The following is a 144,179-nucleotide window of genomic DNA, read 5'->3' as shown; positions in this document are numbered from 1 at the left end:
TCTGCCCAGAAGCCCCAGGCACCTCTTCTGCTTACATTTTATTGTCCAAAACAAGTCATATGGCCACACCTAACTTAAAGGAGGGTTGGAAGCACAAACTTACCAAGTGCCCAAAAAAGAAAACAACCGGCTGGGCACGGTGACTCACGCCTATAGTCCCAGTGCTTTGGGAGGCCGAGGCGGGCAGATCACGAGGTCAGGAATTCGAGACCAGCCTGGCCAACATGGTGAAACCCCCATCTCTAATAAAAATACAAAAATGAGCTGGGCTTGGTGGTGGGCACCTGTAATACCGGCTACTCAAGAGGCTGAGGCAGAGAATTGCTTGAACCCGGGAGGCGGAGGTTGCAGTGAGCCGAGATTGTGCCACTGAACTCCAGCCTGGACAACAGAGCAAGACTCCATCTCAAAAAAAAAAGAAAACAACCAAAATATTTGTGAACAATTCTAATGATGACCACATCATGCCCAACTCCTTTTTTGCCCCTCCATTTGCACGTGCAATCCACCAACAAACCTTGTCTGACTCTCCAAAATTATCCAGAAATCTGACCTCTTCTACAGCTCCTCCAAAGCACCAACATCTTTCACCTGGGTGATTACAATAGCTTTTACTGGACCCCCGGCTCCTGCCCTTGACTCCTCCCATCCCCTACAGCCTGTTCTCCACACAGCACCAGAGCAATTCTTTTAAACATGTAACTCCACTGCTCAAACCCCCCTAATATTTCCCATGTGACTGAGTGTGAAAGCTAGAGACCTTCCAGTGACCCATGATGCTACACAACCGGCCCACTTTGTGCCCTTCTGGAAACTAATCTCCTGCCAGCTTCCTCTTCATTCCCTCTTGTCCAGCCACACAGTGCCCCAGTTCTTCCTGGGACATCGAGCGTGCTCAGCCTCAAGGCCTTTGCACCCACTGTTTCTTCTCCCTGGAATGCTCTCCCCAGGTAACCATATGCTTTTCTCCTTCAGGCCTCTGCTCAAATATCTCCTCCTGGAAGCCTTCCCTGATCACTTTATGTAAAATCACACACATACACACACACACACTCCACTCACATGTCCCTGCCCCCTATCCTGTTTTACTTCTCTTCATAGACCTTGTCACTGTCTGGCACATTATATATTTGATTTAATTTGCTTAATATCTGTTTCCCCACTAGAATATACATTTTATGCAGGCAGGATTTTCTTTTGTCACTACGGCATCTCCAATGCTTAGAACAAAAATGTGTCAAACGTGAAGAAGTGAGGCCCAAGGCTGGTCAGTGCAGAGCTTGAAGTAAACTGTAGCTCTCTGGACCCTCTGTCCAGGGCACCTCTCAGTGTGCCATGAGGCATTTTGAAAGGATGTAGTAGGACACAGATCACTTGGGGAATGAAGAGCTGGCGGGTGGCCTAAGCCAGAGCTAATACCAGAGTGTGGGAAGCTGGAGTGACTGCTCCACACTTTGCACTGAAGTCCCTCCCTGTGGGATGTGGCTGTGGGCAGCAGCTGGGGGAAGCCCTCAGAGCTCTGTTCTGTGTGCTGAAGAAACCACATGCAGACACCTGGGAAGTATGTCTCAGTCTGGTGGAGATCCTTGTGATTGGTACCCAAGCGGCTACCAGTCTTATTATTATTAACATGGTGGAAATAAAATGAGACTTACTGCAGGGAAATGTTTGTGGGGAGAGACATTGTGTTGATCAAGCAACCAGCACTCTCCAGCTGTTCCATCCAGCACCTGCTCTGCTCCCAGCTCCACCTCAGCCTTGCCTCTGGTCTCATCCTCAGACCCAGAAGCAGCATCTCGCCCTCCTGCCCCTGCAGAGCCTGGCCTCAGCACAGGCCCCAGCACCAAAAGCTGGCCCTTCCCCAGTGTGTGGTCTGTGTGGTCTGGCCTCACCTCACCATTTTGTCCTCAGCCATGGGCAGCCACAAGGAGTGGAAGAGCAAGAGCACAGCCAGAGCTGTCAGGATCCTGCTGGAAACAGCAGGCACATGCTCCCATTGGAACGGGAAGGCATCAGCTGCTTCTCAGTGCCACCCAGTGAGTGAAAGGTGAGGGATTTACTAAGAACATGTACAAGTTGCTCAAGACAGTGGCTCCAAGCGAGCTCAGCTGGGCTGACACCCCCTGTGCTGGCTTGTGAGCCACACACCTGGGGGCCCAACCCATCCCCTCACTGTGGACACGGATTCAGAATAGCCACATGAGCATCAAGGCTGCATCAGCACGTCCACGAAGTCCCTAGGGGGACCCTGGGCATGGTATTCAGGCCTCTGACCATGAAATACATGTGTCCTAACACCAAATGCATCAGAGTTGACCTGATTGCAAACTTGTTTCAGGCCCACTGGGTGATCCAGGATATCTGGCTAGCAATTGTCCGCCTCTCACATCATCACTGATCACTGTTCTCAGTCTCTCTCTCGCTCCCTCTCTCTCACGCTGTGTCTCTCTTCTTCTCTCCCTCTACCTTCATCACTTCCATCAGAATAAAACATGCTGTAATTTCCCTCCTCTCTTTAAAGAAAAAAAAAACCCATTGGCCTCACATCCCACCCACACCTCTATCTCATTTCTCTGCCGATCTTTATTCCAAACACCCCTAAAGCCCCAACAATGCTCATGGCTCTCATCTCCATCTCTGCCTTCAGGAATCTACACCAGGGTTTCTCCCCACAATTCCCCAAAACTCCCCTGGTCCAGGTCAACACTTACCTCCTCTCTGCCTAATGCCCTGGTCAGCCCTCAGCCACATCCACTCCACCCTGCCCACATTTGACACAGATGGTGACGCGTGCCCCTCTCCTTGATGACATGGTGTCCGACATATCTGTCCCCAAAAAACCCCTTTCTTCTCTCCTCCCATTCTAGCTGCATCTGCATGGCGCCTCTTCTTTCGTACCTCTTAATTTTGGAAATCCCCAAAATCTCCAAGATTTAGCCATACTAAATCTCTTTCTCTTACTCATATTCATTTTTAAGGTGATCTCACACAGTTCTGTGATTTTAATACATTTATCAATTTAAGACTCCGTAATTTTCAACTCTACCTTAATACTCTCCTGAACTTTAGTCCCTCCACGACTCAACTACCTATGCAATACCTCTGTGCGAACATGAAATTAGCAGCACAAACTTAACACACACAAAATTTCTCCTTGCTTTCCTTTCTTCCTTCCTCCTTTTTTTCTTTCTTTTCCTTTTTTATCCTTTCTCTTTTTTTTTTTTTTTTTTTTTTTTTTTTTTTTTTTTTTTTTTTTTTTTTTTTTTTTTGCCTCTTATGATAGGGAATTTCTATCATCCACAAAAATAGAAAGCCAGACTGGTATAGTGAATCCCCACATACTCATCACACAGGTTCAGCAACTGCTAACTCATGGTCAATCTTGTCTCTTTTCCCTTTGGCCTGAATTATTTTGAAGCCAGTCCTATAGATGTTGCATCATTTTATCTGTATATATTTCAGTTTGCATCTCAAAAAGATAAGGCCTCGTTTCGAAACATAATTATCATACCATTATTACATTCATTTAAAAAATCTTAACATCTCTGATATCCACAGTCAGTGTTCAAATTTCTCATTGTCTCATAATTTTTTGTAAGCTTGATTGAGAATCCAAATAAGGCCCACCCAGTGTAATGCATGTTATATCTTTTACATCTCTTTTAATCTATAGATTCTCTCTCCATCTCTTTTTCTTTTCAATTTGTTTGTTGAAACAAGGATCTAGAGACTTTTCCTTACCTCGGATTTTGCTGAATGCACCCCAAGCTATAGTCTAACATGTCCCACCCCCTGCTCTAGTATCTGCAAACTGGTGTTTGGATTCTGGAGGTGGTGGTGTGGTCTTCCATCAAGAGGCATATGTTGTCTGCTTTTCTCTCTTTTTGCCATATTTAGAGCAGTTTACGTTCACCGCCTGGGCCTATTACCTCATGAAGATTGCCAGATGGTGACATTCAAAACCTATCATTCTTCTTCATTCATTAACTGGGATCCTTTCATGCAAAGAAATGTCCCCTCATCTGCTATTTGGTTACCCTGAGGTAAAGTTTGTACAGGAAAGGCAGTACAAAATGGTTGTTCTTTCCATTTTTAACTAGTTTTTAAAATAATGAATTGATTCCCTGTCATTCTCCAAAAGATATCAATTACGAGACCAATGTTAGTATCACCATAAATTCACAGACCAAACACATTCAATGATGTATCCATCCACTGTGGTTTTATCCTTTTGATGCTTGCATTATCCCATTTTCAGCAAGCGGGAGCCCCTCCTAGTTGGCTACTTAGTCCTGTTGACAGGACCCTAATCGTCTTTGATGGTTTCCTTGCTCTCTGGTATTTCAAGAAGCTCCAGGACATCTGGTCCATGTTCTGCCCCAGACCGTGGATCCGCAAACCTGGCAAACGGTGTTCAAGCCCACAACTGGGTTCTCGGGTCACTGCTGCTCCCGGGTTGGTTCAAAAGAAGTCTCTGGATTTTCCTCTCAGAACTTACACTTCCTTCAGTTTTCCCCATGTCTGTAGATGGCAGCTCCATTCTGTCACGGAATGGAGACAAAAACCTCGGAGTCAGCCTTGAGTCTCTCTTTCCTTCACACATATATCCATTCTATCAGCAAATCTATTGGTTTCATCTTCAAAACACACCCAGACCCTGACCACTTCTTACGGCTGACGCCACCACTCCCTGGTCTATCACCTCTCACCTGGCCTTCACAGTCGCCTCATGACTGGTTTTTCTGTGTCTCTCTGTTGTCCCCATGGCAGCTAATGTGCACTTTTTAAAATTTAACTCAGACCTTGGCACTCTTTTGCTCCAAACCATTTCCAGTGACTACTCATTTCACTTAAAATCCAAAAGTTGGCCAGGCATAGTGGCTCACCCCCGTAATCCCAGCACTTTGGGAGGCCAAGAGAAGCAGAACCCTTCAGCCCAGAAGTTCGAAACCAGCTTAGGCAACACGCAAAATCCCATCTCTACAAAGTACCAAAAGATCAGTTGGGTATGGTTTTACATGCTTGTAGTCCCAGCTACATGGGAGGCTGGGGCGGGAGGATTGCCTCAGCCTGGGAGGTCAAGGCTGTAGTGAGCCATGTTTGCATCACTGCACTGCAGCCTAAGCAACAGAGTGAGACCCTGTCTCAAAAAAAAGAAAAAAGAAAAAAAAAAAAAAACTCCAAACATGTCCCAGCGGTTTGTAAGGCCTTTCTCTCTCTTCCTGCCCATTTTCCTCACTCTCCCATGTGCTCACTGTACCCCGCCACACTGGCCCTTTCTGTTCCTCAACAGGCCTTGCCACTCCCCACTCCCTCTGCCTCAAAAGCTCTCCTCCCCCACATAGCCATGTGGCTCTCCCTCACCTCCTAAGGTTTCGGTTCCATTTTCACTTTTTCAGAAAGACCTTTCTTCACTCTGTATTGGATAGCCACACTGCCCCACACCATCATTCTCTAGCCGCTTACCCTGCTATATTGTTCTTTATAGCACTAAGCACACGTGACATAACACACGTTACATGTTCATTCTCTCACTACTAGGATGCAGGGCAGAGGCTTGTGTGTTTTGTTCACTGCTGTATCCCCAGCATCTAAAACAGTGGTCCAGTAATGGTTCATCCAATGTTTGTTAAATAACTGAATGAATGAGTGAATTCAGGCAAGAGAGAAAAGGGTTCACATGGAGAGAAGGTTGAACATCTGGGGTAATTTGCTGATGGTGGAGTTCTAGGAGGCACGAGGGAAGGGTTGAGAGGAAGAGAGGAGTAAAAGGTTAGGTCCTCCAGGGAGGGGTGCTTGCAGCACTAACTAATGAAGTCACGTGTCAAGTGAGGTGAGCTTCCCATTGGCCTTAAATAGGGCAGATACCAGAGCTAAAAGACAAGGGACTGGGCGCTTTCTGTTTAAGGTGGCCTCTGCCCAGAAACAGTGGACTTTAGGCACCTGGCTTAGGATGGTGAGCGGCCTACAGACCTCTTATTTAGCCTTTGGAGGAGGTGGTGTTGACCCCTGAGTTCACTCTGCCTGGTGAGGCATTACCAACGGGAAATATTATGGAGCCCTCCCCTGTCCCAGACTCTCCAATTACAATGTTCCTTCCTAGTCGTCTACAAAAGTATACCTCGTCCAATCTGCAGACAAGCCAGGATTCATCACTAAATCATAAGCAAGAGTATTTATTCCAGAGAGCAGGAAGGGACAATGATATAAAGATGAACAACGTGAAGGAGAGGGAGAAGCACCCAGGGGCTTCCATAAATAGAAGACAAGAGAACCCAGAAGTCTCTGTATTTGGCTAGATGCCAAGCAAAGCTGAGCAAGGCCTTGGAAGCATCCCAGCAAAAGGCCAGGGGATGTCTAGGTGCATATTTCAGAACATGTACCTTCACAACCAGCCCAATCTCCGCTGCCACCACAGCATTCAGTGAGAGCTTTTAAATGACTGCTTTACAATAAACCTAAGCAATTGCAGCTTTTCTTTTAGACTGTCCAGTGTGGACTGCTTACCTTGAGAAGTCTGCCCATCTTTTTAAGATAATCAGCTCGCTCTGGCTGAAGATTCAGGCATTCGAGGGTGATCTATGCAGAAGGGGGCCCAAAGGCATGGAGGTGACAGGAGTCAGTGGGTGTGGACAGTGCCCTGACAAACCCTGCCTGCTCCCCCTACACCTCACCACCCTCATCTCTGCTTCCCGTGCCCACCCTCTGGGATGGACAAGCCTTCCTAGGAACTTCCCCTTCCCCTCCTCCAACTCCTCCACCCTTGCTATGTTGTCTATACCTCAGGAAACAGAGAAAACACACAGGACTTTAATCTGCTTGTTTGGAGGGATCTAAATGAAAGAGATCCAGCCAGTGTCTAAGCCTGGAGCAGCCTCCTGTCTTTGAGGGGTGCCTACATTGGAGTTTTAGGAGAGGATAATCAGGATGTAAACGCTGGGATGGTTCCACACGAGGGCGCCTCTGAGGCGGAGCTGCTGATGACTCAGAGATGGTCATTTGCCACGTGTAGTGCCCAGTGCGGCCTCCAGGGGTGCTATCTCTCATCAGGGTCTGGGTCAGCGTCTGGTGCGAAGTGGGGTGGATACCCCAGCACAGGGGTCGCAGCTGACTGGCAGTCACTGGGAGCCCTCCAAGAGGCCACTTGGGCTCAGAAATCAGGGGACCACAATAGGCTGAAGACTGGAGGCTCTTTCTCAGGTGGCTCTGGCCTGTGTCATCCCCCAGGGACTCTTGCTCCATCCTGGGGAATACCTGATTTGGAACATCTGATCCCCTGGTGAGAAAGGGCTCAGAACTAGATCTAATCTGATTTCAGTAGTATGGCATTTCTTGCATCCCAGTGTCTGTGCAGCAATTTCATACTTGCTTCATGCATAATGTATATAAACTGAATAATAAACATGCAAAAACCATTTTCCTGATATTTTCATCCTGTGGAGCATAGGTAAATGGCCTTAGGGCAACATCAGGGGCTTAAAAATGTATAGAAAGTTGCCAAAGAAGGGGTCGCCTGGTCCTGTTAGAGGTAGAATTCTGCTTGTATAGAAGGCAGAGCTGGTTCCCTAGGTTGATTCTGGAGCACCAAAGCAAGTACATTCCTGGCACAACTGAGCTATCAGAGAAGAAAAACACAATTGGAGGCAGAGTGCTGCATCCCCCACCCCAGTCCCAGGGTCAGCAGGCAGCTGCAAGTGTTCCTGACATTTCCCACTGCTTATTAAAAAGGAAAACATTTAATAAAACAAAACACACACTTGTCGCTCAGCAGGCTCGAAGTCCAGACACTGCCAAGGATACTGATTCCCATTTATGTCAATGCTCTGATAGGCACTTCTTGTCTGCTTTCCCTGGAAATGGGCTTGCAGCCTGGAAAACAGAATGCAGTGGGAGAAAAAAACACACTTATCCCAAAATGAAAGAAGGGGAAAGGCCACACCCTCTCTAGATAATACTATGACAAAGGCCTCACCCCAGCCCCTTCATGCATGAGATTCTGCACTCCCTCCAGGGATGTGTGTGGGATTCCCTGCAATGCTGACCCCTGAGAGCCTGGACCACATCCCACAGTCCCAGGATTTTCAGGTATTCATGCCAGCAGCAGATGGAGCTTATAAATAACAGAATACAAATGTTCAAGTTGAGTGGGTGCTTAAATATCTTTTTTTATTATTATTATTTTTATTTTTGAGATGGAGTCTTGCTCAGTCGCCCAGGCTGGAGTGCAGTGGCACGATCTCGGCCCACCGCAGCCTCTATCTCCTGGGTTTAAGCAGTTCTCCTGCCTCAGCCTCCTGAGTAGCTGAGATTACAGGCGTGTGTCACCACGTCCAGCCATTTTTTTGTACTTTTAATAGAGACGGGGTTTCACCATGTTGGCCAGGCTGGTCTCAAACTCCTGGCCCTAAGTGATCCACCCACCTCAGCCTCCCAAAGTGCTGGGATTACAGGTGTGAGCCACTGCACCCAGTCAAATATCCTTATTTCATAGAGCAGGATGGCAGACCCAGAAGGTCAGGTGAACCACCCAGATGACGGGCAATGGCAAATGTTCCCTCTTGCCCACACCATTGCTCTTACCCACCCAGGGCAGTGGGAGGCCTGTGAAATCTCTGACATTGTTTTCAAGCATGTTTGGAATCATAGGCAAGTAAAGACTACTGCTGTCCAAGAAGAAAATAAAAATCACCTGTAATTTTCCCATCCCAGAAATAACATCTGTGAATGCTGTGGAATATATCTGCCTCTGTGCTTGTCTGTCCCCCTCGCCTTCTGTCTAATTCTATGCTCAACACCACAGAAAGCACAGTTTTCAAGCACATATATAAGGGTTATGACATTGTGCATATACAGGTCACAGAGGATTACTTGATAAATTCCAAAGAATCAATGTCATACAGATCATGTTCTCAGACCAGAATGCCAAAAACTTAGAAATAACAGAGGGATAATTTATAAAAACATTACTGGAAACTAAGAGAATAGATTTTAAAAGGTAAAAAAAAAAATAGTATAGCAAATTGCTAGTTACTCAGAGTGTCAATGAAATGGCAATGTATCAAAATGTGTAGGACTTACAGCAGTAGATAAAGGGAAATCACAACTTCAAACACAAGTAAAACTGTAAATTCAAGAAGTTGGAATAAGAGCAACAGATCCAAGAAAAAAGAAGGAAAAATAAGCAAAGAAAGACAAAAATCAAAGTGGAGAAGGAAAAAAACAGAAAAAAATGACCAAATCAAAAGCTAATTATTTGAAAAGATTAATGAAATAAAATTCTGGCAAGACTGATCAAGAAAAAGTGAGAAAGGCCAGGCACAGTGGCTCACACCTGTAATCCCAGCTTTGGGAGGCCAAGGCAGGAGGATCACAAGGTCAGAAGTTCAAGACCAGCCTGTCCAATCACAAGGTCAGAAGTTCAAGACCAGCCTGTCCTGGTGAAACCAGCTGGGCCTGGTTGTGCGCGCCTGTAATCCCAGCTACTCCAGAGTCTGAGGCAGGAGAATCGCTTGAACCTGGGAGGCGGAGGTTAGAGTGAGCCGAGATCGCACCATTGCACTCCAGCCTGGGCAATAGAGTAAGACTGTCTCAAAAAACAAAAAAGAAAAAGAAAAAGAGAAAATGAAATTGCAAACAGATAGAACCTACAATGAAAAAGGGAGGAAAACAATTACAGGCACAACAAAGATGCAAGAATAATGTAATTGCAGTAACCCTTCTGAAGTAGCGTTGTCAAATTATCAAACCTAAACCTGATCATGGATTTCAGATGGGACAGTTCCTTTGACCCCTTCATGGGCAGAAACTAGAGTGGCTCGTTTCACTCAGCCAGTCACTGGCCACTCCTCGCATGAGGGAGCGTAAGAGTAAGCGGGTGCAGGAACCTGAGCAAAGGAACCCTAGAACCGGCCGGTCGCTCCTCTCTGGAGGGATCAGGCTCTATGCATGCTACACAGCAGTGTGCAAGCATGTTACAACCAGCTCTCTTTCAGCTCTGCCGTCCAGGGACGGCCAAGTGCCAACCAGCTCAGTGGAGAGTCAGGGTGGTAGCCCCTGCCCTCTTGGCACCTGGGTTCTCGTCTGGCGTCCAGGAAGAATCAGCTCACACGAACTGTTTGAAAGGTGATGAATGCGGAAAACTGTATTGAGCGGTGGGTGGCTCTCAGCGGAAAGGAAGGCTGGAAAGGAAATGGGAAGGTGATCTTTCCCTGAAGCCCGGCAGTCTCCGGCCAGGTCCCTCTCCAAGGCTGCACGGTCTGGTTAGCGGCATCTATCCATTGTCTCTGACACTCAGTTGCTTCTCTGCCTGCCGCTCAGCCGCTTGCGTTGCTCTGCCAGCTGAAGTCTTTTACGGGCACAGGATAGGGGCGGGGCGGGCCAAAAAGGCAACATTTGCATGGAAAAACAGGATCACCTGTTTTCACTTGGGGCCGTGGTTCCTGGCTTAGGGGTGAGGTTTAGCTGGGAGCCCAGTCCTTCTGTACCAGATTGAGATTTAACTACCAACTTACGGGAATACAGACGACAACGGAACGTGTCAAACTAGAGATGCAATCATGGGAAACTGGGAGGAAAACGGAAAGCTGAAGAGAAACAGAAATTATGATAAATTAAAGGGCAGGTCTGCCACGTGCAATGTGTAAACTTTGGATTCTGATTCAAATGACAAAGTTATCTCCCCTGCCAAAAAAAAAAAAAGAAAAAAGACATTCGTGAGAAAATTGGAAGTTTAAACACTAATTGGGAGTTTCTTGATGTTGATAAATTATTATCTGGGGAGGAGGTAATGACATTGTGAACAGGTTGAAAAAGAGTCTTTGTCTTTTGAAGATTTTTACCGGTGCATTTTCAGGTGTCATTATATAATGTCGGAGATTTGCTTGAAAGAATTATGAGGAGATGCAGGTGGGGCTCTAGATGAAACAAGATTGGCCGTGAATTGGTAACTACTGAAGCACCAGAGGTGTATTAATCCACTTTTGAATGTATTTGAAATTTTCTAGAAAAAAAAAAATTTTTTAGAGTATTATGGACAACTATATACTGAACAATGTGAAACTTGAGATATTATAGACAACTTTGTGGGGAAATATGAAATGCCAAGAGATAGTATACTTGAATAGACTAACAAGCATTAAAGAAACTGAAATGCTAATCATAGCTCCTCTCCCTAAAGCCCAGATAGCTTTACAAATGTGCTCTACCCAACTTTCAAGAGACAGATTTTTTTTATCTCACAAATTGTTCCAACAAGTGAAAAAAGAGGAAATTGTCCAGCCTTTTTAATGACGCTAATGTAATCTTGATTCAAAACTGGATTGGGCCAATACATACACACACAAAAATTACAGGCTCATTGTATTTCTGAATAAGTGATATGGTTTGACTGTGTCCCCACCCAAATCTCAAATTGAATTGTATCTCCTAGAATTCCCACGTGTTGTGGGAGGGCCCCAGGGAGAGGTAATTAAATCATGGGGGTCAGTCTTTCCTGTGCTATTCTCATGATGGTGAATAAGTCTCACAAGATCTGATGGGCTTATCAGGAATTTCTGCTTTTGCTTCTTCCTTTTTTTTTTTTTTTTTTTTTTTTTGACAAAGAGTCTTGCTTTGTCACACAGGCTGGAGTACAGTGGCTCAATCTCAGCTTACTGCAACTTCTGCCTCCCAGGTTCAAGCAATTCTCCTGCCTCAGCCTCCTGAGTAGCTAGGATTACAGGCACCCACCACCATGCCCAGCTGATTTTTGTATTTTTAGTAGAGACAGGGTTTCACCATATTGGCCAGGCTGGTCTCAAACTCCTGACCTCATGATCCAGTCACCTTGGCCTCCCAAAGTGTTGAAGTGTTGGGATTACAGGCGTGAGCCACTGCACCCAGGCGCTTCTTTCTCATTTTTTCTTGCCATGTAAGAAGTGCCTTTTGCCTCCTGCCATGATTCTGAGGTCTCCCCAGCCATGTGAAACTGTAAGTCAGATTAAACCACTTTTTCTTCCCAGTGGGGAAGAAATACCAGGAGTGGGGTATTGCTGAAAAGATACCTGAAAATGTGGAAGTCACTTTGGAACTGGGTAACAGGCAGAGATTAGAACAGTTTGAAGGGCTCAGAAGAAGACAAGGAAAAGTGGAAAAGTTTGGGACTTCCTAGAGACTTGTTGAATGGCATTGCCCAAAATGCTGATAGCAATATGGATAGTAAGGTCCAAGCTGAGGTGGTCTCAGATGGAGATGAGGAACTTTTTGGGAACTGGAGTAAAGGTGACTTTTGTTATGTTTTAGCAAAGAGACTGGTGGCATTTTGCCCCTGCCCTAGAGATTTGTGAAACTTTGAACTTGAGAAAGATGATTTAGGGTACCTGGCGGGAGAAATTTCTAAGCAGAATTCTAGATGTGACTTGGGTAATGTTAAATGCATTCAGTTTTATAAGGGAAACAGAGCATAAGAGTTTGGAAAATTTGCAACCTGACTATGCGATAGAAAAGAAAAACCCATTTTTTCTGGGGAGAAATTCAAACCCGCTGCAGAAATTTGCATAAGTAGCAAGGAACCTAATGTTAATCCCCAAGACCATGGAGAAAAATGTTTCCAGGCCATGTCAGAGAACTTCATGACAGCCCCTCCCACAGGCCCGGAGGCCCTGGAGGAAAAAGTGGTTTCAGAGACTGGGCCAAGTGTCTCCATACTGTGTGCAGCCTAGTACTTGGTGCCCTGTGTCCCGGCCACTCCAGCCGTGGCTGAAAGTGGCCAACATACAGCTTGGGCTGTGCCTTCAGAGGGTGGAAGCCCCAAGCCTTGGCAGCTTCCATGTGGTGTTGAGCCTGTGGGTGCACAGAAGTCAAGAATTGAGGTTTAGGAACCTCTGCCTAGATTTCAGAAGATGTATGGAAGTGCCTGGATGCCCAGGCAAAAGTTTGCTGCAGAGGCAGTGCCCTCATAGAGAACCTCTGCTAGGGCAGTATAGAAAGGAAATGTGGGGTCAGAGCCCCCACACAGAGTCCCTGTTGGGGCACTGCCTAGTGGAGCTGTGAGAAGAGGGCCACTGTCCTCCAGACCCCAGAATAGTAGATGCACCAACAGCTTGCACCATGCACCTGGAAAAGCCACAGACACTCAACGCCAGCCCATGAAAGCAGCCAGGAGGGAGACTGTGCCCTGAAAAGCCACAGGGGTGGAGCTACCCAAGACCATAGGAGCCCATCTCTTGCATCACCATAACCTGGATGTGAGACCTGGAGTCAAAGAAGATCATTTTGGAGCTTTAAAATTTGACTGCCCCACTGGATTTTGGACTTGCATGGGCCCTGTAGCCCCTTTGTTTTGGACAATTTCTCACATTTAGAAAGGCTGTATTTACCCAATACCTGTACCCCTATCGTATCTAGGAAGTAACTCACTTGCTTTTGATTTTACAACTCATAGACAGAAGGGACTTGCCTTGTCTCAGATGAGACTTTGGACTGTGGACTTTTGAGTTAAGACGTTGGGGGACGGTTGGGAAGGCATGATTGGTTTTGAAAAGTTAGGACATGGGATTTGGAGGGGCCAGGGACAAAATGATATGGTTTGGCTGCGTCCCCCCCCCAAATCTCAACTTGAATTGTATCTCCCAGAATTCCCACATGTTGTGGGAGGGACTCAGGGGAGGTAATTGAATCATGGGGCCAGTCTTTCCCATGCTGTTCTTGTGCTAGTGAATAAGTCTCACCAGATCTGATGGGTTTATCAGGGGTTTCCACTTTTGCTTCTTCTTCATTTTCTCTTGCTGCCACCATGTAATAAGTGCCTTTTGCCTCCCGCCATGATTCTGAGGCCTCCCCAGCCACATGAAACTGTAAGTCCAATTAAACCTCTTTGTCTTCCCAGTCTCGGGTATGTCTTTATCAGCAGCATGAAAACAGACTAATAAGTCTGCAAAAATAACAAATAAAATATTAACTGAACTAATCCAACAATGTAGTAAACAATAGGTATGGTTTATCCCAGCAATATAAGGAAGACTTATGGTCCAGGTGCAATGGCTCATGCCTGTAATCCTAGCATTTTGGAAGGCCAAGGCGGGCGGATTACCTGAGGTTGGAGTTCGAGTCCAGCCTGACCAACATGGAGAAACCCCATCTCTACTAAAAATACAAAATTAGCTGGGCGTGGTGGCACATGCCTGTAATCCCAGCTACTAGGGAGGCCGAGGCAGGAGAATTGCTTGAACCTGGGAGGCAGAGGTTGCAGTGAGCTGAGATCACACCATTGCACTCCAGCCTGGGCAATAAGTGAAACTCTGTCTCAAAAAAATAAAAAATAAAATAAATAAATAAGGAAGACTTATCAGAGAATGCATTCATATTATTCATCACAGTAAAGAGTAAACAAGGAAAAATGTACATTTATTTCAATAGATGCAGAAAAACCATTTAATAAAGTTCAACAGCTATTTTTATAATTAAAAATCTTAGCAAACCGAGTTCTATAAAATGAATGTTTGTGACCCCCAAAATTCATAGATTGAAACCTAATTTCCAATGTGATGGTTTTAGGAAGTAGGTTCTTTTGGAGATGATTAAGTTATGAGGTGAAACCCTCATACATGGGATTAGTGCCCTTATAAGAGGCTAAAAAGACCACAGTTTCTTCATCCAACATGTAAGGATGAAGGGAGAAGATGCCTTCCATGAACAAGCACCAAATCTGCCAGTGTCTTGATCTTGGATTTCCCAGCCTCCAGAGCTTTGAGAAATAAATTTCTGCTATTTACAAGTTACAGATTTGTGGCATTTTGTTGGAGCAACCTGAACAGGCTAAGATACTAAAAATGGAAAACAACCCTTAAATTGCTACCAAAAAAAACCTATAGCAAACGTTTTTCTTATAGAGAAAATTTAGGCAGATTCCCTTTAAGATTGGAAATGGGACCAAAATGCCCTGTGACTTCTATTGTTTGACTTGGAACTGGAGATCCTAACCATTACTGTAAGAAAAGAAAATATTTAAAGAAAAAAAAAAGCAGGTTTAGCTACTTGGAGGGAAAAGAAGAGATGAAACTGCTATTATTGTAGGATTATCTACATAGAAAAACCAACAGAGCAAAGAACCCATTATAATTAATAGTAAAATTCAGCAAGGTTCTCAGGAATAAGATCAACTTATAGAAATGTCTAACATAAAAAAAAAAAAAAAGTCTGACATTTCTCTACACCAGTTGTTCTCAACCAGGAATGATTTTGCTTCTCAGGTACAGTTGACATATTTAGTAAATAAAAATATAGGATACCTGGTTAAATTTTAATTTCAGATAAACCATGAGTAATTATTTAGTATAATTTTTGTCCCATGCAATATTTGAGACAAAACACTGGGTATCCTGTATTTTATCTATCAATCCTATGGGAGCATTTGGCATCTGAAGACATTTTGTCACAACTAGGGTTGGGGTTGCCACAACTACTGGCATCCGATGGATATAAGCTAAGGATGCTACTAAACATCCTACCGTGCACAGGACAGATCCTCCTTCCCACCCCGACAAAGAATTACCTGGCCTGAAATGTAAATAATGCTGAGGTTTAAAAATTGTGTTGTAATCTGCAATAATCAACCAGAAAAAACAATAAAAATCAAGGACCATGCACAGCAGCTATGAACTGTCTGTGTAATAACTTAAATAATTCACAAAACTATAGAGAAAACTTTGAAACTCTGCTAAAAAGTCAGAAAAGATTTTGTAAATATGCGGAGAGATATTCTATGCTCTTGCAAATATTGTAAAAGTCAATTCTATCCCCAGATCAGTACATCCATTACACCTCTAATCAAAACTTGAACTGAATTTTTTCAGAGACCAGATAAATTTATTCTAAAATTTGCATGGAAGAATAAAGAGCCATGAATAGCAAAAGTCAACTTTGAAAAAGAAGAGGGGAATCTAGCCCTGCTAGATATTAGGGCACACTATCAAGCCCTGGTAACAGAAACAGTATCTTACTGGCCCAAGAACAAGCAAAACAGATCAATGAGACAGAATAAAACACTCAGAAACAGACCCTTGCAAACTTAGACTATTTAAAAAAAGATGTCCAAAATCAGTAATAAAAGATATAATAACTCACTAATCATGTGAGGAAAAAAAAAAAAACAAGAAGCTACTTAATGTTACATAAAAAGATGGATTCTCTGAGGGTTTTATTAATCATTTAATTGAAACAGGACCTTTAAGGTAAAAAGTAAACCTACAAATACAATTAATAGAAGGCCATATTAGTGGTCTAAGACTGAGAAAGGTCCAAAGTACAAGCCATAAAGCAAAAAAAGACTGGTGGAATTAATTACACCAGAAGAAAGGATTCCTGGTCATTAAATGACACCATGGACAACAGGTTAGGAGAAGATACACGCAATATCTAAAGCCAACAAGGGACTAATCTGGATTAAACAAAAAACTCCAGAAAATCAGGAAGGAAAAAGAAAGAACCCTGATTGAAAAATTAGCAGTAAATATGAAAAGACAATTAAGGAAAATCCAAAAGCCTAAGAAACATATGAAGAGATGCTCAAGTTCATAGTAATTAGAGAAACGTAAATTAAAACAACTAAAAGACCTCACTTTCCACTCAACAGATTAACAACAATTAGAAAGTGGATAATGCCAGTGTTAGTGGAGATTTGCTGCTAATGGGATTAGGGGCTGGGGAGGGCAGACTTTCAGAAGAATAATCTGGTAGTTCAGGGTCAAAAGAAACAAATGTACACACTGTGATCCCCCTTATCGTACTCCTGTGTAGATGCCCAGCGAGATTATCACAAAGACAATTAAGAGAACATGTGCAAAGATGCTTTTTACAATGATGTTTGCGTAACTAAAGTTGAGACAATGCACATATTTAGCACTGAGGGAGTGAATAGGAACACACAGTGCATCCACACAATGGGACTTTGTGCAGCAACTGGAAGTAATGAGTTAGATGTACACTGTCAGGCCTCTGAGCCCAAGCTAAGCCAGCATATCTGTGACCTGCACGTATACATCCAGATGGCCTGAAGCAACTGAAGTTCCACAAAAGAAGTGAAAATAGCCTTAACTGATGACATTCCACCATTGTGATTTGTTTCTTCCCCACCCTAACTGATCAATTTACTTTGTAATCTCCCCCACCCTTAAGAAGGTCTTTATAATTTCCCCACCCTTAAGTAGGTTCTTTGTAATTCTCCCCACTCTTGAGAATGTACCTTGTGAGATCCACCCCCTGCCCGCAAAACATTGCTCCAAACTCCATCGCCTATCCCCAAACCTATAAGAACTAATGATAATCCCACCACCCTTTGCTGACTCTCTTTTCGGACTCAGCCCACCTGCACCCAGGTGAAATAAACAGCCTTGTTGCTCACACAAAGCCTGTTTGGTGGTCTCTTCACACAGACACGTGAGACATACACATAGAAGCATCTGTGGATCTTTAAAAGTATGGTGCTTAGTGGATGGAAAAAAAGAGATTTTAGCCAATAGAATTTTGTAAATTTTGTGTGCATGTAAAATTTCATGCACACAAAACAACATATGCTTTATAAAAACACATACGGCTGGGCGCGGTGGCTCAAGCCTGTAATCCCAGCACTTTGGGAGGCCGAGACGGGCGGATCACGAAGTCAGGAGATCGAGACCATCCTGGCTAACCCGGTGAAACCCCGTCTCTACTAAAAAAAAATACAAAAAACTAGCCAGGCGAGGTGGTGGGCGCCTGTAGTCCCAGCTACTCGGGAGGCTGAGGCAGGAGAATGGCGTAAACCCGGGAGGCGGAGCTTGCAGTGAGCTGAGATCCGGCCACTGCACTCCAGCCTGGGCGACAGAGCGAGACTCCGTCTCAAAAAAAAAAAAAAAAAAAACCACATACAGAAATAAGTTGCACATCAAATGCAATAACACAGTTATTGATTGTAAGTAGAGAATGGAAAATGAGGATAAAAGGGAATAAGAAAATGAAAAAGCCAGAAAGATTTATGCAAAGACTAGAAAATGCCCTGAATAAAGCAGAAGTATAAGTAATTTAGCCTTCTGCATCTGAGGCCCAAACTAAAGAAAACAAAGTGGAAAGGAAAGAAAGAAAGAAAAGGACCCAACAGGCTTGGAACAAGATGGAAAAGCAATTTCCAAGCCACAAACAACTTGAGCACAGACCACCCATTTCTTTGAAGGTTTAGGATAAAGAGAAAAAGCTTTCCCCTTCACTCTCTGAAGGTTTGCGAAGATGAGCTGACAAAAGGCAGATTAATTGAAGATAAAATGCATACAAATTTATTTTAACATGCATAAGTACAGGATAATCACAAGAGTATTACCCAATAACCCAGTGAGGTCCAGATGCGTATATACCCTTCTTCATAAAGGAAGAAGAGATGGGGAAAATGTGGCAATTTTTTTTGAGGGGTAGTAAATGGGTATTAGGGAGAATGAGTGGACTCAAAAGACAGAAATTAACTTGTAAATAATTCTCTTTGAAATTGAATGAGCCTAAGAGGCAGACATTATTTTGTGGAAAAGTCTGTCTAGGTGTGGTTGCATTCCTCAGGCTTCTTTTCTGAAACAGATAATGAAATATCAGGGAGAGGTTAGAGGACAGTTGTGCTCTCCCAGGTGGGTCCAGTCCTTATGCAGATAAAGGGGTATTAGAGAAAAGCCTCATCCTATGCTTTGGACAGACAGAGGCTTAGGGCGGGATGGGATTATAGAGAGCTCCTGAAGCTGCTGTTTTATTTGGTATGTCCACGCACCTTATTTTGGGGTATTATTTTCTGAGACCCAACATTCCCTGTCTGAAACTTTCCTAGAAGGTTTATATATTAAAAATTTAGGCCGGGCGCAGTGGCTCATGCCTGTAATCGCAGCACTTTGGGAGGCTGAGGTGGGCGGATCACAAGGTCAGGAGTTCGAGACCAGCCTGGCCAACATGGTGAAACCCTATCGCTACTACAAATACAAAAAAAAAAATTAGCTGGGCATAGTGGTGTGCACCTGTAATCCCAGCTACTCAGGAGGCTGAGGCAGGAGAATCGCCTGAACCCGGGAGGCAGAAGTTGCAGTGAGCCGAGATTGTGCCACTGCACTCCAGCCTGGGGGACAGAGCAAGACTCCATCTCAAAAAAATAAATAAATAAATAAATAAATAAAAATAAAAATAAAAATTTAGTGAGTAGCTGTGGAGAGAAAAATCAAGTTAGTAGCTGAATGGCAACGGGTCCCATTCAACCAGCCTTACACTCTTGGGAATAGACCAGTTCAATAAATGGTTGGCATTGCAGATGGGATCTCAAAGGTAGGCCTCCATATATGATTTAGCAAAAAGATCCTTCATAAGAGGCATTTCTATGGAAATAAGAAAAACAAGTGTCTGGAGTAGTCTGTAAACTGGTTTCTTTCGAGTCTAGAAGGCAGTCAGTTGAGAAGATTAGTGGCAATCTGACAGATTTTTTTTGGTTTGTAGTTTCCATGCACAAAGTTTGTCCAAATATAAGTGTCAGAGGCATCTGAACCAGAGCAACTTCAACTTGAATACAGGCTGGGTGAAATAAGGCTGAGACCTAATGGGCTGCATTCCCAGGAGGCGAGGCATTCTTAGAGACAGGATGAGATAGGAGGTCAGCACAAGATACAGGTCACAAAGACCTTGCTGATAAAACAGCAAGTGGTAAAGAAGCTGGCCAAAACCCACCCAAACCAAGATGGCGATGAAAATGACCTCTGGTCATCCTTATTGCTCATTATACGCTAATAATAATGTATTCGCATGCTAACAGACACTCCTGCCAGTGCCATGACAGTTTAAAAATGCCATGGCAGGCCGGGTGCAGTGGCTCAAGCCTGTAATCCCAGCACTTTGGGAGGCCGAGATGGGAGGATCACGAGGATGAAACCCCGTCTCTACTAAAAAATACAAAAAAAAAGCCAGGCGAGGTGGCAGGCGCCTATAGTCCCAGCTACTCGGGAGGCTGAGGCAGGAGAATGGCGTAAACCCGGGAGGTGGAGCTTGCAGTGAGCTGAGATTCGGCCACTGCACTCCAGCCTGGGCGACAGAGCGAGACTCTGTCTCAAAAAAAAAAAAATAAAATAAAAAATAAATGCCATGGCAACATCAGGAAGTTACCCTATATGGTCTAAAAGGAAGAGGAATCCTCAGTTCCAGGAATTGCTCACCCCTTTTCTAGAAAACTCATGTTAATCTCATGAGTTTTCTAGAAAACTCATGAATTATATACTAAACCCCTTTGTTTAGTATATAATCAAGAAATAGAGCCAGGCATGGTGTCTCACGCCTGTAATACCAGCACTTTGGGAGGCCAAGGCGGGTGGATCACCTGAAGTCAGGAGTTTGAGACCAGCCTGACCAACATAGTGAAACCCCATCTGTAATAAAAATACAAAAATAAGCTGGGTATAGTGGCAGGTGCCTGTAATCTCAGCTACTCAGGAGGCTGAGGCAGGAGAATTGCTTGAACCCGGGAGGCAGAGGTTGCAGTGAGCCGAGATTGCACCATTGCACTCTAGCCTGTGCGACAGAGCAAGACTCTGTCTCAAAAAAAAAAAAAAAAAAAATTCAATAGGCAAAAATCTTTACTCTTTAATAGAGACTTAGTTTTTCAAGTAATCAAAAGAACTAAGAAAGACAGCATGAGGCATACAGAATCTGTTTCTCTCTCTCTTCCATTTTAAAATTTCTTTTGTACTTTGTGATAAAAGTGAACAAAGTCTTTTATTATCGCATATCAATGCAAGAAAATCTTATTTAAAAGGGAAAAACAAATTTTACTTTTGTATCATCAGTATTAAAGCTAATTTTAATGAAGCCTAATAAATCCATTCAATCTCAGTTTTGACCACACAAAATAACATTTTCATAAACCTTTTATAATCTCTTACAACTTTTTTATTCTCTTCCCCCAACTTTTTATATTCATTTAGTTTTATCTATTATCATTTCTTCCTTTATTCATTTATTATAAAATGAACTTTAAATAACTTCTCCCTAGACAAAAACATTTCTTTCCACAACAAAAAACCTATCTTCATACCTTATGACATCTTACTTTCCTCATATACTCTGTATACAGAATTATTTCTTATAGATAGTAGTTTTAATTACACATATTAATTATAATTTTACCTCTTGGTAGCCATAATTTCTATTAAAAACTTAGGAAGTAAGTTATTTTGAATTGTTTTATATAAGTATTTGTGGATGAAAACCTTTTTATATTTTTTAGAAATATATGTTCCTGGCCAGACACGGTGGCTCACACCTGTAATCCCATCATTTTGGGAGGCTGAGGCAGGAGTGCTTGAGGCCAGGGGCTTGAGAAATAAATGTTCCCTCCATTTTTTTTTCTGTTGTTTATTAACAGATTCAGATATGTTTAGCTTTTCTATACCATGTACAATAATATGTCAAAATATGTAAACAGAAATTTATGTTTAATAATTAATATTTCTGCCGGGCGCGGTGGCTCAAGCCTGTAATCCCAGCACTTTGGGAGGCCAAGATGGGCGGATCACGAGGTCAGGAGATCGAGACCATCCTGGCTAACCCAGTGAAACCCCGTCTCTACTAAAAAATACAAAAAACTAGCCGGGCGAGGTGGTGGGCGCCTATAGTCCCAGCTACTTGGGAGGCTGAGGCAGGAGAACGGCGTGAACCCGGGAGGCGGAGCTTGCAGTGAGCTGAGATCCGGCCACTGCACTCCAGCCTGGGCGGTAGAGCGAGACTCCGTCTCAAAAAAAAAAAAATAAAAAATAAAAAAAATTAATATTTCTGTATTTTAACTGAGAAATGAGTGAGATATTTTATGATTATCTATTACTTAATTGAACATGACTTGACTTTAAGATTTTAAGTTACCAAAAAGATTTTTGAAATGTTGGCAAGCTTATAAAAGCATTTATCCCATTTACACTTACCATTTAATTTACTCATTCTTAACAATTATATTTGAATTGCTCAAGTTATATTTGAATGTAAAAGTTAGCCATTTATGTTATTTTTGTTTTGTTTCATTTAATTTAATTTAACTTAATTTAGGAGAGCTAAGTAATTAAACATGAGGCCAAAGTACATAAGAAAGTGGCAGTCTTTTATTGCAAATATGCACACACTCTCGGGCGAGGTTCTCTGGTCCTCAGGTGTGGGGGGGCAGGGAAGTCACACCGGCGCTCTCGGGTGATGTTCTCCAGTCCACAAATGCGGGGGCCGAAGAAGTCACACCGGCTCCTGCCGGCAGCGGACTTTTATGCATTGGTACTGGAAGGGGGAGGGCAGTGGGCAGGATAAGGGTGTGATAGGGGCGTCTCCGTAGGCGTGGCCGGGTAAGATTTGATCTCTTCGGATTGACATCACCTGGCGCATGCTCGGTTGATCTGCATCTTCCCGCGCGTGGGAAAGTTGGTGAGGAAGAACCCGGAAGCAACATGGATTATGCCTTCTTGTTCACCTTCCTCCATCTTGTCCTTTCTCCTTCACCCAAACAATTTTTTCTTCTGAAAAAGCAAACCCTGTATTAGCCAATCTCATCTTAACCAAGGTCTTTAAGATACTGGACACAGGTACCCTCCTCAATGTACCCCTCAGCCCCAGTCATCCTAGGTCCCAAATACCAATGTGGTACCCAGAGGAGTTATGAAGGGTAGGGCCTATTTGTGACCTGGATTTACATAGCAAGTGCAGAGCCTGGGACAGAGGATGGAGCTGTGAAGACAATGCATGGCCAGGAGGTAGAGCTGAGCCAAGGAAGATGTGGTCATGTTGGGCTTGGCTCTCCCCTGTGCTGTGCACACACATATCTCAAGTACTCACTATGGCCACCTATCCAGACCCCAGAATTCAAGGGCTCAAAACCAAAGATATAAGCTTGCAGCAAGATGTGTGTAGGGTTTTGGGGGAGTCCAGATGCCAGCCCTGACAGCTTTAGCTAACCAACAAATCAAGCAAGTATCAAAAATATCACAGAAGCAAGTTGTATGACCTTAATACATCAACAGAGACAGCATAAACCTGTCTAAGCAGTAGACCCAGGCAAAAATGTCAGAATGAATGTTGAAATGACATTTCAAAATTGTCAACATTAATTCTGTTTGCCTGGGATAGACAGGCTTATTTTACCAACAATTTTTGAACTAACTTTATTTACCAAAGATTTATTGAAGTGACATGAACTTGAAAAGCATTTGGACTTAAGTAAGTGTAAGAACAGGTCTTAGAAGAGCTAGTTTGGGGAGTTTTTAAGTTTCCCAGAAAGCCAATGAAGTTGTAGTTATCAGGGGTCCCAGAAAAAGAGGGCTTGTTGACTAAGAAGTTCCCATAGGAGAAACAGGACCTAAAAGATAACTTTTACAAAAATACCTGAATATCAGTTTTTAATTAAGCTGACTTCTGACCATATAGGTCTTAACAAAAATCCTTTTAAATATACAAGTGGTAAACTTTCTGCCCTGTGAGCAACCGACCTTCCCTGGAGCTGAGGAATGGTGGTAGTTGTGGCAGCAGTGGCTGTGAGAGCAGTACCTCCCCCTTCTGCCTGGGAGAGGCACCATAATTGCTCATGGCTCTGGCTCTCCTGCCCAGAAAGTAAAATAAATGGGGCGTGAGGGGTTGCGGGGGGAGTTGCCATCACGCTCTAAATACAAACCAAAGTTTTAAACCAAAGGCATAACTTCAAATGACTCAAAACTGAAACAAATTAACACATATGAGACTAAAACCATGAAGCCCTTTACGGCTTTAACCAAGGTCTCCAAAAGGGGAGCGAAAAGCTGCAACATTTCCAAGATCCAGACTACTCCCAACAACAACTTAAAAAAAGGAAAGTTTCACTAGCTGCAAATGGGATGCAACTCACACCTCCATCTGGATATATTCTCCAGGGTCCTAACCTCTCAGCTGGTCATCTGCATCAAAGACCCAAAAACACATGTGACCCAATGGATGGAAAATAGAAACAGGAAATCTACTGCTGTTCATGAGGAAAGAAAGGATTACAAATGACTGGATACCTCCAAAAGTCAAGAGTCATACAAATGTAAATTCAAGACAAATAATTTAAACTCTCATAAATGCTTTTTTCTCCGTCTCCTGAGTCAAAGGACTTTTATTTCCAAGGAACTGGTTCCCCTAACCAGGAATTGAACCTGGACTAGAGCACTGAAAACACTGAATTCTAAGCACTAGACCACAGGTTAGAGTGCCTTGCTTATAAAATCCAAAGCAGACAGTTTGAGCATTTGAAGGATTTTTAACTTTGTTTTAAACCTAATGTCTGTTTTTCTTTTATTCTTGTCAAATAAGTCTTCAAGGCTATATTTCTTTTGTGTCTTTTCATGGGTACTAAGAAGACAGTCAAGGGAACCTAGGACTTGACAAACTGGCAAAACAGTTGTTTAAATATGGCTGATTTATTTATCCCATAAGTGACTCAAACCAATAAGCCCTCTTTATGGAAAGTCCCAAAGGTAACTTTCTAGATTTACAATAACATGGGGCATTTTTTAAATGGGTGCAAAAAATGCAGCCCCCATGATAAAAATATACCACGGTCACTAAACCTAAGGCTAGTCTATACAAATAGTTTTCTCCCCACTAACCTGAATTTGGAAAGGAAACAGAGACAGTGATTTTTACCATCTGCTCTATTGGATTCCACAGACAGACACCTAGGAATCTGACTGGTGAGAAATTCTTACCCTTTTTGCCAGTTTGTCAGGTCCTAGATTCTCTTGACTGTGGTTCCCAGGAGAGCAGAGTAGATTTGGTTTATCCTGTTCACAGCCTCAAATCTATAGAAGCAAAGAGAGAAAGCTTCCCCCTCCACCCTCTGAAGGTTTTCTGAAGATGAACTGACAAAAGGCAGATGAATAGGATTGTTCTCCTATTGCAATTTTATTTTGTGTACAAATTTATTTTAACATACATAACACGGAAGAATCACAGAATGATTACCCAATAACGCAGTGAAGTCCAGATGCTTATATACCCTTCTTCATAGGGGAAGGAGAGATAGAGGAAATGTGATAACTTTTTCAAGGGGCAGTAAATGTTTATTAGAGAGAATGAATGTGCCAGGTAGACAGAAATTAACTTGTAAATGATTCTCTTTGGAATTTGAATGAAATGCTGGAATCCACGAACGTTATCTTGTGAAAAAATCCATCCAAGTGTGGTTGCATTCCTCAGTCTTCCTTTCTGCAACAGATAATAAAATTTCAGAGATAGGATAGAGGACAATTGTGTTCTCCTAGGTGGGTCCAGTCCTTAAGAGATTTCAGGGAAAGGACAGAAGGCACTTGTGTTCTCCTTGTGAGGAGGGGGTTCAGTCTTTATGCAGATCAGGGAATATCAGATAAAAGCCTTATCCTGTGCTTTGGGAGAAACAGAGAGTTGAGGGTGGGGCAGGAGGAAAGACCTTGAGGTTGCTTCTTTATTCAGCATGTCAAAGCACCATTATTTTGGAATATCGTTTTCTGAGTCCCAGTAAATGACACGGCTTTCTCCTGTGGTGAGGAACCCCACAGAGCAGGTGGGAGTTGGGCAGGGAGGCAGCCCAAGGGAAGCCATGAGCATGGGGAATCCAGGGCTTGGAGAGCATTCTAGTGCAAATACCTGTGTTAAATTATACAATAAAAAAAAGTGTGTTCATCCATCCTTCCATTGCTACAAAGAACTACCTGAGATTGGGTAATTTATAAGAAAAGAGGTTTAATTGACTAACAGTTCTGCAAGATGCACAGGAAGCATGGCTGGGGAGGCCTCAGGAAACTTGCAATCATAGCAGAAGGTAAGGGGAAGCAAGCACATCTTCACATGGCCAACAGGAGAAAGAGAGAGAAGGGGGAGGTGCTACACAGCTTCAAACAACCAGGTCTCCTAAGAACTGTATCATGAGAACAGCAAGGGGGAAGTCTGCCCCCATGATTCAATCACCCCCCCCCCACCAGACCCCTCCTCCAACACTGGGAATTACGATTTGACATGAGATGTGGGTAGGGAAAGAGAGCCAAACCATCTCAAAAAGTATCTTCTGAATGTTTTGTCCAGTATTATGGTCTGTGGAGAATAAGTGTCTGTGGAGAATAAGTGTCTGTGTCCACTTTGAGCCCCCAGTGGGAAATGGGAGTGCAGCTCTTCCCTGAGGCTGTGAAGTGGGGGCAGCAGTGGCCTAGGGAGGGTAGGTGGCACCAAAACTGCACCGAGCAGCAGCCTGGCTAAGGCTGGTGGACACCACCAAGCTGAACTGCAGCACACAGACCCCAGAGGGGTGAGTCATTTGAGGGAGAGCTGCTGAGGAAGGGGGCTGAGGCCCCTACCAGAGTTCAGCGAGGCAGAGGAGGCCCTCAGGGAAACCCATTACAACTCTTACGTCATATATCATAATTTTTAACAAAAAGTATTTTTTAAACAAAAACAGGATCATAATACACTGTTCTGAAATATTCTTTGGCATGAAGCAGCATACTGGTAATGTTTTCTATGTTACTAAATATTATCCTATAACCCTGCTCAATAATATTCTACAAAACCACACAGTGGTTTTGTAAGTTGCATGCCAGTTACTTTCCTAATTGCCCCATATCACAGGAGGCTCCATTTCCCAGGCTCCCTATGCCAACACACTTCCTGCTAGGTTCAGCCAATGGAAACACTGCAGAAAATGAGTGGGTGGGAGAGAAGGCAGAGAATTTCTTCATCTCCCAGTCCATTCCAGGGTCCCAGTCCTTGCTTTGTGACTCCGATCCAGCCAGTGGGATTGAAGCTACTTTTCTTGATGTTGCTAATCCCTGGGTTGCTTCTCTACTGCTTGGCTTCTCAGCATTCCCGTCACCTGTGTAACCAAGTCACAGTATTAAAATGTTTGCAATGACTGGAATGGATTGTTTTCCTGACTGTACCCTGATAAAGGGTGAGTGGATCCATTATATAGAGACAGTTTCTCTTTTTAGCTATTATAAGCCATATGACAGTCAATATCCTTAAAGTTAAATCTTAATCTTCAACTATATGTATTTCCTTAGCACAAATTTCCAGAAAATTATACAAAACCTGCTGTGAGGCATATTGCCTATTTTCCCCACAGAAGGGCTATACCAATCATACTTCCACCAACAGTGTATGAGAATGCTCCCATAATCTCACCAATTTGATATCAGAAAAAAATAGGGTCTAATTTTCATCTTTCCCTCACCCATTGGCTATTTCCATTATCCTCTTAGCCGTGGTCATCCTCTTCCCTCGGTTATTGTCAAACAGGGCCATGTGAATGTGTTAATGGATATCACTGGGGACTTTTGATGAATTTACTCTCCAGACCTGTGTTCTGCTTATTGGGGAGAGGGGAAAGCTTGGTAGGGAGGGGACAGAGGCAAGTGCTTTTTGGATGTTCACATGAGAGCTATATATCCTGAATATGAATCACATTTGCCAACCAAGACCAGTCAGAGGCCCTGAGGGTGGCGCTAATTTCAGCCAAGCTATTTAAACAGTAGACCGCAGGACTAGCCATAGCTCTCCAGTGGCTTGAAATCTAAAGGGTCGGCCGGGCGCGGTGGCTCAAGCCTGTAATCCCAGCACTTTGGGAGGCCGAGACGGGCGGATCACGAGGTCAGGAGATCGAGACCATCCTGGCTGACACGGTGAAACCCCGTCTCTACTAAAAAATACAAAAAAACTAGCCGGGCGAGGTGGCGGGCGCCTGTAGTCCCAGCTACTCGGGAGGCTGAGGCAGGAGAATGGCATGAACCCGGGAGGCGGAGCTTGCAGTGAGCCAAGATCACGCCACTGCACTCCAGCCTGGGCGGCAAAGCGAGACTCCGGCTCAAAAAGAAAAACTCCGTCTCAAAAAAAAAAAAAAAAGAAATCTAAAGGGTCAAAGGCAACCCAGGAAAAGCTGCCTTCTACTTCCACTGGGACTGAGTTTCCAGAAAGGCCACATGCCTCTCAAATATACACACTCAAAATCAAGACACCCATAAATTACTCATCAGGCTGGCCAGTAAGTACTGATATGACCGGAAGATGACTACACTCTTAAACACTCATGAATCACACATTTGATTATTTTGAAAAATGTTAAAATTTATTAATAGTTAACATCACATAGTTAATTAAACTAGTTATTTATTGTACATAATGACAAAATCTTCACTAGACTGAGTGCTCAAGGATTTGAGATGATTCGCTATTCACCACACCCCGAAGATTGAGATCCCATGTATATTACACAAAGCAAAGCCATGTCAGCAAAGGACTGTCAACCTAATTCTGAGAACACAAACATTCAAAATTTATTTTCCAGTGTTCCTTTTTGGAAACCAACAACACATTTTTAATACCTACACACACACACACACACATCTCTACCTTAAAAAAAAAAAAAAAAAAGTGTAACTTCATAGATAGTACCTAATCTTCAAGCTTAAAATTTAAGTTAAAATTCATCTCTATTTTGTGGGCACCCTTTAGTGAACCTAAAATCTACGTGAAAGCTTTTGGCTTTTGTGTAGCAGGAAACACCCACATTTTGGGTCAATTAGTGCAGATGGGAGCAGCAGAAGAGCTACACCAGACAGCAAAGAGACTAGAGCAAGAGGACCAGCCCTTTGCCGCTCTGTGCTCCCAGGAGCTGGGCCATTTTCACCCAATAACACCCAACTTTGCTTAAAAGTCGTGCAATCAGACACTATTCTCAGCAGAAGTTTGATAAATATACAAAAACCGGGTGCAACTTCATCATGAGTTTCTTTCCATCTTTCCATTCTGATCCTTGTATCCAATTCAATGGAGTTACATCCCTCTTTATTATATAGTATCCAGGTTTAACGTCTGTGCTTGTGTGTATTTTAGAGCAGAGGTGGGCTTTCAGATTCAGAATCAACGGCACTCTTGAAAAGTAGGGACGGAAGTTTTTAAGCCACTCTCATCCCTCCCAATAGTTTGAAATAAATAGTGTGTATAAAAAACCCCCCACAAAAACAGGTCAGCAGACCAATGCCAGCTCAGCCTAGGGAAGCACATGGACAACAATTCTTGTAAAACATTTAAAATACAAACCCAAGGTGAAACTTGCTGGGAGGGCACAAAAACACCAAAAATGTTGTCCCTGAGGTTTTATTTGGTTGTTTAATTGTTCTGTTTTGGTTTGTTGTTGAGGATTAGATACACTTTTAAAAACTTTTTTTTTGGTGACTTCCTTTATCTTGTCAGAAAGCTTTAGAATACTACTGACTGCCCTAAGAAAAGATTTCTAAGCCATGAGTCCATTTGAAATGATTCCTTTGGTTTCCTTTGCTTAACATCCCATGGAATATTGCCCCAAGAAAATCTCTAGATGGAGGAACCAATTGCTGTGGTCTCTTCAGTCCGTTGGCTCAGCCTCCATCTCTGTCCCTGCCTTCTACACTTCCAAGACCACAGGGGAAGGAGGAGCCAGAAGCAACTGCTTTGCCACTCACTCACCCTGAAGAGGCTTCCCTTCTCTTCCCACAGGCGAATGAGGTATTTCTATGACTAGTCAGTATCTTCCCCTTCCGCCCGTTAACTACACTGAGGCCAATTCTGACAAGACTTGCATATCTATATACACAACAAATTAACATATAAATACATTACGTACAACTGACCATTACATGTCAAGATGAAGGAGCAGATCTACTTCAAGAACTAAATAAAATTTCAAATATAAATTAAAATGAAAATACAGTGTTTCCACCTTTGCAGGAAAAATTTGTAAAACAAACCAAAAACTCCCCCTTCCCCAAAAGTCCATCACTCGTGGATCATGTGTGCACCCCGCTGAGATGCGACGGCTGGCCCAACTGCAGGATGCGTCAACTTCTGGCTTTGGTTTCACTGCCTAGACTCGGGATTCCTTGATTCCAGGAATAGCAAATGCTGGAATCCACAGGACAAATGCTTGTAGATGAAGTTAAAGAGGGGCCGCTGCATGGATATCCATGGATTTCCCTCCATTGTCGCCCCTCCACCCTCCCCACATCTGCCTGTAGGACAATCAGGCTCACATCCTCAGTGGAGACCTCCCAGATCTCTGACAGGAGAATCAGTAACAACATCAGAGCTGGGGGATACACCCCACCTAGAAATGTCATGTTCAGGCTTCAAGGTGAAGCAACCATATCTTCATTAGTGTCCCCATCCTGTAGAATTATACAGGGACATGGAATTTGGCAAGGGGGATTACTAAGGGTGACAATTTTCGTGTTTTAAGAGAACCAATGGGAATGGTTGTGATGCATGTGAACAAATCCTTATTTGGAACTGTATTTATCTTAATAGGGCCAAGTTCGGCCACCAAGCTCTATGATGAGATGCAGAGACAAAACCCAGTCCAGTGGGGTCCTCTCTGCCAAGGAAAAGCCAAGGGGTCTGTCTCTGACACAAGGGGATGACATAATTTAAAACAGGGAAGAGGGAGAGAAAGAGGAAGTTCCTTCCGATTTCAGGGGTTCTATCGCTGTCCAGCCTCACGGATGCGGCAGGCCACAGCAGTGATGAGCGCTGCCCCCTTTCCGCTGCCATCCTCTGACTGCAGGAAAGACACATCACATTTTGGAGCCAGGTCCTTCACTGTCTCATGCATGACTTTGGCAAAGCTGGAAAAGGTGGGAGGAAGACACAAGAAAAACCATCTTAGCCATGATTGGTTTATATTTGCACTTAGAAATGGAAAGCTAAGAAGCGATGCTGGAAACCCAGAAATAATTAAGAAGAGGAGAAGGATGACAGCTATAATGTATTAAACATTTACTATATATTATTAAGTACCAGAAAACTGTGGCTTGGAGATACTAGTACTATGCCCAATTTCCACATCACATCAGCCATTGGAGAGCTGGGATTCAACTCTGGGACAAATGTCTGAGATCCCGGCAAATTGTGTTCTTAAAACTAATAATCAGTGAAAGAGAAGTTCGACAGCCATGGAAGCCACAAGTGTGCCTAAGAGAGGAGCACAATCTGTTCACAAACTCTGGAGGGGGAGACCAGGACTCATGAATGTGATTTTCTATCTTCCAGGCACATAGCCTCGTATCAGAGCCACATCTGCTCCAAAATGCCATTGGAGGCAAAAGAAGCAGACTTACAGAGTCACTGCTAGGGTATCACAGTGATCACAGATCCTTCCTATATGGACCAGAGAAAGAGAGAGCTGTGATCTGTCCCAATACAACAGGGTCAGGACACCCTCCCCATCTACAAAGCTAAAGATGCCATGTCCCGGGGTTGGTGGCTGGGCTTCTGTCCCCCTCCCAATCCTCAGGAAACTTTATGTACAATAACAGTCTGTGACTGTTGCCTGTCAACCCCTGCTCTAGAATGTTGAAAAAAATCTTGCTTCAGAGTTCTAGCATTACATTTGCCAGAACGTTCACAGTAGCACTGTTTGTAACGCTCAAAATCTAGAAGTAACCTAAATATCACATCAATGATAGAAAAAACCACAATATACTCAAAGGTACGCTATACAGCTCTGAAAATTAATGAACTACAACTGTATACTTCAATGAGGATGCATCTCTAAACAAACGCTGTGTGAGAAAAGCCAGCCACAGAAGAGATACCATATGATTTCATTTGTGGCAGGTCCAAAAATAAGTAAAACTAAACAATATGGATGCATACCTAGATATATGGGGGCGGAAAAGAAAAGCAAGGGACTGATTCAGCACAATGCTTACCCGTGGCACGGGAGTGTGAGGACACAAATGTGGAAGGGCTCAGGGGGGCTTCCCATGATGGGGGGTGAAACACAGGCCTATTTCTGGTTGTGAATCTTTAAACTATAATGCGTGTATTATATACACTGTTTGGAATGGCTGATAATTCACTATCAAGTAACAAAGGAAAGAGAGAAAAGGGGGAAAGAACAAAGAGACAGAAAGAAGGTGGGCAGGGAGGGCTGGGCTCAGGCACTCACTGAGGATGTAGCTTGTAGAGAGTCCCATCCACACCCACTGTCACTTTGAGAGCGTCCAGCCCACGGTTTTCTCGTATCTTGTCCACCACAGCGGCCATGCCTGCGCCACAGAGCTGGGCTGCGCGTCTGGCCACCACAGTGCACACCTCCTTAACAATGATGCTGTCATCACAGGTGCTCTCAAGCCCTAAGTGTTGCAGGATGGCGCGGACTTGCAGCAGGGCCAGGCAGTCACTGGGGTGAGAGGGAGACAGCAAGTGTTCAGTTATGCACCAAGAGGGCTGGTAGCCTACCACACCAGGTCCTGAGTCCTTTATAGGGGAGGCTCTGTGGGGGTCTGGCTCTCCAGGAGCTGGCCCCTCAATGTGGTTCCCATTTCTAAATTCAGAGCACTGCTCATCCTACTGGACTACAATGACTCTTCTTGAGGGTGACAGGAATACAAAGACCCCCTCATTCCACTCTCCATTCTCAAGGTAGAGCATTACTACTACAAAGTGGATACTCAAAACAAAGCAAATTCACTGTCGATCACAGTGGTCAGTTACAAAGCTCTTTCATGTCCATTCTCTCGCTGCTGGTCATGGGTCTGCAAGGCAGGAATTAACCAAGCAGCATTAGACTCATGCTTTCTTTCTGCTCTGCTGCTCTGGGTGGCCTGAACTGTATTTGTACGCTATTTACAAAGGAAGTGTAAATAAAGTTATAAAAAGAAAATAAACCCTCCTATATAAAGAAAGCCATTTTAAAAGCCTGGAATCACCTTGAACATAACAGACCTGTAAGCTAGAATATATCTTTCTATTCACTGGTGCAGATGCCCAAGGGGTCTACTCATGTCAGTTATCTAGTTCCTGTTCTTCTCTGCCCTGAGAGTAATGGCATAGCATTAATTTTTAAAGGGCTCTGAAATTCACTGTTCTAATTTGGAGCAGATTTTCCACCATTTGACTGTAGGAAGGCGGCTTTGCTCTAATGAGCCACTGTGTGGCATATGTCTGCACTGCCTAATGTTGCAACATTTACTCAATCCTGGCTGCCTGATTACTGCAGCCAGCAGTTAGGAAGGGCTTTCAAGCCGAGTGTGGATGCTTTAATAGGTTATCTTTCTCTGTGCATTTCAATTTACATGCTATGAGCAGGTATCTTTCTACCTTTGATACATGGTCTAAAACCCAACAATACCACTTTACATGACCTCAGGTCAGGCTTAGCACAAACTTTCATGAGAATGCTCTATGTTTGCCCTTAAAATGACAACTGTCCATAATGTGCTTTTAGTAAACACTATAGACACGAATGTGTTTGCCACTAAACTGACTTTTGTATGAGTCATGCCCTGAGCTGTGGAAATCCTTCAGTTTGTCTGCCAGTGAGAAAAAAGAAGGACATGGCCCCCTGCTACCCTGAGCCCTAAGCTCTCACCTCTCAATCTGAGACAAGAACTTGGTTTCGAAGATGCCCCTTGTCTTGAGCCGCTCTGAGATGCGACCTCGGAAGAGCAGCCCACGCTTGGTGAAATCGATGAGAATGTTACGGACAATCTCACCTAGGTACATTCCACTGATCATTTTCTCGAACCTGCAATGCGAGTAACATTCATGAAGGTTAAGTAGGAAGGTAGAGGGATGTGTTGAGACAGGACAGGCCAGCTTAGTCACCCCCAGTGCATCAGAAGTGGCAGACAGGCAGACTCCCCTGATGGAAAAGGAATTGCTACTTGATTCACCTGGGCAGGATCCCTGGTGTCTCTGCATGCTAATTCACAACTTCAGCAACACTGACCACAGTGCCCGAGGCCGGTGGGGCTCCTGGGGAAATAAGCCTCGGAAAGGAACCCACAGGGAAAGGAACTCATTTCCTTTCCAAGGCTTATTTTGAAACTTCATGAAGCAACTCAAGAAGGAACACACACCATAACCCTACCAGACTTCTCGGAGCAGGGGAGAATGCTGAGTCTTAATCTTTAACCTCACTAGGCATTCAGCGTGCATTCTCTTGGACCTAATCATCATTACTCAAGTAACTACTGCCAGCTGTAGGGCCCCCCGTCCTGGCCACTGGAACTAAACATGATTATGCAGTGACTTGAGGGTCTTTTGGTCCACGAACCCTACCTTGAAAAAAAAAATCGATGTCCCCAGTTTCAACCAATACCCCATCGCCACCCCATCTTGGCTTGGCCCAGCCTGCCTCCTTCATTAATGCTGCCTACCTGGCCCCTAGAGGCATTTTAGTCTGTAACTTCTATTCTAGACATGTTTTGCAAAGTGTATTCTGCAGAACGAAGGTGTTTGATTATCTAGTTAGGAAACACTACAGACAACATCTTAATGAGAAGTGTATTGTCTCTCAGCTCAGACCCTGCTCCCCTACCATGCACAGGGTCTTGTGACACTGGGGCTGACCCAGTGCTCGGCATTGGAAGATGGAGGAGGGAGAGGATTTGCTCCCGTCTGCATCACCCCAGAGATGCTCTGCAGTCTGGCAGCAGCAGGTGCTTCAACTTTCTATTTGTTTCTCCTTAGAGTGCCAGACCTAGGCTCCAGTATTCTCCCACCTGTTCCCTGTTCTCCTAGGCTTTGGGGTGGGAGATGCTTCTTATGTTTACTAACTCAGAACTTTCCAGGTGCATTTGACAAGAAACCCTTTCCAAGGAAACCTCCTTTATTAACATCTCATGATAACGAGCATCCTGGGAGATGCTATTGTGGAAGCTCCGATCACTTGTTGCCATCCAGTCCTGGGACACACTTAACAGGGCCCCAGCTGGGTGCCTACCTCTGCTTGCCGGGGTTGAGTGAAAGCTCATCCACAGCCACATCAAATTCCGTGCGGAAGTCATCTAGGCATCCATTGTCCCCGAAGGCCCCCCATTCCATGTTCACACACATCCGCCCCTCTTCTCCTTCCACCAGTTCCACATTGCGCATCTCCTCCATGTAGCAGGCATTGCTGCCCGTGCCTGCCAATCACAGGATATCAGGGCCTTGCTCAGCACCATCCCTCCCACACCCGAGGCCGTGCAGCCCCATGTGGAAAGGACAGTCTGGGTCCTTACCAACGATGAGGCCAACTTCACAGTGAGGGTCTTCAAAGCCACAGGTCATCATAGTTCCAACTGTGTCGTTCACCACGGCAACCACATCCAGGTCAAACTCCTGAGAGGGCAGAAGCAGATGCCCCGTTCACAGGTGAACCCAATATTCTCCTTTCAGACATTTGCGTGGGAGATTTATAGGTATATAAAATATATCTCATACACCATGGCTGGCTCTCTCATTCCATTCAGGTCTGGGCTTAAATGTCACCGCTTTGGAGAGACCCTCCCCGCTCGTGCTATTTAACAGTGCCCTTTGCCAGCACACTTGCTCCAACTGCTCTCCTCACTCCACTTCACTCCTTTTCTTTTTTTTTTAAACTCTGTATGATCTAAAAAGGGAAGGCATGAATAATACACCCTTATTTAGCATATAATCAAGAAATAACCATAAAAATGGGCAACCAGCAGCCCTCATGGCTGCTCTGCTTATGGAGTAGCCATTCTTTTACTCCTTTACTTGTGTGTGTGTGTGTGTGTTTCACAGCTCTTAACAGCACCTGCCACTAGGTCATGGGCTTATTTGTTTATAGAATAAAGCTTTGCTGTGGTCACTCCTGAACCGCCAGTGCTGAGAGCATGGCTTGACACACAGTGCACACTCAACAACCCATGCAGCCACACTTAACGCTGCCCTCACTTTCTGAACACACAGACCAGGTCAATCATCGAGGAGCTGACACATCAGGCCTCGTGCCATGTGTCTCCTACCTCTCGCCGGTGGATCGCTTCCTTCAGCAGGGTCACCACGTCCTCGCCCTCACAGCCAGATGCCTTGAAGCCTTTTGTCCACTTGAGGAGGATGCTCTAAAAGTCACACATTAGCATGGAGAGGACATCAGGGAAGGGCTCCCAGGTCAGACGGATCCTCCAGTGTCACCAATCATCTCACCCACAAATTAGTCTGAACTGTTCCTAAAGTACTTACTTGGATTTATTAAGCACCTACTGTGTAGCAGGTACTGGGCTAAGCACAGATCATGTATTACATCATATAATCCTCACAGCACCCTTGTGGAACATCTGTCATGTTTATGGCCACTTTATAAGAACCTGAGGCTCTGGAGTGACTTGCTCAAGGCCTACAGCTTGGAAGAGAGAAGCAGGATGCACCCTGAGGCCCTCTGACCCCAGTGAATGGGCTCATAAGCACCATGCAGCTGCCCCTGCTGTGCAACTTCTTCCTGTGTGCTTGCTTCGCTCACTGGGCAAAGCAGTTTGCTCTGTCCCTATCCTTTACATCAGAAGGGTCGGTGTACGTCTCCTAATTTCAAACTCCACCATCTGGCGAACAAGTGCTTCGCCCACAGCTGGGTGACAGCTAGGCTTCACCACCACCCCATGTCTTTCACTGAGAAAAACAACTCCGGGCTCCTCCTCAGCATCCTCAGTGGCCCCTTGCCTTCAATATGGTCCTCTGGGAGCAGATGCATGATGGCTTTGAACCTGGGGAAAATGCTTTGGGTTTTATTCCCTGATGCCCTCTCTGCTGCCACAGCCCACCAGAAAACAAGCCTCAGGGCTTCAGACCCCTTACCCAAGAGCTCGGCTTCCATAAATGAGCTGTGTGGTCATAACCCACCCACTTGCATGATTTCTTCAGGCCCTGCTCAGGGATTCAGCCCATCAGCTTGGCATTTCATTCACATCAACCTGGAGGTGTCACACTGTGTTCAGATCCCAGGAGATTCAGAAAACAAAGCGCATACCCTCAGAGAACTGGCTGGCACACCCACGACCAGACAAGTGTGTGCTTATCTCTACCCAGCTCTCCACAAGTTAGCTTCATATCTCTGACGAAAGTTTGTATTTAAAGAATGTTCAAATAACATTATTTCAGGTGATCCTTACTGATAAGGCAAGTGGAGCCCCAACAGCTGGGGAGGCTCACCCCAGGCCAGCAGCTGGGAAACACAGCTGGGGGGCCACTGAGCCCTAGGGCCTCTAAGCCCGGGGGCCTCTGCACTGGCGGGATTTCCCAGTCATAGGAGGATCTTGCCAGAGCCCACAGGGAGAAATGATTTCTGCTTTATTTGCTCTTAATTTTTACGGCTCTAGACCTAACAAGTGCTCCTCACAGAAACCTGGAACACAGAATAAAACCTCATCCAATGGCCTGGAATCTCACAATGCAGAAACAGTTAACACACCTTCCGGTTTCCCTGGCAAATATGTAAATAAATATATACCCTGTTGGCATGAAAAGTTAAGATAGTATCTACTAGAAAATATTTTGGTAGGAAGTCTAGAAGAGGATATACACTGGAGTGTTATGCTTTTATCATCCCGTTAATTGTATTTTATATTTTTCTATATCATAAAGAGATTACCATTTCTAAAGAAAAATAGTTTTAAAACTTTTTAGTCATACCACCAGTATTTTTTCATGTGATTGAAATTTCTTACAAATAACTAGTGGCTGATACTAGGCAATAAGTGGGTCAGAATTTATTTAACTATTATCTCACTATTGAACAAGTTTGTTTCTAATATTTGTTATCATAAGTAATGGTCCATTAAATAGTACAGAAGTATTTGTCCGCATGAGGCATAAAGCAATGCTGGTCTGGTTAACACTAGATGAATATTAATAGGTGTTGAGAAATACCAGACTAAGCAGAGTTTTTATTGCAGAACTTCTTAAAACCTTAATTACACTAGTGCACATGGGGAATTCTCTCAGATAAGGAGGAGAAGGAGGCATTTACAGAACTCAGTGAAGCAAGTAGAGGGCCACTGTTGCAGGGACCCTATGGGAAATGCTGGTCTTTCCTTGTCACTGGGGTAGGCTTTTCTGTGCTGGCCCAGCTCTTTCTGTCACTTGCTCCCACCTACATGCCCCTCTCCACACTGGGCAGCCTGCTCGCTTTTCTTTCCCACCAACTCATTCTTCTGACTTGTTCCAAGTCCTGATGTCCCCCAGGTGTGCACTCAGATTAACAACATCTGTCTCACTACCTGTCCTGGGGGCTTCAGTATCCAGTATCCATCCCATTAGGGCCACATTCCAAACAGCAGCTCTTCCTTTTCTGAGCTTGCTTCGTCAGTCCAGCTTGTTTGTAAGCATCTAAAGGTAGAAGCCATGCCTTTTATGCCTAGCAGTGGCATGTGCAACATACCACACACCGGCAGCGTGCACATGCGCTTCTTCATGACTGAGACGGAGACACAACTGCTTAAAAACAGTCTCCTGATACCTAATGCTCAGGGCTACCAGTCATCAGCAGCAGATCCAGCACTGCCTACTCAGTTCTCCACTTCTCGGGGCACTCATGTCCAGAATATCCGGGAGTGCCAGATCCTCACGCACCTACTTCACACCCAAGGTAAGTTGAAGAGGAGTGAGAAGCAAAGACGAGACCAGAGAAGAGCCAGGGTATCCAAACAGCAGGAGATGGCATGAAAATGCCCTGATCCCATAACAAGGGCCTCAGGAGCCCCACAGCATAACTGAGAGCACAGCCTCAGGCATCAGGAACCCAGAATCCAAATCTTGGCTTGGCCAGTCCCAAGCTATTATGACCTGGGGCAAGATAGCCAGCACCTCTGTAGGGCTTATTTTCCTTTCTGTAGAATGGGTATTCAAACACGTCTCTTATATGGTTGCTGTGAGGGTTAAATGAGATAATGCACGTAAGAAGTCCAACATAGTACCTGGCATAAAGTAAGTGCTTAAAAATGATATATTCCATAGGGATGGGGTCTTCCTATGTTGCCTAGGCTGGTCTTGAAATCCTGGCCTCAAGCAATCCTCCTGTCTCAGCCTCCCAAAGTGCTGAGATTACAGGTGTGAGTCACCATGCCGGGCAGTTGTTAACATTGAGTAACATCATCATCATTGCCCCAAAGGCTGTCACAGCGGAGCTCACCTACTTAACCTCCACCAGCCTCAACCTACTCGTTCCCATCGAGGGGTCCCTCCCCACTACTAGTCACTCACGTCCTTCTTTCCTTAGTCTTAGCTCAACTTTCTCCCCTGCTCCATACCTGGCTGGTTTAGAGTCAATAAAGCCCTCAGGGGAGCCCTCCAGGAAGGTGTTATTACCTCGTCCAGGCTGTTCTGCTGGCAGGGGAAGGAGAAGGTAAAACCCAGAGGCAGGGACACGCCCTTCATGCCCATGTACTCAAGGAAGTCCGCGATGCACTGGACAATGTGGTCAAAGAGCTGCAGGGAGAAGTTAGGACACTGAGGGAGGGGCCCTGGGCAGGGCAGGCTCCCCTCAGCAGGGCCCGCACAAGACCTCAATGTTTCTTTCCACCCAGAAGAAATGCAAGCTCAGGCACAAACCTGAGTCAAGACCAGGCTGGAGCCCTGGGTCCAACTAGCCCTCCCCAGGGTCACAGACAAGCAGAGAAAGCACTGTCCTCGAAGGCAAGAGGTGACATCCACCAGGGGCCCCCTCCTGGAGGCGTCGCCCTGCTCACCTCGTCCCCGGTACCATGCATGACCTCCTGCGGGATGGCGTAGATCTTGTTGTGCATCTCCACTCCACCCCACTTCCCGTTCCGAACACGCACCAGCAGGACCCGGAAATTTGTTCCTCCAAGGTCCAAGGCCAAGAAGTCCCCTTTCTCTGGAAAGTAAGCCCAGGGAGGTCATAAGTTGGGACAGAACATGGGGAATGCTGAGACAGTACACTTAAAACTATCCAAATACACCATTCCCGTTCCATCAAATGCCAGCTTATATTACATTCTAGAATACAGAAGGAACAGAAGAGTCCAGCTCCCTGAAGGAAGCTGAAGGGAAATCTTTTAAAATGAGAAAACCCTCCCTTGTTGGACAATTACAATGTGCCACGTGCCTCACACACAGTCCTGATTCAATCCTTAGGAAGCCCTGAGAGGAAGACACTGCATTCCTCTCTTAAGGATGATTGGGATCCGGCTGATAGGTTAAATCACTTGCCCAGGGCCATACAACCAGGACAGGGTAGAGCAGGGACCAAATCCCAGTCTCTGTCTCTGGAACCTCTACCAACTGTGCTATGCTGGCCTGCTCATCGACTATCTTCTCTGAATTGGAATAAGACCACCATTTCTGAGGGTACAAGAGTTACAGCAGGGGTCAGAAATCTTCTTCTGTAAAGGCCTGGACAGCAAACAGTTCAGGCTCTGTGGGTCACGCAGTCTTTGCTGCCGCCACTCAACTTTGCCAAGACAGTGTAAAACAACAGTAAGATGGGCATGGCTGTGTAATAATAAAACCTTATGTACAAAAACAGGTGGTGGGCCACATTCAGACCATGGGCCATAGTTTGCCAACCCTGACTCAGACCAACGTGGTGATTGCAGGAGCAGATTCTAGAACCTGAATTCCTGGGTTTGAATCCCAGCTCTGACATTTTCTAGTTGCGTGAATTTAGGCAGCTGTCTTAACTTCTCTGCGCCTCAGTTTTCTGTCAAACACAGGTCAATACATAAAAGTAACTGCTAATATTTTTTAAGTTAACAAAGATTAAATGAATTCATACACATAAAGTGCTTCGACACACAGTAAGTATTGAATAAGTATTGGCAATTATTACTGTTTGCAGAGGAGCACCTTGTCTGAGTTTATCAAAGATCAGAACTCCCTAGTAATACAGCTGAAGAAATGTGTTCTGGTTCAAATGTCCAATGCTAATGCTAAGGGAGTCCTCCCAGGGCATCAACACTAGGACAAAGGCCCACCATGTGAGCCAGGTGGCAACCCTGCCGCATACCTGTGCCATCAGGGGTGGCACACACGTAGGTGGGCAGCATCTTGACGGGGGCAATGGCATGAGTCTCCTTGCTTAGACCTCGCTCCATTTCCACCTTCATTCTTCTCTTGACCTCCAACAGCTGGTCATGGCTCAGCTGCAGAGGCTCCAGTGTCTTCTGGCGGGCACGGTGTTGATCGGCCAGCCGGTAAGCCACTGCTGTCACCATGGCTGCACCTTTGCCACTGCCATCCTCAGAGCGGAGGAAGCGGACATCACAGTCGGGCACCAGCCGCCGCACGGTCTTATGTAGACACTTAGCAAAACTGTAGTTCCCCAGGGCGGATAAAGAGACAGGTGTCCATGGTTAGGGTCAATGGTGCAAATGGTCAGACAGTTGCCCACCGCCTTAGCCCAAATGCCAAAAAGCACCTGCAGGAGTGGGTGCCGCCCTAAATATCCTCTCTCCACTCTCCAAAGTTAGGAACCACTAGAAGAACATATCAACTATGACCACTGGGATTGGTTCACCCCCACCACTGAAAAGACCTTCTAATAAGCCACTGTCCCCTACATGCAGTCACACAAGACCTCCTCTTCCTCACTGAAGAAGGCCCCCTGGCCACTGCTCCTCTGCCCAACATGGTACCATCAGCCTCTTTGCTGGAGCAGCCCTGTGGTATGAGGTGGTTCTGATGCCACCTACTTGTCTTGTTCCATCACTATTTCACTAGCTGCTGTCTGGCAAAGACCCAAAATTAAAAGCTAGAGATGCTCTTCTGGACTTCAGATTCTCTTTCGCCAGTTTCTGCCAACGATCCCAAAGGTGTCTGCACAGCTAAAGACAATGGCTGTGTTCAGCCAGGAACTCTCTGGGTAGTGGCCACTTGGAGTCATGGTCTCCAGGGCCTTCCTACTCCAAGTGTGATCTGTGGGCTGCAGCCTCACTGGGGGCTGAGAGAGATGCGGGATCTCAGGCTCACCCCAGACCTTCCGATCAGAATCTGCCTCCTAACAAGGTCCCCACGTGACTCACGTGCACACTCAAGTTTTTGCATCACTGAGTAGGAACAGGGAATCTCAGGGCTGAGTCCTCCTGCACCAACCAGTTAAGAAAACGAAGGCACATTGACCTGGCATTCTTATTAGGTGAAAATGATGGGGAAATAAGTAGGGCACAAAAGAGAGACATCTTCTAGGTCTCAGCTGAAATGTGAACATTCTGGTACCTATGACCTGAGGGATCAAAATGTGGACAGGGCAGGATCGATTTAATACCAAGGTCAGCCAGAGAAGCTGGTAACCCCCACTGGGCTGGGGTGGCCCCTGGCAGAGGACATAGCACCTGCAGGAATCACCAAGAATTCTAAGAGTAAAGACAGGAACAATAACGCATAAAAAAGAGGATGGCAAAGAGAGTGCCCAGCAGCCAGAGGAGCTCTGCGGAGAGCCCGAGCCATTGGTAGCCTTCAGAAATCACCTCCACCCACGCCAGATACGACTCCCTCCCATTCCCCCTTGCCCAGGCGGGAACTTTTATTCCAAGACCCTCAGCTCCATGGTCCCGCCACACCGCCCCTGAAATGCAAAATGGAGCTGGCATGAGGAGTCACTCAGCCCCAGGTGCTCCAGGAACTCTGCGTCTCCAGGCCCTGCACACTGACTCACTGGGGGTGCTTCTTGTAGACGGAGCCGTCGACCCCAATAGTAGAGCGCAGCCGCTCCTCGCCTTTGTTCTCCTTGATGCGCTGCAGCACGGCGGCCAGGGTGGCTGCGCACAGGCTGGCGGAGCGTGTGGACACAATCTGGCAGATCCGGTGAGTGGCCACGCAGTCCTCCTGAGTCGGGTCCAGGCCCAACCGCATCAGGACCTCACGGGCCTTCCGGATGCCATCCTTCTCCCTGGGAAACAGAAAGACGGCATGTGGGCCCATGTCTGACCCACTGTGGCCAGCGTGTGTGTTGGGGGGTGGTAAGGAAGCCCTTTAGCTCCAGCAAATTCACTGCCCAGTGGGGACAGAATCCCTCTGCATTGCTCAGTCCACCTGTGCGGGGCAGGAGGAGGAGGAAGAGGGTGCAAAATACAGTACAGCCACCCTGAGGCTCCTCTCCCAGAGGCCCCACACACACGCACACGCACACACAGAGACACAGGGAGTTGACAAAAACAAGTATTTCTTATGCATGTGCTGTGTAAAAACAAGGCCCTGTTCTTGGTTCTTTACCACCGAGTTGTGTGAGAGTTTGTGTTACATTTGCTTGTGTTAGAAGAGACAGACAGTGTCTCTGCTGTCAGCCACTCTCTACATGTGAACCCTGCTGTGATGCCCACCTGGTTTCTCTCTCTAAAGCAGTCGGAGTCTATTGCATTTCACCATGGACTTGGCACTGCTTTAGCTTGTGTCTAAAGACAGTTGGTAAGGGGCTAGTGCTATAACCTTAGCACCCTTCTCAAGGGAACTAAATCTTGTATCACCTGGGGGTACTTGCATCACCTTGGGGTATAGCAAAAAGTAGGCCCCATTCCTTCAAGAGTTTCCCCTTAAAACAAAGTCATTCGAACTGTTCCACTGCTCCATTTGGCTCCAAAGACACCTCCTCTCCACCATCTGGTCCCTGAAACACCAGGACTTCTTCAATCTACAAGTGGAAATCTCAAGAACAGCAAACGAGGCCCGCCCAACTCTTGGGATATTGTTAACAAAAAAAAAAAAAAAAAAATTAAGCCATCCTCACTCTCGCCCCTGCTGGGCTGTGAAAATGCAGGCCCCAGCTCTGCTTATTAGAATTAATTGGGTAGCTATATCTCTGGCCCATCCAAAGACCTAGCTTTCTATTATGAAGCAGGGGTCATGATAGAGTCCTTTTTGAGAATTGCCAATAGGGAATCAGATGTCAGAGCTTCAGGAGAAGGAAAAGGAGGCAGATGCAGGGAAGTCGTTCAGGGGCCCTCTGGGATCCTACAGCTTTAAACCCAGTGCAACAGCCCAAGTCCCTGCATATGGAGGCCAACCACCGTTTCCAGCACCATGCGTCACTGGTAGCAATCACACTCGAAATCGACAAGAGTGGAGACTGGTAAGTGAAGTGAAGCCATAGGCCTGCCATGGTCCATGTCGTGTGAGACCCTCTTGCAGTCTACACTTGAAGAGTCAAAAGGTAGTGCCCCCTCCTCATTCCCCAACTACCCGTCCACTCTTGTGGTGACCCAGTGAATAGAGGGGGCTGGCCAGACGCTCACCCTTCGATATCTGAGATGTCTTTGGTCTCAAAGCGACCGGTGTTGAGGAGCTCTGGGCTGAGCTTCCCCCCAAAGAGCAGCTCCTCCTTGGCCATCTTCACCAGGATAAGCCTCACCAGCTCCCCCATGTACATCCCACTGATCATCTTCTCAAACCTGCCGGAAGATACAAACCAAAAACATAAAGTCCCTGTTGAAGCAAGATGTGCACATGTGAAACTTTACAACTAAGGGTTAATGTGTGCTGCATGGCCCAGGAGTAAGATATGTGGAGAGGTGACAGCTCAGGGTGGCTGACTTGGGCTGTCCCTGCAGGCTGGTGGGCCTTGACCTATGGAGAAGAATAAATGAGCCTTAAACAGCCAAATGAAACACCCAGGGAGTATGGAACATTCTGGAACAGCCTGTATTTAAGTAAAGTTATGCATAGGGTGGTAATCTTTAAAAATCTTCTCTAGCCAGGAAATAATTTTTAAAATTAAAATCTCACATAGCCCAATATTTATTTACAAGAGAAAATGGCAATCTGATTAAATATGTGGCACAGGCCTAGAAATTCATCAACTCATACTGTCCACCCCTGCAAGATGTTCATGGGCTCCAAGGAAAAGGGTGTGAAAACCACCCGGGCCAGGGGATGATGGGGCAACATTATAAAGGCAGGTTGGGACAGAGAAATCCGCATTGGGCTAAGAGCTCCAAATGACAGGTCTCAGGGGTGTGGGAGTGAAACACGCTTCTGAACAGGCAGGTGACAAGATAAAGGCATGTTTTAGAAAGGCAGGGGCCGGCCCCCAAACCGGTAGCGCTGTCGGGTGATTTAATTTTTCAACACTAGGTGGCACTGTTTTCTTTGGTAATTGGACTTTCTGGCTAGAACTGAGAGGAAACCAAGCCCTGGTGATTCTTTTTGGCAAAAGGCCCATTTCTGGGTGTTTGAGAAAGAACCTGTCTTAGAGAAGGCACCTGGGCCTGCTGCCACTAACTAGGATGAGCCCCAGCGAGGAGGGGGCCCAGGCCTGAGATGTGAAAGGGATTCCAAGGTTACCTTTCGGAGAGGAAACCCAGGCCTCCAGGAAGTAGCCTGCTCAAGACCCAGGGCCAAGTACAGCAGCATGGCGGCTAGCTGAGAGCCGGCAAAATTGCGAAGATGACAGCGCGCATTTTAAATGTTAGTGCACCCACACAGGCAGAACTTCAGGAGAAGGAAACCAGCGTGGATGCGAGCCTGGCTTCAACAGTAAGGAACTCCATGTCTGCCCCAACATCTTCTCCCGCACAGCTGGTTCTACGGGAGCTGGGGGGAGTGAGGTGGGGGGTGCGTTGGGCCCGGTGGGGCTCCCAAGTGTGGGTGGTTTTTTATAATGGGTGATTTTTTTATAAGTTTTTATTCTAGTTTTTAAAAACACTTTGTTCCAGTCAACATTTGGAAGATACTTACTTGGAAGTACATTACAGAGGGCAAAAAAATGGTCTACGGTGACTTCAGGGCAGCCATGGATGACAATTTGGTGGGTGTCTGAGGATAAGCCGGGGGTGTGTTGTCATGGTCTGGCTGGCAAATTTGTCTGTTGACACTTGAAAGGGCCTATAGTTCCTCGGAATGACTTGGGTGTGCCTCATTCGCGGAGGCAGACACTGAGTGACTTTTCAGCTCATAAACCTCTCATCAGCCGTGGCAGACACAACCAGTATGTTCCTCAGAAAGTCCGAGTAAAGGACTCATTTCAACATGTGAAAGAAGCTTGTGACTTAGATAAATAAACCATGCTTTGAGAAAGCAAGGACTCTCCTGGAAAGAAAAAGGTTACCCACCACTGACTTGGTTTATAGGGTTCAATTTTCCTCTCCAGGTAGAGATCTACACGAAAAGCTTTTCTACAACAGTCACAAGACAAACGATGATCTGTAGTGCTCAAAATATTTTGCAACTGCTTCAGACCTTCCTGTTTCAAGACCTTCACACACACATTTGGCAAATGTTTGTGAAAGTGAAATAAGGTTTTGTAAGAGATAAAAGCGACTAAAAACAAAGGCAGGCCAGGCTGGAGAATACAATATTCAGGATCCAAAATGCTAGAAGCCCCTCCTCCAGTCCATCCAATGTCCAAGGGAAAGAGGCCAAGGAAGCTCCTCAGCCAATGTCTCCCGAGGCCATGGGTCTGCTTTGCAGCTGCAGCAGGAGGCCCTGGGACCCCAGAGACCAGCAATGAGCAGCCAGCTGTCAGCCTGTCCTCTGGGCAGTGATGGAGTTGGAGCTACGAAAGGAGCTTTCAGAGACCCCAATCTTGGCCACCTCAACACTTTTCTTAGGTGGCTCACAGTCCCCATGGACAATTTACAAATAGAAGGTGGAAAGAAAGAACAGGGCCACCCACTTACACTCAGAATAGAACCTTCTAAAATGACTCCTGTGAAGGACACACATTATTAGCTATAATCTGGTGTATCCGCTTGCTCTCTGTTTTAGATCCTCTCAGCAATTTATAGTCACAGACATTCCTATGACCAGTGGCCGCCTTGGCCACCTCTGGGGATGTAAGACTGTAAAGAAACAACCCCCTGGCCCCAACCAGCCCCAAACTCAGCTCCAGGCCCCCTCCAAGCCACTCGCACAGGAAAGGCCCACTCACAGTTGCTTCCCTGGGTTCAGCGAGCCCATGTCAATCTCCTGGTCAAACTCAGTGCGAATGTCGTTGAGCGAGCCATCGTCCCCGAAGGCCCCCCACTCCATATTGATACACATCCGCCCCTCGTCACCTTCCACCATGTCGATGTGGCGCATCTCTTCCATGTAGCAGGCGTTGCTGCCCGTGCCTGCCAAAACAAGGGATGGCTATGCACACACCTGCTCCAGCCCCTTCCCATCCCTCTTCCCTCTTACACTACTGTCCCGAGACTGCCCGGCCAGGGTGGCTGGGATTTCTCACTGCAGACTCTGGGGGCATCACAATACATGGTCTAATCTTCTGCCACCCCCAACTCCATGAGTCCCTGTTCAGCTCTCCAAAGTGATTGGACCATTATCTTAAAATATGAACCAAAGGAACAACCAACTCATGGGCCCCTTCTCCCTTTCCGGCCCACACCCCCATCTCTTGGCCAGCACGGGCCCTCATGCCCAGTATTCACTCACCCACAATGAGACCAATCTCACAGTTGTGGTCATCATAACCACAGGTCATCATGGTCCCAACTGTGTCATTCACCACAGCCACAATGTCGATATCAAAGTCCTGTGGAGATAAAAGGGAGGGCTCTGACCTTCAAAATCACAGAGGGCAACTTTCCTAACACCAGCTGTACATCACTCCTCCTCTTCCACCTCCTCCTTCTCTCCCTCTCCCTCTCACTCTTTCCCCTTCCCTCCCCAGAACTCCTCCTGTAATAAGACTTTTAACTGATTCTCTCTCTGCACCATTCCACTCCCATGTCAACATCATTCCAACTTTCTTACTTAGAAATGATATTCAAGTCTTCTTCAGGTTAAGAACTAAAGAGTTGGCCGGGCGCGGTGGCTCAAGCCTGTAATCCCAGCACTTTGGGAGGCCAAGACGGGCGGATCATGAGGTCAGGAGATCGAGACCATCCTGGCTAATACGGTGAAACCCCGTCTCTACTAAAAAATACAAAAAACTAGCCGGGCGAAGTGGCGGGTGCCTGTAGTCCCACCTACTCGGGAGGCTGAGGCAGGAGAATGGCGTGAACCCGAGAGGAGGAGCTTGCAGTGAGCTGAGATCCGGCCACTGTACTCCAGCCTGAGTGACAGAGCAAGACTCCGTCTCAAAAAAAAAGAACTAAAGAGTTTTTCTTGTGCCAAGGCTTAGATTATTTATCCATTGCAATAATCTAAAAACCCCCAAAGCAGCGGATCATATGCAAAATTATTGAGTACTTGTGTCAGGGAAACGAGAACCTCTCCTTAAGCTCCACAAAAGCAGATCATGATGAGTCAAGGACATTCAAGGAGTCTTCAGGGTGGACCCAGAAAAGCCCACAGACCCCAAGCTCCTGCCACCCCACTCACCCCTCTCCGCTGGATGGCCTTCCGGATCAAAGTCACAACGTCTCTGCCTTCCACTCCACTGGACTTGAATCCCTTGGTCCATGAGACCAGGAAACTCTGGAAAAGGACCAAGGAGTGAATACTGATTTCCCACTAAAACTGAAACTCACACCATACCCCTCAAACCTGCGTCATTGGCAGAGACCTCTGCCACTGGGGTAAAGTCGTGGTTGAATATTTGTATTACTTCCTGGCTAGCCTAGGAAAAAGAAACTCAGGACAACCAACACTATAAGACACAGTTACGTGCCCCATAACAATGTTTCAGTCAGTGACCGATTGTGTATACTGTGGTGGTAACAAGATTATAATAGAGCTCGATAGTTACTATTGCCTAGTTTAGATAACACAGATATCACTGTGTCACAATTGCCTATAGCATTCAGTACAGTAGCATGCTATACAGATTTGTGGCCTAGGAGTAACAGACTGTCCCATACAGCCTAGGTGTGTAGTAGTAGTCTGTACCATCTCGGTTTGTGTAAGTGCACTCTATGATGTTTACACATAAGTGAAATCACCTAATAAAGCATTTCTCAGCACATATCCCCATTGTTAAGCAATACATGACTGTACTAGTTTCCTTACATCAATAACTCTCCAAGCATCTTTCTTCCAAGGATCTTTATCACAACACTTTAGACTGGGGAGTTCCTGAGTTCTCACTGTGGATGGGATAAGGATACTGTGCAATGTGTGTGGGAGACAGAGTGATAAAGAGCACTCCCAACCCCCTAAATATTTCTTCACCAGCCCCCACACTGACATACACAGTCACCCAGAAAGGCAGAACTTCATCTCTACAATCCTCCAGTGCTACCACCACCACCACAGCAGGTGGCTCAGAAGTCCCTCTCGGCCCTCCCAGCCCCAAGAGTGAAGCAACAAAAGTGTCCAAAGAGCCCATCTTACCTCGTCTAGTTTAGTCTGGTGGCAGGGGAACGAGAAGGTAAAACCCAATGGGAGCTTCTTGTCTTTGATTTGTAGCTTATCCATGAAGTTAGCCAGGCATTCAGCAATGTGGTCAAACAGCTAAGGACACATGACAGGGTGGTAAGCAGAGAGGTCGAACAGCATAGAGATTAAGGGCGTGCACTTCTGGCTCAGCAAGTAACTAGCTGAATGTGTGCAAAACCCATTATCTCCTCTTATATCTTCATTTGCTCATCTACCAAAAGGGGAATTATAACTGGACCTGTCCTCATGGAGTTATGAAAAGGAGTACATGAGGCAATACATATAAAGCCTTAACATTAGTTTTTGCCCACTAAATATTGTCCTCTACTTAAGCCATTTATCTAAACTGCTGTCAAAATAACCCTGTGAGGTAGGGGAAATCATGGCCAACATTAATCAGAAAGTCACTGCATGCCTGGGGAACAGAACATTCTTTGGTGGCCCTGTCAGAAACCCATTGACATGGATGCCCAGTTGACGACCGTACCAGAAAGGCCAGCCTATCTTGCTGCCAAGAAGTATTTTAGTATCCCTGTCTCTGGTGATGGGGTCGGGGGTGGTTTGCGGGGACAACATTGTCTGTTGGCATTCTATGAACCAACTTAACAAAAACAAGCAATTTTTACATTTTCTTCTCCATTCTAGAAAACTAATCTGAGGGCAATTCAAAGAAGTTATCTTTGTTTTCTAACTTTCTAAACAGAACATCCAGTAAGTTCATGAAGAGCGCTGAGAAATAAATAGCGTTTTGTGGGTGAGCAGCCTCACAACCATGACCACATACACTCACTGTGCAGGACCCAGAGCTCCTAAGCCTTAGAAAAGCAGTATTCACAATAAACCAGGCTTTCAATCAGCTCCAAAGCCCACACTCTCCTGACTTCCTTCTTGCCCCCGCCTACACCCTCAAAGAGAAGCTGCTGACCCCTCTAGGTGTTTGAGGGCTGAGACCAGAGGCATTCTGGTGTAAAAAGTAAGCACAGGCCAAAGAGGCTGGGCAGATTCCAAGGGCCAGGTTGACTACGTGGCAAAATCTAAAAGCCAAGGTGGGTAAGAGGAGGACAGCTATCCTTTAGATTCGACTAAACCATGGCTTTTCAAAGTGTGCTCCTGGAACAGCAACCTCAGCCCCATCACCTGGGAACATGTTAGAAATTCTAGGGTCTAGGGCCCATCCTAGACCGGCTGTAGCAGAAATTCTGGGGGCGGGACCCACTCATCTGTTAGCAAGGCTTCCATCCTCCAGGTGATCCTGGAACAGTAGTTTGAGAACCACTATGCCAAACCACAGAAAGTATTTACATTTATAAAGGAACTGAGAGGTTGGGAGAGGGAAGCTGACAGACCTGTTGGCTCTCCTGATGCCTAGGGTATGGTCAGCAGGAGGGACCCAGGAAGACAAGGCCACTACAATCTGGAAGATGGCCAGATCTAACTAAACTTCCCGCATCCATTCTGTCTGTCCCTCTGTCTGATCCCATGCGAAGTTAACAACAGCTGAGGCTGAACCTTCGACCTCCAAACCAAAACATTTTCAAGAGCAAAGGCTGGGGAGGACAAGGCTCTCTTGCCATGGGGATCACCAGTGCAGGTGAGCCAACTCCCTTGAACAGAGTTCAAGTATTTTAACATGAAAATAGGGAAATATTCAGCAAATTCTGTTCTGTCGGGAAGGTGACTGGAGTTGAATTATATGGTACGTATATTAAACAAATTTCCAGCACCTTCTTCCTGGTACTCTAGTCAAAATGATCTTTAGTACAAACAGTTTTTATCCAAAAAAAAAAAAAAGAGAGAGAGAGAGAGTTGCAGAAGTTGTGCGAAGAGAGGGGGTTAGAAGGGGGAAAAGCAAAAGGGTTTCTCCTCCCCCAGCTCTGATCACTGCTTTCTTTCCAATTGCGCTCCTAACATAGGAAGGTAGAGAAAAATAGGCCACAAAGAAGCATTAGATACTGCTCTGCCCAATACAGTAGCCACTGGCCTTCTGTGGCTATGTCAATTAATTAGAATTTTTAAAACAGGCCAGTGCAGTGTCTCCTGCCTATAATCCCAGCACTTTGGGAGGCCAAGGCGGGTGGATCACTTGAGGTCAGAAGTTCAAAGCCAACATGGTGATTCAAAAAATTAGCTATCTCTACTAAAAATTCAAAAAATTAGCCAGGCCTGGTGGTGCACACCTGTAGTCCCAGCTACTCGGGAGGCTGAGGAAGGAGAATCGCTTGAACCTGGGGGGTGGAAGTTGCAGTGAGCCAGGATGGTGCCACTGCACTCCAGCTTGGGTGACAGAGTGAGACTGTCTCAAAAAAATAAAAGACCTTAAAAATTCAGTTCCTCAGTCACACCAGCCACACTTCAAGGGCTCGATGTCACAGGGTCAGTGCCTATCACATTGCACAGGGAAGGCAGGAGACAGTTCCATTGCTGCAAGCAGTTCCACTGGCTAGTGCTGGGTTCAAAGAACCTACATCTTTTCTCGGGTGAGAAGAGGAGACCTTCTGCTTCCTTGAATTGAAAGATTATCTCATCCTCTTTGAGGAGGATCTAAGGGTGAGATGCAGAGAAAGAGTTAACACCTTCCTGTCATAAAAAGGCTCAAAGGGCATCATTTTATGAAGTTAAAATGGTTTCCTTTTCCTTACTGGTCTGAAAACCTGCTCACTTCCCTTTCCACAAGATATACTTTTAAAATCTTAAGTGGCTGATAGTCAGGTTTGCAATCCACTGATCTTCAGGAGAAGTTAATGTGCCGGACGACAGACTTTACCCAGGGACCCCCATTGCCCAGGTTCACAATTCTTCAAAAACCTTTGCAAGTTTGGGATTTCAACATTTGTTCTTGGTTTCAACTAAATTGTATTTTTACAATCCATTTGTTTTCCTTTAAGTAAAATACTGATACCGAATACCAAAAAAGGGGGGGAAATATGGGGAAAATATAGCACCAGTAATTCCATCACTAAAATAGCCACAATGAACTTCCTTTCAGCCTTTTTTCCAAGTGTTTTCTGCTGCTTTTAGGTACATAGTAGTCTTTCTATTCCTTAGGGTCAAAGATACCTATATTTTCTTCTAGTTTTCTTTCTGTTTCATTTTTAGATAGCATTTTTTCCACTTACTCAAAATCTTTCTAATATCCCAGCAGTTTTAATGTTCTTCAAGGTGGGTCTCATAGTTGTTTTTTGTTTTTAATCCGGACTAAAATGTTTTGCTTATATATCGCATGGAGAGTAGATTTTCTTGATACCCTCTAACTAGGTGGTCTGAGCAATTTTAAGGTTAAGTTTTTCAAGAAAAACTTCACTCGCATCTTGAATGTTTAAAATGGATTCTTTTTCTCAATTGGCAGAGATGCACTTCTTTGTCCTTGCCAGGCTCTAAGGATGGTGCTGCAGGGACTGCAAGGTGCCTGGGGCCTGCATGTTGTCAGGGTACAAGCAACAGGGAGGGTGTTGTTCTCGTAAAACTTAAAAATCCACCTAACACATCACTGTCAAGCTACAAGTCTTTTACATAATCACAGCCAAACTTCAGATGTTATTTTGTTTGTTGGTTTTGTCTTATCTTGTTTCTTAAATATTTATCATCTGGGGGATGTGGCCCAAGGCAGGAGATTGAGGCAATGGGAAGAAAAGGCAACCATATCCCCCAATAGGGAACAGTGCAATTACTAGCCACAGAGAGTGATAGCACAAGAAGCTATTAGATAAACAGACAAAACCCCTTGTGAAAAAACAGGGCACTAGATTATGCACCAGCACTAAGCAAATACTTAACAGGTATCATCTCCTCTAATCTACACCCCAATCTGTATACTATCATCCCTTTTTACAGATGAATAAACTGAGGCTCTGCCAAGCCCTATCATCTGCCCAGAATCACATAGCTAGAGTGCCTGAATACAGGGCCCAACCTCTTTACTACCTCAGCTTGGTGCAGGCATAGGAGAGGCAGTGGAAGGGCCTCTACCCTTTGTGTCCCTCCTGATGTTATACTGGAGACACGTGACAACTTCGGTAAAGCTCAAATGCCCACAGCCCTAGGGAAGCAGCCTCCCTTCTCCAACCCCAGCATGATAATGAGGAAAGCAGGTTTACCTCAAGGCCACCCCAAAGACAAAATGAGTCTAAAAATATCTCCCCCCGCGTGTTCTACTCATGGTCAGAAATTCCTTTCCCAGGAGGGAGCCTTGTGTGGGAGAGAGAACAGCAGACCAGGAGTCAGAGGGCTTGACCTCTTCCAAGTCCTGAGGCCCAAGATGTGACAACACTGAACAGCGCCTTACTTGGATTTAATGCTTCTTCTCTAGTCACTCCTTTTAATACATGTTGGGTATAAAATACAACCAGAACAGCCTGAGCTCGGGCCGAGAGGGAGCCCTTACAGCTGTGCTGGCATCCACAAGTGTCTTGGACGACTGCCTATGCAAACACTGGGAGCGGCTGGAGAAAGTGCAGAAAGAACATCCCAAGGAAGTTTTTGTCACCAGGGGCCGCCCTGAGACAAGGGTCATACCTGGGTGCCACTGCCTCGCATGATGTCCTCGGGGATGGCATAGATCTGGTTCTCCATCTCCACCTTCTGAAGCCCATTGTCCGTTACTTTCACCCAAAGCACACGGAAGTTGGTCCCTCCAAGGTCCAGAGCCAGGAACTCTCCGTGTTCTGCAGAGAAAGGAAGGGCCACTATTAATTTTGGGCAAAACTCTTCCAGGAACCACCAAGACTTAAAACTCCAAGTCCCTCCAGGAGTATCTGTGGGTAAGGGGTGGCCAGTGGGATTCACTTATCTCTACAGACATTACATATAGTCTAATTTCATGCCATATACCTTTACATTATTGTTATTTTTTTAATTCTCAAGAGCTTTATTAAAACCAGAAACTCACGGGGTAGTTTTTTTTAAACCCCTCACTCCCTTCCCATCCTTTCCTCTGAGTCTCCAAAGTCCATTGTATTATTCTTACGCCTTTGTATCCTCATACCTTAGTTCCCAATTATGAGTGAGAACATATGATGTTTGGTTTTCCATTTCTGAGTTACTTCACTTAGAATAACGGTCTCCAATCCTATCCAGGTTGCTACGAATGCCATTAATTTGTTCCTTTTTATGGCTGAGTAGTATTCCATCACATATACATTACTTTTATAATTCAATCAACAATAAGGCAGTTACATCCAACGATGTGCTCACCCCTCCTGAGAGCTGACTATCTCCTCAGTGCTTTCAGCAAGCCCCATGCCAGGGGTCCATGCTCCATCCTGTTCCTCCTACCCCCAGAACACCAAACTGCGATCACAGTATTAAATTTACTTTCTGATGTTTGCAGATCATGTTTGCATATAATGTTTGCGTACTGCAATTGCAGTACTAAATTTACTTTCTAATGTTTGCATATTATGAAGCCCATGTCCTGCAGCAAGATCAAAGGGGTCAAGTAATGGAGAGGAATGAGGTCCAATTCACTACAAACTAAGAGGCCTGGTGAATAAGCCAAGCAAGTGGCCCCTCAAAGGATCTCAGGCTTATTAGAATGCAAGAGAATGCTGACCCCAGAGCGTGTACGTACGACAACAGTCAGGTCACTCATGCCACAGAAAAGCTCTGAGAGAGCAGGAGAGAGGCCAAGTGAGACTCCAGAAAGGAGCCACAGACAGAGATGGGTGAAGACTGTCATGCGTCACTGGGAAGGTGCAGTTCCTACCCTCCAGGAAACAGCAGTGTAGACAGGAAACATCCAGATCCTGGGTAATAATACCACCGACTCTGGGGAAGGGCCCCATTGTGTGGCACAGAATGAAAGTGCTGAAGAGGCGCGGAGCCTGCAGCGGGACAGGGGCTGGTGGGGCAGGCAAGGCGCATCCCCAGGTGACTGCCAACCGCGAGCAGCACCGCCAGTCTTCTGCTGCCCTGCCACAACCTTCTCGAAGGACACAAGGCAATTGATTTCCCCAGGGGTTCACTTATTGGCATGTTTGTCAACACTCAACCCCTTTCCCGGTGGGAGAACAGCAATGAAGTGAAGCGGAACAGGTCAGAGGTCAGGGAGAGGCTCTGACTCAGTAACCCAAGAATGTTTGTTTTATACCCAGCTCCACTCACACCTCCAGCACTTAGGCCCTGAGAAAAGCCACATCTGCCCAGCTCCCTGAGAGCATCACCCACAGTCCCCAGGGTCCCAAGGGGAAAAAGGGTAGATATCATCCACCAGAGACCACACAGGCAGAAGTGTGTCAGGCAGCGTGACACACGGAGACTGGCTCTGGATCTGGAGTCCAATCACCTGCTCCAGAACCCCGGCCACTTTCCAGCAGAGGCAAGTTCCTGAGCCTCTGAGCCTCAGCTGCCTCATCTCTAAAATGGGAACATCGCATCTCATTGGGTTGCTGTGAGGGGAAAAATTAGACAAGTGTGGTGCGGGACCAAGAACTCAGGACATACTCACTAAGTACTAGGTACTCTCTCTCCGGGCTCTCGGCAAGCCCTGTCCCACAGCCTCACTTGAGTGTCCCAGGCCAACGACAGCAGAAGGGATTGCAGAAACCTGTCCAAGAAAAGTCACTGGAATCAGCTCCAGTGACTACAGCATTCCTCCTTAGGGGCACTACTTTTCCATTTCCTGCCCAGTGACTAGAGGTGGCCCCACCCCTAGCTACAGCTGCGGGCTAACTACAGCAACATCGCCCTCATCTGGGGTTAGCCTGCCTGCCTCATGGCCATGGTTGACTTTTCCAGACACTCCAGCTCTGAGCCTTCCCCGGTAGTGGGAACTCAGCCAAATTCTAGGAAACGCAATGTGGTGGCTGTCATGAGGGATGAAAGGGATATCAAAGATGAACTGCCTCATCAGCACTCTCAAGTCCAGGATACACGCGATCCGCTGAATCAGTGACCACAGGGGACTGAGGCGGTGAGGCTGCCCCGGTGGGTCGTCATCCGAGGCCAGCCCAGCTGGACTCACCAGAGGCCACCGCTCCACCAAGAACGGGTGGTGTGCAGGATTTGCTGATGGACTGAAGGAAAAATACAAATAATAAAGTATTGCTGATAACCCTGTTCCCAGGAGGGAGGTCCTCTCTTGCTTTGCTTACAGGACTCCTCTGGAACACACATTCCCTGACACCCCTCCTCCCTGCGGCTCTCCTCCACACACACAGGAAGCCACAACCACCATAGCCAAGGACTGCATTCCTTCCAAGCCCGGAATGTGAGGCAGGCCTAGCACTGTGACTCGGCAGTCCTGAGATGGACCCTCTCCTAATGCCCACGCATGAGAGGCTCCCACAGAGCAGTGGTGAGGCACTGGACCTCAGACAGGTGGGCAGGCCTCGTTTTGAATTCCAGCTCAGCGGTTTCACTACCTGTGTGGTGTGGGCACATCACAGGGCTCTCTCACCTCACCTGTAGAACAGGATTCTACAGCGGTTGTGACGCTTACGTGAAACATGGACTATGTTGTATGGGAACATACAGAAACACACAGGCTGGATGCGGTGGCTCATGCTGGTAATCCCAGCACTTTGGGAGGCCAAGGCGGGCAGATTAGTTGAGGTCAGGAGTTTGAGACCAGCCTGGCCAACATGGTGAAACCCTGTCTCTACTAATACAAAAATTTGCCGGGCATCGTGGCATGGCCCTGTAATCCCAGCTACTCAGGAGGCTGAGGCAAGAAAATCACTTGAACTCAGGAGGTGGAGGTTGCAGTGAACTGAGATCTCGCCACTGTATCCCAGCCTGGGCCATAGAGCCAGACTGTCTCAAAAGAAAAAAAAAAAAAAACCCAAAGAAGAAACACAGTAATTATTCCTCCGTTAATAGATCTTATCAAGGTACTTGTTCCCTTTCTCCCTGTCAAGGCCGTGGAGGTTTGTGGCATGCTCTGGTGTCCAGCAAGGCAGGACAGAGGTTTGGTATAACTACGATTGGCACTAATTTGTGGGTGCCAAAAAATGGCATGTCCAGAGTGTCTACAACATAGGGCTCACGTGACATGGGTATAAGCGCACAGCAAATACCATTGCCAAGGACTTTCTTTCATTCTTAAGAAGGTCAAATCTGTTTCCAAAAGGGCTCTAGTGACTAACGGCACTGTGGAGGGCAGGGCTAGCAGCACAAGGGAGGCAGCTCAGGGGCTGCTGCCATAGTTGAGCTGAGCAGCAGTGAGGGCATGGGCTCCAGGGCCATGGAGGGTGGCCAACCATCCCAGTTTGCCCAGGATGGAGGGGTTTCCTATGACATGGGACTTTCAATGCCAAAACTGGGAGAGGCTCAGGAATCAGAATGCTGGACTGTATTTGATCCAACCATACAGCCTCCAGCTCTTCCTTGTCACTCAATGCCTGAGGCACGCAGTCATAAACTTGGAGTGGGTCAAAGACACACACGCATACTTTCACATTCAGTTCCTGAACCAGTCCTATATTTATAACTTAATGCCCCTAAAGGGACTTGCCCTTCCTGCCCTACAATAGCACTTCCAGTGGCCCCAGGTAACTGCACTGAACATTCCAATCATTCTCTATGGGGTGACTCTGGGTTGAGGGGATCTTGTTTTCTTCCTTTAGTTTTCAAGCACCTGCTAGCACACAACAGTGGACTGCTCTGAGAATGTATGGCATACACTCCAAATGAAACGAGGACCAAAAAGATACATCTCCAAGTCCTAAGCAGGTAATGAGGCAAGACACAAGGTCTCAAGGCACGTATTTTCCATGAACCCAGAATCACCATGATCACTACCACACCTGGCGGCCTCTTTTTAACCCCCAGGATTCCAGTTACTCCATTACAATGCAATGCCGGCCACCATTCAAGAGCTCAGCCATACAGAAGTATTCAATACTCCGTGTCATTAAAGGCATTGAATCACAGTTAATGCTGGTGTCTGGTACAGACTAGGAATGGAGTGAGCTGATCTTCTACATCATTTGTTTTCAAACGCAACAGAATGCTTATTTCCAAATAAAATTGGTGGACCAAATACCACAAGGTAAAATAGAGAAAAACAGAGCTGCTCCAACTGAAGGGAGAGGCGTGGAACATGTAAAACACATGACTAGCACCCCAAAGCTCCTAGGACACCTCTTGGAAAGCATCACTCTGGTGCTCTTTTTACCCAGGAAGTGTTTCTTAAGTTCAAAATAGGTGCCAGTCACAGAGAGGTGTAATTAGCCGCACAGATGTGAAACCACTCTTCAAAGGGTTAAAACACGATTACGTTTCAATATTGTGTAGGCTTTGAGCATGTTCAGCTTTTTAGGCAGGCAGACCTGGGGTCAAATCCCACTCTAACATGTATTAGTCATGTAGCTTTTGGCAATTTATTGGAAATCTGACACTCAGATCTGTTTTAAAAGGGTTATGATAACCTCCTTCTAGTCAGTACCTCCCTCCACAACCCAGAACGAGAACACAGGAAAACACACACATATACATGTACACATACACACACGCACCTTGTCAAGATTCAGTGCAAGGAAGTGTAAGGCATTTGGCACAACGCCTGACAATGTTAAGTGCCATCTGCTGTACTGAGGCTATCTATCAGTACGATCTTCAATTTATATTGCCTGGACTACGTAAGTCCACTAATTAACTTGCTGTGTGCTAGCTCTGGATGTATGTCTCCGCTGTACAGTAGTTAATATAATGCAGAGCAACCAAGATAAGGGCTTCTTTCGGGTTTAACCAGCTTCCATGCAACGTATCACCAGCCTGGTCTCCCTTTATCATATCATGTGCTTGCATTATATGGCCCGATATCTCTAATTGTTTTGTCTACATGGGCCTTATCTCCCCAGCACAACTTTCACTCTTCAAAGGCAGGGCACGAGGCAGCGTAGCACACTGCTGCTGCACAGAGGACCAAGACTCGGAGAGGGCTGTTGAATGAACTGAACAGCTAGGCCTGGGTTAGTAAGAGAAGAATCCATACATTGTGCTAGCAGCATGGAAGGTACATAAAATGTGCCACTGGTGGCGTGCTTAAAAGCCCAGGCATTAGCAATTCAGCTGGCCGAGTTCCAATTCCAATGCTGCCACTTGCTCACTATGTGACTTTGGGCAAGTTGCCTAACTGCTCCAAATCTATTTTCTTTTTCTGTGAAGTAGAGTTCAGCATACCTACCATTGGATGACTGTAAGAAATGAGATAGCTCAAACACAGCGTTTAGCACAGTACCTGGCACTTACGATGTCTACAATTTTTATCATCACCATCATCACCGTTACCATCGGCATCATGGTTCCCTGCTCTCTAGAGGGGTTAAGTCTGGCTAGAGGATGGAGGTATACTTACCTGTGAAAATAATTCACAATTCAGAGGTGAAGAAGAGTCACATGATCGATTTGACACTGCCTTTACCCTCGCTGTGTCTCATGAGGCATAGTTATATCCAAACGATCTTGCCAAGACAAGGGTGATAAAGACACCACAAAGATACTTCATTTCTAAGTTAGACCATGCGGCTGGCACATTTTCAGTTGGGTTGTACTTGAGCTTCTTATTTGAATGATACAAAGCCAACTCGTATTTAGGATCCATTTAAAAAGATAATCATCTGATTTTCCCTAGAAACTTTTGTTCAGCAGCACAAGCCAATGTAAACTGTGAATCTTATGGCCATGGAGTCAGGACTATCTATGCTTACATCCCAACTGTCACCGTCTGACCACAGGTGACCTTGGCAACCATCAATCCTTTTTTAGCCTTGGTTGCCTAATTTTTAAAGTGAGAATGACTCTCTTGTAAAGTTTTTGTAGAGAGTAAAATAGATTTATGTAAATGGCCTAGTACAGACACCATGGGTGCTCATTAAATGCTATCAATTCTTCCTGCATTCCCTTTTTTTTTTCGGAGTCTCACTCTGTCGCCCAGGCTGGAGTGCAGCGGCATGATCTCAGCTCACTGCAACCTCTGCCTCCCAGATTCTCCTGCCTCAGCCCCCCGAGTAGCTGGGACTACAGGCCCATGCCACCACAACTGGCTAATTTTTTGCATTTTCAGTAGAGATGGGGGTTTCACCATGTTGGCCAGGCTGGTCCTGACCTCAAGTGATCCACCCACCTTGGCCTCCCAAAGTGCTAGGATTACAGGTGTAAGCCACTGTGCCCAGCCCCTGCATTCCCTTTTAAGATGGAAATGTCCTCTGAAAGCCAGGCCCTTATCTGTGGCCCCTATGTGTGGTGGGGCCCCTGACAGAACTGTGTTAGGACTGGTACCACAGTCCCACGCAGGGTCGTGGGACAGATTAGGGCTGCCTACAGAGAGGTCAAGATGGTGTGATTCCTGGCAAATACAAATGAATGCTTTCTTTAATCAACTCTCCACTGAAAAAAAGAAACAAGGGCATACAGACAACAAACGCTGTTGAGGATATGGAGCAGGCAGAGCTCTCATACATTATTGGTGGGAGTATAAATGGTTCAACAATTTGGGGAAAAGGTCTGGCAATTTTCTAAAAATTAAACGTATACCAAACTCTATGAATGATCCAGTAATTCCATTCCTAGTTGATTATACAAGAAACTAAAAACGTGTCCACAAAAAGGCTCGTACAATAATGTCCATAGCAGCTTTACTCAAATAGTCAAAAAGTGGAAACTGCCCAGGTGTCCATCAATATTCATATCATAGATTCTAATCATACTATGAAATCAGCAACCAAAAGGAACGAGACACTGATAGACACAACACAGATAAATCCCACATTATGAAAAGTAAAAGAAGACTTGCATTAAAAAACAAATACTGTATGAGTCGATTTATGTGAAGTTCTGGAACAGGCAACACTGATATATGTGGAAAATAGAATGTGATTGCCTCTGGGGGGTCAGGAACAGGGACTGACTGGGAAGGGGCTCAGGTAACTTTCTGGGGTAATGGTAATGTTCTCTATCTTGATGGAGGTTTTTTTTTTTAGTTGTATACATTTATGAGATACAAGTCTAATTTTGTTACATGGATATACTGCACAATGGTGAAGTTAGGGCTTTCAGTGTATCCAACACCCACTGTATCCGTTAAGTAATTTCTCATCATCCACAGCGCCCCCTACCCTCCTACCCTCATGCCCCCACCCTCCTACCCTCACCCTTCCAAGTCTCCGTTGTCTATTATTCCACTTTCTATGTCCATGTGGAGACATTTTTAGCTCCCACTTATAAGTGAAAACATGCAGTATTTGTCTGCTTTGGAGCTGTTTCACTTAAAATAACAGCCTCCAGTTCCATCCATGATGCTGCAAAACACATTATTTCATTCTATTTTAAGACTGAACAGTATTCTATTATGTATATATACTACATTTTCTTTATCCCATCATCTGTCCATTGATGGGCATTGACTCCACATCTTTGCTATTGTGAATGGTGCTGTAATAAACATACAAGTGCAGGCGTCTTTTTGGTATGATTTCTTTTCCTTTGGGTAGATACTCAATAGTGAGATTGCTGGATGGAATGGTAGTTCTATTCTCAGTTCTTTGAGAAATGTCAATACTGTTTTCCATAGAGGCTGTACTTATTTACATTCCCACCAACAGTGTATAAGCATTCCCTTTTCTGATGGAGGTTGTATTAAACAGGTGTCAATTCATCAGATAAATTCTTTTTTTTTTTTTTTTTTTTTTTTTGAGACGGAGACTCGCTCTGTGGCCCAGGCTGGAATGCAGTGGCGTGATCTCGGCTCACTGCAAGCTCTGCCTCCCGGGTTCACACCATTCTTCCTGCTTCAGCCGCCCACCACCATGCCTGGCTAATTTTTTGTATTTTTAGTAGAGATGGGGTTTCACTGTGTTAGCCAGGATGGTTAACTCACATACCTTTTCTTAGTAAATTTGGCAATGAGCGTGCCTTTTGCAGTGGTGGTTTGTGGCTGCAGGAGTGTTTGTAGCGTATGTGAGAAAGTCACATATCTGATTCTCCCTTAATTCTCAGAAAGCCCATGAAGTTTCCCCTTTTCACAAATGGGGAAATAGAGGATCACAGCATAAATTGCTCTGGAGCACACAGCTTGAATTCAAACCCATTTGAACGTATAATTCTGATTCTCACCTCTCACCCCACACTGTCCTGAAACTACACATTTCATGCCAGCGAGAAATGAAATGCTAATCTAGAACCAAACTGGGCCAAGGATCATTTAAGGCAGTGGCTTTCAAACTGCAAGGTAAAAAACATTTAGTAGGTTCCGACTAGCAACCTTCTTAAAGACTAGAAGACAAACCCAACTTCATCATGTTTCAGAATAAATTCTGGTCCCCAAATTTATTTCCTTTCATATAAATATTTATATGCATGTGTTTCTCGATGTGAAGATATAGTCCAGAAAAGTTAGAAAGCTATGGATTTAAAGATTGGCTTCCTCTAGATCTGGGGTTTGATTTTTCAGATTTGAAAAGTAATACTAGTCATGAACAGGCTGAGAAACGAAGGTTCTGAGAAAGGTGGCGCTGAACAGGTGTCCCTGGAGCAAATGCCTCGAGCCTTCTGTGGAAGAGGGATGCAGTTTCACCCCCAGCAGCAATGGCAGGCACCCAGGCTGTGTGCGACCACATGGGAGGGAATCGCTAACACAACTTCACCTCGGCCTTTCCTCTCAGCACTTCACTAGGGTGCTGACAACAGAGAATTTTCATTTTTGATAGTCTGCATCAACTTAGGAGTCACCTGTTTTCACTGCCATAATCCATAACTCATACCCCCAACTGACAAAACAAAACTTGAAAGCCCTGATGCTGACCACTTTATTTTTTTTTTAATTTATCTATTTTTGTTTGTTTTTTTGAGACACAGTCTCATTCTGTCACCCAGGCTGGAGTGCAGTGATGCAAACTCAGCTCACGGCAACCTCCATCTCCCGGGTTCAGGCAATTCTGTCTGCCTCAGCCTCCCAAGTAGCTGGGATTATAGGTGCGATTATAGTAGGTGGGATTATAGTAGAGACGGTGTTTCACTATGTGAAACCGGGTGTGGTGGTGGGTGCCTGTAATCCCAGCTACTCAGGAGGTTGAGACAGGAGAATCAATTGAACCTGGGCAGAGGCTGCAGTGAGCTGAGATCGTACCACTGAGTGATAGAGCAAAACTCCACCTAAAACAAACAAACAAAAAATTCTAATACATTGCCATTATAAGCAACACTGTAATGAACATTATTGGGCCATGTCTCCTTGGATTCATACAGGAGTCTGTTCAAGGCATATAGTTGGAAGTGGAATTGCTGAGTTGTTATATATACATAAGTTCCACTTTACAGCAACACAAAAATGAACTAAGACACCATCCAATGAACACCAAGGGCTTATCTCCCATTACAGGATCTCAGATGTGTTTGTGTAAATAGACTAGCATACTAGTTCTAGTAGATGTGCAGAACAGACTGGAACTGCTGGGTCCAACCTCTTTACTTTACAAAAACAAAGGCTGAGTCCCAGAGAGTATGGAGGTGAGGAGCTAACCTATGGACTCCCTGCAGATGGGGAGGGAGGGATTAGGTATGGGTTTCCTGCAATCTGGTCTCCATTATTCCAGGAGCCACTTCCTTTGTTTCAGTGAGTAAGACATTTCAGTATGTGCTGCAAACAGTGCAAGCTTCAAAGTGCATGGGAGGTCTTGGTGCCTCCAGCTTCAGGAAAGCAATGAGAATTTTGAAAGCTTGCCCCATAATTAGTTCTCCCCAACAAACTTAATTCACCTGCCTATAATACAGGCTAAACAATCAGTCCCAACTCCATTCCAAAAAATTTTAGTTGAGCATTTGCAGTGTGCTCCAGCACCAAGTGCACAGGCTAACACACACATGAACACATAGAACGCATCACGTGTAGTACCGACGCCTGAACTTCGGCTTCCGCAAGCTTGATTCCTAACTCGGCCTCTCACTGGCTGTATGATTTTGGACGACTTTTTGACATTCGAGCCTCAAATTCCTCATCTATAAATTGTGGATAAAATTTGTACTTACCATAAAGGTTTCTGAAAAGTAAATGAGTTAATACATTGAGGTGCCCAGAAGAGTCCTTAGCCCATATGTATTTAGAAAAGATTTAGGGTACTTACTTAGTGCTAGTGCTGGGTGAAATAAAGACAAGGCCTTGGCCTTCAGGAGTACATTTATCTGAATGTCAAACAACAATCTCAGAAATGGGTGTGGTTTCCAGTCAGAGGGAGTGGTAGGTAAACATGCCAATCTAGAGGACATGGAAGAGATAAGAGGCCCCTCACCTCGAGGGTCTCTTTGAAGGGCCAAGAAACACACTCAGGAAACAATCCTAAACAAGGTCATATCCTCAGCACTGGGTCCAGGCTGGGTCCCAAGGCTTCAGCAAACACTTATTTTGGGAACCATACAGTCTCATTAGACAAACCAGGTCCCTAGAGGCACTTAGGGAGATGAGCCTCAAGGACACACGTGTGCTGGAAATAGCACAGGCACTTGGCATTCACAGGCCCTGACCCACACCCTGCCCCTAACTCCCCTCCCAACAACGCCCCTGCAGATGCCTCACCAGCGACCTGTCAGCTTCCTGGAGATCTCGTCCCCCTTAGGTTTTCGGACACTGTGCTTCCTGCTTCTTCCTCTGCCCTGGCAGCTGCCCCTTGGGCTCTCTCTCCTGCCCTCCAGATGTGAGTACCTACCCGCCACCCTCCACCCCTCATGGGCCTCACAAGCACCTCATCTCTAAAATGGAGACACCTATTATGAGGATTAAATAAAAGCTCTGACACGACTTTGTTCGGTCCCCTTCTCTGGGATGCTGCCATTCCCAGGCAGCTGGGCTCCACACCCAGGCCCCACCCTTGAATCCTCTTTCTGCCACCCACCACCACCCAACAGGGCCATGTCTTGTGTTCTACCAGTCGGGCCTCGCTCCCCCTCCACTCTACCTATACTGCCAAAGACATAACGTTACCAAGACACTCCTGAAAAACTTGCGTTTACTCCCCAAGGCTACTGCAGAGACTAAACGTTTTAGGCTTGCATTCAAGGCCTTCAGTGATCTAGCCCTAATCCACTGGACCTTTCCAACCTTTCCAACTTGAATCTCCACCATGATCCTTTTTCCCCTACCTGATTAAATCACTTGCTGGGTGGTGCGCCATAAAATAAGGATTCTGGGCTGGGTGCGGTGGCTCACGCCTGTAATCCCAGCACTTTGGGAGGCCGAGGCGGGCGGATCACGAGGTCAGGAGATTAAGATCATCCTAGCTAATGGAGATCAAACCACTGAGCTCCAGCCTGGGTGACAGAGTGAGACTCCGTCTCAAAAAAAAAGGATTCTGTATCCAAATAAGGTGATTAAACAAAGTTTTTCCCAAGCTTCCTGTCCATCCGTCACACAGCCTTCCATTCAATTCCCTGGATGTTTCCCTTAGCCACGGTTGGTTTCTGAGGCTTTTGAGTTATTTGGGTCCTGAATAAAGCCAACTAAATCACCCCCGAGTAACGCAGCAGCTAGAGCCATCCCCCAGGTGCCGCACCTGTCCCATCTGGAGTGGACCTCACAAAGGTGGGCAGCATCTTCACTGCTGCAGTGGGGTGGGTGGTGGCTCCAAGCCCTTTCTCCATCTCCTTGCGGAACCGCTTAGAGATCTCCAAGAGGGTCTCATCAGAGAGGCGCATGTGGTAGAGATACTGGTCAACCTGAAAGGGGAGGAAGACAAGAGCAAAGCCATTGGTTAAATAAATTATGGCATAGGTCTATGTCATGGAACACTACTCAGCTCTTCAAAAGAACAAAATCTGTTATGTACAGAAAGTTATTATTAAAGACCATTAGTAGCAAACGATTTGACAGGACTTTGTCTTAAAAAAAAAATTAAAATTATAAAAATAGACCTAATTTTTGGAGAACTGGTGCATACCAGAGGAAAGGCCTATTAGGGCAGAGGAGAGTTATTTTCAGAATGGTTGAGTCGGAAGGCCTGTGACAACATCACTGGAGCCAGGGTTCATTACCCTCATCTCTTGTTCCCCCAGTACCTAACACGGCCAGTCACATCAATCCCATTGCCCCTCACCCTAGGCCGGGTAGCCATCACCTTTTTCCTGGACTCCTACAATCCCCAGTTCGGCTTTTACCTCTTCCATCCACTTTCCATGCCCAGCCAGACTCAGCCTGAAAGCCAGCTGATCCCTGGCTTTCAGGGCTTTCCGTTGGAACAAAGCTCAAAATCCTTTCAGGGCCCCACCTCCTAATCGGGCCTCTAGCCACCTCCTAATCTTTTTTTTTTTTTTTTTAACAGGGTATCGCTCCAGTTGTCCAGGCTGGAGTGCAGTGATGAGATCTCAGCCAGCTTCAGGTGATCCTCCCACCTCAGCCTCCTGAGTAGCTGGGACTTTCAGGCACGTGCCACCTTGTCTGGCTAATTTTTTTGTTGTTGTGTGTGTGTGATTTTTCTTTTTTTTTTTTTTTTTTTTTTTTTTGAGGCTGAGTCTCACCCTGTTACCCAGGCTGGAATGCAACGGTGCAATCTCGGCTCACTGCAACCTCTGCCTCCCGAGTTCAAGCAATTCTAGTGCCTCAGCCTCCCAAGTAGCTGGGATTACAGCAGTGTGCCACCACACCCAGCTAATTTTTTGTTTTGTTTTGTTTTGTTTTTTTCAGTAGAGACAAGGTTTCACCATGTTGTGTAGGCTGGTCTCAAACTCCTAAACTCAAGCAATCCACCCGCCTCGGCCTCCCACAGTGCTGGGATCAAAGGGGTGAGCCACCGCGCCTGGCCCCACCTCCTAACCTTATGGTAAGGTCTGCATTCTTTGTGTAGATTCTCTCCCTGGTTCAGTTCCCCAACTTCCCCAACTTGCCCATCCCTGCCTTGGAGCTCATGCACACAGGTCCTCCAGGTATATGCCCTGCCAATCTGCTACCAGTCCTTCAGGCCTCTCTCCATAGAGGCCTCTTCTCATCCTCCAGATCACAATAGTCAGGCTCCCTGTTATTCTAAGAACTTGAGCTTTTCCCTTCACAAGACTATCCACAATTTGGAACTAAATATTTATTAGGGTCCAAATCATAAGCACCAAAGGCTAGAAGAACAATGTCTACTTGTTCACCTTTGCATACCTGGAGGCTGGCACGGTACCTGGCACAATGGAGAGGCTCTATGTAAATGATAATGCACCCTCTGTGCTCAGGTGGAGGCAACTCTCCCTAGTTCTTTCACTGAATCTGTTTCCCACATAAATTCCCATGAACTTTTCCCAGATTTAAACCAGGAGAATGAGAAGCATCAGATAACTCTCACTTGTTTGTTTGTTTTGTTTAATCTTTTATTTATTAATTTATTATTGAGGCAGGGTCTTGCTATATTGAGACAGGGTCTTGCTATATTGCCCAGCTTGTTTCCAACTCCTGGAATCTACCTCAGCCTCCAGGGCTGTGGGCCACTAGCCCCCCACCCTCCATCCCACAAGCTGGGTCCCTGACCTCTAGTTCCTACAATATCTGGGAGCCAAGGTGCTCCTGAGGAGGCCTGGACCTCCCCCACAAGGACATTTGAGGCTCCCCAGGAAGACAAAGGGTGCAGCTTCGGCCTGACACTAGACAAGCCCCCTTCTTTTTGGTGAAGTGTCAGACAAGTCTCTAGCCATCTCCAGTGACCCTAGTTTAAGGGCAACTCTGACCAGCCCAGAGTCCTCCCACTCCAGATCCAGTGACACATTGACTGGCCCAGGAATGCTACTTCACAACTTTCACATCTCAGGGCTAATGTACAAAGTCTGGGGCTACCCAGACCAGAGGCCAATGGGAGGCCACATCCAGGAAAAGCCTGAGATGCACTCATGGGCAACTGTAATAATGGCAAGCCCTCATGTGGCTCCTGCTTTGCGCCAGATCCTATTCTCCACGTTTGCTCCCATTATTCATTTCATCCTTAGAACAGCCCTCTGAGGTAGGAAGTGTCAGCACCTCTATTCTATAGAAAGGGGAAGTCACACAGACACGAGGGGCCATGCTTGGCTTGATAGAGCAGTCTGGCTGGCCTGTGCTTTTGTCCACTCTGCTAGATGACTGCCTCCTACCTGCCTGGATACAGCAGGGTCTATGCAGGTCAAACAGCATTGCAGTGAATACAGGCTGGCCATATCCATTAAAAGGCCATCTTCTATTCCAGTCATCTCCCAATGCAGGCCTGAACGGCAGACAGTGGAGAGTGAGGCCCACAGGGGTGACCGAGCAGGTTGAGGGCAGCAGACATGTCTCTGAACATTGTCATGAGGGCGACACGTGACAAAGACACTCCCACCTCACTACTTTCCCAAAGAGAAGAAAGGCCCAGAAGCCTCACTGATGCTCCCCACCTCCCCGCGAACTCCACCCTCTATAGAAGGCTTCAGATGTTTGCAAAGGGCGCAGGAGCTCCTGCACTGAGAAGCTGAGCCTGTACCACCTCATTAAAAGGTCCCATCATCATGTCCAGAAGCATGAGGTTGTGCACACAAAAGAGTTAATTCTATAGCAGCCAATCTTAGTTTATCTTCGATGTTTAAACTGCTTCAAGACTTGTTGGAAATTCTCATCCTTAACCCTCGAAGAATCAAATTAAATGGTCACCCTTTATCCACCTTGCCTTTTGTCCCATAGATAACCATCTTCCACATGTTCAATGACAGATGAAAACAGTAGTGGTGATAGTTACAGCGGCTAAACATTCCTCAAGCATTTCTCATCTGTCAGGCACCATCCTCCGGCTTTACTGACCTGTTCTCCATTATCTTTGTAAAACTTCTGTACCCCCATTTTATAGATCACTTGGGTGATGAGGGGCAGAACTGGGATTCCACAGAGGTCTCTCTGGCCCCAATGCCAGGCCCTCAGGATAGCCACCCTCGCCCGTCCTGTGGGCCCCTCTTAGTGTAGATGGGCACTCCCTGCCTGCCCTGTGGTTTCTTGGATGACCCTGGGACCTTAGTTTCCTCTCCATCGCATGAGGAGACTAAGAGAGAGGATACGAAACAGTGAAAAATGTCCAGGCCAGTAGCTTGGCCCAAACTTTCCCTCTTTCACATCGGAGCTGTTTGAACTATCAAAACTTGAACTATCAAAACTTGAGAATAGCCGGGCGCGGTGGCTCATGCCTGTAATCCCAGCACTTTGGGAGGCCGAGGCAGGTGGATCACGAGGTCAGGAGATCGAGACCATCTTGGCTAACACAGTGAAACCCCGTCTCTACTAAAAATACAAAAAACTAGCCGGGTGAGGTGGCGGGCACCTGTAGTCCCAGCTACTCGGGAGGCTGAGGCAGGAGAATGGCGTAAACCCGGGAGGCAGAGCTTGCAGTGAGCTGAGATTCGGCCACTGCACTCCAGCCTGGGCGACAGAGCCAGACTCCGTCTCAAAAAAAAAAAAAAAAAAAAAAAAAACTTGAGAATAGATGGCACCAGGGCATGATGATGTGTTCACTCAGCTTATTGGGGCCACTCAGGAAGGGATAATTAATAATTAATCACTTAATGTCACAGCTTCCTAAACACACCAGTGGAGCCCACCCAGCCCTGGTAGGCATTGCTGTGTTGGTGGGCACTGCTGTGTTGGTAGCCAAGGGAAGCGGAAGTCAGAAACAAGAAGCAGCCACCATACAAAGATGATTTTCCTGGATTGGGAAGGAGATGAATGCAATTTTCAGAATCTTGCCAACTTTCACCCACAGTGCCATCATTGGAGGGAGCACCAGGCCCAATGTCAAGGGAGAAAGCCAAGCAGGTGATAGCAGATGTACACACAGCAGTGGGAATGCAGCTTAAAAGTATTCACCCTCAGAAAGGAAAGGCCCTTAGGGTAACTAGTTCAAAAATCCCACTAAAGATAGTATTCGAGTTTATCTAGTTTGTCTCTCTCCACCTGGTCATCCAGCAGAGGTTTGAATACTTCCAATCCTGAGAGGCACTATTTCTCTAAATTCCATTATTGAACAGCTCTACTTGTTTCAAAGAGTTTCCTCAATCAAAGATAAATCTGCTTTCTGATACTTCTGCCTAATCTCCATCCTGTCACTTGTGATAAGAGTTTCCAAACTTGCTGCACATCAGAATCACATGAGGAGCTTTCAAAAAAAACAGTAAGAATTCCAAGGATCCATTCCAGACTAACCAAATGACACCTCGAGGGCTGGGGCTCAAACACTTTCCCCTCTCTTCTGGCGGGTTTCCAATATGCCAATAATGTGCTCGTGGTTGGCCCTGTTCTGATCAACTCTGCATACCACTTTTCTACCTGGGATCTTTGAGAATCAGTGGTTAAGATATTAGGCCAGCTGTGTCCCTGTGAAGTAATCCTGTGTTGATCCAGACTGCTGGGAGTTGGGAAGACAAACCCTACATTTGTTGTTAAGAGATGTTTAAGTTTCTGGAAACTATCAAAGCAGACTCATTCAGGTCAACCCTCGATTTGTAGCTTGTGGTGGTGACGGGAGTGCTCTGGCATCAGAAACACCAGTATGCAAATCCTAGTGGTGGCGTTCATTAGAGGTTGTGCGACATTAGAGAACTCACTCTTAATCTGAACCTCAGTTTCCTCTCCACAAAGCCCCACACGATAGTCATAAGCATAACTGTGGGGACAAACGAGTTCTCTATCACCCTCCCCTTTCCTTCCACCCCTTCTTTCTTCTAAGGCTTCTCTCCACCCAGGGGCACCTTCAGGCAATCAGACATTTCTCAACCCTCCTTAGACACAAAGCAGAGGCTGTTTCCCCAAACTATTCCTTCTCTTTCTGTGATAGGCGTGGACAAGGCTGTTTCTCTTTAAATCTCTATCTGGGAGAGAGAAGGAAAGGGGGAGGGGGCATTCCAGGCTGGGGAATCAGAGGCAGGCCAGAGCAAAGCCTGGCTGAGGAACGGGTTACCTTCCCGTCTGCCAACCTGCCAGCCCAAGAAGAGAGGGCGTGTGTTAGACAGAAAGAGATAGCACTGTTAGTTGATATCTCTTCAGCAAGGGTTAGATTAGAGCTTCCTCATTGGGTAATTTTGGTCAGTTTCAGTTTTTCCCATAACATACCAGTCTGACATGCCCGCTTCCTCTACAGAATTGGGGATGGTGTCAGGGTAAGCCCTAAAGAGGAATTAACCCCATACTCTCTAGGAATTAAGATAATATCCAAAATGGGAAGCCATTAACACCCATCCCCTTAAGTACCTGCATTTTCTTCCAGACCAGCACTTAAAAAAGGAGAGGAAATTGTGTCACTGTCAGAAACCAAGAAATGGAGAGAACAAAAGAGGACACTCATGGAGGCTCCACTTTGAAGTATGCAGTGGGCAGGGTGGGCCAGACACAGTCCTAGCCAGGTATGGAGGAGCTCAGGAATGGCCTGGAGGTGAGTGCAAGAAAGGGATCTCAGAGAAACCAAGGCCCATCGGGGAGCAGCCTCAACCCAGGTCACACAGTTGAAACTAGAATATGGATCACCCGGATGAATGTCAACCCTTCTGGTCCAGAAGCACCCATCTCATTCTGCAGGCCCAATGCAACTGAAAGATTGGTGCCATTGCCTGGATCCTGAGCCCACCCCATCTGGTCCCTGTGGGAACCTGGCCTTGATCATATTATTTACATCCAGAAGACAGCAATATTCCAATTTTGACAGTTTTCATATAAAGTACTACAGATCCTACCTTGAGTGCCTTAATGGGTTTAAAAGGGAAGTGTAGAAGAAACGAAACCTTAAATTTCAATGTCTGAGTCTGTAAGATCCATATCATTCAATCCCTGAATCTGACTACTGTTGCAAACCTAACATCTTCCATGTTATGGCATTTATGGAACAGCTATTATATACAAAGCACTACAGTGTACAGAAACATAATTTTATAAGAAATTCTGGAAATGAATCGTGGTGGTAGTTGCACAGCAATGTGAATGATACACTTAATGCCACTAAATTATACACTTAAAATGGTTAAAATGGTAAATTTTGTGATTAATTTTTTTTATAATTTTTAAAAAATTTTAAGAAATCAACAGCTCTGCTCTCTAGGACTTTATACCAAAGAAGCTGGCTCATATTATAGACCAATGAGTGTCTCTAGAATGCGTGGAGAGATAAATCTTGTCAGATAAGAATGTCAGGCACAATACAAGGCAGCCCATGGGAAGGGTCACAGATTTAAGTGGCCTGAGAGACCGGCAATCAAAGCGGGTAGTTTTGGAGCTCAGCCATCTCAGCAGATAAATGCTGACTTAGAGACAGCAGTGTGAAAAGGCTCAGGAGGCATGGACAAGCCCCCAAGACGCTGGGAAATTACCAATTCCAAGAACAGAAAGCTCCTCACCTTTACAACCTTATATTAGCTCCCGAGGAAATGCTTCACAGGTTTAATTCTATCACTTTTAATCAAGGGCTCACAGGAAAGACTATACAGACCTCTGCACCGTGTAAAGCTGCTGTGTCTTTCACTAACACTTCCCTAGCCATTCAGTCCCCAGTAGGGTTTAGTGTCAGGAGAAAGTCTGGCCGCCCAGACACACTGTGCTTCCTGTTATAGGCCGATGGGATGAAAATGACTGACTCAAAGAGAGCTATCCTTTTTGCCTTGACTGTCAGGAAGCTTGGAGCTCCGTCAAGTTTGTTTAACTTTAGAGACAGAGTCTTGCTCTGTTGCCCAGGCTGGAGTGCAGTGATGCAATCATGGTTCACTGCAGCCTCAAACTCCTAGGCTGCAGCCTCAAACTCCTGGGCTCGTGATCCTTCCACTGCAGCTTCCCAAGTAGCTAAGACTGTAGGTATGCACCCTTGTACCCAGCTGATTTTTTAATTTTATTTTTTCTGTAGATACAGAGTCTCACTGTGTTGTCCAGACAGGTCTCAAACTCCTGGCCTTAAACAATCCTTCCACCTTGGCCTCCCAAAGTGCTGGGATTACAAGCATGAGCCATCACACCAGGCCTGTCAAGTTTTTCAGTAATCATCTCTGCCAGTTTGATGACTCTTGTTCTAGAAATCTTTTTACTGAAAGCTGAACCAAATCACCAAATCCTTTTAGTAACCAAGTAGAAAATACATAATACATGAATAAGCAAATGTTCATCACTTGTGTCTACAGGGCACACCCTCCAGGTAGAGGGCTGAATTCAAGTGATCAAATAGGATAAGGAAGTTACTCCGCAAGCATAGAAGCATCAAAGCAAAGGATGCAGGATGCCTGTGGCACAGCTGAACTTCAACTCTTTGGTCTTGGGATATTTCTAATTGATTATCTAGAACCCTCTCTCCAGGCAGCCCTAGATGACCACAGCTAAAAATCCTACCTTTTAGCTTCTAGACCCTAGAAGACCAATTGATGGAACTTCACCTTTCTTAACATGCATGTTCTTGTCCTGAAGATACAATCAGGTCATCTATATATTAGGTCAACACTCCTATTTGGCCCCTTTGACAGAAACTTAGAAAGGACCATACCTTCTAGAAGTCAGGGGCCTTATTATGACTACTTTCGTCTGCTTTAAACCAACCACAGTTGAAACAGGGTGGTGGGATAGGCACAGTGGCTCACACCAGTAATCCTAACTCTTTGGGAGGCTGAGGCGGGAGGATCATTTGAAGCCAGGAGGCCAAAGCTGTAGTGAGTCATGATCACACCACTGCACTCCAGCCTGGGAAACAGTGCAAGACCCTGTCTCTTAAAAACAAACAAACAAGGCCGGGCGCGGTGGCTCAAGCCTGTAATCCCAGCACTTTGGGAGGTCGAGATGGGCGGATCACAAGGTCAGGAGATCGAGACCATCCTGGCTAACACGGTGAAACCCCGTCTCTACTAAAAAATACAAAAAACTAGCCGGGCGAGGTGGCAGGCGCCTGTAGTCCCAGCTACTCCGGAGGCTGAGGCAGGAGAATGGCGTAAAGATTAAAGAGGTCAAAAGAGGCCAAACAAAGAGAGACCCATCATTTAAATCTGGCCACGCAAACACTTCCAGTGACCCCGTGCTGACACATGCTTGCAACTGAATTTCAAAAGAATTTCATATTTTTGCATTATTCCTTTGCCAGTGTTTTACCACAAATCTCTGACAAGGAAACCAAGGCTTGGAGAAGCGTCCCCAAATCACAGGCCTAGTCCCTGTAAGGCCTATAGCATCCAGTGACCAGCTGAGTGCCCTAACCTAGGGCACAGGTGCGCCCATCCTGGGAAAGCCAGGCAACTGCTGTCAGTGACCTCATTAATAATAATGCCCTCACAGACTCCTCCTGGAAAGGCTGAGGCTGTACAAAGAGCAGCAAGTTTATTCTACAAAGTTGCCAGAGCAGGGCGAGATGTTTCTGATAAAAAGAAAAAAAAAGATGAGCCGGGGGAAGACACACGGCAGAACATGGATTCTGTAAGTCTCTGAAAGCCCACTGACCGAAACTGACAGATCTGCTATGCCACTTCTTCAGATGGGACAAGGAACTTATCCTCGCCAGGGCAGCCATGCCACCTCAGGCCAATGCCAGCTCTGACACACTGCAGACTCACAAGCCCGGGGCGGCAGGTAAGCGCAGAGCTGACCAGGGAGGCATACGGGCCACTCCTCCAGGATCCTGTTGCAGTGTTGTGAGTCACAGGACTTCCTGTTCTTCCAGTTCTCACTCACTCTCAGCTGCATCAAGTTACAGCCAGACAGACCTTAAGCAGCAGCACCTGTCCAGGGTCTAGGAGATGGACATTTGGGACACCCAGTCCGGGGTCCTCCTGTCCTCAGACATTCTGCTCCAACTGCGGGGCAGCAGGGGGCTTATGTCCCAGATGCACGTGACCCTGGCACAGTTCACCTGCCAACAGATATTGACTGAGCGCCAAGTTGAGCATGCCAGGGCTGGGCACTGAGGATACTGGTATAAAGGAGACACCGGCCTCTGCCAGCAAGGGGCTCAGTCTATTGGCAGGAGACAGATACATTAATAAGTAATTACAAACTGACGGGAAGGGCAGAGCAATGGGCAGCTTCTTTTACAGTAATAAAACATGGGTTTACAATCACTTAAATCACATACATCAATGTGAATCTGAGGAGTGTTTGTCTTGGTTAGAAATGTGTGTGTGTTGGCCTCACTGCCCAGAATGTCCCCTCCCCTTGTCTAACAAACTCCCACTTACCCTCCATAGCCCAGCACAAATGGCCTCTCTCCAGTCATAGCAGCAGCTATCTCAATACTAGAGATATAATAGGTGCTCAAGAAACCTTTGTTATAGTTACACACAAGGGGCTATGGGAACACCAAAGAGAAAAGTTGGAAAAGTAACTTGGTGAAGGGGAAGAGCTGGCTGCTCCTGACTGACCAGGTGCTCTATGTCGGACCTTGCTCTTCAGGCCTGCGCCACACTGCATGGGATCCCCGCAGCAGCATGGTTTCCTCCCAGTCTACCTGTCTGCCCTGCCTAGGATGCTAGGTCCCCTAGAAGTCAGACTCCGCCTACCCCTCGACAGCCCCAGGCCAGGGACGAGAATCTGCCTCTGAGCCTCTTGTCCCACAGTGGCATCTGAACTCCCCACTCCTGTCTGCTGCCAGCGGTCCACTTGCTGGACCAAATGCCTCTGGGTCTGTCCCAGTCTGCCCCATCCACCCCAAGATCGCACCCACCACAGGCAAGGTACCCACACTTCCCTGTTTACCCAGGACAATCTCAGTTTACACCTGTGCTCACGGCATAACTACTACTGACAGTGCTTTCTTCCATTCTAAAAAGCGGCTCAATTTGGACAATTAATTAGGGCAGCCCCCTAGATACAGCTAAGTAAATCCTGCCTTTGAGCTTGGGAAACTGACACCTAAAATGATAAGCGTTCATGCTGCACAAATGGTGTTTTAAAAAAACATGATGGGGATCAAGAAACTGGGTTCCAGATCTGGGGCTTATCCTATGTGAGCTTGGGCTGGTCCCTTAGTACGCAATATCTGGTTTCCTTAACTGTAAAATGAAGGGTTTGTTTAGACTATGTGGTCCCAAAGGTCCCTTCCCAGCTGATACCTGACTCATATCCCATGAAACTGAAACATAAATGACTGTCTCTAGTTGTCCCTGCAGCTTTGTGCTGGGGGTTAAGGGCACTGGCTCTGGAGTCAGACTGTGTGGGTCTGGATTCTGACTTGCCGTGGGGCAAGGTACTATCCTATTCTGTGCCTGGTCTCCTCATCTGAATAATAGATAATAACAGGACCTACCTGGAGGGCAGCTTGAGGGTGGCCTGTGTTACTATACATAGAGCTGATGGGAAGAGGCTACAGGACTTCGTGGAGGGGACTGAGACAGAAAAATTTGGGAGGAAACAGGAAGCAGGAAGAGGAAGTCCCTCAAATGGGAAAGAAGGAAAAGTGGCAGCTTCGAATGCCCTCATTTAACCCTAATTAAAACTGTCAGATGGTTCATCTGGCTTTATTCCTTCAGACAATATGGAGATGCCAGAAGGAAGGGATTGGGAAAAGGCCTTTTAAGAACATGGACCACCTCCAAGCATCCAGGGCAGAAATGGTGGAAAGGCAGGAAGGCTGGGTAGGCGGGAGGTGGGTGGGCCCCAAGGGCTTCCAGAGCCAGGTTCTGAGAGCCTGACTCACTCTCCTGGTTAATGCTGAGATAAGGTTTAACCAAGGCGGGAAAGAATGTCCGGGAAATGCTTAGAGATCCATCTGCAAACAAAATGAGTGACCACCCCTAAAAGAGGGCAGCATTTTAGGGGAAATGAGATTCTCTGTTCACCGGAACAGGGCCAAGACTCCTGACTCCTGACGTGGATAAGGCAACGGCTGTTCAAGAGGTGGGATGGAGGATATGGGTTCCACATGCAGAATCCCCCTGGGCTTCATCAAGAACCCAGGGCACCCTGGGCTCAGCTCAACAGCTGTATGAGAGGCAAAGAGCTGTCTGCCAAAGCCCAGGATGCCCAGGGAACCTCACCCAATCTGCTGAAAGAATGTGAGAATGGCCATTCCCTTCTGTGAAATTCCAGAGGTCGGTGGGGCCAAACCTATCATGGCGGGTCCTGTGACTCGTCAGCACAGGGCACTGCAAATGATTTCCCCTGTGGAAAGCTGGGGTCTGGGAGAGATGTGAGGATGAGTGAACAAGTATTTAATGACAAACTCCACAGCACAAGAATACGAAATCCCAAGTAAGCAGCCTCCACAACTGCCCTCTGAAGCCTCTGCTCTTCTCTGGGTTAGTTACTGGGGAGAGAGAGGTTAGGCTTCTCCAGTGAAAAGGAGCTGGAACTAACACTGATCATTCAGCACGGCTGTGTCTCCTGCGGCATCGCAAGGATGCTTCAACCTGAGGCGCAATGTCCCAGGCATCCCAGAGACCTCGAATGGGAGTGCCACCTCCGTAGAAGACCAGAAGAAAAGCAATTTAGAGGAAGAGCTTAAGGATGGATCTCCTAAGCCCAGGAAAAAGAAGGTTTTAGAAACCTCTACAAAGAAGCAGGGTGGGCACATCCTTCTTCCCTGGCTTCAGGAACTTTCCATCCTTCTGACTTCTCTGTCCTCTGATTCAATCCAATGTCAGACAGAGACTCAAATGGACCTGAAACCACTTACTCTAAAAGAAGCTATTGGGAATTATCCAGGGTAAAGCAGGGCCTCTTTTTGCTCCTGCCCAGGCGGACAGTGCAGTGGGACATCTAAGACTGTGTCTCTCATTATGTACAGATGCTCCGACTTACAATGAGGTTATGTCCCGATTAGTAAGTCAAAAATGCATTTCATACACCTAACCTACCATCGAACACAAAGCTTATTTTACAATAAAGTGCTGAATATCTCATGTAATTTACTGAATACTGTACTGAAAGTGCAAAACAATGGTTATATGAACACGAAAGTACAAGTTCTACTGAATGCGTATCACTTTTGCACTACTGTAAAGTCAAAAAAAATCATTAAGTTGAACCATTGTTAAGTACCAATACTTAATACGTAAAGCATTGACTATATGTCAGGCACAGTTCTCAGAGCTTCACACTTTTTAACCCTCTTTCTCTTTCATTCTTACAAATACTATATTAAAGTGTTATCCAAACAATCTTTACATTTTATCAGGAAAAGAAACTGAGGCCTGGAGAGGTTGAATAAATGACCCAAGCTCACACTGCATGTTATGCAGACAGCCAGAGTTCAACCCCAGGGAGCCTGACTCCAGCTCATCAAACAGCCTCTCCCAGTAACTGTCAGGCTGTCCCTCAGTGGATGTCACTGACGTCTCTCCTCTGCTCCCCGGCTCAAGTGCCTTCTGAGCTCCCACTACACCAGCTCACATGTCTGCCTTGTTGGGAAGCCTGGCTCATGCCCAGCCTTCATGGAAACTCCAGCAGCACCAGGGTGAGCATCTCCCAAGGACAATTGAGCAGACTTCTCTTGCTGGCTTTGCTGACTTTCTGGAGCACTTGTATTGCCCACATTTCTCGGGTTGAGAATACAGAAATAGCAACTAGCTCCTGTCCCCTGAAAACCTGCCCCCCAGCAAGGGACTGTGGGCATCTGCAGACTGCTGTGAACTGTAGACCTCATCTTAAGTTCATCTTTTGTAGAAGCCCATTTCCCACTATGACCATCCCATGACATGGCACACTGTTGAGAACTCAGGGCTCTGGTCCCAACTAGGGCTACTAACTTGCTGTATGACCATCAGCAATACACTTGAAAACTGAAGGGGGTGGGGGGTATGGACCATGTTCTTCTAAAGCAGTTTCTCAAACTTGACACTGTAGACATTTGGGCCAGGTAATTTTTTGTTGTGGGGAGCTATCTTGTGCATGGTGGGATATTCAGCAACATTCCTAGCCTCTCTTACTAGATATCAGTAACACACACTCATCCAAACCTGCCTCTGCTTACTAGATGTAACACACACTCACCCAAACCGTTTTGACAACCAAAAATGTCTCCAGACACTGCCAAAGTCCACTGGGGGGCAAAATCACTCCTAGTTGAAAACTACTGCTCTAAATGAAGAATTTTTAAAAGATAGGCTTTGTCTCTGGAAATCTGAGTAAGGTGGACATTCTTGCTCTTTATGATAGGCTGGGATAGCCCCTCACCAAAAAAAGTATCTGTCCCAAAATGTCAATAGCACCAAGGCTGAGAAAACTGTTTTAGAGATAAGCAGAAAGAGCCACTCCAGCGCAAAGAAGAATGATGTGTGATCCACAGAGTGTGATATGAAGACATGTCCAGTGAGCTGTGGGATTTAATTTGCCACACCCCAACCCCCACAGCTTTGAAAAGGCAAAGACAGTCAACATACAGTGTTGGAAAACAAACCAAACTTGCTGACTTCAAAGCTCAACGACAATAGATAATGAGGAACCTCTTATCAAGATTTGGTTTTTTAAACCGGAAGTATCTGAACAAAGGAAGCCAGTTTTCTGGGGCTCCAAGGTCTTTCAATTATCAGATCTCCTTACTCCCAATGCCAACTGTGGTTTGTGTTGCTCTGATTCCCCCTGGAAAAAGACCTCCAATTGCCCCAAACTCCCCTGGGTACTGGAAAAGTTCATCTTTGAAAAGTGATGTTTAAAAAAAGCCTGGGCACAGTGGCTCACGCCTGTAATCCCAGCACTTTGGGAGGCTGAGGTGGGCAGATCACGAGGTCAGGAGATTGGGACCATCCTGGCTAACATAGTGAAAAACCCCGTCTCTACTAAAAATATAAAAAATTAACCGGGCGTGGTGGCGGGCGCCAGCTACTCAGGAGGCTGAGGCAGGAGAATGGTGTGAACCTGGGAGGTGGAGGTTGCAGTGAACTGAGATCACGTCACTGCACTCCAGCCTGGGCAACAGAGCAAGACTCCATCTCAAAAAAAAGAAAAAAAATGCCAGGCGCGGTGGCTCATGCCTGTAATCCCAGCACTTTGGGAGGCCAAGGTGGGCAGATCATGAGGTCAAGAGATCGAGACCATCCTGGTCAACATGGTGAAACCCCATCTCTACTAAAAATACAAAAATTAGCTGAGTGTGGTGGTGCACGCCTGTAGTCCCAGCTACTCAGGAGGCTGAGGCAGGAGAATCACTTGAACCCAGGAGCTGGTGGTTGCAGTGATCTGAGATTGCACCACTGCACTCCAGCCTGGTGGCAGAGTGAAACTCTGTCTCACACACACACACAAAAAGTGCTTCTTAGCTCTCTCTGACATAGAAGTTTGGCAATATAAACAAATGGATGGTTAACGAAAGCTACAAAGTATTCCTACTATCATCAGTTGTCTTCTGAGCAGAGAAAGGGACAGTTAGGTTAACAAGATGTTACAAATGGAACAAATAGAGTGAATTGTACCTGTCAATGTCAGTTTGCCCAATCAAAGTTAACGTAGACAAAAATATTAAAGTTTTAATCAGCAATTTACTCTTGATAGTCTAATCCCATACGTGCGGACTCATGGCACACAGTAGGTGTCCAAAATGTGCCAAGGTTTCTTGAGGCCTCTAACTCCCACCCCACTCATGGTAATTCATTCTTTTGACCTAGCGGCCATAAATTATCTCTTCCTGGAGCTTTATCTCTCTAGACAACTGAAAAGTGTCTGGGTTTCTGTCTCCCACAGCACACTCAGAGGGCCTTGCACTCACTGTACAAGCATTAAAATTCTTGGCTTTCTTGACTCTTGGGGTCTCTGTTAAATCTTTTCGCTTCCAAGATATTCCTCTCAAGCCCAGCATTGAAGATCACCCCTTGCTCATACAACAAGGAGTCTACATGAACTATGTCTATACAGGATTCCAGTGCAAATGTCACCAGTCTATGTGTATTAAAACAATTTGGTCAATGGCTAGAGGAAGGAGTATATACTTCATTTTTTCTCTATGGTTAACCCTGATTCTCCATTCTTAAGAGACAAAATCCTGCATCTTGTATACTAACTTATCTCAATTAATAGAAAGAATCCTCTATCTGTCCACAGGGAGGACACACAGTCTTGATTGCTGAAGGACAGGAAACTCTCCTCCCTTTCTCTCTCCCTCCTCAGAACTGGACTCAGGTCATGCTTTGGATGAAGAGATAGCTGAGAACTGTCCCTCCCTCTAAGTGTCCACCCATATACCATCCCTTTAGCCTAAGACTAGCCGCCCGCGCCCAGCTCCTCCACTTCCTGCAGCCCTGGTTTAGCTTCTTTCTCCAGAAAGGTCTCCTCCTCCTTTACTCTTGTACTCACTGAGCACCTCACCAGTGGCCAGGAACGGCAGCAACAAACCTAACAGCCGAGATTCTCCCTGCCCTGAAGAAGGAACCCGAACCGAAAACCACCGACTCTAACAGATGGTGGAATGAAACAAATGTCATGCAAGGTTCAAACACACTAATGTTGGCACCCAGGAGCGGGAGAAGGAGGCAGAAAGAAAATTAAGAGAGGAAACCGCATTTGAGCTGGAAGGGGTTAAGTGGAAAGAAGCCAAGCAGAGTTCAGGGCCACAAAAATGGCAAGGGCAAAAGGACCCAATGTGAACAGGCAAGACAGAGGAATGAAAGCATGGAGAGGAAGATGAGGCTGAGCTGGGGGGTGGAAGCGAGAGGCAATGAAGAGCTGTAGAGGGCTCCTGAAATGATCCAGTCTGGCTCCAGAGTTTTAGCGACACCCTTAGGAGGCCTCCAAGGTAACCCAGAGACCAGTTAACAAAGTTAGAGAGTTGATGAAAATGAATCCAGGACTCTCAGCTGGAATTGCCAGAGGGTACTGGTGCCACTTATTAAACCAACAGAAGAGCTAGTTCCACCTGTGGTCATGATGGGTGGGGGTGCTACCAGCAGCCAGGAGTGGGCGTGGGCACAGGCCCATGCCAGGAGCCCGCTCACGTTCCCCAGAGACAGGCGAGTACGTGCTCAAGAGCATGGTGCTCTAAAGCCAAATGCATGGCTTCAATTCCCAGCTCGTACAGAAAAGCTGGTGACCTTGGGCAAGTTACCCCTTGGCCTCAGTTAAACAGGGATGCTAATAACAATCAGTCTTTACCTCATGGGATTGATTTGAATGTTAACAAGCTGACATACCTATAGAGCTTAGAACAGTGCCAGGTACATAGTAGGTGCTCTGCAGTCACTCCTGAGTTCCAAAGTGTCAACTGGCAAAAGTGAGCAAATAACCCTTATTCTCATCTCTCATGCCCCAAAACACTGGGCTTGTCCATCAGGATATGACGAGTGACCTCATTGGGCAGGTGAACCCAAGCCTTCCTTGTCCTCACACTACAACCCAGAATATCTTATCAGAAGGAGATTTCAGAAGGGTCCAAATCAAAAGGTCTTTTCAAAAGACTCTAAAGTTATACTAAATTTTCAGTCTTCCCTCTTAATTCTTCTTTCCAACGGCAGCTCAGAAAGATGGTTCCAAGATACTCTCTGAGTTTTTCTCTGCTTTCTATGTAACTGCCACTAAGCTGGGAGTCAAATCCCAGGTTCTGACACCTACTGAGTTAAAGGCCTGATTCAATTCTGCCCCCATTGGTAGTTTAGAGGAAATACACCCAAAGGTCCTCGGACACTTCTGAAACTGACAGGTGGCTGCAAGGGTGGGGAAAAGAAGCCTACAGGAATGACAGTTGCACACTGCAGTGCTTAATCATCGCAACTCCATAAGTGGACAAGTCTACTGTTATTATTGCATTTTACAGAAAGAAACGAACGGGCTGTCCAAAGAGGCTCAGGGTGCTATAGTTAATAAACCACAAGACAGGGATTACAACTCATTTCCAGATACCCTCGCTAATTCCCGTTCCACTCTGGGAGCAGACAGATGACCCCCATTCCAAGATTGAGAGTGGTATAACTCCAACGGGTGTCCAGTCCTAGTGCCCTCCTCTGGTTTGAGTACATTTATGCAAGGATTCAAATGTCCTGGGGTAATCCCCAAAGGAGAAGAACTCCCTGGGATTAAGGATGCTTCACTGTGTATTTTAGGACTTGCCAAGAGATGATAGCCTTCCCCAAGAGTTCTTGGAAGTTGAGAAGTTACCAAGATCCTGCCAGCTCAAATGCACGTTTTTAAGTAAACTGAATCAAGGTGCAGAGCCACATCCCAGGAATTAGAGAATAACAGCCATTTACAAACAGTAAAACCCAAGTAAACCAACCGCCTCTGCTCGCTCCTCCAGACTTAAGGCTGGGTAACTCCTGCTTTTCTCGGAGGTTCACGTGCCATCGCTACATTAATATGCCTCCTATGCCCTCGGGACCGCCAGAATGGGAATATGAGCAGGTTGTCGTACAGAACGATAAAGGCAAGACATTTTCCCAAAAATATGTTCCCGTCAGACATTGAAATTTCAAGTATGTAACTGAGCAACGCACAGTTGCCTCACAGCTCTAAAACAACCTCCCTCCCGCTAATCCCTTCCCAACTTGTCCCCTACCTCAAATCGTAGCCCAGGCCCGGGCCAGGAGCCAATCCCCTAATCCCAGGCATTTCAGAAACTCAATTCTGAGCGCGCCCCTGGCCCTGCCCGGCCCCATCCCCACCCCCATACCCTGAGGCGGGGAATGAGAGATTCTCTGCTTGGCCTGAGGCTCTTTCTTATGTAAATGAACCGGCCGGGGCGAGCGCTCAGCCGTAAGGAGCTGCAGAGAGCGAGGTGGGCACAGACAGGTCGAGGCCTAAGGGAAAAAAAAGCTCATTTTCGGAAGGCACAAATCTCAAGAATCTCAAGTAATCCAGGAACGCGTAGAGTTGGCCCTCTCCGAGTAACTTCTGGGGCAAACCAGAAAGTAACAACCAAAGTCCTCCCCTGAGACTCGGAGGCAGGCCCTGAGGACACGAGGCTGGGCGGTCCCGAGGTTGATTTGGGGGGGCGGGCGTTGATGGGGGACGCCCCTCGCCGAGCCTCAGTTCCGGGCGCCACAGTTCCGGGGAGGGGGCGCGGCGGGCGGAGTTCCTCTGCCCCTTTCCTACTCCTTCCCGGGTCAGCTTCTCCCCAAGCCCACCCCCGCAGGGCCGCAGGGAAGAAGGGAACCGCTGGTCTCCTACAGGCGGTCCGCGAGCGCAGACTGCCACCGGCGGCCCCACGCGGCAGCGGAGCAGCCTCCAGCAGCCACGATTCTCTCCACGTGCTCTCGCCGGAACTCGCGCTGCAGAAGGGGGCTCCCTCCCACATGGGCGCAGCAATCCCTGAGTACCTGCGGGGTTACCCGCCCCTCCAGTAACAGGGAAAAAGGGGTTGGGGGAGAGAGCGTGAGCGCGTGCGGGAGCTCAGGGAGGGAGAGCGCCAGGCGGAGCGCGACCCCGGCTCCCCGCCGGCGCGCACTCGCCGGCCTTGCCTAGCGGACGTGGCTCCTGGCGCCCAGGAGTGTCCCGGCTGCCCAAACTTTTTCCGCGTCCCGGGCCCCGAGTAGGGAGGGAGCAGGTCCCCGCAGGGTCGAGGAAAAGACTCCTGGAGGCCACGCCACTTTGCCGGAGCCCAGCCTGCCGCCCCGCCCGCGCTGACTTACCTTCTGCACTTGGTCATGGTTGAGCTCCGTGAAGAAGTAGGCGAGCAGATGCGAGGCAATCATTCTGCCGCGGCCCGACGGCGCAGAGTTGGGAAACCGAAACGGGGGCGCGAGCGGGGAGGCGGGTGGCGCGGTCCGACTGCTTTGTGCTGGGGCTCGGCTGCCGGGCCGGGAGCTGGGAGTCTGAACGACGCACAAAGAGGGCTAACGGCTAGGGTGCGCCCGGCTGGCGGAGGGCGCGGGTCTCCAGAGACGGGATTTTGGTGTCACAACTGCTACCAGGCGCCTCAGTTCTCTCCTGGCGGCGTGTCCGGTTTTCCCACGTCAAGGCGCTAACTTCGGCCACAGGATCACTGAGGCTCAACTTGAGAAGAATCGCAGCCCGGCTCCACTCCGGCAGTGGGACCTCTCTGGTTCACAGGCGCGTGGCTCCGGCCCGCGGATTTTCTTAGCTGGGTGACACGATGTTGCCAGCGGCGGCCCGGGACTCTTGCGCTGGAGTTTCATGCAACAATGTGGCTTATTGAGGGGCTGCCGGCCCGCGGGCCTCCGGGTCAGTGACGTGCGCACGCCCATTGGCTGCGCGGGGAGGGTGTGTGCGCCCGCGGGCCGCCCGCCGCAGCGTCGCGGCCAATCAGCGCTCACGGCTCGCGGGCGCGGCCGCTCAGACACCCGAGCCGGCTGCCTGGGGAGGCGCGCCGGGGGCGGGGGGCGGGGGCGGGGCGGAGCGCCTGAGATGGGACGTGTGGTCCGTGGCTAAAGGCTAGGACGGAAAGGCGCATGAGCCACCGCCGCGTCAGGCTCGGCTATGGGTGGGGGGAGCGTGATCGCGGACCCGGGGTGTGGGGCGACTGGAAAAACGGGTCACTGGACCAGCGCACACCCTGTGCGGAGAGACACTGTCTGGCATCTCGGGATCATGTGAGGGGCTCCCATTGCCCAGTCACACGTCTAAAGCATCCTAGTTCTTACCTATTGTAGCACGGCTGGAAAGTGAGCCGCCTTAGCGGCTGATTGCACTACAGCAGGCAATACAAGAGTCAGCCCATCCTTCACACCACTGATAGGATGTGAGTTTCACTAACCCCATTTTACAGATGAGGAAACTGAGGCCAGCCTAGGGCTCACACCTGTAATCCCAGCACTTTGGGAGTCCAAGGTTGGAGGGTTGCTTGAGACCAGGAGTTCATGACCAGCCTGGGCGATATAGTGAGACCCCCATCTTCCCAAATAAAAATAAATATATCTGCCGGACATGGTGGTGTGTGCCTGTAGTCCCTGCTGCTCAGAAGGCTGAGGTGGAAGGATCGCTTGAGCCCAGGAGTTTGAGGCTGCAGTGAGCTATGATCATACCACTGTACTCCAGCCTAGATGACAGAGGGAGACCCTGTCTCAAAAAGAAAAGAGACTTGAACGAGGTCACATAGCTAATAAGTAGCAGATGGGGAAGAGAACCCCTGTCCCTCTACTTTAAGGTCCTATTCGCTTGCTCCATTATCCCGTGCTGCTAAAAGCCAGAGAAGTAGGAGATGGAAAAAAAGCATCTCTACAGCTCTGGGACTGATGCCGTAAATGAACTGGGTAGATGGTAAGTCTGTAACTGGATGATCTTGGACATGGGATGAGGTGGATGAGGGGGCTTACCAATGCTGAGAGGAGTGGAAGTCCCCGCCCCAGCTAATGCTAGACACCAGACTCCAAATTTAAACACACAGTGGAAACTGGCAAGAATGAAATACTGACTTCAATACTGATTTCAAGAGACATGACATTAGCGCTGGTGGAGAATGGCAAGCCTAAGGTTGGAAAAGGTTCAGTGAAGGAAGATGAAGGTCTGCCATGTTCTACTGAGGAGGAGTTTTTCTCTCAAACAGTGGGGTGCTGTCTGCAATGTGTATAGACTTAAAATTATTATTATATAAGTAATCAATGCTCATTGTTGAAAAATAAGAAGACATGGATAAACAGGGGGAAAAAAACATATCCATGATCCATCTAGCCTCTCAACAAAACTTCTTTTTTTTTTTTTTTTAAAGCAGGGCCTCGATATGTTGCCCAGGCTGGTCTTGAACTCTTGGGCTCAAGCAGTCCTCCCATTTCAGCGTCCCAAATAGTTGGGATTACAGATGTGCTCAGAAAAATTTCTTAAGAACTATGTACCCTTCTAAATGCACGTCCTCAGCCCTCCTTTCCTATACTCCAGACAGAATTGAGCTCAAACTGCTTTTGTCATAGTCATCATAATGACCTACCTGTTGCCAAATCTTGCATTCTCTTCCCTGCCCTTGTCTTACTCCTCCTTTCAGGGATGTTGAGGACAGTTAATCATATCCTCCTTCTGGACACACCTTCCTCACTTAGTAAGAGCACCAGTGCTCCACTCTGCTGGTATCCAGCTAACCTCACTCCCCAGGCTCCTCAGTCCCTGCTTGCTCTATTGGTAAATGCTGGGGCATTTGGGGCTGCCCTCCACCCTCTTCTCTGAACTAGTTACAGTTTCAGACTCCTTGAGGAGAAACTAACTTCCTAGCCCCATGACTGTTATATCATCTACATGGTGATGACTCACGATAGTAAATCTACAGCGAGGACCTCTCCTGGAGTTGCAGGCTTATTTCTCCAGCTGCCGTTTGTCATCTCCACTGAAGTGACTAGCATATCACACATAACACGTACAAAGCTGAACTTAACTTTTCTTCCCAAATCTTTTTCTTCCCCAGTTGTCTCAGCAAATGGCATCACATCATCCACCCTAACTCATCTTCGATTCCTTCTTGCCACTCATCCTCACAGCCAGTCAATCCATCAGCAAGCAGTTGATTCCACCTATAACACAGACCCTGCATCTGACCACTTCTCTCCATGCCCTTAGACACCTCTTGAGATCTTCCCCCAGAACACTGCTTGGCATTCACACTAGCATGCTTTCCTCAAAAATGCAAACTTTTTCTCACCCAAAGGTCTTTGTTCTTCCTTTTCCTTCTATCCGGAATATCCTTCTCCAGGCCGGTCTGCAGCTCATTCTTCTTCCTCATTGAGGTTCCACTCAGATACCTCCTCATGATGCAGGACAGGCAGGCCCCAAAATTTGGACTTAGCCTGGGAGGATTCTTGGCTTCACCCAGTAAAGAATTCAAGGGCAAGGGGGTGACATTAAACAGCAACTTATGGCCGGGCGCGGTGGCTCACGCCTGTAATCCCAGCACTTTGGGAGGCCGAGGCGGGCGGATCACAAGGTCAGGAGATCGAGACCACGGTGAAACCCCGTCTCTACTAAAAATACAAAAAAATTAGCCGGGCACAGTGGCGGGCGCCTGTAGTCCCAGCTACTCGGGAGGCTGAGGCAGGTGAATGGCGTGAACCCGGGAGGCGGAGCTTGCAGTGAGCCAAGATCGCGCCACTGCACTCCAGCCTGGGCGACAGAGCGAGACTCTGTCTCAAAAAAATAATAAAAAATAAATAAAATAAAATAAACAGCAACTTATATTGAAGTGGCAGCGTACATCAGGAGCAGAGGCACTGGTCTTTGCAGAGCAGAGCTACCCCATAGGCCATGTTCCCAGAGTAGCAGCTCAGAGGCAGTTCTGCACTCATGTTTCTACCCACTTTTAGTTACATGCAAATTAAGGGGCAGATTATGCAGAAATTTCTAGAAAAAGGTTGGTAACAGGTTGTTGAGTCATTGCCATAGAAAGGGGCAGTGACTTCCAGGTGTTAAATCTAGAACTCTAATCTAGAGTCTGGTCCTGAGTCTTAGCTCCCACCTCCAGAGTCAAGTCCCCACCTTCTACCTCATCAGAGGGCTTTCCTTGACCGGTTTATCTCAAATAGTTCCCCAAGTCACTATCACTTGGCCCTGATTGATTTCTTGTTTATTTTTGCTATGTTCTTCCTCTCCTCAATAGATGATAAGCTAAAAGAGGGCAGGGTCTGTGTCTATGTCATTCTTTCATGTTTGCAGTGCCTAAAATGGTTCCTGACACACAGCAGACATGCAATAAACATTTATTGAATGGATTCATAGAAGAATCTTAGAGATGACTAATGTTCACATGTTGTGTAACAACACACACACACACACACATAGAGTTCATAGTTTTATATATTATTTCCCAAATCTTTTCCCATTTCTCTGTCTACCCTAGATCACACACCCAATATCTCTCACCTGACTAGAACAGCCTCATAACTGGGCTTCCCTCTTCAGATACAGACATACCATAAATATATAGACTTAGATGTCTAACAAAGATTCTTCGTTTGTTTGTTCATTGTTTGTTTGTTTGTTTGTTTAGATGGAATCTTACTCTATCGCCCAGGCTGGGGTGCAATGGCACAATCTCGGCTCACTGCAACCTCCGCCTCCTGGGTTCAAGCAATTCTCCTGCCTCAGCCTCCCAAGTAGCTGAAATTACAGGCACACATCACCATGCCCGGCTAATTTTTATATTTCTTGTAGAGACAGGGCTTCGCCATGTTGGCCAGGCTGGTCTCAAACTCCTGACCTCAGGTGATTTGCCTGCCTCGGCCTCCCAAAGTGCTGGGATTATAGAAGTAAGCCACCAAGCCCGGCCCAAATATTCTTTTTTTTTTTTTTTTTTTTTTTTTTTTTTGAGACAGAGTCTCGCTCTGTTGCCCAGGCTGGAGTGCAGTGGTGCGATCTCGGCTCACTGCAAGCTCCGCCTCCCAGGTTCATGCCATTCTCCTGCCTTAGCCTCTCAAGTAGCTCGGACCACAGGCACCCGCGCCACCATGCTCGGCTAATTTTTTTTTGTATTTTTAGTAGAGACAGGGTTTCACCGTGTTAGCCAGGGTGGTCTCGATCTCCTGACCTCGTGATCCGCCTGCATCCCAAAGTGCTGGGATTACAGGCGTGAGCCACTGCGCCCGGCTCCAAAGATTCTTAAAGCAGGAAATTATACAATTATACAATCACATTTGCTTTTTTAGGGCCTTAACTGCAGTTCATGTGGATGGGGAGGGAAAGAGGTCAGAGACCAAAGGCAGGGAGAGGCAGAAGCTATAAGGTAAGACTAGGACCTAAGCCAAGATGAGAGTAGGGCAGGGAGGAAGGTTATGGGTTTAGATATTGTGAAGTCAAAAGTAGAACTGATGGATTTGACTGAGGTGGGTGAAGGGGAATTAAGAGGAGGATGCCTGCTGCCTAGAATCAGATGGAAATTCGATAGCCTGGTGCTACAAAATGCGTTGTCTCCAGGTGGGTAAAACCAAAGCAGTGGGGTTGGGTCAGCTATGATCCTTTCTTCACACACTAATTTTAATGCCTCTTCTCCACTCCCCTCTGTGGTCCCATTTCATGTGAACCGGATAATAATCATAAGGAACTTTAAGTACATGTTATATCTTACAAAGTTCAATCCTGGGAAGTGGTTGGAATAAGTATTGTTATAGGCCAGGTGCGGTGGCTCACGCCTGTAATCCCAGCACTTTGGGAGGCCAAGGCAGGCGGATCACGAGCTCAGGAGATCGGGACCATCCTGGCTAACACGGTGAAACCCTGTCTCTACTAAAAATTCAAAAAAATTAGCCGGGCATGGTGGTGGGCACCTGTAGTCACAGCTACTCGGGAGGCTGAGGTAGGAGAATGGTGTGAACCCGGGAGGCGGAACTTGCAGTGAGCAGAGATCACGCCACTGCACTCCAGCTTGGGGCACAGAGCAAGACTCCGTCTCCAAAAAAAAAAAAAAAAAAAAAAGTATTGTTATAAACTCCAGTTGATACACGACAAACTAAGGGGCGACTACCCACATAAGGCTGACTTGTTTCTGTAGTTCTTCTGCCTCCAAACTCCATTCCTCAAGTTTATTATTTATTGAATCTCAGATCTCTGTCTCTCTCTCTCTGTCTCCCTCTCTCTCTCTCTCTCTCATATACATTCATGCATATGTACACACACGCATACGCAGGGATGCTGAAAATTGAAGAGACAGACGGTCTCCTTCCTAAGAAGGAAATCTATCAGCAAAGATTAGTAAACCCTTACAGTGTTCAGGACCCTCTCCTCAAAGTGAAATACAAAAAGAAACACAAAATGTGGGTCTTGCACCTGAGGGATTAACTGTTAAGTCAGAGATATAAACAAACGCATGAAACAAATATTACAGAATAGAAAAGCCTATCGTTAGGAGCCAAACGTGTGTCTGTCTTTATACATAGTGGAGTTCTGAAGGAGGAAGACACACAGCCACAGGCTAGATTTGTCCAAGGGTGGTCTGACAGATGCAAATGCAGCTTCCTGATCTTACACAAGGATACTGCTGGTGCCAGTCCCACATGTGACTGACCTGAGCCTAGCCATCAGGCTTCAGGGAGCTATGTCCTGGGAAGAGACCACTTTGCCAAATGACCTCCAACTTCCAAATATTCCTTTTTCTAATTAGGAATTATCAAGTTTGCAGCATATCACAAGTGATGGTATTAAGTAGAAAATTTTAAGACTGAGGGTGGGCCTGTCCTGCATGTAAATACTCGTGAGTCTATGCATCTTATTACATTTAATACTGTGCCCTATCGCGGTAGCTCACGCCTGTAATCCCAGCACCTTGGGAAGCCGAGGCAGGTGAATCACGAGGTCAGGAGATAGAGACCATCGTGGCTAACACAGTGAAACCCAGTCTCTACTAAAAATACAAAAAAATTAGCCGGGCATGGTGGCAGGCGCCTGTAGTTCCAGCTACTTGGGAGGCTGAGGCAGGAGAATCGCTTGAACCTGGGAGGCAGAGGTTGCAGTGAGCTGAGATCGCACCACTGCACTCCAGCCTGGGCAACAGAGTGAGACGCCGTCTCAAAAAAAAAAATACTGTGCCCTGTGTTTCATAGTTCAACTATAATGTATGTATTTGAGGGATTGGGAAAGAAAGGCATTGGAAAGCAGTTAAAATAGAAAAGTGGAAGCCACATGGACACACAACACCCAACTTTATCTGTCACAATTGGAAACAAAACCCATTCAAGCTAATTTACACAGAAAAGGAGTTTATTGAAGAATATTTAAGTCCCTTGCAGGCTCTTCAGGAGGGGCAGAGGATCAGGCTCAGAGGCTAACCCAGCCAAGAATGATGCTCGAGTTATACCACTAAACTCTGCCAGGGGAGATGGTATTGCTATGGCTACTGGGCTAGCATCTCTGCCCACATTCCTGACACTGAACATGGGATGCTATTTAGCCTGGAGGTGCCACAGCCACCTTTGACAGCTGAATATCTGTCTCTCAGCACTCTCGATAAAAGGAATTCTGCATGGTACCTCCTTTTTTATGGTATTTATTTCCAAATTGGCACTTTACAGCTGATTGGCAGAACTTGGATCACATTCCCATGCCCTCACTGCAAGAGAATCTGGGAAAGTGGGCTCAGAGGGTGAGGAGCCACAATGCAGAAAAGTTCCAAAACATAAGAAAGATGTTCAAAGGGGCTGGCAAGTCCCGAAGCCTGACAAACCTCCACCACTCGCAACAGTCACTGAATGTGCTAAGTTTAAAATGCCCTTAGACAAACTGGCTTTCTGACATCCAAAATATATCAGAAAGATTAAAAAATAAGACATCTGTACTTGATTGGAGTTAAATTCAGGGGAAAAGTAGTCAAGAGGCAAATTAGCACCAGGAAATCTGACTATAAATGAATTGACATGGAACTGGATGATTTATCCTCTCCACACACAAGGTATAACCCCACATCTGTCCACAGATGCCATCAGTGTCACAGAAGACAAGGAAAAGGTCACTATGAAATATTGCCAGGGGGTTCCATCCAAGGCCATCCCAAATGTGAGGGCTGTCATGCCTGATCCTCTCATCCTAATGGACATAAAGCCATAGGTATACCCCTCCAACAATCCGCATGAGAAGGGCATGGTGGCATGCTGAGGCTGGCTTGGAAACACTGTGGTCTTGGACCTTTCTGAGCCCTAGTTTCCTCATCAGCACAGTGGATATCATGATGTAGAATGGGCAAAATCTTTAGTTCAGAGCCTGATACCTAGTAAATCCAGAATATAGTTTTCTAAACGCACTGCTTGTAATATCAAGTCTCCTATTCTCTAAGAACTTGGTGATTAAAAGCCCAGGTGTCTGGATCACTTGAGGTCAGGAGTTTAAGACTGGCCAACATGGTGAAACCCCGTCTCTACTAAAAATACAAAAATTAGCCAGGCATGGTGGCGGGTGCCTGTAATCCCAGCTCCTCGGGAGGCTGAGGCAGGAGAATTGCTTGAACCCAGGAGGCAGAAATTGCAGTGAGCTGAGATCACGCCACTGCATTCCAGCCTGGGTAACAGAGGGAGACTGTCTCAAAAAATAGAAGAAAAAAAGTCCAGGTGTCAAGACTAGCAAATGTGGAGTCTCAGGGACATGGGAGAGACTGGTTTGTTCCAAATGGAAATGCAGTGCTCTGGTCTAGAGAGATGATTTTAGGGGGGAATGACAGGAAGGATGCTGGGCAAATAGACAAGGCTCAGCTGAAAGGATGAGAGGTAATAGAATCCCATCAGTGCTTAAAGACACAGCATCTGGGCTGGAAGCAATGTGGAAGATAGATTAGTAGGGAATGAAAACAGAGTCCTGAGAAAAGATGCTGGAGGCCTCTACTAGACTCATGGCAGAAGGACAGAGAAGAGGGGAAAGAAGTGAAGAAAATGTAACTGGCAGCCTGAACAGAACATGTGAAGTGATTCAGTGTGGAGAGAGGTGGGAGAGAGTTCAAAGACTCCAAGACAACGCTTTTCAACCTTGACTGCTCTTTGGAACAGGCTGTACCAAGGGGAGTGAGTGGTTGGCCCTGGGTACAGGCAGTGAGGGGTCCCTTGCTGCAGAGAATCTATAAACAATAATAAAAGCTTTACCCTGTCTGGTTTTTTTAATTATCACCATAGGCTGGCAATTCTAAACAATATCAGTAACAAAATACTTCTTCCTGGATTACAACCAGCTGACCCAGAGTATCCCTCCCTTCCTGCTCCTTGTCCACTCACTGTATTAGAATCACCTGAAGAGCTTTTAATAATCCTGATGCCAAATTAATAATCAAAAGATGTTAATGAGGGCTGAGTACAGTTGCTCATGCCTATAATCTCAGCATTTTGGAAGGTCGAGGTGGGAGGACCACTTGAGGCCAATTGTTCGAGACCAGCCTGGACAACATAGCAATACTCCCATCTCTACACAAAATTTAAAAATTAGCCAGGCATGGCGGTGTGCATCTGTAGTCCCAGCTACTCTAGAGGCTGAGTCCTCTGGGAGGATCGCTTGAGCCCAGGAGTTCAAGGCTACAGTGAGCTATGATCGAACCGCTGCACACCAGACTGGGTGATAGAATGAGACCCTATCTTTAAAAAAAAATTTTTTTTGAGATGTTAATGGCATCTTTTCTTCTATTATAATAGTGGGGGAAAAAAGATTAAATTCCTGGGGACTTCAACTGTGCAAGGAACTCAGAAGAAAACTAGGACAAATAGGGAGTCCCAACAGTACTTCATGAATTTCACCTTAGGTTAATCTGTAAATGTTAAATGCAATCCACATAAAAATAATAAACCTAAAAAGAAACCAGGCTGATTATAATGTTCCTATGGAAAAGTAAACAAGTAGGACTACCCCCAGAATTTCTGCAAACCATGGCAAGAAGCTTGTTCATTTGCTTTTTAAATATTAGACTGGTGATAAAAATAAATAAATAAATATTAGACTGGTGAAGCCATTTCTAAGACTAAAAACCTAAGTGTCATAAAAGACCCACAAAAGAGTCTCTATTAAGCAAAGCCAAAAAACAACCTAGACAAAAATACATATCAGAAACCAAAGGCTCATTTTCCTGCTATATAAAAGAGCTTTTTCAAATTACTAAGAAAAAGAAATCCAATCTTTGAGTAAGGGACACATTAGAGTTAACAGGAAAGGAACAAATGGCTATTTGATATATGAAAAGATGATTAACATCACCCAGAATAATGATGAATGCAAATTTAAACTATATTGATATACCATTTTTTGCCCATCAGCTGAACAAAAATCAAATAATGACAACATACCTTACCATAGGGAAAGAGGCACTCTTTAAAGTAAACAGATTTCCCTAAGAGGAAATGAAATTCGTGAAGCACTGTTAACGTTCTCTACTTATTCTAGCCTTCTGAGTTCCTTGTACAGTTTAAGTTCCCAAGCATTGTGTCTTATTCACTATTATAATGGAAGAATACATTGTAGGTGGGAGAACACAACCTCCATGAGGTCAGTTTGACTCTATCAATTATAAGAACACCTGCCCTTTGACCCAGCAATCCCATTTTTCTTATAGGTACACCCATACACGCTGTGTAAGGTTATTCATTGCAACATCCTTTGCCATAGAAAGACTGAGGCCATGCTAAATGCTATCATTTGGGGACTGGTTAGGTAACTTACAGCATACTCACACAATTAACTTGCCACCATATTAAAGAAAAAGAAGCTCTCAAAATATTAATACGGAATGATCTATAAAGTACAATTAAGTTTAAAAAGTGGAATGTAGAACAATGTGCATAGGAAATCACCATTGGTATACACAAAGTAACTGAAAATAAAACAAACATATACCTGTGTATAGTCATCAACCGTCTTCTAGGTGGAAGAATTAGGGGACTGGGAGACAGGCATGGGAGAGAGATCTTATTGTATAGTCTTTTTTTTTTTTTTGAGACGGAGTCTCGCTCTGCCGCCAAGGCTGGAGTGCAGTGGCTGGATCTCAGCTCGCTGCAAGCTCCGCCTCCCGGGTTCACGCCATTCTCCTGCCTCAGCCTCCCGAGTAGTTGGGACTACAGGCGCCCGCCACCTCGCCCGGCTAGTTTTTTGTATTTTTTAGTAGAGACGGGGTTTCACCGTGTTAGCCAGGAAGGTCTCCATCTCCTGACCTCGTGATCCGCCCGTCTCGGCCTCCCAAAGTGCTGGGATTACAGGCTTGAGCCACCGCGCCCGGCCTTATTGTATAGTCTTGTACGAGTTGCAAGTATTATCTCTTCACATACACACACACAAAATTGAAGTAAATTAAGAAAAGGACCTACTGGTGTGAAGGCAGCACAATTGAGTAGAAAGGACAAGAGTAGTAAAGACATCTGAATCCATAAAAAATTATAATTTGAAAATTAAAAAGGATTATATCCAGGCCACACCCCAGTCCAATACTTAAGTAACTCTGTGGGTGGGACCAAGGCATCAATATTTTTAAAGCTCCCCAGGCAATTCCAAAGTGCAGCCAGTGGTAAAAACCAGAACTCTCACATGACTGCGAGTGCTTTGGTTTCAGAGCTTGGGAGATCTGTTGAGTTAGTGTCGGTCTTAGCATCTAAATCTGAGTTCTCCACCCACTAAGCACTAGTTTGATCCCTTTGCATTTCTCTGAGCCCATATCTCTTCCAGCATAAGTAGCATCTGCTTCTTATCTTCGTAGCTGCCTCATCCCTCCCCTCCAGACAGTGGGAGCTCAGTTTCCTTCTTATGAACTTGCCAAAACCCAAGTTAATTTCCTAACCTCCTGTCACTTTAGAGATGGGCAATGTATTGCTTCTAATTAGGAGGGCGCTTGTCCCAATAGGAATGAGCGAGGGTCCTATTTCTGGCAGCTCCAGCAGGACCCCTCTCTGTGACACTTTTTTTCAATGACTTCAGTTAGAATGTCACTTCTGATGCAAGTAACAGGACACTTGGCCTCTAACAATAAGGATATTTGTTGTTTCAAATAAAAAGCTGCCCAGCAGTGGGCCAGGCTCCAGGCTGGGCTCCAGACTGGTGCATCGGGGCATTGGCCCTGCTTCTCAGAGAATCTCTTGGCTCTGCCTCCCTCTGAGTTGGCTTCATCTTCAAACCAATGCTAAGACGACTGTAATGTGACCAGGTTTCGAATGTAAACAACAAGATCCAGAAAAAGAGAAGGACACCATCTCCTCCTGAGTCTCTTTCTTATAAAGAAAAACAAAAAAAAAAAGTTTCCTGAAACTCCTCAGCAGCTTTCTTTCCCCTTAATCTCATTAGCCAAATTGTCACGTGCCAATCCTTAAACGAGTTACCTGGAAAGAGGAATAGGATTACCATGGTGGGCTTATACCAGTGGCTGTCAACTAGGTGAGAGTTTGACTCCCAGGAAACATTTGACAGTATCTGGAGGCATTTTGGGCTGTTAAACTGCACTGGGGCATGCCCCTGGCAGGGATGCTGTTAAACATCCTCTAATACTTACTCTAGTCCCCACAACAAACAATTATCCAGCTCAGAATGTCAATGGTGCTGAGACTGAAACACCCTGGCTTAGACTAATCAGGACCTACCGCGAGACCTGAGGATGGGGTCGCCTTCCCCTTAGTGAACTGATGGATCCCAAACAGTATTAGGATTTTTAGAGAGAAGAAGGGGTGTAGTAGACAGCCAGCAATGTCCCCCGTGTCAGTGCCTCACAGGTGCTAAGGTTCAGCATCTGCCTCCTTCAGGGTAACCCAGACAGACAATTTAGAAATTGGTGGTTCATTACAATAGATTATATGACTCTATCATCCCAGAACCCAGTGAGGCTAACATTCTTTATTTCATATTTATACTTCTGCAGAACGAGAAGGCTGGCACTCAAAATGGCCTTGAGACACTTACTTATTGGTCAGTCTGAGAACATTACAAAATTGCTTCTCTAAATCTTATCAGAGAGCAAAGTATGACATCACTATTGGTAGAATTTAGCCAGCAAGGAAAATGTGGGGTTGGCTGCTTCCATTTGCAACATTGTTTGGTATCCCAAGGGGATATGGGAGCTCAGGGAGTTAAGAGTAAAGTATCAGCTGAAACACCCAAAAGAACAATATGTCCCTGTTCTTTTTTTCTTTTTTTTCTTTTTTCTTTTTTTCTGCAGCAGTTACTTATCCACTATCTCTTTAGACTGAAAACAAAATCATTAATTATAGAGACCAGCTTTTTAGGGCAAAGATCAAGGTTGACATGCCATCCTAGGAATTATGTATGCATGTGTATATTACTGATTGTTAAGCCTTTGGCAAGGCCTTGAGGACTAACTCATGCCTATAGAACAGGTGCAGACAGCTGGTGTCACCAAGACTCAACCACTCCCCAGTGGACATCAGCTGATTCTGAGCCAACATGACTTCATCCCAGAGTTCTGTCCTAACATTTAAAGTCAGATTAATTCACCCTATGTCTCATATCCCTAAAAGCTATAGTCACTACTTGTCGTAATCATTAGTTCTATTCACCAAATATTTCTAATTTTCTCTCTAAGTTCATGGTAGGATTGCATAATCATATCCCTTTATAGTTAGATAGAGGCATGTGACTTGCTTTGGCCAATGAAAAATTGAGCAAGGGCACGCAAAAAGTTGAGCTTTGGCTATCACGGAAGGACAGAGACAGAGCCTTTGTCATCCTGGATCCCTAAGTGAGGACAACATGGAACAGAGTCCCCATCCACCTGCAATGGACAAGTAGCAAGAAATCCTTTTAATTTTAAGCCACTGAGATTTGAGGTCATTTGTTAACTCAGTATAACCTATTTTATCCTGACTGATGCAATACCTGAAATGCTAGTTCTCCTCCAGTCATCTGCCTTCTTCTACATCTCCTCCCTATATTGCCCCATTTTTGCTCTCCTCTATCTAATTTCCTACTTCTCTTTTCATGTCCCAACGTTTGGAGTTTTACATTTTGACTTTTAATTTTTTAAAAGACCTCAGATGTAACTGGTTCACTATTCTTTAAGGCATAGCACATTTTCATCTGCCGAGGGAAGGCCCCCCTATTTGCAGTTCATTTCATTTCTTTTTTTTCTTTTTACCCTTCAACCCTGATACCTGTACCTTTTTTCTTCCCAGCCCTTATCATAGGCTAGAATTCTAATATGTTTCAAGTAGGTCTTTAAATGACATCTATTCAGGCTGGGTGCAGTGGCTCACACCTGTAAGCCCAGCACTTTGGGAGGGTGAAGTAGGTGGATTGCTTGAGCCCAGGCTGGTTTGAGACATAGGGAGACCCCACTTCTTTTTTTTTTTTTTTTTTTTTTTTGAGACGGAGTCTCGCGCTGTGTCACCCAGGCTGGAGTGCAGTGGCGCGATCTCGGCTCACTGCAAGCTCCGCCTCCCAGGTTCACGCCATTCTCCTGCCTCAGCCTCCGAGTAGCTGGGACTACAGGAGCCCGCCACCACGCCCGGCTAGTTTTTTTTGTATTTTTAGTAGAGACGGGGTTTCACCATGTTAGCCAGGATGGGGGAGACCCCACTTCTACAAAAAATACAAAAATTGGCAGGATATAGTGGTGCATGACTGTAATCCCAGATACTCAGGAGGCTGAGATGGGAGGACCACTTGAGCCAGGGAGGTCGAGGCTGCAGAGAGAAGTGATCACACCACTGCACTCCAGCCTGTGTGAGAGCCAGACTCTGTCTCAAAACTGTATTCAAGGCTGGGCACGGTGGCTCATGCCTGTAATCCCAGCACTCTGGCAGGCCAAGGCGAGCAGATCACTTGACGCCAGAAGTTCAAGACCAGCCTGGCCAACATGGTGAAACCCCGTCTCTACTAAAAATACAAAAATTAACTGGGTGTGGTGGTGCGTGCCTGTAATCCCAGCTACTCGGAAGGCTGAGGCAGGAGAGTTGCTTGAACCTGGAGGCGGAGGTTGCAGTGAGCCAAGATCAGGCCACTGCACTCCAACCTGGGAGACAGAGGAAGACTCCATCTCAAAAAACAAACAAACAAAAAAACTATATTCAAGTATTCAGGCTCATAAAATAAAAAAATAAATAAATAAAAGAGAGACCTTCCTATGAGGTCTTGTGACGTGGTTTCTGATGAAATGGCTGAGATTCATGTCTCCTGTATACACATATCAGTATAATGTCTCTTACTATTTGAACCAGCCTCAGTGAGTCTGTTTCTTGAAACTAAAATAATCCAAAGAACACATTACCTCATAGGATGGTTGTGGGGCTTAACTGAGAGCAGGATGTGGTGTCTAGACATCTCAGACCAGTGTTCCTTGAAAGTATCAGGATCTGTTTTATAGTAGTTGGCACTGAGTTGAATGAAGAGTTATTTAGGCCAGAATTAAGGATTCAGTCTCCATATAGCCCGCCGTTAGCTTTGCCAGATACCAACACCACCCCCAACGCTAGCCTAAAAACTGTTGTAACCCCTTTGACATAATAATAGAGGTTAAAGAGTTTAAAACATGACACCAGACATGATTAAACAGACTAGTGGACAGAGTAAAAAGCCCAGAGCCACGATAAAGTTTTGGTTTTTCAAGTCATCAGGGAAAAGATGGATTAACCAGTAAATGGTGTTGGAACATCAGGGTATTGGAACATCAAGGTGTTGGAACATCAGGAACATCAAGGTGATCATCTAAGAAGAAAAATTTATTTTGGATTCCTAGCTTATTTGTTACAACAAGATAAATTATAGATGGAGCAAAGATTTATGTGTAAAAAATCAAATTATTAGAAAAAATCATGGGAGAATGTATGTAATACCCTCCAATTAAAGCTTTCCTAAGTATCACACAAAAACCCAGATGCCTTAAAAGAAAGCTGAATTGGGCCGGGCGCGGTGGCTCACACCTGTAATCCCAGCACTTTGGGAGGCCGAGGCAGGCTGATCACCAGGTCAGGAGATCGAGACCATCCTGGCTAACATGGTGAAACACTGTCTCTACTAAAAATACAAAAAAATTAACCGGGCGTGGTGGTGGGTGCCTGTAGTCCCAGCTACTTAGGAGGCTGAGGCAGGAGAAAGGCGTGAACCAGGGAGGCGAAGCTTGCAGTGAGCCGAGATCGCACCACTGCACTCCAGCCTGGGTGACACAGGAAGACTCCGTCTCAAAAAAAAAAAAAAAAAAAAAAAGGCTGAATCGAATTACATTAAAATTTTTTTAATTACTCAAGACAAGCCCACCATAAACAAACTTCCTGAAAATATAAATAACTTTTACAACTCAATAAGGAAAAAATTATTGTTCCATTTGGAAAAATAGGCAGAATATGAAGTGTTCATAGAAAAGGAAATATAAAAGGTCAAAATCAAGCTTGTCCAACTCACGGCTCATAAACCACATGCAGCCTAGGACAGCTTTGAATGTGGCCCAACACAAATTCATAAACTTTCTTAAAACACTATGAGATTTTTTTGTGATTTTTGTTTTGTTTTGTTTTTCCGTTCCTCAGGTATTGTTGGTGTTAGTGTATCTTCTGTGTGGCCCAAGACAATTCTTCTTCCAATGTGGCCCAGGGAAGCCAAAAGATTGGACACGCCTGCTCTAAACATACACATATATGCTTGAAGTCACATAAGAAAATGCAGCCAGGTGCAGTGGCTTGCACCTGTAATACCAGCACTTTGGGAGGCCGAGGTGGGCGAATCACAAGGTCAGGAGATCGAGATCATCCTGGCTAACACAGTGAAACCCCATCTCTACTAAAAATACAAAAAAAAATTAACCTGGTGTGGTGGCAGTTGCCTGTAGTCCCAGTTACTCAGGAGGCTGAGGCAGGAGAATGGTGTGAACCCGGGAGGCGGAGCTTGCAGTGAGCCAAGATCGCACCACTGCACTCTAGTCTGGGAGACAGAGCCAGACTCCATCTCAAAAAAAAAAAAGAAAATGCAAATTAAAATTATAATAACTGCATTTTTCAGTTCACAGATTGGCAAAATAGAAAAATTTTTAAACTATACTGACAAAGATATATAGAGTAGGCACAGTCATAAATTACTCCAGATGGCAATTCAACAATCTCTATCAAATTAAAAATGAATGTATTTATACCCCTTGATTTTGAGGAATCTATTCATAAATATACTGTAATATATGTGTGAAATTTCATGTCATTTTCTTAAGGTAAATTATGATTTGTCCAAAAAATGAAATACTATGCAGCTATAAAAAGTTAGAACACTTTTTTGAGGCCAGGCACAGTGGCTCAGGCCTGTCATCCCAGCACTTTGGGAAGCTGAGGCGGGCAGATCACTTGAGGCCAGGAGTTCACGACAGCCTGGCCAACATGGTGAAACTTCATTTCTACTAAAAATACAAAAATTAGCTGGGCATGGTGGCACGTGCCTGTGCTACTCAGGAGGCTGAGGCAGGAGAATCGCTTGGACCCGGGAGGCGGAGGTTGCAGTAAGCCGAGATTGAGCCACTGCACTCTAGCGTGGGTGACAGAGCAAGACTCTATCTTGGAAAAAAAAAAAAAAAAAAAAAAAGGTTAGAACACTTTTGGATTCCTGATGCAGAATATATTGTTCAGAGAACCGAGCAAGGTGCAGAACAATGCAAGAGTGGGAGGAGGGGAAGGAAAGTGCAGCTATATGCATGTTTTTAAATACACAGGGATCTTCAGAACATTATGCAAGAAACTTGCTAAGGGGAAGTGGGGCAGTGTGGACACAGGAGGGACACTTAACATTTCATGTCTACCTTTCACACCCACTGAAGTTTATCGTATGTGCATTATGATAACATGTAATGACATTTTGAATAAAAGTAAATACACATAATGCTACCGGTAGTTTTTCCAATAGTAACTTGATGTCCACTGACTTATGGTTTTAATTTCTGTTGACTATATGTACAACCAAAAACAGAGAAGTTTAAAAAGGAAGCAGAAAGAAACCACAGAGAAAGGGATCTGTTTGTATTCTGGGCTATGGTTTTCCTGTGCACTTTTTGATAAAGTAATGCCTGCCTTTTTAAATCACAGAAGCATGAGAAATGGCTCTCCCTCCCTCTAGAGAGACAGCTACGTGCAGCCTCAGAGAGGGAGGATCAGGGCGCAAAGATAACAGGCTGATCGGTGGGAGTCCATGCTGGTCAGCAGGGGCAGGCAGGTGGCTGGGGCTTTCTAGCCAAGACTACCCAAAAGACCAGAAGGAAAGACACGAGAGTGGGGCGGTTAATTCAGCAGTGGTGATCCAAGTCAAGGGCCAGAATGCCTGAGATCCCTTTGGAATACAGGGGCCAAAAAGAAAGGGCAGCCTCCTGGGCATGGAGAAAGGAGAAGCAAAAGAATAAATAAATAATGAAGGCAGAGCACAGAAGCTTGAAAGGGCAAAGAATACCAGGATATGGAGTGGAAGTGTGGGAGGAGGGAAAGAAGCAGAGAATACTGATCTCTCTTCATTTGTGTCTGGTGATCGTAGCAAGAGATAAGGCCTTTATCTCGGACCACCACGTAGGCTGAGTTCACAGTTGGGGTAATCCTGGTGTGTTAATATTTACCCTCACTTAAAGAGCTATCAGCACCCAGTTCTAAGAGCCTTGGCAGATGGGACTCTCAGAGAAGCACCAGCATGTCATGCCCTCAAGCCTGGAGTTCGCTCAGTATTGGTGTCATATTGCTGCTTAATTCACTCTCACCCAGCCCCATTAGACCCTGTTCCCCTTGCCCTTTGGGTTTTCCTTCATTCATTCATTCCACAAGAATTTACAGAACACCGATTTATGCCAAGCACGGTATCAAGCCCATAGATATACAGTGGTTAACATGTCAAGTGTGATCCTTACCTGAAGGAAGCTTACAGTCTAAGCAGGCCTCAGAGATTTAAAAAGTAAAAACCCAAATAAATATGTATTACAAGTTGTGTTACAGGCTATGAGGGAGAAAAATGTAGTGCTCTGAGCATGAGAAGCCGGCAGCTGATTTCAGGTTGTGTGGTCAGGAAAGAGGGCTGCCTTGATGGACAGCTCTAGGGGACATTGCTCATGAAAATACAATGTGCATGACATCCCCCAGTGCCAGGCAGTGTGGGGGCCAAAAACCCTTGCAGGAGAGGGAACCACATGCTCACAGGCACTGGAGCAGGAAATATCTTGGCAAGAACTTGCCGCTGCTAGAAGTAGAGTGGGGCCAGCATAGATGAAGGGGGCGTGAGGTGAACCTCAGCTCCAGAGAGAATCTGAAAGGCTATGAAAGGAAGGTGGGATTTTTATTCCAAGTTCAATGGGAACCCTCTAAAGGGTACTAAGCAGATCAGTGGCATGGTTCAGTGTGTGTGTGTGTGTGTGTGTGTGTATACGTGTCATGTGCCACATAATGATATTTCAGTCAACAACAGACCGCATATACAACAGCAGTCTCGTAAGATTATATCATATTTTTACTATACCTTGTCTATGTTTAGATACACAAATACTATTGTACTCCAATTGCCTACAGTATTCAATAGAGTAATACGCTGCACAGGTTTGTAGTCTAGGAGCAATAGGCTGTACCATACAGCCTAGGTGTGGAGTAGGCTCTACCATCTAGGTTTGTTTAAGTACACTCTATGATGTTCCCATAATGACAAAATCACCTAATGACGCATTTCTCAGGACATATTTTCATTGTTAAGAGATACATTGACTGTGTATATATACAGCATTCTTAGGTATCTTCAAGGAATTGTTTCCAGAACTCCCCAGGGACACCAAAATACTCAAATTCCTGATATAAAATGGCATAGTTTTGGCATATAACCTACACACATCCTCCCATATACTTTAAATCATCCCTAGATTACTCCTAATACCTAATACAATGTTAATGCTCTGCAAATGGTTATACTGTATTGGTTTTTGAATTTCTATTATTTTTATTGTCATATTGTTATTTTTAATTTTTTTTCAAATATTTCTGATCCACAGTTGGTTGAATTTCTGATTGCAGAATCTGCAGATACAGAGGGGTAATATTTTAATCACTCAGGCTGTTGTCTGGAACATGGATTGAAAAAGAGCAGAAGGGGAAGTAGCCAACCAGTTAGGAGGCCACTGAGCCAACCAGGCAAAAGATGACAGTGGCCTAGCAAAGGATGATGGCTGTAGAGAGGGAGAAAAGCGGGTGGAGTCAAGACATGTTTTGGAGATAGAACCGACAGCACTTGCTGGTGGATTGGATATGAAGGATGAAGAGCCAACTTCAGGTTCCTGACTTAAGCAAGTGGGAAGTACCATTTATTGAGACAGAAATATGGGGAAGAATGGATTTGATGGGTAGATCCAGAGTTCCATTTCAGACATGCTAAACTCGAATGCCTGTGATAACTCAGGTGGAGATCACAAGTGGACCGTTACATGAGTTTCTGTTCATATCAGAAATCTGACTTCAGGTAAAATTTGGGAGTTGTCAAGTTAACTTACATTTAGAGGCATGGGAAAGGATGAGATCCTCTATTAAGGGGGTGTGGACAAAGAAGCTTTCATTCCTAATGTGCTTCAACTTTTTTAGTCTCTATAGAATATTTAGTCACTATAGAATATTTTCCTGCAGCAGCTGGGAGCAAGTCTTCACCTTTGTCTTTGGCAGTACCGATGGTGAAGCTAACTTTCTCTCCTCACCAGCAGATGTTTGCCTAACTTGATGCTTATAGAGTGCTGGGCTAGAGCACAGTGCCTGTTCTCCAGCGTCTCAGATCTTCTGCAAGTGGGATTTACTTTCCACCTCTTTAACTCTAATCCTAGGTCTGTTTACATATTTATTAAAAGGTCCTTAAATTGTTTTAGGACATAATAGTGTTTTTCGATTTCAAGGAAGGCTTGGAAATAGAGATGAGCATACAAGGGAACGTGAGAGCATGTGGGATCTGTTTATTCTTCTTAACTCTTCTGTTTGTCTGAGTCCCAGTGTATCCTGGGTTTGATGACCAGGACTCAAAGAGAACTGAACCACTGACAGCTTTGTTTACTAAGGTTATGCCGACATCCCTCTGTGGATCTGACATTTATATGCCTTATAGAGAAGATTTGATTGGTTTTGTCTGTCCCATCCAATATGGGTCACCTGTACTAAGAGCTAAATTTTTCTCCAAGCCACCTCACAATGGGTTGAGCTCCATTACATCCAATCTATACCCAGTTGCCTTTGGTTTGGGTAATGATCCCTGGTTCAATCAGTCATTGTAGCAAAAACAAAGTTAGTTTCACTTGACATACAAGGCTGGTCCACTGCAATGAGATGCATCCTCTGCTGGAGACCTCTAGACTCAGAAGCGGGTAAGGGGATCCCCTTTAGAGATCTGGCTCAAAGGAACTACAGTTCCTCATCCCATCTGCAGAGCTGTTTTGACAAAACTCATCATATCTGTAGGTGCCAGAGTGTAACTCTTCACTGTGGTGAGATTATAAAGTAACAAGACTGGTAGCTTAGAAGAACCCACAAGATATGGAAGTACTTTCTTCAATTGCCTCATTAAATCTTTCAGCAAGGTGTGTTGGCTGCTCTATTTTACAACTGCTTTCTGCAAAGCTCTATATACATTTTATTTCTTTCAGACTTGAGAAAATTATTTAGGAGAGTTTCTGAATGTTCCTCATAGACCTCTTAATTTTGAGTTTAGCATTTTGGTCCAAGTAAATAGAATCAGCTCAGTTTTACAAAATTTCAAGCTACTAAAGAATCTGAGAGCTTTGAGGTAGGAAGAATCAAAGTAACTTAAAAGCATAGTCAGTGAAGAATCATTAAACTAGCCATGCATAGACAAGCAGAACTACCCTTTAGGGTAGAACTTCAGATTCCTAGCGGTCAGACATCTGAGACACTTCAAAGAATTCCAGTGTGAGAGAAGACTTGACCTTTTAGGTCAACTGGAAAAGTCATCTATTATTATGGATTCCATGGAGGAAAAAGATAAGGAGTGAAAGAAATGTGTCATCTCTTCAGCTCAGCATTATCAGAGCCTTGTGACATTAGGAGACAATTCTTCACAGGTCTCTGGCATTTCTGCATATCTTAGAGTCAGAGCACTCCCTGCCTTTATTGCAGACTATCTGTCTGTGCAGCTAACAGCCCTGGAAGGTATAGTGTCTCCCTCCAGGACAGGGTCAGGTGTGTTTACTGCCCAATATAACAAAGATAGTAGTTTTTTTCAGGGCAAAGTTCAGATAGGCTTATTGTCTGTCACAAAAGATTTCATTTTTCCGAGACAGGGTCTCCCCTGTCACCCAGGCTGGAGTGCAGTGGTGCAATCTCAGCTGACTGCAACCTCCACCTCCCTGGCTCAATCCATCCTCCTACCTCAGCCTCCCAGGTAGCTGGGGCCATAGGAATATGTTACCACCCCTGACTACTTTTGTATTCTTTGTAGAGATGGGGTTTCGTCATGTTGCCCAGACTGGTCTCCAACTTCTGGGCTCAAGTGATTCTCCCACCTCGGCCTCCCAAAGTGCTAGGATTCCAGATGTAAGCCACTGCACCTGGCCCATCACAAAAGATTTGAGGTCACTAAGCCTGAAATTCCTCTCTTGTAATGTAACTCACAACAAGTGCAAGAATTACCTGGGCCTGCTGGGCACGGTGGCTCATGCTTATAATCCCAGCACTTTGGGAGGCCGAAGCGGGCGGATCGCGAGGTCAGGAGATCGAGACCATCCTGGCTAATATGGTGAATCCTCATCTCTACTAAAAATGCAAAAAATTAACTGGGTGTGGTGGTGGTCGCCGGTAGTCCCAGCTACTCGGGAGGCTGAGGCAGGAGAATGGCGTGAACCCGGAAGGCAGAGCTTGCAGTGAGCCGAGATCGCCCCACTGCACTCCAGCCTGGGCGACAGAGCCAGACTCCATCTCAAAAAAAAAAAAAAAAAAAAAGATTTACCTAGGTCTTTCGTCACCCTGTGGAAATTGGGGTTTGAGGAACCAACACAAAAGTAGGGATACTAGGCTGCTGCTCTTACTGTAAGTACTAAGCCATATTTTGCCTCTGACCCAGGAGTCTTCTGTCTTCTGTTGGCATTCATGAGTCAGGCTTGTTAGCTTGCAAGTACAGCAAAATCTCAAATCCATCGCAATCCTTGACAGTCAGGGATCTGTATAGGAAATTTTAGCCCAGGACTCAAGATTATTGTTGTTAGCAATTCCAAGAACTGTGTCACATAGACACCTGGACACACAGAGGGGAACAACGCACACTGGGGCCTACTGGAGGACAGAGGGTGGGAGAAGGGAGAGAATCAGGAAAAATAGCTAATGGATACTAGGCTCAATACCTGGCCGATGACATAAGCTGTACAACAAACTTCCTTAACACACATTTACCTATGTAAGAAGCCTGCACATCTTGCACATGTACCCCTGAACTTAAAATAAAAGTTAAAAAAAAAAAAGATCCTGTGTTGGAACTTTCAAACAAAACTTTTCTGACAGCCCAGATGGAAGAGGTGTTTTACTTCTGATTGTCAGACTGCATGGACACACGCATAGTATTGTACTTTTTGTAAGACTCAAAATTCAAATCTTCTTCCAAAAGTTCCTCCAAAAAGTCTCAGCACTGAACAAAGTTTAGGGGACAGGCAGTACTGTCCATCCGTAGCAGAGGCCACACAACTGGACCAGATGTTTTCAAGTTTTCCTCCCTGATGGCAGCCAAGAACCTCACCCCACAACCACCACCGTCAAGGGCTCTGCTTTCTCTTTCCTGGTTGGGATTGGGCTCTTCCCCTCTCCTCCGTGTTGCTTCTCCCCGCTAAACCCTTGGAATCCATCTCGCTCCCTTCTTCTCCACCATCCACACCTTCATCATCTCTTTCTAACCTGCCTCTAGCTTTCAGCTTCTCTCCTGTCAATCAGATCCTACACTGCCATCAGAGTTTACAACTTCCTTGAATCCCCATTGCTTTCAGCAGGAGTTTTTGAACTAATCAAACTTGATGGCTGCTAGTTTCTGTTTGATATATTGAACTTTTGCTAAGATTATTTTGAAAAAAAAAAAAAAAGGGAGGGAGGGTGCCACTGCTCTAAAACTTTTTGGAAAAACACTAGTAGCCTGAAAGATAAACTTCAAAGCCTTTAGCTTATTGTTCAAAGCTCTTTATAATATTGCCCCATCCCTGATCTTGCTTCCTCAAGAGCCCTACACTTCAGTTGCTCTTCCTACACCCACATCACCATCTTACACACCTAAAATTTTGCCACACTCCTGTTTTGATCAAGTGTTACTCCCCACAGGATGAAGTCCAAATTACTTCAGCTGGTGTTTATCACTCTCCTCCATCCTGCCCTAGCCTCCTTCCTGATGCAAACTCTTCCATCCAGCAAATTTGACTTCTTGCCAAGGTAGTGGAAACTGGGCTCCTCTGAGCCTTCTTTGAACCTTTGCTTACATATGACTGCACCCTTTCTCTGTTGTCCATCCCCTTCACCCTGGTCTACTCCCAGTTTCCACCCCAGACACAAGACATGTATAACTATAATGGACAAAACCATCTCTGATCACTCCAGCCTACGGAGAATGCTGTGTGTATGTGTGTGTGTGTGTGTGTGTGTGTGTGTGTGTGTGTGTGTGTCCAGCCTATCTGTTAACTCCTTGAAGGCAGAAACACCACACTCTGCTTCATACTTCATCCCCTCTCTCCAGCACCCACACACATGCTCAGTACCTGGTAATAGCAGACTCCCAGTAAGTATAGGTTGCTTCGTGGATCTCAAGAACCTTTCCTTTGGCTCTCCCCACTTTTCCCACTTGAGTAACACAAATTCCTGAGGCACCATGCTATCTCTGATTCATGACTCATGCTGTGTGCTACCCCACCATCCCATTCTCAACCTGGAATGCACTGTCTTCCCCCTTCGTTAGCATTTCTACTTATTCTTTAGATGAAGTTCAGTGTCACCTTTTTGTCTAAGCCAAGTTCTGTGTCATCCTAGACAACTTTAGTCATGAGGTTGGTCCATTCTGCGTCTGGATTCAGACATAAGCTCCTTGATCTTATGGTTCATTTCATAGATTTATATCACATTTTGTAGCCCCCCTCCCCCCAAAAAAGATAATACCCCACTCACCTCCAGGAGCCTTTCCACCATTGCCCTTATCACCTTGTATTATCATTGTCTGCTTCTTTGACCACCTTCCTCTAAAAGAGGAGGAGTTTCTTGGGGGAAAGGACTAGGTTTTATCTAACTTTGTAATCCCAACACATCACATATTCTATGCACTTAATAAACTCTTGTTAATGAAAATGTGAATTTTTTCAACTACTCAACTAGGATAGTTAATTTTATGCTATTAAATTTTTTTTTTTTTTTTTGAGACAGAGTCTTGCTCTGTCGCCCAGGCTGGAGTGCAATGGCGTGATCTCGGCTCACTGCCAACTCCTACCCCCGGGTTCACGCCATTCTCCTGTCTCAGCCTCCCCAGTAGCTGTGACTACAGGCACCCACCACCACGCCCGGCTAATTTTTTGTATTTTTTTTAGTAGAGACAGGGTTTCACCATGTTAGCCAGGATGGTCTCGATCTCCTGACCTCGTGATCCACCCGCCTCAGCCTCCCAAAGTGCTGGGATTACAGGCATGAGCCACCGTGCCTGGCCTTATGTTATTAAATTTTAAGGACTTTATCTAACTGGATGAAGCCCACTGCATAATGAAAGGTAATCTGCTTTACTCAAAGTCTACTGATTTAAGTGGTAATCACATTTAAAAGAATAGTTTGTCCAAACATCTTTAGTCTAATGAAGCTGAAACAAAGAATTAACCATCATAGACTTCAAACCAAAAAGCAAACATATTATTTATTTATGCAAGTAATACATGTTAATTGAGAAAAAGCTAGAAGACATAGATTTTTTAAAAGTTATAACCTTATAGTCTAGAATAATTACTATAAATATTTTTATATTTGTCCTTTCAGATACTTTAAATGTACATGTAGCATATGGTTACAGTTTTCCTTTTTTTTTCCCCCCCCGAAACAGAGTCTTGCTCTTGTCACCCATACTGGAGTGCAATAGCGCGATCTCAGCTCACCACAACCTCTGCCTCCCAGATTCAAGTGATTCTCCTGCCTCAGCCTCCCAAGTAGCTGGAATTACAGGCATGTGTCACCACACCCAGCTAATTTTTCCATTTTTAATAGAGATAGGGTTTCACCATGTTGGTCAGGCTAGTCTCAAACTCCTGACCTCAGGTGGTCCGCTCACCTCGGCCTCCCAAATTTTTGGGATTACAGGCGTGAACCACCGCACCCAGCCACAGTTGTAACACACTATCCTTACTGGTTTGTAATCTAATTTTTAAATTTATTAATACAGCAAGAATGTTTTTCCACGTCAATAAATATGTAGCTTTGACATCAGTTTCAAAGGCTCAAAATATTCCACTTCGTGGACATAAATTCATTTAATAAATTGATCTCCCATATTGCAACAGATATGTTGTTCCAAATTTTTGCTATTATAAAAAGTGTTGAGATAAACATCCTTGTCTAAAATCAGATCATTTTTATAAGTTTTTCATGCATATACAACTTTATGTCTTAATATAACACATTCTCTTTTCCAAAGCATTATGTACCTGGAATACAGATCAGCCAAATGAATGCTGAAATTGCAGAGCATGATACCAGGTCTTGGGGTGCAAAGGAAGCCTGTGGGACACAGGGTAAGTCCTGGATGACTCGGGCAGGGTCAGCTACATAATTTGTAGGTCCCAGTACAAAATTAAAATGTAGGACCCCTTTTTCAAAGAGTAAGGGTCATTAAAGATACTAAAATATAAGGCTTTTTTTTTTTTCTTCTGCTTTCTCTCTGTTGACTTGTCATGGTGTTTTTCATTTGCTACTAGTGTCATTCTAAGTACAGAAAATTGAAAATTTAAATTATTAGCATAAATTTTACTGTTCATCTTCATATTGTGCAATGCCAGTTTTAAATGCAAACAAGCACATTTAACTCATATTTGAAATCATCAAAATTACACAGTTTGTGTTTCAAAGCTCAAATGTGCATGTGTATTTCATTCTTACTAGGACAGTGGAAACGCTGTGCAAAACGAACTCAACTATTTTTATGTCACTTCTCAATACACGGACATTATACTAATACTGTCTATCCTACGCTTACTGATGGAGAAGGAAGGACTGAAGAGAAGAGGAACTATGGGTTGTGCAATCTTTTCCTTTCCTTCTATGTCATCTTCTTTAGCATAAGCGGTTGACTGATACAGCAAGAAAAGACGGTAAGTTCCTTAATTGTTTTTGTTTCTTAAAATGCCTTCTCTTGGCCGGGCGTGGTGGCTCAAGCCTGTAATCCCAGCACTTTGGGAGGCCGAGACGGGCGGATCACGAGGTCAGGAGATCGAGACCATCCTGGCTGACACGGTGAAACCCCGTCTCTACTAAAAAATACGAAAACTTAGCCGGGCGAGGTGGCGGGCGCCTGTAGTCCCAGCTACTCGGGAGGCTGAGGCAGGAGAATGGCGTGAACCCGGGAGGCGGAGCTTGCAGTGAGCTGAGATCCGGCCACTGCACTCCAGCCTGGGTGACAGAGCGAGACTCCGTCTGGAAAAAAAAAAAAAAAAAAAAAAATGCCTTCTCTTTGTATGTGAAGCAAGTTCTAGTTGGAACAGAAGGTGTGACATCTAGGACTGTAATATCCCCACTTACTCAGTTATAGATACACCACACTTGCACTCACGTGACTTCCTTGTATTCATTAAACTCCCACATGCCATGAATCCACCAGATTCTGTGCTCAGGGGGCCTCGGGAATACTACAGGCAAATGGGGTAGAAAGGAACGGCGGACACACATTCCTCCTCTGTTTACACGTGTGCTTCATTGTCCTGCTGGACTTCACTAAATAAACACAAGTTCAAAGATAAAATCATTAGAATTTCAAGATAGCAACAGACGAGTATTACATCAAGCATGGGGCCCTTCTGAGCATGGCCCTGTGTGACTACCCAGGGCACATGCCCATGAGGGTGGGTCTGTCTGGTAAGCCATAGATGTCACTAATGAGATAAGGTGATATGGTCAGATGATTCATGTGTGGTCACCTCCCAGCACCTCCCTGGGATGAGTTCTTAGCCACCTGATCTTTGAACCTGAGGCCAATATTTTCCTTCCCATTCTGTGACAGCCGCCACCCTCTGCCAGAGTGACAACCATGTTATTCCTCCATTGCCCTCCAGCCAGCCAGTGCTTGGGTGCATAAATGGGGAGGGTTGGGTTTGGGCATGCTCCTTGCAGGACAAGGTAACAGCCATCCCTGCCCTGGGTTGCAAGTGCCCTGGAAATGATGTGTTTGGCAAGTGACTCAGTGTGTCCTCGCAACCATCTCAGTTTCCAAGCATGTCCCTGCAAGGAGGTTGCAACCTCTTGGGGGATACCTATCAGACATGGCCTGGAAGAGTTGGGCCCATGGGAAGGAGAGAGTGATTTTCCAGCATCGAAGCTTCACATTTTCACTTTGCACTGGGCCCTGCAAATTATATAGCTGGCTCTAATGGTCCCTCTCCTTAGGGTTTCCTCCCTCTTTTCTCCCCCTGTTTAATAAAAAAAAATTTAAAAAAACACCAAAAATAGTAATTATCATTTATTGGGTTCTTTCCTATATGCTAAGCACTAAGCACTGTAAGGAAAACAAGACATACAGGCGGTAATCCCAGGTAGATTTTGGGAGTAGAGTAAGTTCTGGTGAAGCAGAGATGGCTTCCAGGTGAGGGGTCTGAAAGTCAAAGGCATTGGAGCTGCCCCTGAGGGTTCACGGCAATTTCAAACAGTCACGGCCTCCTTGTTCTGCAGGGAGGTCAGGGTGGAATGCTCTGTCGTTGGATGATGGGAACAGACAGAAAAGAGCCACAGAATCTGGAGAAACAGCAGAGAACACATTGTAACATCCTAGCACTAGATGACCCAGCGCCTCCTGAGCACCTATTCTCGGTTACTTCCAGGTCTTTTTAATCCAAAGAGAGTGGTATCTGGATTTGGGCAAGCACTGTGAAGTGCAGCCCTCCCAGGCGCTTCTTTGCCTGTAAATAAAATCCCATCTATTCATTCAGAGGCAAGTCCTTACCTCCTTGCCATTATTTCAGAGAACAGGGCTTCTCTGGGGTTTAGAGAACCAAGACAGGGGACCCCGTACAAGGGGATGGGCTAAGAGATCAGGAAGGCAGCTGGCTTTTTGGCTAGCTCACTGGGGAGCTAGCCAAATTGGGAGATTTCCAATTTCAAATTGGAAATACTTTACACCAATGGTTTTCAGGTTTCAACATGGATGAAAATCACCTGGCAGGCTAATTAAAAACACAGAGCTGAACCCGATTCAGAGTTTTGATGCAAAATGTTTGAGGTGGGGCCTGAGAATTTGCATTTCTAACAAGCTCTCAGGCAAGGTCAATGCTGCTGGTCTGGGTGTAACACACTGAGATCCACTGCTTTAAACCCGGAGCAGAAAGGCTGTAAGGACCTTTGCAAAAAGGACCCCACAGACACCATCTCCTTTATGGCCATCATGGAGCTCCTGCCCTATCTCCTGCCACTTCCCCATATATCCAACTACTAGCCACACCTGACTTCTTGAGGTTTCCCAAACTCTCCCCAACTATATGCACTTCTATGCTTTTTTTTTTTTTTTTTTTAATTCAGAGCCATATAAAAGATAAAATAAGATTTGCATCCATTGAAGTACAGGGAGAAAAAAAGAAAACAATAAAGAATGAATTCTAATTCCGCTCGTCAGAGGAGCAGAAATGGAGGATAACTGCCACTGACATTTAAGTGCCTGGAAAGAAAGAACTTAGTGAAAGAAGCTACCTTGTAAGTTGCTAGCAAGTCACTTTGGAACAAAGGTTGCAAATAAATCTCTCAAGAGCCTCCTTTTAAATGCCAAAGTGTGAGATAGCGGGCACCATCGCCTCAAGAAAGATGGTTAAAGACGTTCTCTCCCACGGATTGCCTTCCTGAGGAAGGTTTGCCGACGTTTCACAATACTATAATATCTTCTCATGTAGCATTTTACACTTTTGCATATGTTGTCTTTTTTTTTTTTTTTTTTTTTTTTTCGGAGTTTCACTTTGTTGCCCAGGCTGGAATGCAATGGCACAATCTCAGCTCACTGCAACCTCTACCTCCCAGGTTCAAGTGATTCTCCTGCCTCAGCCTCAGGCATGTGCCACCACGCCCAGCTAATTTTTGTATTTTCAGTAGAGACAGGGTTTCTCCATGTTGCCTAGGCTGGTCTTGAACTCTTGACCTCAGGTGATCCGCCCACCTCAGCCTCCCAAAGTGCTGGGATTACAGGCGTGAGCCACCGCGCCCGGCTACATATCTTCTCTTAATTAGGGTAATTATCCACTCCCAGTCCCTGGCAACCAATAACCTGAGCTATGCCCCTACAGTTTTGTTTTTTAAAAAAAATCTTATAAATGGGACCTGCAGTACGCTGCCAGTTACGTCTGCTTTCTTCCATTTAGCATATTGCTTTCGAGATCATGTAGTTCACTTATTGACAGTTCAGTCCTTCTTATTACTGAGTAGGATTCCATCATGTGGATGTACCATGGTTTGTTTATTAACCAGTTGAGGGACACTGGATTGTTTCCAGTTTTGAGACATTATGAGTAAAGCTGCTACTCCCATACAGTAAAATATATTTTTATTTCTCTTGCTTTAATATTTAAGACTGAGATTTCTGGCTTATGTGTAAAGAATATCTTTAACTTTATAAGAAATTGCCAAACTGCTTTTCCAAAGTGGCTATACCATTTTGCATTCCCATAAGCAATGCATGAGAACTCCAGCACCTCTGCATTCTGTCAGCACTTGATATCATCAGATTTTTTTATGTCCTCTAGTAGGTATGTAATGATATCTCATTCCGATTTTATTTTGCTAATTACTAATGATGTTGAGCATCTTTTTCTGCACTTATTTGCCATCCATATCTCTTCTAACGTGAAGTATCTGTTCAAATCTTTCGCCCACATTTTTAAATATGCATTTTTTATTTCAATAGCTTTTGGACTATAAGTGGTTTTTTTATTACATAGATAAATTGTGTAGTGGTGAAATCTGAGATTTTAGCACACTCATCACCTGAGTAGTATACACTATACCCAATATGTAGTTTTTAATCCCTTATCCCCTTCCCACCCTCCCTCCTCCTAAGTCTTCAAAGCCCATTATACCACTCTCATTGCCTTTGTGTACCCATAGCTTAGCTCCCAATCATAAGTGAAAACATCCATATTTGGCTTTCCATTCCCGAGTTACTTCACTTAGAATAATGGCCTCCAGCTTCATCCAAGTTGCTGCAAGAGACACGATTTCATTCTTTTTCATGGCTGAGTAGTATTCCATGGTGTATATATATACTATGTTTTCTTTATCCACTCATCGATTGATGGGCACTTAGGTTGGTTCCATATTTTTGCAATTGTGAATTGTGCTGTGATAAACATATGAGTGCAGACATGTTTTTGATATAATGACTTATTTTCCTTTGGGTAGATACACTGTGGTGGGATTGTTGGATGGAATGATAGATCTACTTTTAGTTATTTGAGAAATCTTCATACTGTTTTGCATAGAGGTTGTATTAATTTACATTCCGTCAGTGTATAAACATTCCCTTTTCACCACGTCCATGCCAACATCTACTGTTTTTTGACTTTCTAATAATGGCCATTTTGGCTGTGGTATCTCATTGTGGTTTTAATTTGCATTTCCCTCATGATTAGTGATGCTAAGCATTTTTTCATATATTGTTGGCCATTTGTGTATCTTCTTTTGAAAAGTGTCTACTCATGTCATTTGCCCACTTTTTGATGAGATTATTTATTTTTTCTTGCTGATTTATTTGAGTTTCTTGTAGATTCAGGATATTAGTCCTTGGCTAGATGCATAGTTTGCAAATATTTTCTCTCATTCTGTGGGTTGTCTGTTTACTCTGAAGATTATTTCTTTTGCTGTGCAGAAGCGTTTTAGTTTAATTAGATCTCATTTATTTATTTTTGTTTTTGTTGCATTTGCTTTTGGGGCCTTTGTCACAGATTCTTTGCCTAGGTCAATGTCCAGAAGAGTTTTTCCTGGATTTTCTTTTAGAATTTTTATGGTTTCAAGTCTTAGATTTAAGTCTTTAATCCATCTGGAATTGATTTTTGTATATGGTGAGAGATATGAATCCAGTTTCATTCTTCTACATGTGGCTATCCTGTTTTCCCAGCACATTTATTGAATAGGGTATCCTTTCCCCAGTTTATGTTTTTGTATGTTTTGTCAAAGATTGGTTGGTTGTAAGTATTTGGCTTTATTCTGGGTTCTCTATTCTGTTCCAGTGGTCTATGTATGTACTTTCATACCAGTACCATGGTATTGTTTTGGTTACTATAGCCTTGTAACATAATTTGAAGTCAGGTAATGTGATGCCTCTAGATTTGTTCTGTTTGCTTAGGATTACTTTGGCTAGTCAACCTCTTCTTTTTTTTATTTCATATGAATTTTATGATTGCTTTCTAATTCTATGAAAAATGATGTTGGCATTTTGATAGAATTTGCATTGAATCTATAGAATGCTTTGGTCTATACAGTCATTTTCATGATATTGATTCTTCTAATCCATGAGCATGGGATGTATTTCCATCTGTTTGTGTCATTTCTGATGTCTTTCAGAATTGTTTTGTAGTTCTCCTTGTAGAGATCTTTTACCTACTTGGTTAACTAGGTGTTTTATTTAGGTGGCTTATGTATTTTGGATACAAGTCCTTTATCAGATATGAGTTTTGCAAATATTTTCTCCCAGTCTGTGATTTGTCTTCATTTTCTGAACAGTGTCTTTTGAAGAGCAAAAGATTTTTCTTTTCAAGTGCTCATTCCTGGGATGTAGGTAGGATTGCTTCAGAAATATGTGGCCAACTAGGTGACTTCCTTTCCTGACAGGAATCCTGAACTAGGGGATTAAGAGGAGGGTCTGTATCTGGGTTTCAGGAAAGCATTTAAAATTGGTATTAGTTTGCTAGGGCTGCCATAAACAAATACCCAGACTGGGTGGCTTAAACAGCAGAAAGTTGTTTCTCACAGTTCTGGAGGCTGGAAGTCGAGATCAAGGTGTAGGCTGGCAGGTTTGGTTTCTTCTGAGGCCTCTCTCCTTGGCTTGCAGATAGCCGCCTTCTCGCCGTGTCCTCACTTGGCCTTCTCTCTGTGCACTCATATCCCTGCTGTCTCTTTGTGTATCCGGATTTCCTCTTCTAATAAGGATATTAGTCAGAGTGTTTTAGGAACCCCTCGCTAATGGCCTCATTTTAACTCAATTACCTCTCCAAACCCAGTCTCCAAATACAGTCATTCTGAGGTACTGAGGGATTGGGCTGCAACATATGGATTGGAGTAGAGAATTTAATTCAGCCCATAACAGGATTACGTGCTCATTTGTGTGGGAACAGCCTACAAGGTCCTTAGGAGTTAAAGAGTAGATAGACTTTGATATAATGACTAATTTTCCTGTTTCCACTCTTGCCTGCCCAAAACAATTTTCAACACAGTATCTGTAATGACTCTTAGAACACACATCACACTGTGTCACGGCTCTGATGGCTTCTCCTGGTAGGCTGAATAATGCTCCCCCCAAATATTTTCACATCCTAATTCACAGAACCTGAGATGATGTCACTTTACACAGTAAAAGAGATGTTGCAGATGTGATTAAGGATCTTGAGATGGAAAGATTATTCTGGGTTATCCAGGTGAACCCTATGTCATCATGAGTGTCTTTATAAGAGGAAGACAGGAGAGTCCAAGTCAGAGGAGATACGTTAGAAGCCGAGTTTGGAGTGATACAGCTACTAGTCAAGGAGTGCCAGTGGGCTCTCAAAGCTGGAAAGTGCAAGGACTGGATCATTTCCTGAAGTCTCCAGAGGGAACTGGCCCTGAAGACACCTTGCTTTTAGCCCTAGAAAACTCATTTTTGGACTTCTGACCTCCAGAACTGAAAGAGAATAAATCTACATTCCTTTAGGCTATGAAATTTGTGGTAATTTGTTATAGCAGCAACAAGAAAATGAATACACTTCCCATCTCACACCGTGTAAAAGCCAAAGTCCTCCTAACGTCTGTGAGACCCTTTATGGCCTGTCCGCTCTTAGCAACCTGGCCATACCTCTTGCAGTTCTCCCCCACTTACTCACTGTGCTCCAGCCACACTTCCCTCCTTAGTGCTGTGCCTCAGGACTCTAGCACTAGCTGTCCCCTTGCTTCCTGAAATGAGCTTCCCCAGGTACACATATAGCTCCTCCCTCACTTCCTTCAGGATTTTATTGAATTGTCATTTTCTCACTCAGAACTTTTTTTTTTTTTTGAGACAGAGTCTCACTGTGTTACCCAGGCTGGAGTGCAGTGGTGCAATCTCAGCTCACTGCAACCTCTGCCAACCGGGTTCAAGCGATTCTCCTGCCTCAGCCTCCCCAGCAGCTGGGATTACAGGCGCATGCCACCATGCTCTGCTAATTTTTGTATATTTAATACATTTGGGGTTTCACCATGTTAGCCAGGCTGGTCTTGGACTCCTGACCTCGTGATCTACCCGCCTCGGCCTCCCAAAGTGCTGGGATTACAACCTCTGCCTCCCGGGTTCACGCCATTCTCCTGCCTCAGCCTCCCCAGTAGCTGGGACTACAGGCACCCGCTACCACAGCCAGCTAATTTTTTGTATTTTTAGTAGAGACGGGGTTTCACCGTGATAGCCAGGATGGTCTCAATCTCCTGACCTGGTGATCCGCCTGCCTCGGCCTCCCAAAGTGCTGGGATTACAGGCGTGAGCCACTGTGCCCAGCCACCATAGGCCTTCTTTAGCCACTTTTTGGTACACAGCAAACCCTTTCTCTGTCCCCACCCACATGCTGCCCATTCCCTTCCCTGCTTTGTTTGTCTCTATCACTTTCCACCTTTTACATACCACATCTTTTATTTTTATTTATTTATTTATTTATATTTTGAGATGGAGTCTCGCTCTGTCACCAGGCTGGAGTGCAGTGGTGCGATCTTGGCTCACTGCAACCTCCGTCTCCCAGGTTCAAGTGATTCTTTTGCCTCAGCCTCCTGAGTAGCTGGGACTACAGGTGCACACCACCAAGCCCAGCTAATTTTTGTACTTTTTTTTATTATTATTTTTGTATTTTCAGTAGAGACGGGGTTTCACCATGTTGGCCAGGATGGTCTTGATCTCTTGACCTCGTGATCCCCCCACCTCGGCCTCCCAAAGTGCTGGGATTACAGGCATGAGCCACCGTGCCTGGCCCATATCTTTTATTTTTTTGTTTCAATTATTAAGTTTCCCCACGAGAACAAGGCCAAGAGTTTTTGTCCATTTTCTTTATAGTTATATCCACAGTGCCAGAATAACACCTGGCCCAACAAATGTGTGTTAAATAAATGAATAAATAATACAGTAATTTTACTTCAACTGCTCATTTATTCTCCCAATAATACAGTAATTTTACTCCAACTGCTCATTTATTCCAACTGCCTTTTCCTTTATTCATCTATCAGCAACTTGTTATGAATCATGTAGTTGGGGATATCATCCTACATTCCCATACACCTCACTTGCTGTTTAAGATGCTCTCTAATTTGAGCAGGCAACAGAATCTCAGAAGGGTGTGTGAAAACAGGTTTCTGAGCTCCACCCGCAGAGTTTTCGATTCAGCAGGTCTGGGCAGGGGTTGAGGTTCTGCAAGGCTGGCAACCTTCCAGGTTGTATGGATGCTGCCAATCCCAAGACCACACTTTAAGTTGAAAGTGTCTAGATTCAGGAGCTGGGTAATACAGAGAGCTGGGGTTCTACATCCCATTGCCCAGTGACTACCTGCATTCACTCTATTCCCAGCTCAGATCATTTTTCATCTACTTCTCTGCACAGTAGGTTTCACCCGCTCACGCCTTAGACCCCTGCTTGAGCTTTTCCTGCCATGCCCTGGATGGACGGAGAGAATTTTGAAAAACATTGGAGGGGTATATTAACAATAACAGCCGGGCGCGGTGGCTCAAGCCTGTAATCGCAGCACTTTGGGAGGCCGAGACGGGCGGATCACGAGGTCAGGAGATCGAGACCATCCTGGCTAACATGTTGAAACCCCATCTCTACTAAAAAATACAAAAAAAAACTAGCCGGGCGAGGTGGTGGGCGCCTGTAGTCCCAGCTACTCGGGAGGCTGAGGCAGGAGAATGGCGTAAACCCGGGAGGCAGAGCTTGCAGTGAGCTGAGATCCGGCCACTGCACTCCAGCCTGGGCGACAGAGCGAGACTCCCTTCCAAAAAACAAACAAACAAAAAATAACAACATGCCAGGTGCAGTGGCTCATGCCTGTAATCCCAGCACTTTGGGAGGCTAAGGCAGGTGGATCACTTAAGGTCGGGAGTTCAAGACCAGCCTGGTCAACATGGTGAAAACCCGTCTCTATTAAAAACACAAAAAATAATCCGGGTGTGGTGGCATATGTCTGTAGTCCCAGCTACAAGGGAGGCTGAGGCAGAAGAATCGCTTGAACCCAGGAGGCAGAGGCTGCAGTGAGCCGAGATGACTCCAGCCTTTGCAGCAGAGTGAAACTCCATCTCCAAAAAAAATTAAAAAAAAAAAACACCTTAATGGTTGTTGAAGCTGGGTCCCAGACTCAAAAACGGTTCATTGGGCCGGGCGCGGTGGCTCAAGCCTGTAATCCCAGCACTTTACTGGGAGGCGAAGGCAGAGGCCCGGATCAGAGGAATCCAGGGCTCCAGAATGCATCCCACAGCTGCCCGGTGAAACCCCGTCTCTACTAAAAGGCAAACCTTGGCAGGCCCCGAGGTGAAGTGAGCCTGTAGTCCCAGCTACTCGGGAGGCTAGAAGAGGCAGGAGAATGGCAGGAACCCGGGGAGGCCGGAGCTTGCAGTGAGCTGAGATCCGGCCACAGCACCAGCCTAGGCTGACAGGCAGAGCTCCGTCTCAAAAAAAAAAAAAAAAAAAAAAAAAACGGTTCATTGTTGGATTCTCTTCACTATTTGAGTGTTTCGTTTTTGTTCTTAATTTCCATAGTAAAAAGTTCAAAGAGAAAAAAGCCAGAATGAGGGCCGGGCGCAGTGGCTCACACCTGTAATCCCAGCACTTTGGGAGGCTGAGGCGGGTGGACCGCTTGAGGTCAAGAGTTCAAGACCAGCCTGGCCAACATGGTGAAACCCTGTCTCTACTAAAAATACAAAAATTAGCCAGGCATGGTGGTGCGTGTCTGTAGTCCAAGCTACTCAGGAGGCTGAATCACGAGAATCACTTAAACTGGGAGGCAGAGGTTGCAGACTCCATCAAAAAAAAAAAAAAAAGCAGGATAGAATAACTCCTGCAGACAAGAAAAAGCTCTTTGGAATTGTCCACCCACCCTACTGTTAGAGACTAAAAGAGTAATTCTTTAAATGCCCACATCCACAGAGAGTTCACATCCTGTAGTCCAGTTCAGTGATTGTTTTTTTTTTTTGGTGGTGGTAAAAAAAATGTAACATATGCACTTTTATATTTTACCTCAATTTATCATTTTTCTTGTAATAAAATACACATAACATAAAAATTACAAAATGAGTAATTTAAAATTTTACTCATTTTTAAGAGTAAAATTTAGTGGCATACCTTACATTTGCAGTGTTGTGCCACCATATTAGTAGCTCTTAAATGTTAGTGAGCAAAAGAGAATTTCTAAATAGGGTGGGATATGGTTATCCTAAACATTAGACTTTGTGGGAAAATTCAGGGCCTCTGAAGGCAATTTTGACAATAGAAAAATCATACTTTAAGTGCTGACACCATCATCACCACTCCCACGAGACTCTAGTCCTCTCCCAAGCATCTGGCTCTGAGCCAGGCCTTGAGCTTGTCCTCTGTCCCTCTTGCTTAGGAGAGTGTACTCCTGAAGTAGAAACCTCATTATTCACTTTGCCTACTAGGCCCTGCCTTCCTGGGGCTTCTACCTCTGCCCCCTACTCTCGGAAAGTCAGGGCATCAGCCTACATTGCTATTGCAATGCCAGCCTCGCCATCCATGGAGAGGAAGTCCTGGTTTATACAGCACCTGCTTTTGACCTCACTTGGCATCTGTCTGACTTTGGAGCCAGGCAAGTTTTCAGCAAAGCACAGGTCGCAGCCCCAAACCTATGGGTCCATCAAAACCAGTGGAGGGATCTTCAGTGATCTTCCGGTAACTGTCAGGCCTCTGAGCCCAAGCTAAGCCATCATATCTCCTGTGACCTGCACGTATACCTCCAGATGGCCTGAAGCAACTGAAGATCCACATATTGGCCGGGCTTGGTGGCTCAAGCCTGTAATCCCAGCACTTTGGGAGGCCGAGGCGGGTAGATCACGAGGTCGGGAGATGGAGACCATCCTGGCTAATACGGTGAAACCTCGTCTCTACTAAAAATACAAAATATTAGCCGGGCGTGACGGTGGGCGCCCATAGTCCCAGCTACTCGGGAGGCTGAGGAAGGAGAATGCCGTGAACCCGGGAGGCGGAGCTTGCCGTGAGAGGAGATCGCGACACAGCACTCCAGCCTGGGTGACAGAGCGAGATTCCATCTCCAAAAAAAAAAAGATCCACATATTAAGTGAAAATAGCCTTAACTGATGACATTCCACCAATGTGATTTGTTTCTGCCCCACTCTAACTTATCAATGTACTTTGTAATCTCCCCCACCCTTAAGAAGGTTCTTTGTAATTCTCCCCACCCTTGAGAATGTACTTTGTGAGATCCACCCCCTGCCCGCAAACCATTGCTCCTAACTCTACCGCCTATCCCAAAACCTGTAAGAACTAATGATAATTCTGACTCTCTTTTCGAACTCAGCCCACCTGCACCCATGAAATAAACAGCCTTGTTGCTCACACAAAGCCTGTTTGGTGGTCTCTTGATATGGACGCATGAGACAGTAACTAGAAAGGGAAGCAAATAAAGCACCATATCCATTTCCTTATGGTCTCTCTCTCTCTCTCTCTGCCTCTGTCTCTCTGTCCCTCCCTCCCTCCTCTCCCCAACTTTCCACATCTAATTAATATAGCACAATAATTTGCCCTTTTAACAGTGTGCAGCCTGAGAAAACCCCGTCTGACAAAACCTCTTCTCTACAAAATATTTAAAAATTAGCTGGGCATGGTGGCATGTGCCTGTAGTCCCAGCTATAGGAGGCTGAGATGGGAAGATCCCTTGAGCCGGGTGAGGTCAAGTGATCTCTTTGTTTTAGTTACTTTAAATTTATTTACATGAAACCACTTTGGCATGTGTAGCCAAATGACCTGCAATTGAAAGTTGAAAGGAATGCATTAAAGGCAGTTAGCATGTCTGTGCAGCTGAATGGGTGTTAGCATCTTTTATCAAGAGAGGTTCTCAACAGACCAGCCCAACTCATTGTCAGAAAGAATAGGCCAGGACCAACCCCTGTAAAATCAACATTGTCATTTATGGCTTTGGTCTTGTGATATTTAGTGCATTCATATTCAACAATTTTATTCGACAGCTTCTATAATTCCATTACACAGTAATTCTCAACCTGGGGCAATTTTCTCCCCCAGGAAACATTTGGCCACATCTAGAGACATAGAGACATTTTTGGTCCAACTCCTGACCTCAGGTGATCCACTAGCCTCGACCTCCCAAAGTGATGGGATTTATAGGCGTGAGCCACCACGCCCAGCCACGTTGCTTAATATTATCAGTTCCCTGGATTCTTTGTTGATGATTTTCTATAGCCCTATTGGTCAATTGGTCAAACTCTTTGAAACTTTTCCAGACAAAATATGTTACAGTCATGCTTTTGAGTGGAGAATGCTGAGGCTTCTACCGTCTACTTGCTGGCACTTGTACTGGGGCACACCCAAAACAAGAGCATTTTCAAATGGAAATCTTGGCCTTCTACGTATCCCAGGTGTATAGCCTGGTTCGTACCTTTAGTTTTCGTAAAAGAATGTCCTCTCTCCACTTAGCTTGGCTCACAGAACCGCACTTAATCAGCATCCTTATCTACACTCAGGTTATTTCCAAAGAACACTCCCATGACAAGGACAGATAACAACACCACGGACATGAGCTCCCTTCCACAGGGGAGCATCAGTACCAGAAAGTGGCTTGCCAGACAGGTAATGTCTTTCTCACTCCTTGCATCTAAATATAGCCCAGTTGTATGTGTCACCTCTGGGCTAATGTGGTTGAGAAGCAGGCCCACCATGACCTTGTCTTCCCCCATCTGCTGACTGGGTGTGGAGCCGCAGGTGATTGGAGCCCAGGTCCCAAGTCACCTTTCAGAGGAATGCTGCCCACTCATCAGAAATATCTGATCAGACTTTACATGAGCAGAAATAGACTCACAGGAAGTCATTGAAATTTTGAATTTTGTCTGATATAGTGGTTAGTGTTACTCAAACTAACCTCAAACTTCCTGCCATGGTCGGAATGTTTATGTTCTGCCCCATCCTCAAATTCATATGTAGAAATTCTAACCCCCAAGGTTATGCTATTAAGAGGTAAGGCCTTTGACAGGTGATTAGGTTATGAGGGCAGAGCTCCTTATAAAAGAGGCTCAAGGGAGCTTGTTTGCCCCTTCTGCTACATGAAGATGCAGCGAGAAGCAGCCATCTATGAAGCAGAGTGTGGGCCCTTGCCAGACCCTGAATGCTCCTTGATCTTGACTTCCCAGCCTGTAAAACTGAGTTGTAAATTTCTGTTGTTTATAAGGTACCCAGTTTATAGTGTTTTGTTATAGCAGCCCAGATGGACTAAGACACTCTTACTTCCCACTTTTTTTTTTGAGACGGAGTCTCGCTCTGTCGCCCAGGCTGGAGTGCAGTGGCCGGATCTCAGCTCACTGCAAGCTCCGCCTCCCGGGTTCACGCCATTCTCCTGCCTCAGCCTCCCGAGTAGCTTGGACTACAGGCGCCCGCCACCTCGCCCGGCTAGTTTTTTTGTATTTTGTAGTAGAGACGGGGTTTCACCGTGTTAGCCAGGATGGTCTCGATCTCCTGACCTCGTGATCCGCCCATCTCGGCCTCCCAAAGTACTGGGATTACAGGCTTGAGCCACCGCGCCTGGCCCTTCCCACTTTCTTAACTCATTTCCATTTGCCCCGAGAATGCTCATCTCTAATCCTAGTGTAACATCATATACATTTCCGTTACACTAGGATTAGAGACAAGTTCTGCTTAGAAATAACTCCAAGTTTTCATATTTCATTTTCACAATGAAAATCAGTCAGCTTTGCTTCAGCATCAAAGAGCATGTTTACATCAAATTAAATGAGCGCTGGTTGCAAGCTGCACTTTTTTTTCTAAACGGGAAATGGGTTAATCAGTTATGGAGAACCACCTGAAACAGGGGTGAGCAAACCATGGCATATGGGCCAAATCCACCCTGCTGCCTGTTTTTGTATGGCTACCGTCTGCAGCTAAGAATGGTTTTTACAATTTTAAATGGCTGGAAATAACTGAAAAGAAGAATTAATATTTTGTGACACTGGAAATTAGAATTAAGTTTTAGTGTTCCTTAATAAAGTTTTATTGGAACCCAGCCACACTCATTTGTTTACAGACTCTCTATGGCTGCATTTATGCTATAATGACAGTGCTAAGTAGCTGTAACAGAGACCTACTGACCTGCAAAGCCTAAAATATTTACTATCTGGCCCTTTACAGAAGAAGCTCATCAGCTGCACGCGGTGGCTCACGCCTGTAATCCCAGCACTTTGGGAGGCCAAGGCAGGTGGATTTCCTGAGGTCAGGAGTTCATGACCAGCCTGCCCAACATGATGAAACCCCGTCCCTACTAAAAATACAAAAATTAGCCAGGCATGGTGGTGGACACCTGTAATCTCAGCTACTTGGGCAGGAGAATTGCTTGAATCTGGGAGGCAGAGGTTGCAGTGAGCCAAGATCGTGCCATTGCACTCCAGCCTGAGCAACAGAGCGAGACTCCATCTCCAAAAAAAAAGAAAAGAAAAGAAAAAAAAAAGCTCATCAACTCCTAGCTTGAAGAATATACAAACCATCCATTCATGTAGCTGTAATGTTTAGAAATTGTCTCCTGGCCACTTTATGGCAGGATAGGGTCTGGATGAGGCCAGGAAAGCCTGGAGCACATGCCAGGTCTTCTTTGTTTTAATTCCTCAGAGCACAGATTTCATTGAATGGTTCCAAGACACCTTATAAAGGGATATTTTTAAGGACCCGTAGGAGATATTTCCCTTAGTTCACAGGACCAGGAAAATCTTTGCCACTCCCCTTGTGATGATCCTTGTCACAAAATATTTGCTTTGGCTCTAAGGATGCTCTGAGCCCAATCCATCACCCCATCTGCAATGAAACAGGCTCTTAAATGGATTTCTTGGTTTTTTTTTTTTTTTTTTTTTTTTGAGACGGAGTCTTGCTCTGTGCCCCAGGCTGGAGTGCAGTGGCGCGATCTCGGCTCACTGCAAGCTCCGCCCCCCAGGTTCACGCCATTAAATGGATTTCTTGAATACTGACACCATGTTTGAATTATTTTATTGCCCTATACATTTTTCTCTGCCTCCATCACTTCCTTTTACAATTTCACTCAATTTCTAATGTTTCTCTAAGCTGCTTCAAAAATCCTACTTTGAAATGAGGCAAAATATGAATTAGTAAATATAAAAACAAACCAAAGCAGCCATCAATTATATTACATCACTATAATAATGTGCTTAATGGTTCTATCATCAACTTGGCTATGTTGAGAACTCTCTCACAAAACCCCTCAACCTGTATGGTCCTGGGTCAGAGGAAAAGCTGAGTGAGAGGTGGGGGACAGAAGCTACAGTCATCAAGCTCTGCATTTGTCATATGTCAAAGGAGGTGAGAGACACCACAGAGGTGCAGGCAGGCACCCTACTCTGTGGCTAGCTCTCCTTCTAGCTCTTTCCTGATTGCCAACCTTACTGACCAGTAGTAAGCCCAGGCCCCATTATCAGACAGTTTACTTCAAATCTACAGAGGCCACTCTGAGTCCACCTTCCATGGACTTCTACATCAATGGTAGAACGTGCCTGGCTTCCAGATTTCCCTGCAATTTTCAGTTCATTTGCTAGCACAGGGGCCAGTAAGTGACTCTTCCTCTGATTCTTCAACTTCCCTTCACAAACCTGTGTTTCCCCAGATTCTCTCACAATTGCATAAGGTCTAGTTCCTCTAACAAATTCCTTAATCCACAATACTCACAGTGGTTTGGCTTCCCTGATTGAACCCAGATTGAGACAAGTAGTGCAACACACTTTATTATAGACAGGATTAATGGTGAAGAACACGTCTCTATCCTAACTCCTAACTTCTGTTCTTAGCCATGTATGATCCTCTCATTTAATGAAAATCTGCAGAGGAAGACTATCTAATTATGCAAGGCTCCATTGCTGTGAAAATTTCTCTCAAGTCTTGGGCCAACAGGAAGGTACAGACTGTGTTCAAGGCAGTTGGATAATCATCACTTTGAGCTACCTTCTCTCTCCTACCCTCCACACGAGACTTGGTGTGGTCATCTCTCAAGCTTCTTCTCTCTAGAAAACAGAAGACAATCATTTTGCTAGCTGCTTGGGACCAAGAGCTACTCTGCTCATCCAATTTTTCTAAATCCTCTCTCAGTCCCAGAAACATAGAACCTGAAGTGAGATTTGGGTTGACATTGCTTTTTTGGTATATTTTTGAAAGATTGGAATTCAGTCATTAATGATTTCTTCTTTGGGCTAAACCCAGTCATCTCATTTTGAGTCTTTTTTTTTTTTTTAGACAGAGTCTCGCTCTGTCTCCAGAATGGAGTACAGTGGTATAATCTCGGCTCAATGCAACCTCCACATCCTGGATTCAAGTGATTCTCCTGCCTGAGCCTCCTGAGTAGCTGGGACTACAGGCACATGCCACCATGTCCAGCTAATTTTTGTATTTTTAGTAGAGACAGGGTTTCACCATGTTGGCCAGGATGGTCTCGATCTCTCAACCTTGAGAGGCCATTTGCCTCGGCCTCCCAAAGTGCTAGGATTACAGGCATGAGCCACAGCACCTGGCCTTGCATCTCCTTTAAAATGCACATGTTTCTCAAAGAGATAGTAACAATAGCAAACCATTATATGGCTCTTATATGCCAGGGACTATTCTAGGCATATCACAGATATTAACTCATCTAAGCCACACCACAACTTTTTGAGGGAGTTACTTGTATTATCACCTCTATTTTTCAGATGAAGAAACTGGGGCCCAGAGTGGTTAAGTAGTTTTCCCAAGGTTTCCCAGCTGGTCAATACCAGGCTATAAACACAAGCAGTTCAGCTCCACAGTCTGTGTTTTTAACCAGTTCATTGGGCTGTATCTCTGAAGAGATGAACAGCTTTGGCCTGACTTTATGTATTCATTTATTTAGTCAGTAAATATTTATTAAGCAACTATTATGTGCTAGGTATCTTGCTAGCCCCCAGGAATATGGTGGTGACTGTACCCCCATTGACCCTGCCTTCATGGATATGGTCCCTAACATTTATTAAGTGCAAAATATGTGCCACACAATGTGCTTTTTTCTATAATGTCCTGCCTGGTTCCTACACAGTAACACCAACTTATTCCACTACCTTATATCTCACCCAGCCTTTCATAGCCCACTAATGGAGCCCTTTAACCATCTTCCTGCCCAGGATCAGCTCAGAACCACCGTAATTTCTGTACTCAGTCTTGCTGGATTAGAGGCGGGAGAGGCATTGGGGCAGGACCTCTAATGGTCCTAGAAGTTAGAAGTTGTCATTATACTAGAATTGGGTTGGGTGATCTTTTCCTTATCTGAAAAAGGACTAGAGTTTTTTTTAGAGGGATGTTTTCTAAGTATTTCCTGAGTATCTCTACGAACAGACCTTCCTTTTAGAAAGTGTATTATCTTTGTCATTATTATTTATTTATTTATTTATTTATTTAGACGGAGTTTCACCCCTGTTGCCTGGGTTGGAGTACAATGGTGTGATCTCGGCTCACTGCAACCTCTGCCTCCATGCTCAAGTGATTCTCCTCCTGCCTCAGCCTCCCGTGTAGCTGGGATTACAGGCACCCGCCACCACGCCCAGCTAATTTTTTTTTTTTTTTTTTTTTTTGTATTTTTAGTAGAAATGGGGTTTCACCATGTTGGCCAGACTGGTCTCGAACTCCTGACCACAAGTGATCCACCCACCTTGGCCTCCCAAAGTGCTGGGATTACAGGCATGAGCCACCGCGCCTGGCCTGTAGTATCAATTCTATTCATCAATCACAGAATATGCATTGTTCTTATCAGCAGATGGAACATACTCCAAGACTGACCACATGTTTGGCCAGCAAGTCTCAATAAATTCAAAAAAATTGAAATCATGCTAACCATACTCTTGGACCACAGTGGAATGAAAATAGAAATCAATACCAAGAAGATCTCTCAAAGCCACACAATTACATGGAAATTAAACACCTTGCTCTTGAATGGCTTTTGGGTAAACAATGAAATTAAGGCAGAGATTTAAAAATATTTGAAATAAATGAAAACAGAGACACAATATACCAAAATCTCTGGGATGCAATAAAAGCAGTGTTAAGAGGAAAGTTTATAACACGAAATGCCTACCTCAATGGCTTAGAAAGCTCTCTAATTAATGCTCTAACATCACACCTAGAGGAACTAGAAAAACAAGAACAAACTAACCCCAAAGCTAGCAGAAGAAAAGAAATATCTAAAATCATAACAAAACTGAGTGAAAGTGAGACCCCAAAATTTACACAAAGAAACAATACAACCAAAAGTTGATTCTCTGAAAGGTTAAGCAAAATTGATAGACCGTTAGCTAGATTAACAAAGAAAAAAAGAAGGAAGATCCAAATAAGCACAATCAGAAACAACAAAGGTGACATTACAAACAATCTTACAGGAATACATAATATCCTCAGAAACTATTATGACCACCTCTATGCACACAAACTAGAAAATCTAGAGGAAATGGATAAATTTCTGGAAATATACAACTTCCCAAGATTGAATGAGGAAGAAATTGAAGTTCTTAATAAACCAATATATCAAATTCCAAAATTGAATCAGTAATGAAAACACCTACCCACATACAAAAATCCCCAGACCAGATGGATTCACAGCCAAATTCTACCAGAGGTACAAAGAAGAGCTGGTACCAATTATACTAAAACTATTTCAAAAACTTGATGAGGAGGAATTACTCATTAATTCTAGGAAGCCAGCATTACCCTGATACCAAAACCTGGCAGATATACAACAAAAAAAGAAAACTACAGGCCAATATTCCTGAGGAACATAGACACAAATCCTGAACAAAATACTAGCCAACTGAATCCAGCAGCTATCATATAGTTAAGTCACCACAATCAAAAAGGCTTCATTCCTGGAATGCAAAGTTAGTTCAACATGTGCAAATCAATCAATATGATTCACCACATAAATAAGATTAAAAACAAAAACTATATGACCATCTCAATAGACACAGGAAATTTTTTTGATAAAATCCAACAACACTTCATGACAAAAACCCTCAGCAAATTAGGCATTGAAGGGAACATGTCTCAAAATAGTAAGAGCCATCTATGACAAACCCATATCTAACATCATACTGAATGGGCAAAAGCTGGAAGCATTTCTCTTGAGAATTAGAACAAGACAAAGATGCCCACTCTCACCACTTGTATTCAACATAGTAGTGGAAGTTTTAGCCAGAGCAATTAGGCAAGAGAAAAAAGTAAAAGGAAAAGAAGTCAAACTATTTCTCTTCATAGATAATATGATTCTATACCTAGAAAACTCTGAAGACTCTGCCAAAAGGCTCCTAGAACTGATAAATGACTTCAGTACAGTTTCAGGATACAAAATCAATGTACAAAACTTAGTAGCATTTCTATACACCAATTAACGTTCAAGCTGAGAGCCAAATCAACAAAAAGAAATACCTAGGAATACATTTAAACAAGGAATTGAAATAATCTATAGTTCTACAAAGAGTACTACAAAACACTGCTGAAAGAAATCAGAGATGATACAGATGGAAAAACATTCCATTCTCATGGATTAGAAGAATCAATATTGTTAAAATGCCCATAGTGCCCAAAGCAATCTACAGATTCAATGCTATTCCTATCAAACTACCAACGTCATTTTTTACAGAATTAGAAAAAAACTATTCTAAAATTCATGTGGAACTAAAAAGGAGCCCAAATAGCCAAAGCAATCCTAAGCAAAAAGAACAAAGCCAGAGGCATCTAATTATTCCACTTCAAACTATACTATAAGGCTATAGTAACCAAAACAACATGGTACTGGTACGAAAGGAGGACACATAAACCAATGGAACAAAATACAGAACCCAAAAATAAAGCCACACACCTACAGCCATCTGTTCTTCAACAAAGTTAACGAAAATAAGCAATGGAGAAAGCACTCCCCCATTCAATAAATGGTGCTGGGATAACTGGCTAGTCATGCAGAAGAATGAAACTAGACCCCTTTTACCATACACAAAAATTAACACAAGATGGATTAAAGATTTAAATGTAAAAAACTAAAGATTTAAATGTAAATATTTAAATATAAGAATCCTAGAAAATAACCTAGGTGACACCATTATGGACATCAGTCTTAAGAAAGAATTTTTGACTAAGTCCTCAAAAGCAATTGCAACAAAAACAAAAATTGAAAGGCAGGACCTAATTAAATGAAAGAGCTTCTGCACAGCAAAAGAAACTATCAACAAAGTAAACAGACAACCTACAGAATGGGAGAAAATATTTGCAAAACTATGCATCCAACAATGGTCTAACATCCAGAATCTATAAGGAACTTAGACAATTCAACCAGTAAAAAAGAACTCCATTTAAAAAGTGGGCAAAAGACATGAACAGATACTTTTCAAAAGAAGACATGTAAGTGGCCAACAAACATATGAAAAAAATGCTCAATGTCACTAATCATTAGAGAAATGCAAATCAAAATCAAGTTGAGATACCATCTCACAACAGGCAGAAGACTGTTATTAAAAAGTCAAAAAACAGATGCTGACAAGGTTATGGAGAAAGGGACCATGTATCCACTGTTGGTGGGAATGTAAATTAGCTCAGCCACGGTGGAAAGCAGTTTGGAGATTTCTCAAAAATCTTATAACCACCATCCAACTCAGAAATCTCATGACTGGGTATATATCCAAAGGAAAATAAACCACTCTACCAAAAGACACATGCAGCCCTATTCACAATAGTAAAGACATGGAATCAACCTGAGTGTCCATCAACGGTGGACTGGATAAAGATAATGTGGTACATATACACCATAGACTACTACACAGTCATCAAAAAAAGAACAAAATTATGCTCTTCCAGCAACATAGATGCACCTGGAGGCCATTATCCTAAGTGAATTAATGCAGGAACAGAAAACAAAATAGCATATGTTCTCACTTATAACAAGGAACTAAATATTGGGTACACATGGACATAATGACAACAATAGGCACTGGGGACTACTAGAGGGGGAAAGAGTCGGGGAGGAAAGGGTTGAAAAACTAACTCTTGACTACTATGCTCACCACCTGGGTAACGGGATCAGTCATACCCCCAAACCTCTGCATCATGCAATATACCCATGGAACAAACCTACTCATGTAGCCCCTGAATCTAAAATAAAATTGAAATTATAATTCTTTAAATTATATTACTGGTTACCTATACAACATCAAAAAATGTTTACAGGATTGGCCGGGTGCGGTGGCTCATGCCTGTAATCCCAGCACTTTGGGAGGCCAAGGAGGGCGGATCATGAGGTCAGGAGATCAAGACCATCTGGCTAACACAGTTCACTGGCTAACACAGTGAAACCCCGTCTCTACTAAAAACACAAAAAGAAATTAGCCAGGCATGGTGGTGGACACCTGTAGTCCCAGCTACTCTGGAGGCTGAGGCAGGAGAATGGTGTGAACCCGGGAGGCGGAGCTTGCAGTAAGCCAAGATCGTGCCACTGCACTCCAGCCCTGGGCAACAGAGCGAGACTCCATCCCAAAAATAAAATATAATAAATAATAAAATAAAATAAATAAGTAAAAAATAAAATAAAATAAACAGGATCAAAGGAAAAGACAGGTTTTATGCCAAATGATCCTCTGGCTCCCACCCCTCTTCTCAGCTTTTTCTTTCTTTCATGCCTGGTATTGACCAGCACTGGTGTGGAATTAGGAAGCCCTGGATTTGAATCCTAACTCCTTTACTCTCTAAGCCACAGAAGCTCAGCATTGTGAGGACGAAACATGATGGAAGCAGAGGGCCCTTGTCTGTGACTGGCGCATTGTAAGTACTCAGCAAGTTGGTAAAAAGTACTATTTCCTTCCATTGCTCTCAAGGATACCACTCCAAGTTTCTTTCTAGGGCTCTAAGGCCTGATTGTATTCTGTCAAGGTGTCCCATTCCTTCTAACCTACCTCATTTGCAGACCCCTTTAAGATACCGCTATGGACGCCTAGGCGCTAGCGGAAGAAGATGATGAAAGCTGATCCCCTCATTTTACAAATAAGAAAATCAAGTCCCCAAGACAAGAAGCTATTTGCTTTGGGTCACACTGTAAGTTAAAACGGAGCTGAAATTAGAACCCATCTATCCTGACTCTCTGCTGGGGCTTTTTCAATTCTGAAAATTCTGCTTAGAGTGGTTCTCCATCCAGGCTGTTTAGGACAGCATTCTTTAATCCATGGGAAAGACTGGAGCAACTCAATCAAGCATCAGAGACACCACGCCCAACAGTCTATGTCCCAGTTACTCTTTATCCCCACCCTTGAGCTCTCTTCTGAACCCTAACTCATAGATAACATTGACTACTGGGTAGCATCTGGATCTCACAGGCTCCTCCAACCAAACAGTTCAGAACTGAGGTCATGATCTTCTCCAAACACATCATTCCTCCTATATTCTCCATCTTGCTTAATGACCTCTCCATTCATCAAACTGGACGCCAGAAAGCATCTCCAGCTCCTCTTTTCTCCTCCTTATTCTCAGTTAACTCATGCCTTAGTCTTTTAGCTTGGGAGGGGCACCCTAATCAGGGCCCAGAACCTGCTGTGTCCACAGCCAGCTCTACGTTAATGTCACCTGAGACCAGCTCCAAAAAGCTGATGATGAGATTGTAAAAGGGAAAATGGTGCTTAAGGAACAAAGTCTCCCTTCTGCCTTATCTCCAGCCAATTTGGATCCCGGGAGAAGGTTGTTGAAAATGCTTTGAGGAAGACAGGTATACAATTAAACGTTATCCATCATCTTAGCCAAATGTTTGGAAAGCAGGAAAGGTTGGAAAGCTCAAATTAAAATTCCGGGATGGGAAGTATTTATCTTCCAAACATGGGGAGGTTAGGCTGCTCAACTGGTGTGCTCATCTCTCTGTCCTCAGAGCGGAATCCTCTTCTGGGTGGTTAATCCTCAGGAAGCTGAGCCTGTAAATGCCACTTGGCAACCACTGCAACTGCCAGTCTCCCAGAGGCAACAAAGAGCCTGGCCTGAGATTGGCAGAGCTGGGGGATGAAGGATAGGGCTGCATTAAAGGCAGACAATTTTTTTTAAAGTAATTAATCTCACTTCCTATTTAACCTATGATGACTTCTGTTCTCACCACTGTCACTGCTAACCACCTGCTTGCCTCTAATGGTCTTTTCTTGTCCCTATTCCTCCACTTTAGGCCTCTGAGCTTTCCCCACTCTCCGGGTCTCCTTATTCTTAACAGATTCTCCTATAGATCCCCTTCTACCTTTCCGATGCCTCTTCTAGATTAGTTCCAGAGAAGGTTCTCTCAAAGTTCTACTTTCTTCTTCCATCCTCTAAATGGCAGTATTTGCCCAGGATCAGTTCCCAGGTCTCCACATGGCTCTCTCTACACTCTCCCAAAAAGAGATCACTACCTCCACCCTAACTGACCTTCAACACTGCCTCCAACCCATGAAGTATTCATCACCTTCACCTGTAAAAACCCTTCCCAATTTCCATGCCTTTCTCAAGAGTTGTGCCCTTCTGTCTTTCAAGATCAAAACTGAAGAGTCATTTCTGTCTCTTCCTTCTCCTTTTTCCTCCTTGTTCAGTGAGACCCAGGTCTTTCTTGTCTAGCTGAACCTTCCTGTACCATCCCTGCTACCATCACCACCCCTCTAAAATGAGCCTTCAACACACGCCTACACAAAGACCCCAGCCTCCTAACTGCTCTCCATGCTCACTGTCCTGAATGCCAATTTTAGACTCCATGAAAAGGCCGGGTTTGGCTCTTAAACTCCTCTACTACGCAAATAAGTTGTTGGAGCCGGGCGCGGTGGCTCAAGCCTGTAATCCCAGCACTTGGGGAGGCCGAGACGGGCGTATCACGAGGTCAGGAGATCGAGACCATCCTGGCTAACATGGTGAAACCCCGTCTGTACTTAAAAAAATACAAAAAACTAGCCGGGCGAGGTGGCAGGCGCCTGTAGTCCCAGCTACTGGGGAGGCTGAGGCAGGAGAATGGCGTAGGCCGGGCGCGGTGGCTCAAGCCTGTAATCCCAGCACTTTGGGAGGCCGAGACGGGCAGATCACGAGGTCAGGAGATCGAGACCATCCTGGCTAACACGGTGAAACCCCGTCTCTACTAAAAATACAAAAAACTAGCCAGGCGAGGTGGCGGGCAACTGTAGTCCCAGCTACTCAGGAGGCTGAGGCAGGAGAATGGCGTGAACCCGGGAGGCGGAGCTTGCAGTGAGCTGAGATCCAGCCACTGCACTCCAGCCTGGCGACAGATGCAGACCTCGCCTCAAAAAAAAAAAAAAAAAAAAAAAAAAGTTGTTTGAGCATTCTTACCACTTTTGCTTTGGAATCACAGCCTTTTAAGTCAGATACACAGAATAAAATCAACTTCCATGCTATCCCTGTCCCAGTAATTCTATATTGAATTAATTCTCCTGTTGATAATTTAAACTCCAGACAAAATTTTAAAAAAAATAAAAAACAATTATTTGGAAAGCATTGGAGAGAAGTGAAGAACATACAGAAATTTAAGAGGATTTGACCTTTAAAAGAAGAAAAACAAGCTGGGTGCAGTGGCTCATACCTATAATCCCAGCACTTTGGGAGGCCAAGGTGGGCAGATCACCAGGTCAGGAGATCAAGACCATCCTGGCCAACATGGTGAAACCCTGTCTCTACTAAAAATGCAAAAAATTAGCCGGGCATGGTGGCGGGTGCCTGTAGTCTCAGCTACTCGGGAGGCTGAGGCAGGAGCATGGTGTGAACACGGGAGGTGGAACTTGCTGTGAGCCGAGATTGCGCCACTGCGCTACAGCCTGGGTGACAGAGCAAGACTCTGTCTCCAAAAAAATAAAAATAAAAGAAGAAAAACACAGCGGATGAGATCCATATTTATCCCATTTTCCCCTAAGGATTGTGTGGTGTAGTGTGTGGAAATAGAGCTCAGGCAGAAACCACCAGTCTTACTGGGCTAAGGAGTCAGAGGTCAGAGTTTGGAACTGAGGTCAGAGTTTGGGGACTGGCAAAACAGCTGGGATATTGAGAGAGAACCTGGAAAGGAAGGAGTCTCAGCGAGAAGCCCAAAATCTGTGTGCAAATTCTCCTCAAATCCTTGGAAGACTCTGAACTGTACATGTTCAGGGAAAGGTCTTTTCAAGAAATCCAGTAGAGAGCAACAAATGGGAGACTGAAAGTCTGTGCAGGTATTTCCATTGCTGTCTAGTGCTGGGGGAGACTGAGAGTTTGAAGAAATCTCACTAATTCAGAGGGCCTTTAGTTTTACAGTGCAGTGAAACTCCAGAAGGGCCATAACTTAGGATAAGAGCCACATCTCAAGACTAAGGCCTAAACCTAGATTCAGAGTAAAATAGGACTTTGCCATACAGAGTCTAAAATGAAATATTCATAGAAACAAGCAGATCCTTCAGTAACCGCCAACTGGAACAAAACTCTGTTCTCCCAGAGCAAGACAGGTCAACTCAGAATCCTCTTACAATGTAACATGCACAATAATGAATATACGACAAAAAGCATTTACTAAACTTGTGAAGAAGCAGGAAACTGGCACCCATAATCAAGTGAAACAGTCAATAGAAACAGACATCTTGGCAACCCATACAGGAATCAGCAGACAGGATTTAAAAATAACTATAATAAATGGGGATAAAGCAAATCTTATGGATGGGTGTGATAGATGAAAGAATGAGATGATTCTGGAGAGAAATGAAATGCTAATAAAGAACCAAATGGAAATACAAAACTGAAAAATTCTAATATGTGAAATCTTTTAAAACTCATTGGATGAAATAAAGATTAAAACAATGTATTATAAAGCAAGAATTGGTGAAGTTAACAACAGGTCAATAAAAATTATCCAAATCTTGAATCACAAAGGAAAAAATTTAAAGGAATGGAATAGACTCTCAACAATTTGGTAAGATGAAGTCTAACATACAAAGCAATTTGAATCCCAGAAAGAGATGAGAGAAAACTATACAGAAAGAATGTTGAGAGAAACACGGACAAAAAGTTTTCCCAAATTTTATTTAAAAACATAAACTTACAGACCTAAGAAGTCCATCAAACCTTAAGTGGAATACAAAGGAAATCATATTATCAGTTAAATTTCTGAAAACAAAAGAGAAAGACAAAATCTTAAAAAGTACAAAAGGAAGAAAACATCAAGCATATAGAGAACTAGTGATAAGAATGACAACTCATTTCTCACCAGAAACAAGAGAGACCAGACAACAGAACCACACCTGTAAAGTGTTGAAAGAATAACTGTCAAACTAGAATTTCTATATCTAGTAAAAATTCCTTTAAAATTGAACGTAAAAAGTATTTTAGGCACATAAACTGGATTTATTGTCATCAATAAATCCACTTAAGAGAAATGTTAAAGGAAGTTCTTCAGGCCGAGAGGAAATGATACCCATATGAAAATTCATATCTACGGAAGGAATGAAGAGCATCAAAAATAGTAAAGAGCTGGGAAATACTTTTTTTTTTTTTTGAGACCGAAGTCTGGCTCTGTCGTACCAGGCTGGAGTGCAGTGTCGGATCTCAGCTCACTGCAAGCCCGGCTTCGGGTTCACGCTTCATTCTCCCCTGCCTCAGCCTCCCCGAGTAGCTGCACCACAGTCAGCCTCAAGCAATTTTTGTATTTTTTAGTAGAGACGGGCTCCGTGTCAGCCAGGATGGTCTCGGATCTCCTGACCTCGGATCCTACTCGGCCTCGGCCTCCCCAAAGTGCTGGGATTACAGGCTTTCTGAGCCACCGCCACCCGGCCGGGAAATACTTTTAATATCTGTCTTTCTTTTCTTAAATTTTTAAAATACTGTTTATTTTTTATTTTATTTTATTTTTTTGAGATGGAGTCTTGCTTTGTCGCCCAGGCTGGAGAGCAGGGGCGCGACCTCGGCTCACAGCAAGCTCCGCCTCCCAGGTTCACGCCATTCTCCTGCCTCAGCTTCCGGGCAGTCCCAGCCTGTAGCTGGGACTGGCGCTCGGCCAGCCACACCCGGGCTAATTTTTGTGGCTTGGTAGAGACGGTTTCACCGTGTTAGCCAGGATGGTCTGATCTCCTGACCTCGCGGATCCGGCCCGCCACCTCCCAGAGTGCTGGGATTACAGGCCAAACACCGGGCACTGCCTATTTTTTTTTTTTTTTTTTTTTTTTGAGAGGGAGTCTTGCTCTGCCCAGGGCTGTAGTGCAGGGCGGATTTCGGGCTCACAGCAAGCTCCGCTTCTCTGTCTTCACGCCCATTCTCCTGCCTCATTCCAGAATAGCTGGGACTACAGGCGCCCGCCGCCACACCCGGCTAATTTTTTGTATTTTTTTGGTAGAGACGGGGTTTCACCGTGTTAGCCAGGATGGTGATCTCCTGACCTTGTGATCCTCCCGCCTCTGCCTCCCAAAGTGCTGGGATTATAGGCGTGAGCCACCGGCCCGACCCCTAAAAGACTGTTTAAAGGAAAAACACTCCATTATGGGGATTCCACTTTTACTTTGTGGAAGTAAAATATATAAGAGCCTCTTGTTTTCTTTCCTATCACCTTAGCTATCCCTAAGAGAGAGAAGAGCCTGAAAATTGGCCACCTCACAACCTTCCAGTCAACCATGCAAAGGTCATTAATATTCTCTTTGGGTAGAAAGGAGCGTCACTCCCGGATTCTGTCCCCTTTGCAGACTTCTTGATGTCTTTCAGGGCCTGGCCAAACTCTCCAGGTGTGTAAGGTTTCTGAGCTGTCAATCTCCGTAGAAAGGGAACTCCTTGATTCTGTTCAGATGGCAGGCATTGGTAGCTTCTTCTCCAGAGGTTCACATTCTGCTCCCTCTTCCTGGAATCATTTCCTCCTCTATTTGTCTAGTTACTTCTGAGTCAGCCTTCAGGTTTCAGCTCAGACGTCCTTTCTTCAGGGAATCCTTCACTGACCACCACCCCTCCCCATCATGCCCATGTCTGTGTCCGTGCCTGTATCCCCTGCTTAGTCTCCCAGTCTCTCTGGACAAAGCTCCATCCTAGTCCTGGCCCAGAATGCTGACGCTGAATCCACGTGACCACTGCTGGATTCGTGGAACACCTGCCTATCAAGCTGTCACCTGCCCACCAGGGTTTTCATCTCTTCCCAGCTGCTAGAACCTTCTTGATACTGACGGACCTACAGTGTGAACTTCTCATCACCAACTCTAAGAGTCTCCCTGCTGGGGCCACCTGCAATCCAGCCAGTCTGCTGGTCATGGCCATCCCTGTCCTGCACCAATAATCTGCCAATAAATGCCATTTTAGGTTTGCACAAAAATAAGTGTATTAGTCCATTTTCATGCTGCTGATAAAGACATACCTGAGACTGGGCAATCTACAAAAGAAAGAGGTTTAATGGACTTACGGTTCCACATGGCTAGAGAGGTCTCATAATCATGGCAGAAGGCGAAAGTCACTTCTTTTATGGAGGCAGCAAGAGAGAGAATGAGAACCAGGTGAAAAGGTTTCCCCTTATAAAACCATCATATCTTGTGAGACTTATTCACTACCACGCGAACAGTAAGGGGGAAACCGCCCCCATGATTCAATTATCTCCCACTGAGTGCCTCCCACAACACATGGGAATTATGGGGGTACAATTCAAGATGAGATCTGGGTGGGGACAGAGAGCCAAACCATATCAATGAGTTTTAGAAAGTGACAATACTGGCCGGGCGCGGTGGCTCAAGCCTGTAATCCCAGCACTTTGGGAGGCCGAGACGGGCGGATCACAAGGTCAGGAGATCGAGACCATCCTGGCTAACCCGGTGAAACCCCGTCTCTACTAAAAAATACAAAAAACTAGCCGGGCGAGGTGGCAGGCGCCTGTAGTCCCAGCTACTCTGGAGGCTGAGGCAGGAGAATGGCGTGAACCCGGGAGGCGGAGCTTGCAGTGAGCTGAGATCCGGCCACTGCACTCCAGCCTGGGCGACAGAGCCAGACTCCGTCTCAAAAAAAAAAAAAAAATAGAAAGTGACAATACTTAGAGGCAGGAGAAGGGCAAGAAGATATTTGGGGTCCCCCTGGGTTGAGACCCCCTCCTAGGCACTCCATGGCACCTTCACAGCACTCATGACATCAACTTGTAGTTGGCCCACAAACCCTGCCCTCCACTGTATCCCCAGTGCCCAGCACAGAGTCTGACTGTACTCATACAACCAGTAGTTACTGAATAAATAAATGAAAAGTTGAAGAGTCAAGAAAGACCTAGAGGAAATGGATTTACTAAAGTGAAGGAAGGAAAGTTTCAAGAAAGCTGGGTGTCCTGTTCTTTGCCCCACCTCTTGCAGCATAGGTGTGGCATTTGGTAGGTGACGGTCACCTGGGAGAGGGCGGATGAGTGCCCATTTATTCCTGATGCTAAAGGACACTGTGAGGTCATGCGTGCTTGAGTAGTTTTCAATGATGGTCATTTTTTTTGTACTAAAAGACATTTCATAATGAGATAAGTGGCATCGTTGCCATAAAGCCTTGGAATTAATCAGATAACATATTCTTAGTATATTCTGTTCGATTTTTCAAGTGTACTTGACATTTACTTCTAAATCAGTGATTCACAGTTCTGGTGTGACTGCTTTCAAGTGTCTCTTATTATCTCAAGCGTGTCAACAGAGTCTCATAATGAAATGAATTTACATTCCCCTTAATACATATTGCCAGGCCCCACCCAGACATAATTAATAGGAATCTCTGGGGTTGGGCCTAGAAATCTGCATTGTGTAATGTAGCTTTCATCTGCTTCCAGATGATTCGGATGCAGCACTTTGGAATTATTGTTCTATTCCAGCCCTCACTTTCCAGGTGAGCAAACTGAGCCAGGAGGATGGAAAAGACTTGCCTAAGGTTACACTGTGCCATGATTAGAGCGAAAATTCAGGCCTCCTGACTCCAATTCCAGTGCTCTGTTAACTGTACCTCACTGCCTTGGAGTACCCAAGCCTGATACAGCAAATCCAGCTCTGCCTGACCGTGACCCTAAGCACTTCGCAGCCTGTGGGTGCAGGGAGAGGAGAGGGCAGCGGCTCTGGTGGAATGTAATTACCGATGAGGGGCTTCTCCCACCGCAGCAGCAGAGCTGAGAGCTGTGAGCCACTGCCCTACAGGTCGCTGGAAACCCTGGCATCCACCAGCTGTTTTCCCACCCGGGCTGCACTTGACTTCTCCCACCCCATTCACCAGCAACTTCTCCTCTCAACTCTTTCCAGGGATGAGAAAAAGGAGGAGAGACCGCCTTACACGTGTCTCCTAGAAACGGATGACACAAACAAAGGAACCTAAAGGTTGTGAGTGGAAAGGCTGCCTGGGCAGTTTCCACGGCAACGCCTCCATGCCTGCAGTAGCAGCTACGTGCTGCCTGGCATGTGCACTCTGCCAGGTCCCTGGAGGGCACTGCTGGCTCTCACTTGCTCAGGGTTCAGGAGCTGTTAATCCCGGATTCAGATAATAATATCCAAAGGCAATCAGGGGACACTGAACCAGCTGGAGCTGAAGGCTCCTGTCTGTGGGCCGTCGAAGGAGGGGCCCCTGCATTCCTCTGCCTTCCATAGGTCGGGCCTGCAGCAAGTGCTCAACTACAGTGGGAAGAATGAGTGAAGGAGAGACCCTCCCACACTACAGTAAGCTCCTCTGCTGATAGAGGTGAGAGAAAAGCAGAGCCGGGAGTGGAGGAAGGGTAGGCCTTCCCCCAAATTATAGAGGGCACACATTGATCATCAGACTGCTTTTAAGAGCCTCCCCTCTTAACTCCTCCCACATCAAATGTCCGCTGCTCCCTTTCAACTGCAAACCACCAATACTAGGACATCGGTAACCAAGTGTCACCTCTCCCAGGGTGCTGTGCTCCCCTCCCTCTGCAGAACCCTCCTTCCACATCCCCCTGCCTCACCCCCCACACCCACTTTGAGAGGCATGCAGCCATGGACCGCTGAGAGTGGGATTTCAAACACGAGTGATGAAAGTGATGTTAGGACAGAGGAGGAGATACAGTGGAGTCCTGCAAAGTATTTGCCCTCGCAGCCTGCGGTATCTTTAAACACATAACCCCAGTGTCTCCTTCCCTTGAGGGTAGCTATCATCTTTGGAAAGAGCAAACAAATCTTGCGAACAAGGTAGGTAAATAAGCTGGATAATGCCAGATGGGATAAAGACCTTCTCACAGCATTGATGAAGTGGTAAGACTTAGGGTTCGTTTATTCATCTGTTTTTGTATCTGCAGGGTCAATTAAGTAATTTGAGAAACATTCCTTGAACTGTGTCCCATGACCAAGCATCCACTCAGGCCCTGGGGGCTATGAAAAGCGCCCTAGGAGGAGGAGGGGGTTCCAGTTCACTGGGGAGACAAACAGGCAACCATAGAATAGAACTGCTTACCCTCTTCCCACATAGTTTCAGACCTTGCTCACTGTCTAACATCCTCAACCCACTGGCCCCTTCCCTTCTTCACTTCCTTCCGGCCCTCTGCTGAGGCTCCCAGTTGGTGAAAACCGCTAGACAAAGCTTCTCAGTCACACAGACTGCCAGCACCCAGGTTTATGGGGCCTTCAACAATAGCTGCTTTACCATTTTAACCACGATCCTCATGCCCCCTTGGCCACCATCTCCTGCCTCACTAGTAGCAGATAACCTACCTAATATTTTCCATAGATAATAGAGGCCTTGAGGCAGGAGCTCCATCAACCCCACCCAGAGCCCTGGTTTTATCTCTTTAGGAACGAATCCTCTCCTTATCTAGTCCATCTCAGGGAAGGAGGTGTGTCTGCTCCCGCCGAGAGCTAATGCCTGCCTCCTCCTGATCCTGCCTTCCCTCTTCTCCTCCTCCTCAGATAACTGGCTCCATCAGCCTTTTCCTTTCTACTGCTGTTATCCCTCCATCACTTGAACATACTCAAGTTTTCCCCCAGGCATTTAGCAAACAGCAGCAGAAACAGCAAATTGTACTTATTTTTTTTTATTTATTTATTTTTTTGAGGCGGAGTCTCACTCTGTCGCCCAGGCTGGAGTGCAGTGGCATGGTCTCGGCTCACTGCAATCTCCGCCTCCCAGGTTCAAGTGATTCTCCTGCCTCAGCCTCCTGAGTAGCTGGGATTACAGGCACCTGCCACCATGCCCAGCTAACTTTTTATATTTTTAGTAGAGGTGGAGTTTCACCATGTTGGTCAGGCTGGTCTCGATACTCTGACCTCAGGTGATCCACCCACCTTGGCCTCCCAAAGTGCAGGGATTACAGGTGTGAGCCACCTCGCCCGGCCTGCTATTTCAAATAATTGCAATTAATCGCCCTGTACATGTGTCATTTTGTATGTGAGTATTTTCATATGATAAATTCCTAGATGTGGAATTATGAGACCAAGTTGTGTGTGCATTTGAAGTTTCTACTGATATTCCCAAATATGCCCACCACAGAAAATGCACCAATTTATACTCCTATCAGCAAATAATAAGAATGGCTGTTTCCTCAGGCCCTTACCAACAATTGAGTTATCCAACC

The 144,179-nt window shown here is 45.3% G+C and overlaps 1 protein-coding gene across 1 annotated transcript; it reads right to left on the bottom strand.

The window, feature by feature from the left end:
• Positions 1-28,074: 28,074 nt before the first annotated feature.
• Positions 28,075-85,042, bottom strand: HK2 (hexokinase 2). The gene is made up of 18 exons (XM_003908854.4): positions 84,385-85,042; positions 65,481-65,643; positions 53,515-53,663; positions 48,958-49,077; positions 48,007-48,102; positions 47,116-47,215; positions 46,613-46,796; positions 43,980-44,135; positions 42,407-42,640; positions 40,760-41,064; positions 39,480-39,628; positions 39,100-39,219; positions 35,766-35,861; positions 35,016-35,115; positions 34,736-34,919; positions 33,380-33,535; positions 31,955-32,188; positions 28,075-30,629 (listed from the first exon to the last, which is right to left on the bottom strand). The coding sequence occupies exons 1-18, from the start codon at positions 84,445-84,447 to the stop codon at positions 30,485-30,487; spliced, it is 2,754 nt and encodes a 917-aa protein (XP_003908903.1). The 5' UTR covers positions 84,448-85,042; the 3' UTR covers positions 28,075-30,484.
• Between the last annotated feature and the right edge of the window lie 59,137 nt (positions 85,043-144,179).

This window comes from Papio anubis, chromosome 14 (assembly GCF_008728515.1).
Source record: "Papio anubis isolate 15944 chromosome 14, Panubis1.0, whole genome shotgun sequence".
Taxonomy (NCBI): Eukaryota; Metazoa; Chordata; class Mammalia; order Primates; family Cercopithecidae; genus Papio; species Papio anubis.
The sequence above is the reverse complement of the archived record's forward strand: the minus strand, read 5'-3'. Positions and strand labels throughout refer to the sequence as shown.

Coding starts and splice junctions, on each gene's coding strand:
- HK2 (XM_003908854.4), bottom strand. CDS start 84,447: ATGATTGCCTCGCATCTGCTCGCCTACTTCTTCACGGAGCTCAACCAT. Junction 53,664..65,480: donor GTCCACTCCAGATGGGACAG/GTGCGGCACCTG, acceptor CTTTCTCTGCAG/AACACGGAGAGTTCCTGGCT. Junction 35,862..39,099: donor AGCAGAACAGCCTGGACGAG/GTAATAACACCT, acceptor TGTGACTTTTAG/AGCATCCTCCTCAAGTGGAC.